General features: G+C 43.1%; 2 protein-coding genes and 2 non-coding genes across 4 annotated transcripts; 3 read left to right on the forward strand and 1 right to left on the reverse strand.

Annotated features, from left to right (window-relative positions):
- The first annotated feature begins 18,189 nt into the window (after positions 1–18,189).
- Positions 18,190–119,412, forward strand: PROM1 (prominin 1). Its single transcript, NM_001314109.1, is given in 23 exon segments — positions 18,190–18,457; positions 54,791–54,846; positions 63,453–63,658; positions 72,274–72,394; positions 74,377–74,440; positions 75,856–75,945; positions 82,010–82,227; positions 84,048–84,122; positions 86,769–86,832; positions 89,698–89,857; positions 92,059–92,211; positions 98,523–98,646; positions 100,400–100,503; positions 102,046–102,130; positions 103,703–103,849; positions 104,664–104,735; positions 105,743–105,835; positions 107,760–107,813; positions 109,312–109,392; positions 109,482–109,550; positions 113,627–113,719; positions 118,262–118,377; positions 119,344–119,412. Coding segments are annotated over 23 exon segments (2,520 nt in total). The 5' UTR covers positions 18,190–18,237; the 3' UTR covers positions 119,399–119,412.
- LOC119871364 lies at positions 79,647–79,836 on the reverse strand. Its single transcript, XR_005357477.1, has one exon. It is a non-coding gene; the product is annotated as a U2 spliceosomal RNA (small nuclear RNA).
- LOC119871322 lies at positions 90,024–90,126 on the forward strand. Its single transcript, XR_005357435.1, has one exon. It is a non-coding gene; the product is annotated as a U6 spliceosomal RNA (small nuclear RNA).
- LOC102154649 (dnaJ homolog subfamily A member 1-like) lies at positions 111,287–112,778 on the forward strand. The gene has a single exon (XM_038533324.1). The coding sequence runs from the start codon at positions 111,426–111,428 to the stop codon at positions 112,272–112,274; it is 849 nt and encodes a 282-aa protein (XP_038389252.1). The 5' UTR covers positions 111,287–111,425; the 3' UTR covers positions 112,275–112,778.
- Positions 119,413–144,179: the final 24,767 nt, after the last annotated feature.

Here is a 144,179-nt window from a genome sequence, read left to right on the forward strand (position 1 = left end):
AATTTCCTGCTTGGGAGGGAGGAAGTGGGGCAGGGCAGAGAGTCCCTAACTGTGACCTAAGTGTAAATGAGACTTTATTTTGCAGACAAGATATTGAGGCCTTATTGAGGCCTGCAGACAGTTGCTACACAGTTGCACTTTTTTTTTTTTTTTTTTTTTTTTACCAGCACTTAGAAGGAGAAAGGCAACACGAGGTGTTAGATCTAACGGATTATTCCAAAGACCAGAACCCTTCATCCTACAGGAAAGATTGCTTAATAGGACACCAGGGCCCTCACAAACCAGTTCCGGAGCATGCCCCTGGGCACTCTCCCACCAGGCATCTCTCTCTGGCGCCATACGGTTTCCTTCTCCCCACCCCCCGCCCCCATTCTTCTTTCTGGAGTGACCTTCTTGAAACCAACACAACACCATAACTTCTCCGCTTTAGGACCTTAAACGGTTCCCCCATTGCCTTCAGATGGTCTGAATCCCTTGGCAAGGCAAATGAGCCCCTTCACAACCTGACCCCATCCAGTCTCCTGCTCTAGATTCATTTCTTTTTGTTCATTTCCTCTAATACGATGTTCCAGGCACATTACCATCCTGCCCCACGATATCATGGACTGAATCTGAACATACCTGGGTATGCTGACTCCTCTACTCAGAATGTCCTTCTCCTTGTTCTCCAGCTGGTGAACATCTCATTCCAAAGGATTGGCTTAAGTACTACAGCCCATGAGAGCCTATTCCTGGTCCACTGAGGGCTGAACTCAGTATTCATTGCTATTTTCATGCCCACTCTTACCTTGTCCTCTCCCTCTATTGGTGCACCTAGAATTCAGAATGCCCTTTGTTTCCTCATGAAATGGTGACATTTTTGAGGGCTGGACTTGGTGTTAATCATCTCTGCATGCTTATAGTCTGGTATAATCGGCTACAGAGCAGAGCCCTAAAAAACCTGCTTAGTGAATGAAGGGAAATGTATGAGAAGCTCTGGTCCTGACTAGTATTGCATACAGCTATGCAAGGACCAGCACAAAATATTAGGGGATGCTCAAAAGCTCAATAATTGAGATAAATAATATTTTAATGCAATATTTTTAAAAATTAGTATCTATGCCCTAACATCATGATGAACAGAATCATTATGTTAAGTAAAGACGGGATCTGATCCTGCACCTTAGGACTCATTCACTTTCCCTAAGTCCTGGCCTAAGCAATTTGTTTAAAGGGAGAGACTCCCATATGCAAGCAGAGTGGCTGAGTAAGCACTGCTACCGTGAGACTGTCAAGAGAGATGTGGGTTAAAAAAGAAAGAAGAAAGAAAGAAAGATGTGGGTTAGAAAGCAAAGTGAAGGTGAAGGAGATAGTAGAGGTAGTGTTTTCATCAATCAGGCATTACAGAAAGAAACTGGCCAATCTTAGCCATAGAAGGAATGTACTGAAGGGTATTGGTTGGCTCCTGGCCTCATCAGGAGGCTGAAAGAGCAGAATCAGAACCAAGGGCAGCGGGCACAACCTGGTTAGGATATGGCTGTTGGCACCTGGCACCACCCACACTCCCATCACTGCCGCCCTCTGTTGGTCTGATTGGCCCTATTTACTGCATCACAGACTCCAGAATCAAAGTCATGGGCAGAAGTGGCCGGCTGGCCAGGCTGGGTAGGACCATGCTTTGAGTGCATGACAGGTCAATGGAAAGATAATCTTTTGGCCTTTGTGGTGGGAGATGTTGAACTGGCCCACTAGTACTCCCCACGAAGGGGTGTTTGTTTCACCCAGAAAAGGGGCTATGTGTTGGACAACTCTACAAATGGCAAATACTAACTACAGGTAACGTTGAATTTCTCTCTCGGGAGATTGTGTAGAGCCATTAATTAGGATAGAAAACCGGCAAAAGGAAAACCACTAAATTGGTTTTGCTTTCAAACACATGTTCTGGTTCTATTGGTGGCCGTGGAGGCCAGTAGGACACATTTGGGTTGTTTTCCATGGTGGTGATGGCTGTGGAAACACGTGGCTCCCTTATACCTTTTAGTTTAGTTTTAGTGAAGAGCTGCCTTCTTTTGGTAGGGGTTTGGGGTTGGGATGTCAGAGCCATCCTATAACCTGTAGCTCTAGTGTCTTTTTGATACCACGGTATCCAATGAATCCAGTCAGCCACAGACCTGTGAGATGGGAGAAAGCAAGGTGGAGTCTAAAGAAGGAGCATTGTCCTGCCCTAAATATAATCAGATGTGGAGTGGTCAGGAGGAAAGAACCAGCTGTCCCTATACTGTATCTCATTTAATGCTCTCAGAACCCACTGGTACTACCAGTGTTAACTCCACTTTACAGATGAGGGAAACTGAGGCTCAGAGGAGTTAGGTAATGCAACCAAGGTGACATGTGGAGTTAGGTGCACCAGAGCCAGGCTCAAACTTGGGTTGATCGTTCCACAGTCCATGATTCCAGAATCCATGTTACTCTCCAGTCCATAAGAGAGAGGGAGCTGGCCCTTCCTTATTAAACTTCCCAGGCATTTGCATTGTCCTTTTATAAATAAAACAAGACATAATCAGAGAGAGAGAGACAAACCGTAAGAGACTCTTAACCATAAGGAACAAACTGAGGGTTGCTAGAGCGGATGTAGGGTGTGATGGGGTAACTGGGTGCTGGGCATTAAAGAGGGAGAGGACATAATGTAACAAGCACTGGGTGTTTTGCACAATTGATAAATCCCTGAACTCTACCTCTGAAGCTAATAATACACTATATGTTAATTTATTGCATTTAAATTTTTTAAAAAAAGAACTAATGTGACGAAAATAGCCAAGATGAGACAGAGCTTTCTTTTTGCCTGCTGACTGGTCTTTCACCCCACATTCAACTCAGCCCTTCGGCCTCACCCCCAGAAGCCATCATGACCTCACTGCAGTTCGTGGACAGGCCCCAGTGCCACTTCCTATTTCCCTCAGCCATTGACTTGATTAATTAATTAACTAATTAATTTTTTACCTTTATATAATGGAAAATTCAAACTGGTGCGAAATAGAACCCCTGATACCTATTACTCAGCTTCAGTAATTTTACCAACTTAAATTTCACTTCAGTGCATGCTTACAACATTTATTAGTATTCTCTGCATCTATAGGGCTCCTTACCAGGGGATTTTCCCTTAGGATTTAACTTTAATTTTACTTTTTTTGTTCCTCCACTCCCCACTTCTTCAAATTAGATACCTCTAAAAGCAGTACATCCTCTTTCCGGTTTTATGCATTTTAGCATTTTTAGCGTTGGGTGGCTTCTGAAATGTTTTGCAGAATGAGGTGCATACAAATGTTTTTTTCCCACAAGTCTGTAATTTTGTCTTTTGTGCCAGTTAAGCTCTAGAATCCCCCAACCTCAGCTCAATTTTTCCAAGGCCCTGCTTCCCCAGGTTTATCATCGTTGTTCTGTTGATTCCAAGAGATCTAGGATTTTGTTGTTCTTTCTATTACACTTTCTTTTAAAATTATTTTTCCTCTACCACTGTTACTTGCCATCTAATAGAGTTTAGTGGTGCAACTACAGTGTACAGGAGGCCAGGTCCACCCAAAGAGTTTCTTATTGGGATGGGGCTGAAGTCAACTCTGTGTTTCTAAGTTCCAAGGACAGATCTTACCTGGCACAGACTAGGTGCTCATTAAAAGCTCACTGAGGAAGTGTCTTTACTTCCAGTCGTAGGTCTGAAGGCTGCCATCTGTAGTCTTGCATAATAGCTTCCAGCAGGGAGGCAGAAGGTGGGATTGTGAAACGAATCATCCCACCTGTAAGCTTTTGTGAATGTCTATCTTCGCTCCTCTACTGTACACTTGATGGGGGCAGGGCCTGTCTGCTGCTGTGTCCCAACCACCAGGGGCTATCCTGGCACATAACAAATGCTCAACCGACTTTTGTTTAATTTGCTTAGATAATACCTGCTCCCTACAATTATCTTAAATACTAGATGAGATATTTAGAGTAATTGTTACCCTGATAAATGGTAACTATTATTCTTATTATGAAACCAGTAGATAAGCCGGTTTCCTTCTCTGGAAAATGCAGGTAACAATGCGCCCTTAGGAGGGTTAATCGAATAAGGGAATGTATGGAAAGTACTGGGCTCAGTGCTTGACAGGTAATAGATAGCCAATAAAATGCCAGCAACAAGCACCCAACTGGATACACGTTTTCTACCTTTCAGAACTGTCTTACCGTTACTATACTTATTTGCCTTCTTATGAGGTAATAGCTTCACCTTATTCCCCTTATTTTTCTCTGAGGTCTACTGAAACCGTGTAATGTGCCAGGAACTTTTTCTTTTTTTTTTTTTTTAAAGTCTTTTTTTTAAATTTTTTTTTTCATTTATTTATGATAGTCACACACAGAGAGAGAGAGAGAGGCAGAGACATAGGCAGAGGGAGAAGCAGGCTCCATGCACCGGGAGCCTGACGTGGGATTCGATCCCGGGTCTCCAGGATCGCGCCCTGGGCCAAAGGCAGGCGCTAAACCGCTGCGCCACCCAGGGATCCCAGCCAGGAACTTTTTCACTAGGTCATGGGAAATATCATTAACAGTCTTATTCTTTTTTTGGAATGCTTCTGTGCTCAAGTTTCTAAGTACGATGTCCAGTTTCTCCAAGGGCTAGGTTGTACTCAGAACAAGCACCCAGCACCCACCACCCAGCATGGGACATCTGTGAATGTCTCCAGGAGGAATACAAGTCGGCAAATTACTTTTCTGAAATAACTCACTTTGCAGTTCTTCCAGGGCAGGCTGTCATAGGAGGTGATGTGGAGTTAACATGAGAGCTGGCTTATCAGGGCCAGGTACCTAACATGAATATGTCGAGTTTGGGTACCAGATATGCTTCAGTTTATGTGCAAAGTCCTTAGCACTGGCCAAATCTGTTACCAGGAAGTCCCTCTTTAATATGTCTGATAAAATTCTGCCCAAACTCAATAATTTTTCCTATGCCTTAAAAAAAATAAAATAAAAAACAACAACAAAAAAAGCAACTCGAAGTTTCAAATATTTTTGGTTGTCACAGCTGGGAGGGGGGTGCTACTTATATTTGGTGGGTAGAAGTCAGAGCTGTTGAACATCCTTCATGCCCAGAACCACCTCATGACAAAGAATTATCCAGCTCAAAATGTCGAGAGTGCCAAGGGTAAAAAATCCTGATCTAGAACAATTTTCTCACTTTGCAAGTTTTCCTCCTTCATAGCGAAAACTATTTTGGAACTCTTTCCCAGATTTTACCCAGATTACTGGAAGGAATGATCCTATCTCCACACATAGTACACACACACACACACATACACACACACACTCCCCAGAGCCTGTCTTTCCTATTTGCTCCTCCATCTTTCATGGGTGAGGTGTCCACTTGAATTCTGAGAATGGAGCAAAGAGCCACATTTGCAAATGTTTGAGCATGCTTCCCAGCTACTTTCCTTGATCTTTAAGAACCTTAAACCAATTAATTAAAAACCAAATCATTCTGTGTTCCCAGCAGCCAACAAATAGTTTATTGTGATCTAACTTTTTAAAATCTTTCCTTTTCTCCCTAGCTGTGTCTTGGAGCCTCAGGTCAAAGATTGTTCTAAATGGGTTTGCTGTAGGGAGGCTTTGGGAGAGAAGTTGGCAGGAACTTTGGTGTGCTGCTTGTAGCATCTCTGTCCCAGTGAAAGGGCTGTTATTATAATATTAGAGTCTATACAAAGATTTAGAATTTCACCTTTCCAGCATTTATTCAAATTGTATATATTTTATTTTATTTATTTTTTTAAAGATGTATTTATTTATTCATGAGAGACACAGGCTGAGAGAGAGAGAGGCAGAGACATAGGCAGAAGGAGAAGCAGGCTCCTTGAAGGGAACCCAATGCAGGACTCGATCCCAGATCCTAGGATCACGACCTGAGCCGAAGGCAGGTGCCCAACTGCTGAGCCACCCAGGCATCCCTCAAAGTTTAATTAACAAAATTAATTAATGTTAAAATTTGCCATTTGTCTCTCTAGAGATCGTAAGTTCCATTAGAGCTTCTAAATTATAACTTTCAAGGAATTAAAAACATGACTTTCATGTAAATATATAGTGGACACATGTCAAAGGTTTTACTCAACTCAGTAACTAATGAGAGAACCAGTCATAACATCTTACTATTATGTAAGAGGACACTTTGGAAAGCAGACGTTTGTATACACAATCAGGAATGTCGAAATGAGTATTTGCCAGTAGTTGCAAAACATGTCACCAGCCTATAGAAAACTGAAATGCTGTGTTTGGGGTCATCTTTTCTACAGGGTAGAAATGAAATTATCTTTCGTGGAGAACATTCATTTGCATCATTATCTGTGTTCTACAATATCACTTCTGTCCTTACACATTTGTAATGCAGCCTAGTCAATAGAAATACAATGAAAGGTACACATCTCTGTAGAATCCAGTAATTCCCTGAAGGTCCCTTAGACCATGGCCCTCACTCCACCAAAAAATACTAGTGTCATTTCCAAGTGATAGACAATTTCTTCTGCAGAGCAGAAGCCAGAATACATCCCGAATATGTTTTTTTCTGACTCGGATCCTTGCAAATCCTTGGGGGCATAACATGTAAGTAACTGTGGGATGCTTGTTTAGCTCGTGGATCCTATAGTCCCACACTCCTAATCTATGAAATTGGAAATAAAAAGACGAGTGGGAGCAGAGAGTGAGAGAGAATTTGACAGAGAAATAGAAAGATATAATAGTGGTGATTTATCGCCCATTCTGTGCAAGGCATGTTGCATATGTTGGCTCATTTATCTTTGCAAAATTTCTGTCTTGTGAGTGAGGACACTGAAGTTCACAGATGTTAAGTAACTCATTCAAGGGTATATAGTGAACATGGTTATTGATTTGGTGGCGTTTTTTTTTTAAAGACTTTATTTATTTATTCATGAGAGACAGAGAGAGAGAGGCAGAGACACAGGCAGAAAGAGAAGCAGGATCCATGCAGGGAGCCTGATGTGGGACTCGATTCCAAGACTCTGGGACGAAGACAGACGCTCAACTGCTGAGCCACCCAGGCATCCTGATTTGGTGGCTTTTCTGTTCTGTGTTCTCTATAAGGGAGTGAGCTCTGGGAGGGCAAGGCCTTCCCCCCTTGTTTTATTCTCTGCCATATTTCTGCTCAGTCTGGCCCACCAAAGGTGCTCAGTCAGTATCTGTGGAATGTGTGGATAAGCAATGTATGAGGGAGTGAATGAATGAATGGAGCAAGGACAGTTTTCTTACGTCTGTTCAAGCACCACGCCCCATGCCTCCCCTACCATACAACAACAGGAACATTGCTGTTCCTTCTCACCCTGTGGAATAAGTAGTTGAATGGAACTATAATTTTTTATACCGTATTTCATACTTTTTATTTATTTTATGTTTTCTATTTTTACTGAGAACATTTGTTTTCCTGAGATGAGAAATTTCAAGGTCTATTCACTTGGCTACTTTCAAATACACAATACAGTATTGTTAACTATAGTCATCAAGCTGTATATCACATCCCCAGGACTTATTTATCTTGTAAGTGAAAGTTTGTGCCTTTTGACCACCTTCGCCCTTTCCCCCACCCCCAACACCCATCCCTGGCCACTGCAAATCTGAGCTCTGTTTCTATGAATTGGTTTTATTAGATTCCATATGTAAGTGAGATCATACAGTATTTGTTTTTCTCTTCTCTGACTTATTTCACTTGGCATAATGCCCTCAAAGTTGGGTAGGACTATAATTTAACATTTTAGTTGCTCTGGCAAAAGTGAATGTTTTAATTAGCATACAGTTTATTGTGCTTAAAATAAATATCTGATTATAGCTTATGTAGCAGAGTATGAAGCAAAAGAGAATTCATTTTTTTTCTTTTTTTAAAATCTCATGATGAGGAAAATAGGCAAGAGGTAGAGGAAAGACAGTGTTTGATAAGTTTCCTTTTTTTTTTTTTTTTCCCATAAAGTATATTCTGGGTCAGAGTAATTGGCCTCTCTAGCTCCTGGCCTATATAGTAGGTGCTGCATCAATATTACTGAATGAATGACTAACCAATGGCTAATATATGCTTTCAGATAATGAGAGGAGGATAAGTGCAAATTCTTAGAAGGAAGTAATAATAGGGATCGTTCCCAGAGGGTAAAACACTTCTTAGCAGAGTAGTAAGTTTTACCATTGTATAAATTACAAGCTCCTAGGTGAGCCTTTTAAGGGATATGATTTAAAAACTGACAACTATGGAACCAGAAATTGAGAAATTTTCCTGCCTACCTGCCTCCTGAATCAGTCCAAGCATTGAGATGAAAGCACCTCGCCCTCCTTGAGAAAATGAGATCAAGTATCGGAATGCTTTGTAATTCCCTGCCCTTCAGCTGCATTCCCACCCCTCCCTCCACCCCTCGCCCCTGCCATGCGGTTACCAAAGGCAAATTAGGAAGCCCCATGTGAGTTAGTGAATGTTAAAAATGATGTCAGAGGGAAAGGCACAGATGAAAGCCAGCCCGAGGTCTGAAGCATTTATTTGAAACCGTTACTGGAAGGCAGATCCAGCACAGAAAATAGAAAACCATCCCGCGCCAGCCACCAGTAAGTGTGATAGGGTTTTCCCACTTTCCAGCTTCAGAATCCAAGCACTGGGGTGCTGGCCTGGGCTTTGGTCTGGTCCCTGATCTGTCTCTCCTCCTTTGTCGGAACTGGGTTGAAGTTTTTTCTTCCTCTGTCTCTGAATTAGTACACGATGGGCTTGATGAATGAGTTACAAATCTTACCTGAAGGTTGTGGAAGGTACAAGAAGGATAGTTTTTTGGCTTTTGGTTGGTAAACGTCAGCAAAGCTATTTTTGGTTTCTAAGCCCAGGGGCAAGGGGAGAAAATGCAAGATGAACAGGAAAGCATGAGGTAAAACATTTATGGGAGAACCCTGGCTTGCATGAAGCCATTCCCTTCAAAACTAGTGGAATTTTGATTTGGAATAATCTCTCTCTCTCTCTTTCTCTCTCCCTGCCCCCCCTCCCTGCTCACTCCCACCCTCACCTCCCACCCCTGCTTAACTTCTCCCTCTCTCCTTAGCTGTCTCTTACACAAATTTCAGGCTTAAGGAGGCAGGGCAGCCCATGTTGAGATGACACAAACCTGATTTCCTAAAGGGTCACTCGCTGCCCTGTTTGTTGGTCATACAAACACATTACTTTGGGGGTGGGGGTGGGGTGGGCATTGTTATTCATGGTAGAAGATATCAGGTTAATTAGAATAATATACTCACTAACATTTTGTGTTAATCTTAGTGATTCAAAGAAGACTATCCAAAGTCTTTCGTTAAAAAAAAAAAAAAAAGTCCTTCGTAAGGAACAGTTCATTAAAGATTGAGGATTGTTGAATGACCAAGTGTTGTGTACTCTGACAATGATTAACCTCAACACTTCATTTCTAAAGCTACATAACCTTGCTAATTTCTGTGGCAATTTAAGTTTCTTACGCCAGTCCTGCTGTCATTTTTCCTTTATTATGGTTCACTATTTAAATGAGCCCTATCCAGTAGACCTTCCTGTGTTGTTGAAAATGTCCCCTATCCATGGGGTGCCAAATGGTAGCCTCTTGCCCTATTAGGTCACTGAGCAAGGATATTGGACTGATGAGGAATGTGAAGCCCACGGGGGTTACCTGACTTACCAGGGACCACACTGGCAGGTAGTGATAGAACCTGAATGAATCTCCTGGCTCTTGCTAGAATGCCACACTGCCTTGTGTTTAGATTTCATTTGGGCAGGAAAAATGAGAAGCCATTTCAGAAAGGGAGACCTAATTTTTACTTTTTGCACCTAATGACTGACTGGATATATGGAAATAATATTACCTCCTCCAGCCCTGCATGGAACAGATGACAGAGAAATTCAGTTGTGCTAGATAGTAGGGCTGTAGCTTTAGGACTCCAAGCCGAATTGAACAGAATAAATCATTAAGTCCTGTGTCACTGTCTGCCTAAGGCTGCTCAGAACATATCTTAATATTGTGTTCTGTTTATCATTCATTCATTTACTTATTGAACACCTCCAATGGTCCACATAGAGTAGGTGTTGCGGGGTGGGGGGAGGCACATGAAAATGGATAAAAACAGTCGAAGCATTCAGTGCCTACAGGAAGACAGATGGCCAATCATTTCAATGCGATGCTGGAGTGCCACACTACATTGTCAGTCAGGGAGGGGAGTACAGAAGAGGGTTTTATGTTATCTCTTGGTACACGTGCTGTGTAGGGCAATGATGGGCTCTGGAGGCCAGATCTGGGTTCAAATTCAGCGCTTTGCTGACTACCTCTATGACCTCGGGCAAATTACTGCACCTGTTTTTAGCCTTATCTTTAAGGTGGAGATAATATGTTGTCTTTGTTGCTAAGACTACAGAAAATAATGCACTTTAAAGCTCTGGGCATAGTGCCTCATCCAGAGGAAGCATTCATTAAGTGTTAGCGCTCACTCCTACTACTGTTGTCATTTTTATTTTTATTCTTATTACTAGGAATAAACAGGAGCCCAGTGAGGCCTGTCTTTTATTTTGCAGACAAGGAAACTGAGGCTCGAGGAGATTGAGCAGCCAAAGTCACAGTGGTAAAAACAGAGTCCACCTTTGATGCAAGTCAGAGGTGGCTGCTCTCAGGAGGGGAGGACTCCCCACCTGGCCCAGCTCTGAGAGGGCTGCCTTGGAGCAGAAGTGCTGGGAGCCTCTGGGGGTGCAGAAGCAGAGGCTCCAGAGAGGAAGCATCAGGCCCGATTAGATTACCACCTAAACTTGCTATGCCTCTAGTGTCCTTAACAGAAGTTTTCTGATCTGGCATTTGTTGCCTAGAAGCATGCACATGCAAGATCAATTGAAACTTTAAACAAACCACGCTCTTTCCAGCACAGATTTTATGCTAGATTCTGGGGTTAGTGAAAGAGCCAGGGCAGAAATGGTCCTGACCAGTCTGCCTGCCATCCATCCATCCATCCATCCATCCATCCATCCATCCACCTGCATCACAAACATTAAACGCCTACTGTGTGCTAGACAGTATCCTGACTATGCTTTTCTTCCATAAGTTTTATGTTTTCCATTAGTCAGTATTCTCAATTCAAGATAGGAAGTGGTGAGCAAGGTGTGAGGTGCACATTGGTGAGTGCCATTAGGAGAGTGAGTACTTAGGGGCTGGTTTCCACCGACTGGGCCTGGCAGCTTTGCAGAGAGGTGAAGACTGGATGTCAGGGGAGTCTCAGCCCACATCTGAAAGGAGTAATTAAAGCGCTTTGTGCTTCGGGCTGCAGCAGATGCATGTACTCGTGGGGCGGAGGATCGCTTCTTGCAGGTTTTACAGCTCCAGCCACGAGCATTGTGATTGGTACAAACTAAGGAGCAAAATGATTTGGGTTTAGTTTTGTTCGGGTAAATCAGAAAAGAAGCCTATTGGGACCCGGCAACAGGTCTAAAGCGGCTGGGGGCGGGGGTCAACGGAGGCCTGTCGGTGGTGGAACCAGAGAGAGTTTTTGGAAGGGGGCCGCATTCCAAGCAGAGGGCTGTGCCCAGGTGAGGCGGCGGGCGCCTGGGAAGGGCCAGCTCGCCGGAGCAGGACTCCCGCCTCAGGACGTGCGCGCAGCCCCGGGCCGGGAGCCTGCTGGTCCAGGGGCGCGCCCCGAAGCCCGGGCTGAGCCGTCCTTGGAGTCCGGAGCGGGCGGGGGCACCTGGCCGCGCGCTCAGCTCTGCGGCCCTGGGTGGGGGCTCGGGCAGCGCTGCCCTCCCCGAGGCTCCGGCCGCGAGTCCCCGCCGGGAGCCGTCCGGGTGGTCCCCGAAGCGGCTCATAAGCCATTCAGGAGCCGGACGGAGCCGGGCGCCCGGAGGCGTCGGCGCGGACGGCGGGGCCCGAGCGCGCCCTCCCGCAGGGAGCGGGGGCGGGGGGCGGGGGGCGGGGACGGAAGGGCCGGCTCGGGCCCCGCGGCAGGTAGTCCGAGCCCGGGTCGGCGGGGACGCGGGGCTGCGACAGCGGGCGTCCCGGGCCGAGCGCCGCCGCGCGCCAACTTTGCGCGCTGCCTGGTGGCCGCGAGGTGGGTCGTGTCTGCAGCCGCGGCTGTGGCTCGCCAGGTTCCGGGGCGTCAGGCGGCGGGGCCGGGCCCCCGGAGCCGCGGGCTCCCTCGGAGGGCGGAGGACCGAGGCGAGGCTGGTCAGGGGCCCGGGACCTGCTTTGCGCGGAGGGCGGTGCTGGGGGCGCCCCGGGGGCGCGGCGAGGGGGCTGCAGCGGAGCGCGCGGGGCCACGGACCGTAGCAGGAGCGGGGAGCCGGGGGCCGGGAGGCCGTCCCCGCGATGGCGCACGCACCCCTGGCTCCACGCAGCCCCCCACCCGCCGAGGGGCACCCCTAGGGCCCCCGCGGCAGCCGCTGGGTGGAGAACTGGGGGCTCCGGGCGCCCTTGGCCAGGACGGCGCCGGCTGGGACAACAAAGGGAAGCGCGGACCGAGGAAGGAGCTTCGAGGTGCTGCAGAGGCTGGGGCCCCAGGTCAGTTTCCCCGAAAGCCCGCTCCGAAAGGGGGGGGTCCAGGGGATGGCACGTCGCCCGGGTCCCCCTTCTCCCTGGCGACCCCGGTGCAGCGGCGGGGGACGCGCTGGGGCAGCCAAGTTACTGGGGCAACCCCCCCCCCCCGCCCCCGGCGGCGGATTCCTCGAGTCTCCTGGCTTCCCGCGCCCGCCCAGCCGCCCATTCTTTTGTGTCCCGCAGCCCGGGAGAGCTTCCTGCGGAGGAGGGAGAGGGGGAGAGGGGGCAGGAAGGGGCCCGGCCTGGCGGTGGGCTGGAGGGAAAGGCCAGGGGGAGCCGGCGCCCCAAGCTTCCTGCAGCAACAGGTTGCGCCTCTAGCCACAGGCGGCTGCTGACCTTTCTCCTGACCCGGCTCCGATCCAAAAAGGGTGTCCCGGGTGCCTGTGGGCAGCGGCCGACCCTCGTAAAGACAGACACCAAGGCGAATGGTCGGGGTCCTTGAACGCCCCACCGGAGGCTCCGACATCTGCGGTTCTGTGTTGGGTTGAACCCTACGCAGTTGCTGTTTTTGTAGCTCAAAGACGAGTGTGGGAAACACTGTGGATTCACATTGTGTGAAGTTACTACTTCCTTTTTCTTTCTCACTCTTTTGTGAGCACCATGGGGAGCTGTCCTGTCTGTCAAGGTGAGCCCAGGGCCACGGTGGAGTGTGGAGGATTGATGCTGGCAATGGGGGTACAGACCTTGACTGACTGCCAGCTGTCGCCTGGTGCTGTTCCTACTCCGCGTCTAACCTTCTGCTACTATTCAAAACCCCACTTTACAGACAAGCCGAGGAAAGCATGGAGAATGTAAGCAACTGCTCATGTCACAGGGCTCATGAGTGGGACTGGAGACTCCTGCCCCGTCTCAAACCTGTGGTCTCTTGTCACTTCAGCAATGTCCTCTGGTTTCGTTTTGCTTCCTTGTTATGCCCTGTATTTTTTTTTCTAAATGAACTTCCTTATGATTTCCACACTAAACTGTTTCTGTTCATTCCAGCATAGTGAAGTAAACAAGTGCATCAAAGGACAGTTCAAAGTAATAAGACTTTAAACCAAATATTATTTTATTGGGACTGTTTAAAATATGAAGGATAAGGGTTTCGCAGGGGGCCAGGAGCTATCTCAGATTTGTTAAGGGGCCAAGATGCTTTGTTACAAATGATAGAAGCCAACTCTGGATAATTTTAGCAGAAAAGGGACTGGGTACCGGGTAGCTTAGAGAAGTGACAAGAAGACTGGCTAGCCAGGCTCAGGAGCTCATGCAGGACATGCAACAGGACCTTCGATTGGTGTGTGGCCGCAGCAGCCACTGCAAGACTCTGGATGTGGCTGCTGGCACTGTGCCATCATTGCTAGACTGAATTAGAAACTTCCTGCATGCAGAAGCCCAGGAACTTAGTGAGTTTGAGGCACCCCCCAACCCAGGGCACAGTTTGGGCACCTCCACTGACCTCACAATGAAATGCAAGAGTTCTGCCCATGGGATAGGCTCAGGAGTTGAGTAGCACCCATTTCCCCACCACAACCACTACCCATCTAGGTGACAAATATCCACTACAAAGATCCTTTCGAAAGATGGAGAAATGAAGCTAAATGCTCACCATATTTGCTTTTAAACCAATGTTTGTGAAAGTGCCATCCTCTGGACTCCAAGCTCAGAATTATGTGAAGTATTTCCTGAAAGTTCACATTCTCAGGCCCCATTTCCAAAAGTTTGAACTCAATGCTTTTGAATGGAAAACAGGAATCTGCACCCCGTAAATTAGAAAAATGGTGAGATTGCCTTATTGATTGGTCTAGTGCCTGTGTAAGGAGCTAGCCCCTGAGGGAGCAGTTTCCAAGACCTGCAAAGTCAAGGGTCCCAGCAGAAGGCATGGCCCCAGGATGGTAGACCAGTTGCTCTGCCCTGGGTAGTAAATCCAGTAAAGAGGCAGTCTGCTGCCTATATTGTGGAAATAGCTACAAACACTCCCAGCACCTCCCTTCCGGAGGCTATGTGACTGCTAATAAACGCTCAATACAATTTTGAAATGGGTAGAAATGATCATTTCATGTCAGCTCTCCCCCTACTCCTCGCTGCTTGATTTCAGCAATCCTTTATTGAGTGTCTGGCTCCGGGGATACAGAGAGGAGTAAATCAGAGACCCCACACAGCAGCTGGGAAAGATCAGTTTAATGCAATATAAGAAGGGCATTGGGGGCACTTGTCCCTTGCTTCTATTGTCTGGCAATTGTGTTTGAAGCCAACGGTGTCTTTGGAAAGTGGCACGAATTAGCCAGATGAGTGGGCACTCAGGAACAGTGCTGGTTTTCAGATTTTGGTTGTCTTGAGAATCAATCACCAGAGGAGGGTGTTAGAAATGCAGATTAATGGGCCCCATCCTCAGAAATTAGGTCCAATAATTAACATTTTAAGTAAATATGCATTTTATGCTAATACAGCTCTTGGTCCAGGAGAGCTGGCCTGGGCTTTCTGCTAGTGGTGCCAGAGAACAGCTCCAGTTCTCTTGCTACCCAGTAACGTTAACAGGTGAGGAGCCAGACCGTCTCCTTTAGCTTGATTTTTATTAATTACCTAATGTTTCCTAAGTAGTGAGATTTTAATATTTTCTTGACATTTACTCTAAATGTAAGAGGGTCTGACACTTTGGAGCTAGAAGTGAAGAGATCTGGACATGTGGCTCTAGGTGCTGGCTAGGTTAATTGGCACTTCCAGCTTTGCAGCCATGAGTGGGGCTGCGTTTCACTTGGGATTTGCCTTCCCCTGCTTCTTCACAGAGAGAGTTTGAAACTGTTTATTCATAGCTCTTCCCCAGGCCTCCTGCCATCTCTCTCCTGCTGTGCTTCTCTCCATCCCTGGCTGAGGCTCCATGGCATTACCAGAAAGTCAGCCTTTCTTAGCAGCTGAGCTTTTAATCCTTCTAGCTGCTGTGCTCCCTGCCCATCCTTTAGCAGAAAACAAGATGGGAGTGTGTTGTGTGAGTGTGTGCAAGGGTTGTGTATATTGTACATGATGTTTATGTGAGTATGCATGTTGTGCGTATGTATGTCTTGTGCATGTGTGGAGTGTGTTAGTGTGTATGGTGTGTGCATGTGTGGTACGTATATGTGTTGTGTATCAAGGTGCAGTGTTTATGTATGTTAGTATGTGATACATGCATGTTTGTTGTGTTATACGTGGTGTGTGTGGTGTATGTCTGTGTAGTATGTGTGTGGTATGTGTGATGTGTGTATATGTATGGTATATGCTAGTGTGTGTGGTGTGATAGTGTAAAGTATGCATATGTGTGATATGTGTTAGTGTGTGGTGTATGTGTGGTATGTGTTAGCGTGTGTGGTGTGTGTATGTGTGGTGTATGGTATGCGTTTGTGTGGTATGTTACTGTGTGTGGGTGTTAGTGTATGTGGTTTGTGTTAGTGTGTGTGGTGTGTGTATGTGTGGTGTATAGTATGCGTTTGTGTGGTGTGTTACTGTGTGGTATATGTGTGGTGTGTGTTAGTGTGTGTCGTGAGTGTTAGTGTGCTAGTGTGTGTGGTGTGGGGGCGTATATGTGTGGTGTGCGTGCTGTGGGAGGCGTGTGCGTGCACCCTGCCTGGCCGTCCCCACGAGAGGAGCCCTAGCCTACGTGAGTGACACCTGCCCGCTCCTTTCCCATCTTCCTCCTGCCCTGGGCGGCCCCGCACACCCCCAGAGCGGCCGGCAAAGGCTGCCCGGCCTTGTTTCTTTCCCATTTGTTCGCTCTGGAAACTATTTGAAGACGGAGCAGAGCAGGCCCGGGTGTGAGTGAACGTGCGCAGGGGTGACTTCCAGTTGGAACCAGTGGAAGGCGAAGCACCCGGGAGCCGAGCAGGGGGTCTGCAGCAGCCGTGCCTGGAAGGGAGGACGCCCTTTGGAGACAGTTACCAGGGGCCCGGTGTCCCCAGGGTGTGATGACGAGCCGACGCGGGGTTAACCAGGTTGCACTGGGAGCGTAAAGGCTCCATGATTGGATAGAGAGAGTCCAGGGTCATTCCGCTGCGCGCTCCGTGCAGAAGTAATTGGGCGGGACAGGCCTTAGAAGATGAGGCAATATCCAGGGGCTTAAATCTGAATTAACCATCTTCACTCAGCTCCTGCACTCGCACCTTCCATCTGGAGCTTTCTCCGACTTGGTGGAATACAGGTAGCGGGCCCTCTGGCCCTTGAGCGATGTGTCACATTCTTGAGGACCTCCCTTCCTCCCTTCCCCCATCTCACCTTGGCTTTCTGGAGCACCCTGCCCTTATTTTGAAAGTCACTCAGTGTGTAACTAATATCCAAGATAGAATGAAGTCAGGATGTTCCTGACCCCAGAACAGGGAGTACGAGCTGAGCATCCGAGGTGCCCTCATACATTCTGTTCTGATGCACCAAGTTCCACGCAGTGACACAAACAAAGCAGTCATTTTAGCTTATTTAGTTTTATACTCAAGGGCTTCTGAGCCCTGGCTGTGCGTGCTGTCTTGCGTTCGGTTCTGGGGGTAGAAACACAAGGGGACACGTTCCACTTTCGAGGCCCTCTCGGTCTCTTGCCCTCGCTGGACACTGGCTTGGTAGTTGCTTCTCGCGTTCCTGTTTCTTTCTCCCCGGTGGTGAGGAGTCTCCCTCCGCCCTGTGTCTCTTCCCAGGGACCCCTAATTCCCAGGTAGTGACTTGGGGGTGAGGGTTTCCATCAGCATTACCTGGTGAAAATGTCAGAAAGGTAGATGCCAGTCTGACTCGGCCTTAGAGAGCTTGGTTCGTGTCCTTGAGGTCTCTAGTTTGGGTTGGGGGTGAGGTAGAGAGGGGAGATGTCTGAAATAAGGTCAGTGAGCAAATGAGTAGAATTAAAAAGCAGGTAAGATATGGCTCCAGAACCAGGGACAGCAGCACTAGCTTGGAGGAAAAATAGGCATATAGTCCATGGCTGGAGGCTTCTGGGTGCTGCCGGGAGCCCCAGAGAGAGGGCTCTGTAGGAACGCTGTTCTAGCGTCTTACTTGGGACCTGAAGGCAAGCTCCCAGGTTTGAATTGTGATCCCACCGCTAATCAGCCCTGACCTTGGGCAAGTCCCAGAAGTCCTCTGTGGGGGCGGTTTCTCATCTGTAAATGGTAGAAGGGTCCAGACGGTCGAGCGCCGACAACGGTGTTGAATACATAGTAAGTGCTCAGTAAGCGTCTATATCCAAGGCTGCACAGCCTTCTCTACACTGTAGGGTGTTTCCTGAACCCATAAAGGTCTGTGTTCTGCATCTGACCCCTGGGGTGGGACCTTCTGGCTTCCGAGCCCCCGCGGCTCCAAGCAGGCTCTGCGCTTGCCTCCCACCTGGCGGATTAGGCTGCTGCTCGGGCTCTAAAGCTCTGCAGCCTCCTCTCCGGGCAGCTCCTGGGCAGGCGGGCTGCCTGCGAACTGAGTGTCGCCTTTCTGTCTCACCAGGGATGGTGCGTTGAGCTACAGATCCGGACCCGGACCCAGACCCAGACCCAGACCCAGACCCAGACCCGGACCAGCAGAAGGCTCTCGGACCCCCTTCGCTGCATGCCAGCCAGGCCAGGAAAAGGAGGACTCCGCACATCCAGCACTTGCAGCGCCTCTTCTGCACAGGAACGCAGGCTCCTGTCTCACCCAAGGCTTCCAGAACCTCTGAGGCCCCAGGCCCCCAGCTCTACCTCATGCGTGGGGGACATTGCTAGCCATGGCCCTCCTCCTCGGCTTCCTGCTGCTGCTGGAGCTGTGCTGGGACACCTCTGCCCTGGGGCCACTGTCTTCCACAAAGGGTTCCGATGGTTTGGAATTTGAATTGCCTGCCACCAACTATGAGACCAAAGACTCTAACCAAGCCGGGCCCATCAGTGTTCTCTTTCAAATCGTGCAAGTGTTCCTCCAAGTGGTGCAGCCCCATCCTTTCCCCGAAGGTAAGTGTGGGTGGCGGGAAAAGATGGAACTCTTCCCCAGACGCGCTCACGTGCGCACACTGAATATTATTTGTTAATAATGACACAGTAAACATGTATTATAGTCAGTATTTTATTTTATTTATATATTCAGTATTTTAAAGCATAAGATTCTAAGGGATTAGATTGCACAGGAGCAGAAAGTATTGAGACAGAAGTTAAGAAAACTTGTCCTCCGTTAAATAGGTTGTCAAGGAATGTGATTAGAAGAAATGAAACCAAATGATGTTGCTATGTTGGTTTTTCAATTCTTGATCTTTCTTCCCTCCCTTTCTTTTTTCTTTTTTTTTTTTTTTCCTGGTGAGAGCAATGAATTACTCTCAGGTGCCAACCAAAGGTAAAAATTAGGGTAAAAATGCAAATTCTCTGGCATCAGATAAGTTAATAATTACCTCTGGTGGCCAGGCCAGCACTGACAGATTGACCTCTCCTCCACACACCACAAAGTGTGATTTCACATTGCCTAGGACAAGGACAGGCCTGACCTCACCCCCCAGGTTTACCTGAGTTACTATTTGCTTCAGTTCTGAGACTCTTAAGTGTGAGGAAAGGAGGCATGGCCCCTTGTGGGAACTCTGATGGCATGATGCCTTACCCTTCCAGAGTTTTGCTATTGTTTGCCCCACTCCCTGTACTTGGAAGTCTGCGAGTGTGTGTTTTCAGTAACGAGATTATGAAAATTTAAATGGTCTGTGGAAAGTGTCTGCTATTACGGTTTGGGAGTCTAAATTTTTATTGACTTAACATTAGACCTATTCTAGGCTTGTTCTTCAAACTATGAAGATTTGAATACTATTATTGATTACTACAATATACGAATTATAAAATTTGTAGTAATCCTTATCATCTTCCTTAGCTGGTCAGCTGTTGTTCGTAAGAGGATTATGTGTCTGTGTATGTGAGAGAGAAAGAGACAGAGACAGAAAGAAGGAGGGAGAGAATGTATTTAGTGAACTTTCATTTTTTAAAATTTTTAAATTTTAAATTTTTATTTTTTTCAGTTAACTTTTAATACTTGTTCATATTATGAGCAGTTTATAGATTTTCATTATGATACATTTATGTTGAAATTGTCTTAGGTTTTTTTTTTTTGTCTCAGATTAAGCAATCAAAACAGTTTGAAGTGTAGTTCTCAATTTATTGTTAGTTTAAATTTCAGTTCAATGAAACAAATCACTCTGAGCCCTGTTGCCATTGAAGAGAACCTGAACAAATACTATGAACTATTTACGTCCCTGCTTAAAAGACTAAATTTGGAAATCTGAAAGATGCAAGTAGAAAATAGTTCATTTATTACTGTTGGATATAAGTTCACTATTCTCGATAGATACCACTTCCTTTGTTTGTGGACATGGTGTAAATATTATTGCATAATCAAATACCTGCTAATGTTTTTAGTCTTAGCTTCTGTGTTTTTTTTTATGCAAAAGGAATAGAATTCAGTTGTCTTATATGAATTTATAATGGTATCTTCAAAAAGATTGTGAAGCATCCATGTGTTATTAAGGTGTATCATGTAATTAATTAATCCTATAATCTCTTTCCATATGTTGCTTTATTTTGCTTCCTCTAGGTTTCAGAGGAAGGCTTTCTCACACTTATTTAACAGAGGAAAGCAATATTTTTTAAAGTTTTCATTCAAACGATCAGGTCAAAGGCATCCTGCATCCAGTGCCTTCTCCAGTTTTGAACTCCAGCATCATTATTAGTTGAGAAGGAGGTGTCTAAAGAATTTAAATCCTGCTGCAATCTGAGGGTGGTAGCCTTGTTTGTCCCTTGACCTTCATCAATACTTACTACTTTGGAAAAGGAAATTACTAAAAGTCTCAACGGTAGACCAGAGCAGAGCAGCACTACTCCTTGTGAAAAAATAAATAAATAAATCATTAGGTTGCTTCAAGAATATAACACTGACTTTCATAAGGGACATCATGGAGTGTTGATTTTTTTCCCCACCATCCCATTTTTTAAATTCTTTCATCCAGTTACTAGATCTCAGAATGGTTTCAAAGTGCCCTGGAGGTGTTTTGCCACATAAAGGACATACATGAGACATGATTTTTCCTGCTGGGGCCAGTTCATTTCATGAGCACCAGATCATAGACAGACGTCCTCATTATTGAAGATGCAAAAACAACAATGAGAGAGAGAGAGAAATGCAATCCTATTCATTAGCTTAACTAACTTAATACATTAATCAAAACAGATGACTTCTGGACCTCTACAAAGCAACATCTTCACAGAGAGAATGATCCCCTAGGTATACTTTGTCATTTGAAAGAGTGTTTTGAATGCAGAGTCCCAGGCCAGTGCAGAAAGGGAGGACCCTCAAGCCTGGGCTTCCTTTTCTCATGCTGTTGGACTGGAGAGTCATCCTGTATTGGAGCAAAACAGTGTATCACCTTTTGCATTTGTAACTCTCTAAAGCAAAGCCCATGTTGTATCCTTATAAATACAAGATGGAAGGCTCTTATTTAGCTAAGACTTTACATAAAAGCCTATTTAACTTCCTGGGCAGAAGAAAAGATCAGGTTAAGTCAGACCAGAAAGACAGGTAACTATACACCACAGCAGAATATGCTCGAGAACCTGGTGGGAGTATTTCATAAACAACTGCCCTAGTCTAAAGCTGCAAGAGGGATGCCGAGTCCCGGGCATAGACTCACCAAAAAGAGACTCATGGCTGACATTCAGGAGGAGTCACTTGTCCATTCCTTCAATTTAGAAGGGGTGTTGAAGGCAGGATGACCAGGGGGACTTGAGGGATGGATGTTCTGGGCACAGGCAACCACGTGCCCAGGGAGTAGAGGAGACATTGGTTCACAGTGGAACCATGAGGTGGGTATTCATTGAGTAAGTCTGCTAAGGGTCAGACCCTGACTGGCACGCTGGTGAGTTTTGTAAAGGGTAAGAAACTAAGGCAGCATGAACAAAAGTTTCCCTCACTTGGCAAGCATTTATTGAGAGTCCTTGCTTTCTGAGGTGCACCTCCTGGGGGCTGAGAGCCTGGGCAGAAGGGAATTGGGTTTTGGGAAAAGAATCTGATAGCAGCTGGTAGGAAAGGTCATAAGGAGGCAGCGTGCTCTGCAGTGGTCCAGAGGGAGGTAATAACGGACTAACTTAGCACAAGGCAGAGGTGATGGGGGAAACAGAGTCAGGATCCATTTCATGGATTTCATTTCAAAGGACTTCCTTCGGTACAAATCCTAGCTCTTGCCTATTGCCTGCTGGGTGATCTTGGCCAAGCTAATTTTCAGAGATTCTGTTCTCATAGATGTAATATGACTATAATCATACCTCATTTTGTAGCTTTTATCTGTGAAAAACATATGGAAAGAGATTATAGGATTAATTAATTACATTTAATACACATACATGTAGTGAAGCCTAGGGGTATAAAACCATGCCTGAAGGGTATAGATAAAATGCTCAATAAATGTAGCTGTTATTATTATTATTAGGAAGAATTGACCAAATTTGACACCAAGATTGATGCCAAAAAGGGACGTGGGAAAAAGAAGATGTCTCCAAGAGGGATCATTAAAATGTCCTTGCTGCTGCTCCATCAGGAATATTCTACATGGAGTTGCCTTTGTAGGAAGCAGTTCCAATACTTTTGATGTTCAATGGGCTCTGTCTCCTCCCAAGCCCCATAGCCACAGAACAGGGTCTAGAAGGCAAGGCATGAATGCAGTGCTAGTCTACTGAGTGGTCTTTACTCTTCCACTAAAGGCTACATCTAGCAGGCTCTCATTCTTCTCTTTTTTTGTTTTTTCCTGCCGTCCCCACTTATCTGTTGTGAGGCATACTTTGCTAAGTGTTATCACATTCCAATCCCCCAGCAACTTTGGGAGGTAGACAATAGTGGTAAATGATGGTCTTCTTTCTATTTATTATACCCTCTTTACAGATCAGAAAACTAAGTCAGAACAAGAGTATATGTTCAAGGCACACAGCTAGCCTTTGGCAGATGCATAAACCTCTGTCCCTGGGACTAGTTGTTTCTCCTGTATTCCACAGTTTACTTTGTGGGTCATTTACTTCCCTTTTACTTTACCACAGTGCTTTAAAAATGTCTGCGGGTCCCTATAAAAAAACAGTAATTTTTGCACACTTAGAGTGTGTGTTGCAGGAGATTATCTGGTGTGGATAACAAATGGTGCCTTTTTAATTTCATGTGTCTGTGACGAATTTGGCATAAATCATGACCCAAATCAGAGCTATTCAATTGGAGCAAGTAGGGAAAAAAGCATCCTTTGTTTTTATTTTATAGAAAGTCTCTAAAATTATTCTCAACTCTATTTTTGGTGTATTTTTAAATGAGATTTTAGGCTGGTTGACCTGTTTCTAACAGCGTTCTGGGTTAATCTGATTTTGGCATGTGGCCGAGTGGAGCTGGGTGAGTGGGAGGGGCAGGAGGAGGGAAGAGTGAAGCTTGTCCTCTGCTGAATCTGAGATCCAGGTAGGATGTTATAGTAAGTGAGAGTTCCCTCCATTGCAGGTAACAGAAACCTTTTAGCTAAGGGAATCAAAAAGGACTTTATTATCATGACTCTCATTTACCTCATGGTGCCCAGCCACCGGGGACTGAGCCTCACTCTGGGTCCTCCTTGCCTCCCACCTTGGCTCCTCTCTGCACATAGTCACTTTGTACCCTCGCCTCCGATCCCCCTCCCTCTAGGTTCCTCAACTCCTGCCTTCCTTGTGTCAGAGAGCTAGGACGCCAGTGTCGCAGAATTCAAGCCAACTTCTGGACAATGGTTGGGGGTTCTTATCCTTAAGTCTCAAGCCCCCGTTCCAGGCCTGCCTGGGCCAGTCACTAACCCACTAAATAGTGGCAGCCAGGGTCACACCTCATGGGCATGACACTGTGAGCCATCACTTTCCCCATGACAACACAGGTAGGGAGGTGCTTCCAGGAAAGGGGGTGGCTGGGCAGACAGCCTAATAGGCATGTCTTTGCCAATGTCCACTGAGAATCAGGATGTTATATTATATATAACACTCATGTGTTCTTAAGTCAAACAAAGCCAGCATTGTCTCCTTTAGATCATATCACTCAGATTGGCAATGGGCCTGGTCATAGATAAGGTCATTGAGGGAAAGAGCTAATATCTAGTGATCCTTCCTCCTCAGTGTCACTCACTGTGCTGGACAGGCTACAACTGTCATCACTTCTCATCCAAACTTATGTAAGAGCAAACAGCTATTATGTACATGCTTTGGGGATTTGAGCAACTCAATAACTCTAGGAGCTAGGTATCATTATTCTCATTTTACGGAAGAGGAAGCTGAGGGCCAGAGCGTAGTTGACTTGTCCATGCAACTAGTCTGTAGCAGAGGCAGGGCTGGAATCCAGGTAGGCTGGCTTTATCATCCAAGCTCATAGTTGCTGCCTGTATTTGCTGAACAGGAACTCAGGAGACTCGGGGACTGTCCCAAGGTCCCATACTGATGGCGAGGGGGTCAACCCAGGGCCGGTGACTTTGTGCCTCAGCGCTGCACCATGTTGCCTCTGTGGAGGAGATCTGCTGTACAGATTGCATTCATGTGTCCCAGTGACCTGTGAGTGTGGGGTGGGTTTGGGTGGGAAGTGACCCGTCCACAGACTATGATGGGCACTGCTCTAATCCATCTTATGTCTTCTTCATAGAACAGCTTTTGCAGCTAAACTGAAAACCTAGTCCTATTGACTACATTCCTGTAATGTTGTCTATAAGGTCCTGCTGGGATGTGCTCCTGACACTATGCATGTAAACAACAGAGGCGTGTTACACTTCTCTGGGAAATGTGTGCCAGGCCCACAAAAAGACACAAGAAAAGTTCCCTACTTTTCTAGTCTCCAGTAGTGATGTCCTTTTAGGCAGGCTTCAAATACATGCAGGAAATGAGAGATTAAGTATGAATGTAAATAAAGAGAGGCCACCTGAGCAGCTACTGGATGAAGCCAATGTGGTGTTAAACACCACTTGTCCATTAGTGTTGAGCGGAAGAGAAGTCGTAAAATTTGCTCTTGGAGAAGCAGCTGTGAAGTGTGGACTATACAGGGAAGGCAGCGCTAGGCCAGAACTCCTGAGCAGGTTAGACATTAGCAGGAGAGATGGTAGGCCTAACAGGCCTGCCATGTATCCTCTGCTTGGCTGGGATCTAGATTTGGAAATGAGCCCAGTGCTTGAGCAGTGGTGAGAACTCATATTCTGGAGCCACTGCTTGGTTTGAATCCTGGCTCCTTTGTTTACTAGCTCTGTAACCTTGGGTAAGTTACTGTCTGTAGTTTTCCCTCTGTAAAATGAAGAAAATAGTCATGCTACATTTGGGATGCCTGGGTGGCTTGGTGGGTTGAGCATCTGATTCTTGGTTTCAGCTCAGAATGTGATCCTCAGGGTCATGAGATCAAGCCCCACATAGGGCTCCCTGCTGGGCATGGAGTCTGCTTGAGATTCTCTCTCCCTCTGCCCCTCTCCCCATTCTCCCCAGTCTCTCTCTGTCTCTCTCTCAAGAAAAGGATAAATAAATAATCATGGTGCTTTTTGGTCATCATAATATTTAAAGAAATAATGTTTGCAAAGCAGTTAGAACGGTGTCTAAGATACACTAAGAGCTGTGTGTTTGTCAAATAAAATTTGAATGTATGAAATTGATTTGAATGTATAAATTTCATATCTATTAAAAGCTTTTGAAGTAATGTCAGATTTTGGTGATCACATGGACAAAAGAACAAGTATTTATTTGACTTCCACTGTATTGGTTTCCTAGAGCTGCCATATTAAATGATCATCAACTGGGTGGCTTGAAACAGCAAAGATTTATTCTCCCTGAGTTCTGAGGGCCAGACATCAAGGTATTGGCAGGGCCTTGTTCTCTCTGAAAGCTCTAGTGGAGAATCCTTGCTACTTTCAGCTTCTAGTGGCTCTAGGTGTTCTAATCTCTGCCTGTCTTCACACGGCACCCCTCTGTGTCACTGGCCTTCCCTTATAAGGACCCCGGTCATTGGATTTAGGGCTTACCATTTATCTAAGATAATATCATCTCAAGATCCTTAATTATGTCAGCAAAGACCTTTTTCCAAATGAGGTCACTTTCACAGGACCTTGGGGTTAGGACTTGAACATGTCTTTTTGAAGGCCACCTTTCAACACACACACCCACTACATACTTCTTTCGTTCTCCCCAACAGCTCAATTATATCTAGTAGTGTGCCTAAGGTCATATTTCAAAAAAATGGAACCAGATTCAAACCTGACTATTTGATTCCAAGTGCTCATATTTTAATCTTGCAAATATGTAGTGAGCTCCTACTGGGTGCCAAGCCTAGTGGTGTTTGGCAGAGATGGCATTAGCCAGGTTTCTCTGTTCTTGAAAGGCTGACATCAAGAGAGGAGACCTCCACCTCCGTAGTGGGCTGTGGTGCAGGGTGGACTTATCCTTGCTCATTGTCAAGTGCCAGTAGTGGGCTCATGGCTGTCTGGAGGAGGGATTAATCATCATGGGGCCAACAGAAGGCTTCATGGAGGAAGTAGCATTTGAATTAGCCATAGGATGTGAAAGGGTTCAAGAAGCAGAGGAGAGCACGCAGGTGCATAAGTAGAGGCCTGATTGATGCAAGTTGAAACAGGGGCTCTTGGGTATGGCCTGGAGAACACCGAAGCTAGAGCCCTGCATGCCTGGGAGATTGTCAGGTCTACAGAGCCACACAACTACATGGGGCTCTGTAGACAGTGAAGGATGGGCATGCTCAGTAAACCTCCTCACTTAAGCTAACAGGAGGAGGTCGTGGAAAATATGCGTTGTCCACTGAGCCTGCTCCTAGAAATTTTCAGGTACACTTGGACACTAGTGGACTAGCTCAGTGCTACCCCAGATGTGGCATTTGGAACAATAGCATCAACATCACTTGGAAACTTCTTAGGAATCCAGATTCTTAGGTCCCACCCCATATCTACTAAATCAAAATCCTTCTTTTAATTTAAAAAATATTTAAAATATTTTTATGTAGAAGCATAATATGCATACAGAAAAGTACACCTAAATCTACAACTTGGTGACTTTTCACAAACTTCACACATCTGTGTATCCAGCCTCCAGATCAAGAAAAAACACAAGCTTCCAGAAGAACCCTGTCTTGTTTACTGCATATTGTCCTCCAACTCATCCCAAGAGTAAAGCCTCTTCTGCCTTTCAATAGTATAGATGAGTTACACCTGATGGAATGCAGTATATTATACACTTTGTTTCTGCCTCCTTTTACACAATATTTTATTTGTAAGATTCACCCAGATTGTTGCAGATAGTTGTAAATATTCATTCTCGCTGTTGTATACTCTTCTATCACATGAATATACTATAATTTATTGATCTATCCTACTGGCTTGGCTTTTGGGAGGTTTCCAGTTGAAACCTGTTTTAGTCAGCTTGGGCTGTGGTCACAAAATACCATAGATAGGGCGGGGGGCATGTAAACAGCACACATTTATTTCTCATAGTTCTGGATATTGAAAGTCCACAATCAAGGTGCAGGAGATTTAGTTTCTAGTAAGAGACAGCTGCCTTCCTGCTGTATCTTCACATGGAGGAGAGAGAGCACAGTCACACAGGTCTCTTCCTCTTATAAGGCACTAACCCCATCATGAGGGTCTACATCCAGGCCTCATCTAAATCTAATTACCTCTCAAAGGCTCCACTTCCAAATACCAGGATGCTGGCTTCACTATATGAAGATGAGGGGCACACATGTAGTCTATAACAGGGCCATTAAGCATAGTGCACTATGATGAGTTTTGTGTGTGTCTTCTGGTGATTACATATACGCATCCCTGTTGGGTGTATACCTAGGAGTGAACTGCTGGGCCATGTGGTGTATATTTTTTCACTTTTAGCAATACTACCAAACTGTTTTTCAAATGTATATATATCAATCAAATATCTTTTTAAAAAAATTTTTATTATGGAGGATTTCAAGAATGTATGAAAGTAGAAGGGTCTGATGAGCCTTCATTTACCTGTCACCCAAGCTTAAATAACTTTTTACACATAATCAATATTTTTTTAATTAAAGATTTCTGTTTATTTATACATAAGAGACATACAGAAAGAGGCAGAGACCTAGGCAGAGGGAGAAGCAGGTTTCTTGCAGGGAGCCAGCCCAATGTGGGACTCCATCCTGGACCCTGGGATCATGCCTTGAGCCAATGGTGTTACTTACTATTCAATCACTGAGCCACCCGGGTGTTCCCAACTCATGATCAATCTTATTTGATTTCTACCTCTACCTAGTCTTTCTACTCAACCTCTTCATTTTGAAGCAAACCCCAGTCTTTCTATCATATCATCTGTAAATATTTTAGTACCTATCTCTAAAAATAAAGATGCAGGACTATTACACTGTAGAAAGTCAATAGTAGTTCTTCAATATGATAAAGTATTGAAGTGTTCGGATTTCTTTATTGTCTCTTAAATGCACTTTCTTACACAGTTTGGTTGACTTGGGATCCAAATAATGCCCATATATTGCAATAGGTTGATAAGTCTCCTTATGTCTCCTTAATTTCTAGGATGTGCCTTGAGGTCTTTTTCCTCCTTGCAATTTGTTTGCTGAAGAACCTAGTTACTGTTCCTGCAGTAATTCTTATAGGCTGAACTTTCCTGCTTCCACTTTCATGGTGTTCTTAAATGTTTCTCTGTCCTCTGCATTTCCTGTAAAGTAGTATTTATAAAGATCAGACACAAGTTCATTCTGAGGACAGAAGCACTTTATAGGTGGTATTGTACATTTGCACCAGGATACGGATACTATCTGTCTGGTTGTGTCTCTTTTTGTGATGTTAGCAGCACTGATGACCACGTCTAGTTTCATTCATTCATGATGAGTCCAGCCCTTTCAATGTTATTTGCAAACATGCTTTCAGGTCTATTAAAAATCTTGAGGAACCAAATGTAATACTTTGCGTGTTCTGTAACTGCAAGTTTTCACTTAGTATTTCATGGACATCTTTCCAGGTCTGTCCCTGTTAGGGTGTTGCCTGAACTAGAAAGGTTTTTTAAACAAGGAGCTTGAAACATTCATTCACCAGCCTTTTGATGTAGAGCCAAGACTAAGACCTTTTTTTTTTTTAACATGAGTTAATTGTTTGAAGTTTCATGATTAGCGTTTACGATATAAATAGCAGCCAAAATGTATCCTCTATAATTTTTGGCTTCTTTGTTTTGATTTCTTTGAATTCAAAGAAAACACTTAAAGTTCAGAGTTGTGTATTTTTAGTTGCTTTTTCTTCCCAGACTTTTATGATTTACTCACTCGTGATTTCATCTAATTGGCTGGTCTTTATTAAGTCTTTATAGAACTAGTTTTCTGTGCTCGTTCTTTTTATGTGCACATTTCCTCAGTTTGTGTAATATTTAATTACACATTGAACTTAATATACATAAAGAGGCAGAGAGAAGCTTGGTAGTAAATGGAGGGTTATGGGTTGAATTGTTCCCCCCACCAGTTGATATGCTGAAGTCCTAACCCCTGGTATCTCAGAATGTGATCTCATTTGGAGATAGGGTTGATGCAGGTGCCAGTAGTTAAGATGGGGCCATACTAGAGAAGAGCAGGCCCCTAACCCTGTGTGACTAGTGTCCTCAGGAAGGGAAAACTGGAGACCGATATCGACATAGGGAGGATGCCATGTGAAGGGTGGAAGGATGCTTCCATAAGCCAAGGAACTGCCAGAAGCTAGGAGAGACCTAGAACATTTCCTTCTCTAGAACCTTCAGAGGGAGCATTGGCCCTATCCCCTCCTTGATCTTGGACTTGCAGCCCCCGGAACTGTGAGACAATACATTCCTGTGTTTTAAGCCACTCCATTTGTGGTATTTTGATGCAACATGCCTAGCAAACGCATCCACTGAGTAAGTAGATGCATGGGCCGGTGTTGCCGAGGGCCATGTGTACCCAGCAGAGGTGGTCACTTCACAGTGAGTGACAATGCACAGCCATGTTTTCTGAAGGAATAAACTGAGGGCTGGGTAATGTGGTCAACTGGAAAGTGGAGTTTAGCTCCCCATTTCTCCACTGTGCATTTATATATTTATGATCCGAGTCATAGCATCCATGCATTTCACTCATGAAGATTCAGTGATATGTGCTGAAAAGGGTAAAAAAAAAAAGGAGAAATTAATGGTATAAATGGGTCTCTCACCAACCTACAACCACATCACGTAGTATTCACCTGAAGGAATTACTGCCTCCATCAGCGTTTAAAAGAAAAACTGGCATTGCTTGTTTGAGGCCAGTGACTTAAGGGATTTTCATAGGTAATTCCTCTCTCTCTGCTTTTTGTTGACTGTAGTCCCTGTCTGATGTGGCGTCTCAAGCCCCTTCAAAGTCAAACACCTCTCTCTCTTGCCTCTCTGTCCTTCACATGCCTCCTGGTAAAAGTCCTGTCGTTTCTTTAAAATTATCCTCAGGCTCCTGGGTGGCTCAGTTGGTTAAGCATCAGCCTTCAGCTCAGGTCATGTCATGATCTCAAGGTCCTGGGATTGAGTCCCATATTAGGCTCCCTGCTCCTCAGGGAGGAGGAAGCCTCTCCCTCTGCTTACCACTCCCCCCTGCTTGTGCTCGCTCTCTGTCGAATAAATAAATAAAGTCTTATAAATAAATAAATAAATCTTTACCCATGTGATACCTATCCTGGAAATCTGGAACCTCTCATCTCATATTGTCTGTACTATTTCTGTATCACTTGCATGCTTTCGATGTTACTATATTAAACTTTGCTTTTTTGTTAGTTTGTAGTCTTAGATTATAAACTTATTAATACCAGCAATGCCTGGCACTTAAGAGATCTTTTATAATCTCTTGCTTTTGTTTTGGTATTTTGGGGCTTTAAGAAAGATTATACTTTTCCTTCCCTACCAAACTTCTTTATTCACTCAACGAAAGTTGAGTATTTACTGTGTGCACTTTCTTGAAATACTGATGTCACAGTGATGCCATTGAGCTATTATACAATAAAACCCTCAGGGCATGTGTCTTTCTAGAGCTTTGCTCTGCTTTAAAATTTTCTTCTATAACTTCCCTTACTGTCAGGTTTGCAACCTTTTTCTTTTGTTTCTGCGTTGTCAGCTGTTAATGCAGCTCTGCTTTCTTGAAATCCTAATGCTTCACTTTATATAGTTGAGTTGCAGTGGGTAACTCCATTTTTCCCGTAGAATTCAAAGTGGATGGACTTTATGATAGCTGTATTATTTCAGAGATTTATTACTTTATTTCCAAGTAATAAATGCTTTTTTGCTTTCATGGGAAAACTCAACTTTATAATATTTTAGCCATCAGGATTCTCAAACTTAACAGCAATTAAATATCTATGAAGAGCTTAAAAGCAAGGAACAGCTGTGATGTGAGGAATATCATGTGTGATCCAGATGGAAGGTGACCAGGAGTCCTGCAGATACCTGAACTGAGAAGGAATAAATATTGAATTAAATCCAAATCACCACATGAGTCCAATTATATGTATTTCTCTCATGTATTTATTAAAATAATGCTAAATTTATTTTTAAACATGAAAGCTGTATATACACATAAAAAGCAAATAACATTTAAAGGTAATGATTGCTAACAAGTTTTGTGTGTAGCTGTTCTTTCATTCCTTCTTTCATTCATTCAGTGGGTAATTTAGTGAGTGCTTACTAAGTACCAGGCTGTGTTCTAGGCTCTGGAAGTAAACATCCACAAAATGTTTTACACACACACACACACACACACACACACATCTTTTAAAGGAATTATTCAACATATTCTTTGCTCCTTGCTTTTCAAACTTAATATATCTGATATGTTATTCTAAACATTCATTTCATTTCCCTTTAACTTCACAAAATGCAGGGAAGTACAGAGAAAAAAATTCATAAAACACTGGTAGTTTCCTCATGCTCCCAGAATGAATAAGTAGTCAGATTGTTTTGAATAAAAGTGAGAAAACATAATTGACAAAATTGGAATTTTGGAATTTATATACCATCCCCACTCCCATTCCCCTCCTGCCTTCCCTCTTTTGCTTCTCCACAGACACTGTTTCCTCTCAATGCATGTTTTTATGTACTCACTATACATATCCAAAGTGGTTTATGTGTGAGTCTTGTTTTGTGTCTGTTGGTTTTTTTTTTAACCCACTGTTATGTTACGGGTTTCTTTTCTTTTTTTTTCTAAGAAAAAAAAGCATGCTTATTTATTTGAGAGAGAGAGAGCACAAGCAGGGGAGTGGCAGAGGAAGGAGAAGCAGGCTTCACTGATCATTGAGCAGGAAGCCCAATGCGGGGTTCGATCCCAGGACCCCTAGATCGTGACCTAAGCCAAAGGCAGATGCTTAACCGACTGAGTCACCCAGGCACCCCAAGTTTTAGGTTTCTATTCATGTTGAAACCCCTCAATTCTGATCCGTTCATTTGAGCTGTGCCAATGTACCATTGTAGGAGTGAGCCATGTTGTGTTTATTCTGTTCCCTAGTGATAGTATTTAGGTCTCTTTCCTCAACTGCTATATTGAGTTCCATCGATTTGACAAAGCGTTTCACTGTTTTTGATGGATATTTAGGTTACCAGTTCTTTTTGCTATTTTAACACTGCTACAAAGACTGCTCTTGAATGTCTAGCTTTACACACTTGGGCGGGTAAATCAGAAGGACTCTCTAGAAAAGGAACTACTGTGGCAAATGGTATGTGTGTTTAAAGTTTTGATTGATATTAACAAGTGGTTCCCTAATTTTCACTGATTTGGACTCCCAATGTTAGTTCATGAAAATGCTTGCTTACCCACCCGTTTTCCAACCCTGGTTATTAAGATTGTTTTTTTTATCTTTGCAAGTCTGACACGTTATAGGAAAAAAATATTGTGGTTTAATTTGTGTATCTTTAATCACTGGTGAATCATATCCTTTATATTTCATTTTGCAAATAACTTCCAGTTTTTGCCTTTGCTTATTTTCCAGTTGAATTATTGGTATTTTCCACTCTGAGTTGTTCCAGTATCTCATTGAATTTTAAAAACATTTAATTTTTTGAATAGGTAACATGTTTACATGGCTCAGAATTTAAGCGTAGAAAAAGACAATGTAAAGCTTCTGCCCCCTTCTTGATTCTCAGCCACCCAGCTGGCTTCTTTACAGACAACCACTGTTATCAGTCTTATGTGTGGCATTTGTGTGTCTTTTCAGAAGTATTTTCTACATAGACAAACAAAAATGTGTATGGTCTTTTTTTCATGAATGTTAACATATTGTATATATTATTTGGCACCTCATTTTCTTTTTAAACGTACAGCTTGCATGGTCTTTATTTTACATGAGTACATAAAGAAGTAATTCCTCATTCCTCTTTTTATTGCTGTAAAACGAGTCCATTACTTATTAACTCATTTCCACCATTTTACTGCTACAAACACTGTTATAAAATCACTTTAATTATTTCATAAATGTGCAAGTACATATGGAGGATATATTTCTAGAAATAGAATTGCCAGGTCAACTTACAACTTTATGAATTTGCACTTACAACAGATGTTGCTAATTGCACTCTGTAAAGGTTGATCCAGTTTAATCCTACATTAGTAATGCAAAAAAAATCTTAATGATGTTGTCTAGTGTCTTGTAAGGCGGACATAATTCTATATTACCTTTGTGAAAATAGATGCTCACAGAGAGGAAATCACTTAGCCAGGATCACACAGCTTGTGAGGGTGCAGAGCAGGAGTTTGGACTCTGGGCTGTCTGATTTCAGGATCTTACTTCTTTCTTATCATGCTTTTAGACTAGGCTTTGCATGATACCTTTCAGTGGGATGAAACAGTGCTTAAGTTCTCGCTTTTTAAGTTCTACTTGCAAGAAGTCTAGGAAGGAAAATAAGGAGGATGATTTTAACTTTTGATATGTAGGTTCAAGTCCAGTTATTACTCAAGGATTTTAGACCACTTTCACGTGCCTTTTTAGACATTGTGCTGCTTGTGTTCCACATCCATCTTCCCTGCCACAGCAGGAATAAACTTCAAAACGGAGGACTGGCTTTTACCGGCTCCCCATGTGCCTTTTAAATGAAAAATTATGTTCATTTTGCTCAATTTATTTTTAGGAACTCTTCCCTTTTGCATTCACAAGTCTACTTAATTTTCTTCTTTAACTTTTTGAGTTAAACAGTTGTTTCATTTTTATTCTCATTTCCTAATAGATTTAAGTCTGTAAAATGTCCTCTGAGAGTAATTTCAGCTTTATCTTGTAGATTTTGAAGTATCTTGTAGATGTGAAATATAGATTTTCCTTTGTAATTTCTAATAGTCTATAATTTCAGTTTTGAGTTCCTCTTTTACCCAGTTTGACTCATGTCAATTGAGTAAAGGAATGAATGACAAAGGCTAATTGTGAGTCCTTATAGTCTCTTTATAAATTCCTGCATCCAGCTGTACCTTCTCTCCTGGGCTCTGTTCAGACCTGTGAGCTGTGCACCTGAATGGTTCGTGGTGAGCCCTCCTCTCATGCCTCTCGCCTTGCTTTCTGGAATATTCTGGCATTTCTTTGGCCACCGTCAGGACATTGTTAAGGCAGCTGTTGACTGTGTCTCAGAGTTTCCTTTTGATGAGGGCACCTAGGGGGAAAAAACCTTTCTAGTCTTGAGTTTTACCTGAACAACTGGCCTAAGCAATTGTAGGTGGCTTCTGGGTGTTGTAGAACCATGGCTCTGCCTCTAGCCACCGGTACAGGACTCTCCAGTGTACCCCTTGTTTCACGTCTTCCTTTTTCCACAAATGCCAAAAGTACATGGGAGGCTGAGCCAGGGATCAGAACGTTTCTGTCTGCAGGGACCTAAGGAGTTTCAGCTTATGTCCCTGGGCTGGCTCACCATTTTTCCTTCGTCTTATTTATGTTATCTTACAGAATAGGAATAAAAATAAGAAATCCTAAAGGCCAAATTTTTATTGAATGAGATTAAGAAAAATAAGAACTACCTAATTTCAAAGCAGAGGAGGAAGGTTGGAGAAGACCCCCGGGGCAGCAGCCAAGGTGAAAGCAGTCTCTGGAGCCTTGCAAGGAGAGTGTTGATTAGCTTACAGATTGAGGTTTGAGAGACAAGACTTCTGGTTAGTCATTCCGTGGGGAGGAAGCTTCTTAGTCCACACTGGGAGCCAAAAGGTGGTAACAGAACTGTGTATTTTTGCCTGGCATTTCTTTAGCATTTATTACATTTGTTATATTGTGCATTTGTTACAAAATGCAGTTCCTGAATTTTTTAATTTTAAAATATTTTAATTTGATGGGGTTGCTGCTTCCATGACCCATGTTTACTAATTGAGATGAAGGCTCTCTTCAGACCTGATTGGAAGTAAATAGCTCTGTGTATCCTGGGGAAGAGGGGGTTGTATGTTGTAATATCCTCTTGGAAATTGGCTGACCCAGAAACTCAGCCTAATGAGATTTGGACAGCAGGCCGCTAGGAGGGGAATTATTGTGACATGCTGCTTTTAATGCAGCCACGTCTGCTGTGTTTCAATATGACCGTCTACCCTGGAGGCCTATGTCGCAAGGAATTGCATTTCTTTAAGGAGTCATTCCTGATATAACTCATGTACTAGAAGGAAAGCTAAGTAGAAATGAATACGCTGAAATTCAAGTTAATAGCTGACTTCAGAAACGAGTGCCTCCTAAGAATTGCATTATAATAACAGGAACGGACCAGGCTTCCTAGAGACCAGTCTGTTGGCCGGTAAAGCCAGACGTTCTGCTGTGAACGTGTGTGTCAAATCTGTCCCCTTCTCTGTGTCAGGACTGTCCTCCCTCTAGTGAGGCCGTGCATCACCTGGACCATTGCAGGGGCCTCTGGACTCCCACAGACTGTGGGGAGGGATATACATCGTAGCCTCCTAATAACTGTAGTAGTCAAACCAGCTGACCTCCTCGCTCTTCCTAGAACACACCACACAACATCCTGCCTCAGACCTTTAACAACTGACTGTTCCTTTGTTTGGACTGCTCTTCTGCATGGCTTGCACTCACGTCACTCAGGTCTTTGCTGAAATGTCATCTCCTCAAAGAGATTATCTCTAGCCATACTGCTATAGGATCACTCTCTCTGCTCCCTTGACTTGCTTCATTTTCATTTGTAGCACGTATCTTGGTATAATAGTAAAAATTTGTTTATCTTGCTTATTAAACTCTAAACATCTTGTTGGGGGGCGGGGGTTATTCTATCTTGTTTATCTCGTTAACACTGCATCCTTGGAGCTAGAACAGTGCCAAGGACATAGCGAGTGCTCAGTAAATCTTACACAAGTAAGGGTTGTGTGCGTAAGTGGATGCACTCTTGCATAGCTTACTTGTTCACTGTGCTGCAGTCACACTGGCTTAGAAGGTTACTAGACTCTAAACCCACTTCCCAACACTGGTGCCTTTGCACCTGCTGTGCCTTCCACCGAGTGCTCTGCATCTTCTTGGTGGGGGGGTTCCTTTGCATCTTTGCTATCTCTGCCCATGATTCCTCCTCAGTGGTGATCTTCCCTGACACAATACAGCAAGCCACCCCCTCACTTACCCTTCTCCAACTAGGCACCCCACGTTCACTCTGAGAGCTCCTCATCTTCACTTTGTGGGCACCCACAACCCTACATTATAGACATCCCCTTGCCTACCTCTCCCACCTTGATTCTCCCACAGAATTTCAAATCTGGTTGTGCCATTTTCTCAGGTTGCTATTGGAACAGCTAACTGTACCTACTGGACTCACTTTAAATGTATGTCTGAACACGTTCCCATTTCCTACTTACCTACTTTCTCTTCTCCAATTTCTACCCTATGCCCTCCTCCATCAGCCAGTGACCTCAGACTTCATGGAGGAGATGGATGGAATCACATAGAAACCAACCCCCCCTTCCCTACTTTTATTTCCAGTTTTTTCACCAGGGTTATTCAGACATTTAGAATTCTTTGCCCCAAGGAGACTTATCATTAGTGAAAGATCTGATCATTTTCAAAGTTTTGGTTGTCAGTTTACCAGAAGGTCCTATGATGGTTTACACCACCACCAGAAATGTGTTGGGCACTTTTAAGAATGAATTAATTGCAAGGGACAAAACAACATGTTAGTACTTAAATATATATTTCTGACTACTTGTGAGATTAATTGTATTTCCACCTGTTTTGGTTTTTTTTTTTTAGAAGTTTGTCTGTGAAATGCCTTCTAGTTATATAGCAGAGTCAGTCCTTTTAGTATTGATTCCTTGAGAGTAGAGACCCTGTGCCTAATGTGTTTACTGTGAATTGCCATTAGACCATTTGGATTTAGAGAATTAGTCATTTGGGGAAGATTATCTGGTCAGAAATAATCATCCAATGTATTATTTCCATTGTACGGATGAAAACACTAAGGCCCAGAAATAGGAAGTTTGCTTGTTTAAGACAGTACAGCCAAGTGAGAATTGGTAGGACAGGCAAGCAAGAAAGAGAACAGGGATGTTGTTGCCTGGCAGGATTCTTAGCACTGGCAGGCAGTGGTTCCTTTGTTGTTCAAAATGGATTCCTGATCCTTGAAGCATTTCGCTGAATGAATGTGTTTCTGTCAACTAAGGAAGCGAATTGTTTAATCATTTGTAATGTCATTCATTGCTAACACAACAGACATACCTTTAATTCCATTTTACAAGTAGAATATATTCTTATAGAATAAACAGGAACAGAAATTTAAAAAGTATCCATTCTCTCACCCAAAGATAACCTCTGTTTACATTTTCATCTATTGTTTTTGGGCTTTTTTCCCCCTAAGCAAAGATTTTTTGTTGTTATTGTTTTTATATAGCTAAAATCACACTCTCCTCCCATATAAGATGGAAGCTTAAAGTTATGACCTAAAGCAAAACAGAAAGATATTTAGATCGTCTGGTTTTGAACCATTTACCCACTGGTCTCCTGTATATTCAGATTACCTAACTTGACTGTGCTTAAGGATTTAATTTTTTTATTATGATAAATGAGACTTCAAAAAACTAGGTTGTGCATTTAAAAACCAGACTGAATTAAGGGCTTAGAGCTGCAGGGAAATCATATTTTGTCTGATGTTTAATGTACCATTGGAAGGACTGGGGTTTTAAAGTTCAATAATAATGTTGATTTGAAATTGTGTCTTAGTTTGTAAGAAGTCTCTGATTTCCCAGCCACATCCCCTTTGGGACTTAATCAAGAAGGAACGTCTTAAAACAATACTAAACTTCTTATGAATAGAACCATGATTGTATCCTAGATTCTTTTTTCAAGGAAACTATTCTTCTTAGAAGAATGGTAGCTTCTTGGATCTCGTTTAGACATCTTGTTTAGGGCATCAAGTTTTGTTGAACACTTGTCACAGGTGCATAGCACTGGGTTAAAGGTCACAGGATTTATAAATGTCATTAAATGTCACAAGTGAGTGATGAGTTGTAAGTATTTAGTGATGAAAAAAGTAGGTTGAGGACCTTAAGTTTGAACCTTGAAGGATAGGAGGGTTTAATGGGTGGAGGAATAGCATCCCCAAGACTCAGGGGGGCATGAGTAAGGCACATTTCATTTTGGGGACCAGGGAAGAAGCCTGGCTGGATTAGAGGGGTCTTGTTTGAGGGAGATTTATATCACCTGCCTATTGATTGCTTAATATGTGCTGGACATCTTGTTTAGGGCTTATTTATGTATTTATTTTTAAAGATTTTATTTATTCATGAGAGACACAGAGAGAGAGGCAGAGACATAGAGGGAGAGGCAGGCTCTCCACAGAGAGCACTATGTGGGACTCAATCCTGGGACTCCGGGATCACTCCCTGAGTGTAAAGCAGACGTTCAGCTGCTGAGCCACCCAGGTGTCCCAAGTTCAGGGCTTTTTATGTATTAGTTTTTTTTTTTTTAAGATTTTATTCATTTATTCATGAGAGACACAGAGAGAGAGAGAGAGAGGCAAGGACACAGGCAGAGGGAGAAGCAGGCTCCAAGCAAGGAGCCCGACGCGGGACTTGATTGCAGGACTCCAGGATCACTCCCTGGGCCGAAGGCAGGTGCCAAACTGCCGAGCCACCCAGGGATCCCCTATGTATTAGTTTTTTAACAATGAGTATTATTACCTCTGTCTTACAGATGAGGAAGTTGAGGCCCAAGGATACTAAATAGGTCATACAGCATTAAGTATCAGATCTGGAATTTGAATTCAGGATCACTTGATTTGTTAGCCATTTAGATCATCATTTAAACCAGGGCATTTAAAGAGTAAAAGGGAACACTTGTAATGATTAGGCCAGGGCAACAGGTGTAAGCCAGGACTGTCTGGGCAAACCAAGGAATACATTTGGCCACCCTGTCTCCAAAGCCTGTGCTCACTTTGATTTTAATTGGCAGGATTGGGTGACATTATGGATAGCTCTAAAGATAATTAGTGGAAGCCACATAAAGGAGGTTATAGACTGATTTGTCTGACAGCCCTGTGTAGAGTGGAATGGAAAAGAAGAGAAACGAAGAGACCAAAGGAGTAATTAGTCGACAGCTTCACTAAAAGTAGGTTAGGTGTGTGATGAAGATCTGAATTGAATAACAGATTACGAGTGTAATAAGATTTCCTATAAATTGCTTATAATGAAAAATTTCAGACCTACCCAAGACTGGAAAGAATGACTCCCCAAACCATTTGCCAGCTAAAAAATTATCTGATTTTGTCATATTTGCTTCATCTGTCCTTTTTTCTTTACATTTTTCTTTGCTAGAACATTTAAGGCAAACCTGGACATAATATTTCACCTTGCATTTCAGTGTGCATCTCTAAAAGATATGGGCGGCTCTTACTATCCACAGTGTCATTGTCAACCTGCAAAAAATTAATAAGAATTTAATTTTTTTACTATTAATTCTCATTAAGTTTAATATCCACATTTTTTTCCAATTAGCTGTTTACTGATTCCTTTCTTCCCGTCTGACTCAGAATCCTGACAAGGAATAATAATACATTGTGACTCTCAGAAAGCTTTGAGCTTAGTAAACAAGAAAGTAGGTTAACTGGCTCACTGGCTATTGAAAATAAAGTTTGGTGAAGGGAAAGTGATTATAGAGAATGATGGGAGGAGATCTAGGAATGTTTTTCCTTCCAAATTTTTATTTTGAATAATTTCAAACCTTTGGCTCTGTTATGAGAATACAAATGAACACCTGTAAAACCTTTACCTAGATTCATCACCTGTTAGTCTTTTGCTACACCACTGAGTACTTTAGCATGTATCCCATGAGAATAAGTCATTCTCTTGTATAACCACATGCAAGCATGATACTCAAGACAACAAACAGTATTGAGACACTTTTTTCTAATGTACAATCCATACTTAACATTTCTCAAATTTTCCCGTTAATGTTCTTTATACTTTTTATTCCCTAGATCTAGTGTGGAGTCAAGAACCTTGCTTTATCTGTGGAGATTTAGTCTCTTCTAATCTAGAAGAGTTTCCCAGCCTTTTTATTTTTGTCTTTGTGAAGTACACATTTTTTTGAAGAGCCTAAGCTGTTTTTGCCCCAAAAATGCCTCTCAATTTTGGATTTATCCTGATTTCTCATGATTAGATTTGAATTAAATATTTTGTCAGGGCTGCCACGCAAATGGTGTATCCTCTTGGTAGATCCATCCCATCAGGAGGTTATTGGTGTCCCTCTGTCCCATTATTGGTGAATTAAGTTTGATGGTTTTGCAAAGGTGGTACTTTCCAGATTTTTCCATACCCAACCTTGGTCCCTAGCAATCATTTTCTCTTAGCATCTGCAGCTTATTCTTGCCTTAATAAATCGTTATTGTGTTGGTTGTAAAATGGTAATGTCTTGTCATGTCTTTTCCATTTACTGTGGGCATTCTGCTATGTCAGGAGCATTCTGGTGCCATATTACAGGGATGGGGCTCACATAGTCTATTATTTTCCAGGGACTCAGTGGTAATTTTGTGACTGGCCGGCACAGAGCTCAGGGACTTGGATTCCGTAGGAGTGCAACAAATGCATGTTTCTTCACACAGATGTGGGAATGATAAGGAGGAAGGGCCATGTGCTTCTTCACTTGCCGAGGAAGCTTTATTTAGCCCATATTTTCTCAGTGGGAGCTCACGACTGCTTGGGCTCAGCTGTCATAAAGCATTCCTTTTCATCTCCACACTGGCTGCAGGGGTCCTGGCCCCATGGCTAATATATAGGCATAGGTATAGATCCAACAGAAGTTTGTTGCTTTGCTTTTAAATAGAAGGTGGCTTTGGGGCACTTTGCTCCCTTCTTCTTCATTTGGGGCTTTGTTTTCTGATACCTGGGAGGTTTATGTAACAGAGATTCAAAACAGATAAGCAAATTGTGCTTGTATTGGGGCTTGGAGAGTTGTTTTGGGGGGCCACCAGGTTCCTGCTAATACCAGTGCCAGGATCACTAAGCCGGGGTCAGGAGTTGGGTCCCAGCTGTATCCCCTGAAATTCCTTCCTTCCACTTAATGCATTTCTACTTCTCTTTGAAGACACTGGTCAAATATCACCTGCTCTGATAAGTCTCTGCTTAGTCCCCACAGCCCCCCCTCCCCCCGTAACCTGCTGACTTTGAACCTTATATGGCCACATCAGAGCACATCCATTTGATTTTATTTACTTACCTGTGTTCCCAGCAGACTATGAGCCTGTTAATGGTTGCATCTTTTCAGTTCTGTATCCTTAGCACTCAGTACAGGGTCTGGGACATATTCATGCTGGTTTAAGTATCTTCGTGTGTGTAGTGCAACTGTGTCACTGCATGTGAGGAAATTTAGACCCCAAGGGGATAAGGGACTTGCCAAATATAATGGAACCAGTAAATGGAGAACAGGGCTAAGACCAAAGTCTCTCATGTCCAAGCCTTATCCCCTTCCCTGCTGCTAACAGATGTTTGGCCAATGTTTTTCTTAGACTGGAAAGCCCGGAGGTCTATCTATTCCTAAGCTATCACTGCGGCCCCCACCTCCTCCCCCACCATGGCCACCATCACTTCCATCACCAGCATGATGTGGGGGTTTTTCTTTTGTGTCAGGTACTGTTTCCAAGTGCTTTACACGTAGTATTTACATTGCTTAGAATAGTTGTGCAAGGTGGGTATGATTACCCCATTTCACAGGTGAGGAGATGGAAACAGAGACTCGAAGTCAGTGGCCCAGGTCTTCTTACATGTAACAGGGCTGTGTAGTGGAGAGTGATCCTGAGTTTGAATTCCTGCCGCATCACTCATTAACTGAGTGATGTAGTGCAGCCTACTCAACATTCTGAAACTCTGGCTTCCTCATTTGGGAATGGGAACGATCCTGCTCCTCCTACTGGATTGCTGGGAGGGGAGACAGCCACCTTGAGTCATTTGTGATCTTTTTAATAAGCTCACAGATAGTGATTTTTCTGTCTTTCCATTTTATAGATGAAGAAATTGAGGCCAGAGAGTTTTGTAATTTGGCTTATATACAAACCAGTCACAGAGTTTCTAATGTTGGAGGCAGACCTTGAAGCCAGCTCTGGTGACCAAATTACTACCCTTCCTGGTCTGCCACACGGCCCCAAGTACTTGGCTCCATGGGCATTCATGGCTCTCATGAGCACCCATTGGAGGCTTGCAAGCAAATGCAAACTCGTTTCTGAGCCTTCTGCACTCACAGTGGACATACTTGCCCATACTCAGTGTTAAGAGCTTATCAGCATTTTCAGTGATTTATTTTTACCGGACCGTCAAAGGGGAAACACTGTGTGTCCCTTGTACTCTCTTTGGCGGGGCTTGATGCTCTGTGGAATTGATGGCTTTGCAGGCTCAGCTCTCTGGTGGGCCCAAGAAAAGCCATAATACTGTCTATGATCTAACTTGCTCTTCTTGTTGGTGGGAGGGACGCTGCTTTGCAGATTCGTACATCCTGAATGTCAGAGGAGTGTGAGTCTCCTGATAGGAATTTCCCCAGTAACGCAACCTTTATGATTTTCAGCCTGGGTCTTATTCCAGTAACAAGAATTTACGGTGTAAACTCAGTTCTGATTTTTTTTTTCCTAGACTTTTGCTGGTTTTCTCTCTGAGCTTCTAGAGTTGCTCCCCTACATTGAATTCAACAGCTCTTTTCTTTTATTAGACAACTCTTCTTTACTGAGTTTTTAAAAACATTCAACTTAGAATTTATGTAAACAGGAACTTTTGCTTTTTAGTCATGTTTTATCTGTTTACATGATATTCAATTAAATGATGTCATTGCATCAAGAACAACTAGCAGAAAGTGGTTTGGAGACAAACAGAAGAGAGCCTTAGAGAGCACATAGCTTAGCTGGCAAAGCAAGAGGGGTGAACACACAGCCATGAAACATTGAAACATCGGTTCTGGTCCATCATGAACAAAACCCTGAAAGAGTGTGTTTGACTTGAACCAAACACTTATTGGGATCTTGAATATTTAATAATTTCTTTTCCAATGATTATTTATTGGGCAGCATGTAAATTTTTGCAGATTTCAGCCTTATCTCTTTTCGAGATCTCTAGTGACAAACAGTACATGCTACGATGCTGTAAAAATGGCCCCAGATCATATATCCTACACAACATACGGTAAAATCTGATATACATTTACAGGAACTAGAATTTTTAACTCCATAGTGTTAAGAACTGTGGGTTTTTTAAATGTTATTTTTTTGGGAAGAAAGGGCTAGAAGAATGTCAACAAAAATACTTTAAGCATTTTTCAATAGTCTTTTAAAAATTCAAGTGAAGGGCAGCTGGGTGGCTCAGTGGTTGAGCATCTGCCTTCAGCTCAGGGTATGATCCCGGGTTCTGGGGATTGAGTCCCGCATCAGGCTCCCTGTGGGGAGCCTGCTTCTGTCTCTGCCTCTCTCTGTGTGTCTCTTGTGAATAAATAAATAAAATCTTTAAAAAATAAATAAATAAAAAAGTAAAAATAAAAATTCAAGTGAGTTCAAAAAACCTACAAAAATTTTCTCCTTTGCTCTGCCCCTCTATCCCTGGTTGGGGAGAGGCCATTGTCAACAGCTGAGCCTATTGTCACCTGATGGAAGAAAATGGGGCTTCGCTGATTTCACATTCTCCCAGGAGTGCATGTGAGATTATGAGGACCACCCCCCCACCCAGTGCACAGCAAAACATGTGATGCACATCGCATTCCTTTCAAAGATTCTTGAGGCAAACTTTGCCCCAACAAACAGCAGAGACAAAGACTGCAAATGGAATTACACTTTCCAGGAATGTCTCGGGGAAGGAAATGAACTGAATACCTTGGGAACTGACAGATATTTTGACTCTGTTTCCTGCTCCCCTCCCTGGATTCACCGGTGGTGGCAGTCCAGCTGCCAGTCCAGCCCAGCTCCGGAGGCCCCTTCCCAGGTCCCGCCCAGCACGAAGGAGGCCAGGGGGCCCTGGGCCTTTACCCACACGCAGCTTTGTCAAGTACCCCAGGCTCCAGGAGACACCAGAAATTTCCCTTGGCCTGTGCAACCTGAGCTCCTGCTTCCTCTAAAGGAGTTTGAGGTGATTTAAGGGCAAGGCTGCCCAGTAACAGGCTTGGCCACATGCTATGGGTAAGATAAAACCCCACTGCACGATCAGTGTGAACACATGGCAGGGAGGAAGCTGCAAGGGCCAGACTGGTCCCAGATGTTTTTGCAAGAATAGCTTCCCGGGCAGCATTTTCCCCACACTCTGTTCTCAGAGTGAGTTGGTGCCATCATTAATTCGAGTACAAGCCCATGTGTGTCCTTCAGGGAGAGGCTGCTCCAGTCAATTAAAGGAGAACCACTCAGAGTCATGTGTTGACAGCTGTAACGAAGGAAAAAGCACAGCAAGGGTGTTCACATTGTATTTTAAATAAAGGAAAGGAGGCTAGCCCTCCAGAATACTTGATTGTACACTCGGAGGCAGGGGGAATACATTTGATAGGTTCTAATAAACCCAGCTTGGCTTCTAATTTGTGAGGCATCAATCCCTGTATTAAAAACCAAACTAGAGTTTAGTTATGTTGCTAGAGGATTTGAACGGTATAATGAAGTGCTCCATGCGATTGGAAAGTACAGGATGGTTACTGCATGAAGTGGTTGTTAAAATGCATATCCCTAGAGCACTGAATTCAGACAGGCTCCTGGCAGACATTCCAGAAAGAAATGTGCTCAACCGAGGGAATCTGATGAACAATAAGACCAGAAGAACTTGCATTGTTTGGGTCCCCAAAATCACTTCTTTGGGCTCAGCCTTACCCACATCAGCCACAGGAAAACATGACCTAAGAACTGGGCAGACTGTGTTCATCCCAGTGTCAAAGGATAACAAACACATTTAGCCATCAGGACTTCGCAAAGGTAGGCTTGCTAAGTATGCTCTTCAGAGAAGCAACATTTAACCTTGCAAGTGACAAACAAATTTGGGTCTGCTCTTTTCTTCTTTCCTTTTTCTTTTCTTTTTTTTTTTCTTTTTTCTTTTTAGAGAGAGAGAGCATGTACGAGCAGTGGAAAGGGCAGAGGGAGAGAGAGAGAGAATCTTAAGCAGGCTCCACACCCAGCACGGAGCCCTCTGTGGGACTCAATCCCATGACCCTGATCATGACCTTAGCCAAAATCAAGAGTCAGGGGCTCAACAGACTGAGCCACCCAGGAGCCCCAGTTCTGATATTTTTGATGGAAATCTTTTTCAAGTGGCATTTATTCACCTGTCTTGTAGTTTGGCACACACCAAATGTAAATCAATTTGGGGGCTGGTTAAGGATCATCATTCAAGATCAGTTGTCCTCAGAGACTGCATGAGATCCCTGCCCTTGCACTAACTGGGCCCTGATTGCAGTCTTCTGGTTGTCTGGGGGCATAGGTTGTCAGTAATGGCCATTAGTGATGGTGAGTCTACCTGCTTTGTAACAGGGCTGCTAGGATACATTCTGTTCCAGTAAACCTGCAGGGTGTGACCATTCTATGGCTAACGTGGCTGGCTTGGGCAGAGCTATGGTTAGTCTTCTGGTCAACTTGGCTGGGCTATAGTCCCCAGTGATTTAATGAAACACCAATCTATGTGTTGCCATAAAAGCATTTTATAGGTGTGGTTAACACCTACAGTAAGTTGGGTTTAAGTGAAGGAGATTACCCTCAATAATGTGGGTGGGCCTCCCCCAATCAGCTGAAAGGTCTTACGAGCAAAAACTGAGATTTCCCCAAGAGGAAGGAATTCTGCTTCAACACGTAGCATTAACTCTTGCTTGAGTTTCCAGCCGACTCTAAAGATTTCAAACTGTCTAGCCCCAACAATTCCTTAAAATCAACTCCCCTTTCTCTCCATCTCTGTCTCTTCTCTCATCGGTGCTGTTTCTTTGGAGAGCTCTGATACAGGCAATCGTTTGCAGTATTTGGGGATTGTGGGGTGGGAGGGGGGGAGTGTGTAGTTGGAAAAAAGCCTACTCCTCCTTTCCCCCATTTCAATCACTGAAGATTCAAATTAACCAGGTCCCCCCATATCTTGAGTCAGAGATCACCAAGTGCTTTCTCAAGAGGACCTATGCTATAGGTGGTGTCACTTTGTGAGGCAATGACCCCTTCTCATGTACCCTAAATGTGCAGTGCTGAGATGGGGTGGATGGCAAGAGTCTACCTTGAAATAAGGGAGGAGCTTTCTTTTACCATAGTCAGTCCTAACTCACCTCCATTCTAGCGAAGATGACTCATGATCAAAAATGAACCTTGGCTTCGCATCAAATGATAGGCAACAAACATGTACCTGTATCCCTTAAGTTAAAATATCTAAGGCATGATTATTCTTCTTTTTCTCTTTTGACTAATCTATCAGCTATCAGAACTGATTGCGTCTACTATGCTGATTTAACGTAGATTTAAACATTTTTCATGCAATAAATTGGCGCCTTAAACACTTTTCTTTTATTTATTTATTTATTTTTTAATTTTAATTTTTTATTTATGATAGGCACACAGTGAGAGAGAGAGGCAGAGACATAGGCAGAGGGAGAAGCAGGCTCCATGCACTGGAAGCCCGACATGGGATTCGATCCCGGGTCCCCAGGATCATGCCCTGGGCCAAATGCAGGCGCCAAACCACTGCGCCACCCAGGGATCCCAACACTTTTCTTGATAAAGGGTGAATTGAGTCAAATTATCAAGTAACCAGAAATTTTCCATTTTGTTCCCATTGAAATATTTCCGTGTCAAGAGAAGAAATAGATTTTCATTTATCGGAAATGTGAATCAGGAAGTTCTAAAGCACAAAAACAAAACCCAGGAAGCTTAGCCCAGGGAGAGAAGAAAGATCAACCACAATGAATTTCCTGTCTGTAGTCTAAGACCCCTTCATGTGGGAGCTCTGGAGAAAGTGCAAAGGCCACATAAAAACCACATAGAGGTTTACATTTTTACCAACTAACTTTGCATCTTGATGAAAATCTGCATTCTGCTCCAGAAAGAGCAACCTACCCTAGGGAGCTCGTGCTCTCAACCCATCTGAACAGCCATTTAGTGCCTGTAACTCTTGGAGATGACCCTAAGATCTTAAGCCAACGTAGTTTTAACTCCTTTTTGATACAAACTTCCCAGGATAACACTGTAACCTGAGAGCATTTTCCTTAGATATTTTGGCAGTAGAGATGCCTGAATCAGCATGTTTTAAACATGTGTTTTGTAGGTTAGGAAAATTCAGTTGGTAGTGAAACTGTTGAAAGGCTTATGGAAATTTAAGCCAGGACTATGGACATTTTCCAGAGCTTCATAGATCAACAAATGAGAAGCAGGCAGGAAGATGCTGTACCTGAATTACATTGTACTGAATTTTGTAGTGGTATTTCTGAGTTTGAATACCTTTTTAGGGATCCCTGGGTAGCTCAGCGGTTTAGCATCTGTCTTTGGCTCAGGGTGTGATCCTGGAGTCCCGGGGTCGAGTCCCACTTGGGGCTCCCTGCATGGAGCCTGCTTCTCCCTCTGCCTGTGTCTCTGCCTCTCTCTCTCCTTCTGTGTCTCTCATGAAAAAATAAAATCTTTTAAAAAAATACCTTTTTATGCATTCTCTTTTATGGATACAGAAATCTCAACCTTTTAATGAAGATGTCTTTTAAAATCTCTGTTTACATTAGTGCCAACCTAATGGCTTCAGCAAATGTCATTCTGTTGTGTTAGGTGTATGTGTGCCTGCTCCTGAGGAAAACAAGTTAACCTTTGTTTGGTCAAAGCTGGCAGGACCGTCTACAGGTAGAGGATGCTGCTGCACAAAAATGTAGGGAGTCTTGATTGGCTAAGTCTTTTTTAAAGGGTGACTGGCATCATTTGCTATAACAAATAAGTCCAAGTTTCAGTGAAAAATGTTCTCTGTCTTGGCTCAGTCTAATGTAGAAGCGATGGAATGGCGATGTGCAGGGACTCTGGCTCCCTCCATTTAATGGTCCTTCCATCCCTGTGGGCTTCAGGATTCTTCACTGGGTCTTCCATATTTGGCTGGAAGTTGGAGAAAGAGGGCGAGCACACAGGCCCTTGTGGGAGGTTTCAGAGGCAGGCCTGGAAGTGTTGTGCATACACACCTGCCCACATTCCCTTGGCCAGAATTCAAGTCCTATGTCCCATCCAAGTGCATGGGCTCCGGGGAATGTAGCCAAGCAGTGGACCAAAGAAAATGAGGTGACAATCTGCCAAACATTCACATTCTGTGTCCCCACAAGCTGAAGGACTGGAAAAGGCAGAGCAGGAAGTGTGCAGTACCAGAGTGGAAGTGGAAGACGCTCATGTTTCCGTGTTAGTATATCACATACCCAGCACTGCACTGAATATTTCTCTTAGGGCAGAGAGCCTCTTGCTCTTCCATCCCTTGCACAATGCCAGCACATCCAGGAAGGTAACACTTTGAACTGTCAAGGTTTGGGTTTTATCTGTACTTGTCAGGCATTCCACTTGGTTTGCCTACCTGCCCCTTGTCCCCTCAGGAATTTGGTCTGGAGTGGGAGAGGGCGCACGTTGTCAAATGGATGTTTAAGAGCCTGTGGAAAGTCTTCTGTGTCTAGAAAGAAAGGATTAAAGTTTTCATTAATATTTAATTTTTGAAAGCTATGCATTCACAAACCTAGCTGTTGTAAGTTTCTAAGTTGAACTTGAATATCACTTTTATTACTTTTAGTAATACTTTTAAAAGCTAATACTTTTAGTAGTAACCTGGGTAATCTTTCATTTTGATAGTGTTGATTTAATGCACAAAATAACAGATTAAGTCATTCTTAATAAAGAGACATCCCCCCCCCCCCCAACACATGGGTTTAAGACAGTGCCACCGGAGGTCAAAGAGGGACACTGTGGTGTCTCTTCAGGGAACACTTAACACTGTTTATGCTCTTAGTTAATCACATTTCCAAGCAAACACTTTAAGCGCCTGAGAGAGCTTACTTTGTGTGCGTGTGTGTTTAATTTTTATTAATAAGCATTCTGAGTGCCAATACATTTAACTTGACATTTTGGAAAAAAAAAAAAAAGGATTCACTCTCTAAGCTTTGTTCATAAAGAAAAACCTGTTCTGTACGTCTTAATCTCTAATTTTGATGCTTAACACCATAATGCTTCTAAGGTTATCATTTCATTTTTGGCTTCATTTTAACAGTTCTGTCTTGTTGCATCTAGTTAAAGAGACTAGAAAACATCAGGTAGAGAAACGCAAAAAGACTAATTAAAATAACATGAATATAAAACTTTACTAAACTTTTTAAAAAGCATTTAAAATAGGACAGGCTAAAATTAGAATACTTTTGGCAGAAAAATTACCATCTACAAACCAGATAACATTCCATAAAAATATTTTCTCAAGAACCGCATTATAAATAATATCATTTTACATAGATTAAGAATTGGGGCACCCAGGTGGCTCAGTCGGTTGAGCACCCAACTCTTGGACTCTTGGTTCTGGCTCAGTTCATCATCCTAGGCTGCTGAGTGAGCCCTGCCTCTGGCTCTATGCTCAGCAGGAAGTCTGCTTATCCCTATTCCTGCCCCTCTGCTCCTCCCTCCCCATCCCCATGCACATACACTCTTTCTTTCAAATAAATTTTTAAAATCTTTTAAAAAAGGAATAACTTGCAATATACTAAATGTTTATTTATATAAAAATCTCTTTTATGACATAAAAATTTCTTTCTTAAAAAATCTTTCAAATGTAATTTAGCACTTTGGGACGGTTCTGCTCCCAGTAAATGACAGGAACACGCTTTAAAGATGTTAGGTAGCACATCTTTTAACTAGAGATCTAACCAGGTAAATCTTGTCAAACAGATAAAAGCAAAATCTTTGCAAGATCACTTAAGTTCGTCACAAATCTGATGAATCAACTGCCAACAGCAGGGGTTTTGTTGTTGTTTTTAAGTTGTTTACCCATTTTCCAAGAGTGGAATCTCATTTTGCCCAGCTCGGCCCAGAATCTACATACGTATTAAGAGAAGCCAGTTAGGATCCGAAATATCTTAGTCAAAGATGAGTTTTGACTAACATAGGGAAGATGGATTTTTTAATGTATAGATCCTATTTTTAAAATATTTTCTTGCTGAGTGGCTTCAGACATCAAAAAATCCATAGAGAAATTATTCCCACATAGCAAAAAACTCACAACCAACCAACCAAATAAAACCAACGTACTTTCTAAGTTGGTGGCATAACACAAGAGCTCAGACCAATGCTTCTACATTCCTTAATTTCGATCAATATATGAAATTTAAAATTAAGTCCCAAGCAAGACGGCATTGTACCGTCTAAGAGTTGAATGCAGAGAAGCTGATAGTCACCATCATTGTGGAAAGACCCACAGAGCCCCTTCATGAGACCAGATACTGAGAAACAGTCTTCTACCATGAAATGAACTTCCTTATCCACTGGCTTCCATATTTCCCTCCCACGGCTATATCTGAAGTGGCGACTGTTAACTTGTGGAAAGAGCATGGCATTGGTGTAGGGGAAAATGAATGGCCACTTGGAAAAGCTGGCCAGAAAGCTCCCCAAGTTCAGGGCAGGATGACTCTTTCCCTGGTCTCTGGGAGTTGTCTGGCCCATGCTAAGTGCCTGCCAGGCTCTGTCAGAGCAGACCTCCCCCCTTCATTTCAGGAAGGACGGGACAGGGGGGCACTGTTGTCCACACCAAGATCTCATGGATGGCAGGATAACACTGTGGTCATGCAAATGCTAATGGCTACCTTGCTCACTAGGCAATACCAGCAACTAATCACAGACTTCTGGAATCCCATCTGATCTGCAGAAACAAAGCAACAATTTTTTTTTGATAGTGTCATGTTTCTGCAGCTTCAATACCACAAACAGTTCTGAGACCCCGGAACTTTCTAGGGATGCAGATGATCCAGAGGTCAAGATAGTCTCCACTGGAAGCCTTTAATGAGCTGGCCAGGAAGACAGAGACAGACACAAAGGATTGTAGTGCAGCAGAGCCACCAAGCAGGGGTGGCGGGAGCTTGAGGAGCAGAATTGGGACCCTGCATCTTCCATATGCTTTCTGAGATGGACTGTACTTGGTTCCGAGTTCTCACCAGCAATGAACGTGTTAGAACTGACATAAGAGTTTCCTAGTGTGGGGCTTCATGAGTTCCCACAGGAGATGTGAGCAGCAGCATTAATACCAGGGCTTTACAAATACAGATACTGGGCTGCGTACTACAGGCATTTCCCATGATCATTACCTGGATTAAGAGCCACTTAGGGAAGGCGAAGGGAAAATGGATACTGTGGATGCTCATTTTGTGTTCTCATGACACTGGGGTACACTGGGAGGAAGGGGGAGATAAAAAGACAAGCCCTGGTGCTTTGGGTAAAATGGAATCGCTCCAAGGTAGATGACCTGCAGCTTCTAACCCTGTTCTGTCCAGTACAGAGGCCACGGCCATGGGTGGCCACTGAGCACTTGAATGGTAGCTAATCTGAACTAAATGTACCGAAGCACATCTACACCAGACTCTCAACACTTTGTGTGAAAAGAAGACTAGCTCATTAATATTTTTATATTGATTGCATAGAAAAGGGAAAACATATTGCATGTATCTGGACTAAGTACAACATATTATTAAAATTAATTTAAAATAATCACCTGTTTCTTTTCACTTCTTAAATGTGGCTACTAGGAAATTTGAAATTACTCGCATGGCTTGCAATATACTTCTAGGCAGTGCCGCTCAAAACGAGAGGGAGGGAGACCATCCCTGCTCCAAAACCTCTGGTGGGTTTTTGGCCCTCACAGCAAGGATCTGCATTGGCAGAGGGACAGGGCCAGTAGGCAGACAAAGGACAGGGGTCAGCTGTCAGTAAGGAGTGTCGTTTGGAGTAGCTGGGACCATTCCTCGACACCTGGGACCACCAGGATCCCGGGAACCGGAGAGAGTCCTCCCGCGAACCGAGGGGAGTGTCTGTCTGACATTGGAAGACTGTCACTGTCTCACGGTGGCTGTGGCCAACACATGATCCATATGTGTCATATTTGCTTGCCTACACATAGCTCCGTTAGGGAAGCACCTGCTACATGTGTTATTGATAGAACCTGTTAAAGTGTCGTGAGAACGATGTGGTTAAACCCCACGTCTGTCAACCCCACGGATACAAATTTTGCAGAATTCTAATTTTTGCTTCAGTGCTCTAATTTTATCACTGGCAACAAGTCCCATCAGTCGCTTTCTTGAAGTTGCAGGCTTGGCTTCCTCCCTTTTAGAGAAAATGTCTACGAGATACTTAAGTCCAAATAACCATGGTTTGTCTTTCTTTCCAGTGCAAACGATGCTCTGTGAGACACCTGGTGAATTTAGCTCCCACCTCAAAATGACTGCCCCGTGCTCCTTCTGGGGACAGCTGGTCACCAGGGTGCGCAGCAGAAGCGCCTTGGGTAGACTTCTGCTTCCTCACACAGGATAATAAAAAGATGGTCACTCACTGGTTGAGATTTAATAAAATCATGATTTTGTAATGCTTCATCAGGTTTATTCTGAAGTGTCACTGGGTTTTCTGTCTCTTTCTATCTCTGTCAAATTAATTGAATCATTTAAAAAAAATTATCAGGGCTGCTTGGGTGGCTCAGTGGATGAGCCTCTGCCTTCAGCTCAGGGTGTGATCCAGGGGTCCTGGGATCAAGTGCCACATCAGGCTCCCCGCAGGGCCTGCTTCTCCCTCTGCCTGTGTCTCTGCCTCTTTCTGTGTGTCTCATGAATAAATAAATAAAATCTTTTAAAAATAAGTAAATAAACAATTATTGGTAGACCCTTATATCCAATGAAATCTAGAACAGAAGCCTAATCTATAAAACAGACCGAAGAGGGGCACCTGGGTGGTTCAGTCGGTTTAATCGCCAACTCTTGATTTCAGTTTAAGTCATGATCTCAGGGTCCTAGGATCCAGTCCCCCTGAGTTGGGTTTTGCACCTTTCAGGCAGTCTGCTTCAGGATTCTCTCTCCCTCTGCCCTCATCCCCATGTATGTACTCTCTCTCTCTCTCTCTTTGTATCTAAAATAAGTAAATAAATCTTAAAAAACAGGGCAGCCCTGGTGGCTCAGTGGTTTAGCGCCGCCTTCGGTCAAGGGCCTAATCCTGGGGACTCCAGAGCAAGTCCCCCATCGGGCTCCCTGCATGGAGCCTGCTCCTCCCTCTGCCTCTCTCTCTCTCTCTCTCTCTCTGTGTCTCTCATGAATAAATAAATAAAATCTAAAAAAATAAAAATAACAAACAAACCAAACGACTAGTTCAAGGTGGGAGATCTGTGGGGCTGGGCAGCCGCAGGCTCCTCCTGTCCTTGGGTCTCCCTGATGTCCCTTGGAGGAATAACCAGGGTTCCTAGTACCCTGGGGTTAAGGTAGGTATCCCAAACCTACCATTTGATCCCTGCTCCTGCAGCACACTGTTTAAAGATCTGCTCCATCTAGTGTGCTCTGTGCAGGTGAGAAGTTGTTTTTCAGAAAGCCTTGTGAGGAGGTGGCTTGCTTTGATTTCTGGCATTTAAATCTGAACTTCTTACTTTATGAAAGGATTCACAGTAGGGTTTCCTTTGCCCCCCACCCCCACCCCCTTGGACTACACTTTAGAAGTGATCTGTATGGAATGCAGCTATAGCATTCCAGAAGCTCGTTGCTGGGGTCAGTTACAGTGTGGAGCATGGGAAGGATCCTGGGCCTTGGCCTGGCCCCCTCACACAGCAGAGATTTTAGACAAGTTATTCTCTCTGTCTGGGCATCAGTTACATCATATCATTACTAGATTGGTGCATTAGAATAAGAGGCGAATGGTAACCTCTGTAGGAATTTGAAAGGAATTTGAAACGAACATGCAGGGGAAGAAAATTCCATTTTGCATATTATTTCACATTTTCATGCACTGCTTGCAGATGGGAAGAAAAGGATGTTTCATGTTAAGAACTGCTGGATTAAGTTAATTGTAAGATTCCTTTTATTTGTAAACTATTATGTAAATGTGGAATGATTAAAGAATAAATTGCATTTGTGGTTCCAAAAATTAAGAGTGAGCAATTTCAGTGTATTATTTTATCCATAATTATTAATGATGTGTATGCTAGTTAAGTATTAAGGTATCTTGTGAGAGATTGAAAACTCTTAAAAATAGCAACCCTCCCAGCACCTGGGTGACTCAGTGTGTTAAGCATCTTTAAGCATCTGCCTTCGGCTCAGGTCATGATCCCAGGGTCTTGGGATTGAGCCCCACGTTGAGCTCCCTGCTCAGCAGGGGAGACTAGTTCCCCTCTCTTCCCTGCTCATGCTCTCTCTCCCTATCTCTATCACTATCTCTGTCTCTCTCTCAAATAAATAAATAAAAGCTTTTAAAAAAATGGCAACCTTCTAATTCTAGCAAAATAGTAAGTCAAAAATACCTGTCTTCCATTCTTTGCTTCTGGTTTGAGCCTCATTAGCTCAATTATTTACCTACATTAAGAAACAGGAATAAAATTGGGGTGCCTAGGTTGTTCAGTTGGTTGAACATCTGGCTCTTAATTTTGACTCAGGTCATGATCTCAGGGTCCTGGGATGGAGACCCTGCATCAGGCTCCCCACTCAGTGGGGAATCTGCTAGAGGATTCTCTTCCTGTCTCTCCCTCTGCTGCTCCCCCTGCTTATGTGTGAGCACTCTCTTCTCTCTCTAAAACAAATATGTCTTTAAAAAAGGAAATAGGAATAAAATTATAAGAATATTACATAGAGGTACAGTAATTTGTGAGTATATATAGACTTCATTTCCTAAATACGGATTTTGTGTTTTTACTGGAAAAGTAATCTTGCTATTCTTTTGTGGCTTTTCCCCCCCCAGATATTTTAAGAAAAATTCTACAAAAGAAGTTTGACTTCTCAACTGATTATGATAAGGTAATTTTTATTGATATCTTTGTTATTAAAATAAGTATATACAAGATTTTGGCTGACTTGGAAGTAAATCTTTAAACAATCAGTTAATCTGTGAGGTTTGTAATTTTTTTTTTGACTAAGAACTTTTATGGAATATTGAAGCACCTTAAAAATCCCATTTGAACAACAGCAGAAATTCAAGCTGTGTGTTATTTTAAAACAGAAACTTCTTTAAGGGAAGTATTATGGTATTTCTTTTAGCTAAGGGAGAACTCTCTAAGAAGAATTGTTTGAACGCTTGTAGAAACAGGGATATATACTTTGTTTTAAAAGATAGTTTGTTAAAAAAACAGCTTCACATTTGAAGTGTGCAGTTGCCCCCACTAGAGATAAGGAAAATAGCCCTTGTCAGGAGGTGAAGAGCCAGATGGCAGAGACAGTACCTAATTGTTTAAGGAAGAAGAAGGAGAAAAAGGAAATAGGTAGATTTATAAATAACATGCAGAGGAATGTAGATGGAAGTAATTAAATCTAATTGAAGCTCTTCCATAAGGCGGTGATTTGGGGGCTTGTTGTAAAAAGGATAATAAGCAGGGCTGGAGCAGGTGGGGAGGTGGCATCGCTGGCATCCCAGGCTTTGGGGCCCAAGTAAACCACCAGGACAAGGTGTGAAAGAGTGGAGTGGAAGGAGAGGTGAGCTGGGACCCTGAACGCTCGCTGATATGAGTGGACGGTATTTTCAGAAAGTATTGAAGGACCTTGTGCGTCAGGACCTCTACTTACTACCCCAGCACTGCTCTGCCCATTCATTCCGTTTGCTCTAGGATCGACTACCTAAATGGAGGAGTGTATTATTTTGATTTTGGTTGACCACGAGTGTGGGTTGCCAGTGAAATAAACAGACAGATGTTTGTTGCACTGAATGTCAGGGTAATAATAATATAATAAAATACTTGAATCTGTTTGTCAGGCTTTTGGTCCTACAGGGTCAGGCACTTTGCTCTCTCCTTCCCTGGCACGAAGGTGACTCTCAAAACAATAAAAGCAGGCATATGGTGGACATTCTCTAATGGCCAGCCACAGCAAACGTGAACAACAGTATCCCCAGTGGGTGTGGGGGGCATCGTAGGGGGAGGGTGCAGTGAACTCCTGTCCAGCGAATGGGTACCTCAGATACCATGCTTACCATGCCCTTTATTCTCAATTTGCAATAAAATGATACTCGAGAGCAAACAAACACAGAAGTCAAAGAGGAAAGCCTTATCTAAAAACTATTTATGTGTATAAAAGATGATGAGCCAGTTTCTCCCTGGTGCTAATAGCCTTCCCTAGTACCCTAGCTATGAAAACATTTTCATTATTAAATGCCACTGGCTTCATATATCTCCCAAACATGATTGCCCATGTCTGCCTGTGGAGCGACTGTTGCTTTTATACTGATATTGAAAATTAGTGTGCCATTAGCAGCCTGGCCTGAATGCCAACTAGTTACACCAAGGAATGGGTGGAGGTTGTGCTTCACCTGGTCCCGGCCTTGGAGGATGGGATCCTGAGACCCTGAGGTGACTCTCAGCAGTCCAACAGGTATGAGCTGGAATTGGGCTGCCACCATGCATGGCAGGATTTTTAGCTGGGCAAGTCCTTTATGGTGGGCTCAGTATCAGATTTAGAGCACCTGTAAAATTTGCCATCTCCCTAGAGCTTGATTTTCTCTCCAACTTAGGTGCCTTTGCAAATGAGCAAAAACCACTGGTATGGGGGTAAAGTGGAAAAAAGACAGATCTGAGCCCTCACGAATGACCTCAATTCTCTCCTACATGTGGAACTGGGTCGCATTTTCCACCACTGTCCAGGAAAGAGGGTTTTGGTTAGTCTAAGACACTGGAGAGAAGCCAAGCACTTGGGAGGGGAGCTCTCGGGTTGCTTCTAGTCTGCTGTATATTGGGCATGTTGGGTTAGAGTCCTCCCAAGCAGACCCAGAGTTGAGGACTCATTGGTCTGGGAGGTGCAGGGAAGGCAGGCTGGGAAGTGGAGAGATAATACTAGGGAGTGTGTGGCATGAGGCCATCTGGCACGAGGGGTGACGGAAGTGTCATCCTGTAGAATTGCTGGGGAAACGGTGCAAAGTCCTAGTGTCTGAGTTAGCCCATGGGCAGGGTGAGGGAGCTGAGATCTCTAGACACCCAGACGGAGGGGCACAGGGTAAGGGCCATGTGGGCATGGGGAAAAGTGTTAATCCCTAAGCACTCTTGATCTTCTACAGTTCCAGAAAAGGCCTTCACACTCTTACTGGCGTAGAGTGAGAAATGCCAGTAAGCTAGAAGTTCGAGGAGGCACAGGGAGGTGCTTGAGGCCTGAGGAGTATGGGGGTGTATCAACAGGACCCTCTTCACTGCCCAGTGCCCACCGCCCCCACACTGGCTGTCTAATCCACACGGTCACACAAGTCAGGTCCGACCAGGCAAGTGTCCCTGGGGGGCAGCTTTTCAGCTTTCTGTGTCCTGTGCTCATCATTTTCTTTTCTGGTGAACCCCCAGGTGGTGGTGGAGCTGGGCTGCTGAGTCGGTGGCCTTCTAGCAGGGTGCTCTCTTAGCGAACTCTCTTCACAAGGAGGTTTGGAAGCATCCAGCAGACCTCTGGTTCCAAGGTCTGGACCTGGCTTTGGAAGGAAAATAGGACTGCCTTTTGCAGAACTGCCTCCTTTTTACACTTCAGCTGAAAGTTCAAAGTAATACTTTAAGATCCTTAGATCCTTGGCCACTTCTTCTTGACATTTTTTTTTATACTTCTCCTTTTGGTTCTTTTGTGTTCCTTTTATCCTTGTTTACCCTCCCCCCCGGGAGGCTGATGAGGAACAATGCACTGGGACAGGAACAAACACGGGAAAGTATGGCCTTCACTCTGCCAACGTTCTGTTGGGGGAAGGGAGGTTGTGGGAGAAGATATAGACGTGGATGTTGGGGGTTGGTTGTGCCTCGGAGTCACATAGTTGAAGCCTGGCAGACATGGAGGTCCAGGAGGGGAATAGGATTTGGAAATAAGGAGCCACGAGGAGAGCCGAGGACCAGGCAGGTGAAGCTATGGAAATCCAAGCAATGGCTGTAATAATCCCAGGTTCCTAGTGTGTCTGTAGCATGTGCTATGGGGTGGGTGTCCTTGTTCATGATTTTGCAAGTATTAAGCCATTTGGTCCTCGTTGGAATAGTGTATCTTCACCGGTGGTGTTAGTCTCTACTACATGGACAATTTGTCCATTCAGTTTGCTCAGCGTGTGCCAAGCCCCACACTCCAGTACAAAACTGAGCCATGCAGAGCATCTGAGGTGTGTTCCTCGGGATCAGAGTTTGGGTGATCCCTCTCCAATCCTCCAGCTGACTGATAAACCGAGGGAGACAGCATACCATCCTCCCAGCTCACCTGGATTTACTGCAGAGAGAGCCTCTCAGCCTGGCTTGTCAAGTGGTGGCTCCTCCATTAAATAAAAGGACATGATTCCTGTCTTCAAAGAATGCATAGTTTGGGACAGTTTAGGTAGATGGTTTACAATCACTTCCACCAGCAATCCCTAGGTACCACCCGCTCTCTAGAAATCTTCCCAGGGGACAGCTCTCCCCGCAACCCCCCCACCACCTCCATCTTTTCATTTTGTGCATCCTTATCCATAGGAATGGCCAGCTTCTTTGTGATGACCTCCTGGGTTCATTTCCTTGTGGTCATGGTCCCTCGCCACTCCAGCCTCTTGGTCATCTCCCCTTCCTCATTCAAGTTATCCCACCATTATTACCTTTCCCTTTCTTGAAGCTTCCCCTGGGGGCAGGTGCTGGGCCTGGGCGTCCTCCCTGCTGCCTCTCATGACCTCACCAGTGCTAACAGTCACTGGCTATCAATTTGGCACTTAGGAAATGGCAGGTCATCATTCCAGGTGGGTCTGTGGTATTTGGAACCCATTCTGTGTGTCTGCAAAAGGTAAGTGAATGAGTTCCTTGTTTCCTGCCCTCCAGGGGGAATGTGGCATGCTGCCTGTAAGAGCACACTGTCCTTTCCAACTAAGGGAAGTACCTTCTAGGACTCTCCAAAGCATGTAGAGAACAAGGAGTGCCAGGCAGTCGGTGACTGATCATTGCCTGAGGCATGTTGGAGCTGAGGGATGAGAATCATGCTAACATGTTTTGATTATTATTTCTGGTGATAAGGATGACTAATTGAGCATTACTCTGGGAAACCCTGGTCTAAGCACTCCACATGTATTAACTCAACATACATTAAATAGTTTACGTGAAGCACTTAGAATAGAATAAGACAAAAAATGTGTTGCTTCTCACTGTTTTCTCTTGTTCTCTTTGCAAAAACCACATAAAATAGGGTCTCTGCTTACCCCATTCTGTCAGTAAAGTAACAAAAACTCAGAGTAGCATTGGCAACAAGGCCTAGGCCTGTCCCCAGAGATTCTGATGTAGTTGGTCAGGGCTGGCCGATTATTGATATTTGTCAAAAGGTCCCTGGGTGACAATAATGGGTAATTAATTGGAGGGGAATCCCAGACACAAAGTGGCACAGCCAGATTCACACTGCTGCATTGCATGATAATAACTTGATACCTGTGTGACACCAGCATGAACAGGGGAAAGGAAAAGATGCACCCAGCTTCACTAGGCAGGGGAGTTATTGGTACCCCATCAAATATATCAGACCAGACCGACCCCTCCATGTGAAAATGAAACACAAAAGAATCAGCTGATTATTGTAGTTTACAGGTGGCTCTGGCCTGGCCTCAGCCCATCACGATCAGCCCTTAGAGCTGACAGCAGGTTTCCCGAACCCACCTGATCATAGTCTTGAAACCGAGCTTTGTTTAAAGACAGATTCCTGGTTTTACCCAAATCTCCTGATCCCCACTCTAGGGGAGGAGATGGAACCAGTCTTTTTAACATGTCCTGTGAGGTGCTTATGGTAGTAAGTTTGGGAGGCAACAAGCCCGTAGAGCCCACACCCAAGAGGGGAGTCCAGGGTCATTCAAGATGCCCCATGTGATCCTGTGGACATGTACATCTGAGCTGCCCACCCCAATATTTTGGATGCCTCAACTTAAAAATTAGTAATATCACAGGCATCGTTCTTTCGCGTCTTTGAAAATCTGCCATGTAAAGCTATTGTTTCCGAACTTTTAGATTTTCCAGAGTTTCAAAAAAGTAATCCAGGAAATGACTGAGAGTTATCCAATTTCATTTTGCCACACAAGGATATTTAAAACCCATCATAGCAGCAGTATTAACTCTGTCCCCTTTCATATACATATCACCTCCCTCTCTCCACAAAAGGATAAAATGAGCAAATTTCACTTCATGGGAAACTCATTGTGTCTTCATTTTCCTAATTCTCTGGGGGACGGTCCAGCCCTGTCTCTGGACCACCATTGAGGGAACTCCCTCAGTTCATCAGTTTATCTGATTCCAGTTGGGCACCTGTTGCATGCCAGGTCCCGGAGTGAGCACTTGGGAGAGAATGGTGAGCATGACGTCACAGTTCTCACTCTCCCGGAGTGAACAACACAGCTCTGGCAGTGCTCCCGTGGGAGCCAGTCCTTCCATGCAGGACTGGTGTGGCCTCCAAGGCAGCATGAAGCAGGCCTGAAAGCAAACCCAGACTCGATTATCAAGACAGATTCTCAGGAGGATGCAACATCCAGACAGACTTGAGTTTCATGAACCGAGGAGTGAAGGGAATAATGTTCTGGGCGAGGAGGCAGCACCAGTGAGCCGGAGGGAGGAAGGGGGAGCGTGAAGCTTCTTCCTAGGAAGAGAATGGTGGGCATGAAGAAGAACAGAACATGAAGCCAGGATTAAGTAACAAGACGACTGCATTAAGAGGTTTGAATGAAACATGGTGGGAATCCATGGAATGCTGTTGAGCAAGAGAATGATGCCATCAGATTCTCAGTTTAGAAAGGACACTTTGGAAAATGTTGCATTTGGTTGGGGCTTTAGGCAGCTACTGATCTTCTATTGTGTGAAGACCACATGGTTAGTGTGTAAAGCATGTACAACTTTCCCTCTAATTTCCTCCCCTGTCCACAATTGATTAGCATATTGATAAGAACCTTTCAAGAAATCTGAATATAAAGTTCAGATGTAGATTCCAGACCCGACTCTGCCTAAAGGCTGTTTCTGTAATAAGCACTCAAGTTTTCTGTTCCTGTCTTGTGTGGATCCACCTCTCACTTGATTTTCTCTGTATGGAATATTAATGTTCTCAGTTGTGGTTAATCGCTCATGTCACTTTTTCTGTTTTCTTGATGCATGCTTGCCTCTGCCTCACTCTCTTCAACTCCTCAACTGCTTTGACTTCCACAGCCAGAAAATGTTGTCTTGACTCTGAAGGTAAAGTCTTTGTTTGCTGTTTCTTGTTTTGCTCTGTCTAAAGCCAGCGAGTAATGAGATGCTTCTGCCAGAACTTTCTGTTCTTCACTGTCTCTCCATTGTGATGGTTTTTTCAATGGTTTGCTTCATTTTTTGTATATGGAATCATCATTAAATCTTCTCTTTCGGTTTTAGTACCTCACCAAAGAATAGCGACCCATCTCAGCAAATTTCAATCTTGATCTTCTCCTCAACACAATCCACGAAGCTCTCTGGAGATCCTTGTGTATCAGAAAACTATTTAGGCCCTTGCCAGACTTCAGCCCAGAAGGGAACGCTTGATGTGACATGTCCTGTTCCTGAAACTTTTTGACATAATATTGAGTCAGTAGCATTGCAAAGGTTTTATATAAAGCGTGAAATTTGTACTTGGAGCTAAACATAGTACAATTAAAACTGCAAAACACCTTCCCTTCTGGGTTTGGGTTCAGTGTCTCCTGGGATTCAGAAAGGATTTTAAACCCCTTGAAAAGTAAATAATTTAGAACATTTGCTGGGAAATAATAGGGAAATAGAGAAGAGTTTGGGGTGTCTGAGGCTGGTTTCTCAACTGGCCAATGATGTGGGTCCTCAGGGGTGGGTTACACGCACCAGCAGGTAATGACTCTGTGGCCATGGGGTGCGACTTAGTTTAAGCAGGAGCGTGAACTTGATGAATGCAGCAAAATTCAACCACTTTTTTCTTTTTTAGCATTTTATCCTTAACATCAAAGGAGATAATATTCAAGTGCCATGTACACCTCAATACTCTGAAGCATTTGTCCACAGAGTTAACTAATATCGATTGAATATTTGCTGTGTGCTGGGCACTTGACTGGTTGTTTTCACATTAAATCATTTAATTATCTGACCCTCACTATTTATGACAGTAATGCTAATTCTGGTGTAGGAAACCAGAAGCCCCCTGGAATTTAAGGCAGGGCTTCTGACTTCTGGTTCAGTACTAAGAACCAGTACTTAGTACTTAGTACTAAGTACTATCGCATTCACTCCTTCAAACAGCAGTTGTGTTGTGTTTACTCTGCTCAGCGCGGCTTCAGAATCTGTTGCTAGCTAGCTGGTCCATTAGTTGCAAACAGCCAATCTGTAATTGTCATTCATTAAAAATGTCCTGCTTTATGAGAATTTAAGTAACTGTACATGTGAATTGGAATAAACTCAAGTTTTGTCATCTGGTTGCATCAATTTTTTTATCCCAGAATGCAGCCAGCAGTGATTATGAAAATATATTTAGGTACATGGTTATATCTAGAAGTCATGCTAGTCCCTAGGCACATAGGACTATCTGAGACACAGGCTGCCCAGCCCAGCCTCACAGGCACAGCATGGCAGGTACCACTTATTAAGGTGTCTTCTCTGGCCCACATACTTTACTTGGCTATTATCATTAATCACACATCATCTGCAATATCCTCAATGACTTTACAAGGTATGTATTATTATTCCCAGTATATGAATGGGAAACAAAGCAAGTGGCCTCTGATTAACATGTCTGACTCAGAAAGTCTAAGCCTTTTATCTCGATTTAGATATATTCCAGATTCATTTGTAACTAGGAATTTGTCATTAATTGATCCAATCCAAAGTGCTTTGAATCCTTAATAGCTTATATTGGTCCTGTCTTTCTGGTGAAAAGTGCCCCGATATGTAGATTATTCATAGAGCAAATACTTCTACCAAAATTTGTTACACCATTTAAAAACAAACCCAATTGACCTTGGGATTTAAATTAAGCCATTTGCAACTTGACCATGCATTTGGACATTTTACTGTGAGTTGAAAGAAGATAGTAACTGGTTGGTTACATATTCCGATAATTCACATCTGCTTCCTCTGTTTCAAGAAGGAGCATCAAGAGACTCCAGGGTGGCCTGGTCCTTTAAGAGCCTCACTCTTGATATCAGCTGAGGTCATGTTCTCAAGGTCATGAGGTGGAGCCCTGCATCGGGCTCCATGCACTAGGTGTGAAACCAGCTTAAGATTCTCTCTCTCTCCCTCTCCCCCTGCCCCTGTCCTTCCCTCTAAAGAAAAAAAGAAAAGAGAGAGCATCAAGATGGAAACACACACACACACACACACACACACACACACACATTAAGATTCAACTCATGATGGCAAATAGGTTAAAACAAATGAAACATGCAAGCTATGGAATGTGCTACTTGGTATTTTGTGTTACAGTATATGCTGTTTCTTTTGTTTGACTTGCAGATTATCTACTATGAAATCGGGATTATTATTTGTGCTGTCCTGGGGCTGCTCTTTGTGATTCTGATGCCGCTGGTGGGATTTTGCTTTGGTCTGTGTCGTTGCTGTAACAAATGTGGTGGAGAAATGCATCAGCGACAGAAGAAAAATGGGGCCTTCCTGAGGAAATACTTTACAGTCTCCCTCCTGGTGATTTGTATATTCATAAGGCAAGTAGAATCTGGGAGGATAGCTGATTTGTGTTTGGGGTGGGTGAGGAATGTCCCATGTGGTAGCTGTTAAACCCAGGAGTTGAAAGCAAAATAACAACAACAACAGCACACTCATAAAACAGAAAACAAAAAATGCATGTCCAGGATGGTTCAAACACAATGTCACTATGCACAGAAGTTAGTGTTGTAATCAGGCTGCCCTAATTTACATGCCAAGCCAACTCTTCGGTATTTTTTTTTTCATCGTGAAGACAAGCTGATAAATCTTGGCCTGCAAAAAGTATTTACCTCCCAGAACAGCAGCGCCTTCCTTAAATAGCTGTTTGGAGACAGGCGGCCTGCAGAAGGCAGAGCATTTGCTAGTTGATTTGTACATTCAAAGGGATCTTGAAAGATAGGTATAGTCCCTGAATTGGGGAATGTGAGAATACTGTAGAATAGAATTAACTTTCTAATAATAAACTCAGCCTTCTTGGATTTGCAGTGACGCTGCTACCCTCTCCCAAAGCCTAGAACACGCTTCATGATTTAGAATGTTTCTTCTGCAATTCCTTCTGCTGCCATGAGCTTTCCAACAGACTGACCAATCGGAAGTACACTGCCTTTAGGACAGTAACATTTTAGGGGCGCCTGGGTGACGCAGTCCACTAAGTGTCCAACTCTCGGTTTCCGCTCAGGTGGTGATCTCAGGGTTGTGAGATCGAGCCCCACATCCGGCTCTGCACTCAGTGCAGTGTCTGCTTAGGAGCCTCTGTCTCTCCCTCTCCCCCTCCACCACTGATCCCCTTGGTTGGGTTATTTGGTCATCATTTCACATCTCATCATTCATGCAGCCAATGAAATGTCCTGACATTTAGCAACAGAAATAAGGTGCCCACAATGTGAATAATGCTAGGCCGCCAAGGACACACAGAGACAGTGAGGACAGGAAGTCAGCCTCCCCCTCGCTGTTTTCTCCAAGCACTGCATCTGCTCGGTAGCTATAAGTAGGATATTTCAGGTTTTGCTAAATAACCAATGGAAGGGAATTTAAGCAGAATTCAGAATTAAACATAAATTGAACAAAATTAAACAAACAATTGAAGCTGGCCAACCAGCTGAAGCGTTAGCTGGAAATCCAAGAAGTTCTTGCAGTATGACCATTAGCAGGGTCTTGATAGGACCCATGCTTTGGGGTGATCATTCATCGGAACACAATACACCTTTTGGACGGGACCGGGCAGCTCTAGACATGATAATAGGAAACAGTCCCCAGGAGAGACAAATTGAGAGAAGTAGGCCCTGGGACAAAAATGAAAAAGGAGAGAGACACAAATACTTGGTTATATTTGCATAGAGCATATGTGGCAGGCTTGCCACCTGGCAACAGTGGTTGCCTCTAGGAAGGAAATTTGCTGGTTGTGGAGGGTAGGAAGGAAATCAACTTCTCATTGCAGGCAGACTTGTTGTCTTTTTTGAATTATCTCCGTATAGGAGATACGCTCAGGTGTTACTTACTGAACTAATTGCACCAAAAATTAAACTTAACCAAAAAAATCTCCACAAAGAGCAAAAACGCCAGTGCATTACCACTGATTCCGGGGCATTTTTTTTGGAACAAAGATATACTTTTTCTGGAAATAGTTAATAGACTTTAACAGTCTATGTGTTAACAGGACCCAAGTAAATGGATTGCTAAATTCACACACCCTTGTTTGACCACCAGGGAGAGTTTGGTATTTTTTTTTTTTTCTTTTTTTTCTCTTGTCTCTATCTCCTCACTCTCTCTTTGTAAATAATTTGAATCTGTCCCTGTACGGTGAATTCTGAAAAGCAGCTTGAGATCAAGTCAATGGTAATTTCAGATGTCCCTGTCTCTCTGCTTTGTGTTTGAAATATTTTCAGGAATGCACAGACCCTCCAGCTGTGGGAGTGGTTACTTCCTCTCCAGCTACTAGAAAAGTTTCAGTTGCAGTCCAAAGACCTGTCAGACCCAGTAGGGATCCTTGTGCTTTTCTTTTAAGACTAAAACTTCCATCTTTCATTCATCCAGAGACTTGGACAGCTGTGCTTCTCCCTCTCTAGAGGCATACTCTGGCCATCAAAGATGAGGCTCACGTGACAAAATGTCATGTGAAAATACTTGCCCTGAGGGCTTCTTGTTAACATGATTACTTATTTAACAAGTTAATAGTTTTCACTTGACATAAATACATGTGCCATAATTTCAGGAACATTTTTTCTTGCATGTAACTTCTTGTTTACCCAAATAAATGTTTACATATGTAATAATAGACTTTCCATTTTTTTTAATGAAGCACACATTCTATATTTAGTTTCTATTTTTAAATTGGGCTTTTATTTACATTATACGTAATTATGTGCCAGATATGTTGTACATCACCCTGAACTGTTTAAATTTATTTACATTATGTTTAAAGTGCCAGTGAGCACCTGGTTGGCTCTGTGGGTTAAGCATTTGACCTTGGCTCAGGTCACGATCTCATGGTTCTGAGATTGAGCCCAGGTAGGGCTCTGTGCAGGGCTCTGTGCTCAGTGGGGCGTCTGCTTCCCTCTCTCCCTCTGTCCCTCTGGCTCATACTCTCTCTCTCAAATAAAATAAAGTCTTTAAAAAAATTTTAAAGTACTAAAATATGTGAACAATAAAGCTACAAAGTCAGAAATAAACTCGGCTTTCATTTATATGTAAAATGAATGCTACAGTTATTTTTTAATTCTTCAAAACTCAGATCCATCAAATACATTTAGATAAGTTGTATGTGTGGTTTTTTTTTTTTTTTTTCCTTCCAGGGATATTTTAGTTTAGAAAATTCTTTAAAAACATACATGGTGTGATTCTCTATAGCCTACTCTACATTCAGTTGAGATATTTTTCTCCACCCAAGTAAAACTTATTAATGTAAAAACCACATCTTAAATTTCAATATAATTTAAACAAAGTTGATCATCTATTTGAAGCTAAGTGACAAATTTAAACAAACTTTCCATAATCTACTGAACTTATATATAAATCATAAATAGCTCTAAAAAAGTAGTGTTAAAGATTGTTTAGCTTACCTTAAGCTCACATTAGAAGTTTAAACTTCTTGGCTTGCATTTTTACATTTGGAATAGATATTATGATATCTTTCTTTTGAAACCACAATTGATTTGCAAGTATTTTCAACATTATGAGTTGAATAGTAGCTCTGTATTACTTCCAGGTAATCAAAACCGGCCAAAAAGATGAAGGCCTGGGGAAAGCAAAGATTTCTATGTTACAGTTAGATAGAAAGGAGAAGAAAGTATGTCCATAAAATCATATTAGATAAAATAAGAGGGAGGGGCACCTGGGTGGCTTAGTCAGTTGAGCACTTGAGCATCAGACTCTTGATTTTGGCTCACGTCCTGATCTTGGGGTCATGAGATTGAGCCCCGCCTTGCATCAGGCTGTACACTGGGTGTGAAGTCTGCTTAAGACTTTGTCTCTCTCTCCCTCTGTCCTTCCCCACATTGCTTGTCAGTGCACAGGCTTTCACTCTCTAAAAAAAAAAAAAAAAAAGGAAAAAAAAATAAGAAGCAAAAGAATGTCAATAAAGCTAGAAGACAGAGAAAGAAAAGGAGGTATAGCCTCTGGCTTACACTGACCTCAGCAGAGATTGGATACAATTGATAAATAATCTTTGGATATGATTTTTTTAAAAACTCTTTGATAAATCCAAAGCAGCTTACTTGCCTTTTAAATCAGTCTCAGCTTCATTTTGTGGCTATATACTGCATAACAGTTAATCCTGAAGTTGATTTTTATATTAGTCTTGAGTACCCTTATTTTTCTCCCATCTTTTTTTTTTAATTTAAAACAAATTAAATCTTTTTTTTTTTTTTTAATGGAGAAAGGCACAGGTGTTAAGGAAAAAGGCGCCCTCATATATATGGAATATATGTGGTCCTGTTCTTTCTCTGAGCTTTTCCAAAGGCAGCTGTGGAATGTTAGAATTCACAGACGTTGACATATGTTTATGTAAGGCTGTTTGACCATCAGCAGAAGATTGAATTTCCATCTCTTGCTGTAGACTGTTTAAGCAGATGTGTCTGACTCCAGAAAAAGCCAAGTTTCCTCTCCTTTCTTTCCTTTGTGCTTTGTCATCACTGCATTTTTCAGAATTCCAAAAAGGTGGTGGACAACAACAAAAAGTAACTGCCATGCCATTATTTTTCCAGTATATTTCTACGTTTCTTTTTTTTTTTTTAATTTATTTTTTATTGGTGTTCAATTTACTAACATACAGAATAACCCCCAGTGCCCGTCACCCATTCACTCCCACCCCCCTATTTCTACGTTTCTGATTAGTTAGTCAGCTTTTGCCAATTGTTGTGGTGAAAATTGAATCCTAGTCTCTGCCAGGAAGATGGCTACTTTCAAAATTCATTTTTTTTATTAGGATTGTGATGGTCAATTCCTGGCTTAGAGTCCACAAGGTTCTAGAAAAGAAACTGAGCTAGCACGCTTGAAAATCATGAGACTTTCTTAATGTGAATAAGATTAATAGTTATTTAAAATTAAAATTTAAAAATTGTCTTTACAAAATAAGAGATCAGTTATAGGCTGAAAGCAGTTATTTGGCTTTTATTGGCTAATTTCATTAAGTCATTGGAAATTGGTAGGGAAAAAAATTGCTACAGATTTTCAGGTTGAGCCTTAGTTTTTTAAAAGCTTTAAGTATTTGCTTTTAAGTGTATATGAGATAAAATTGGTCTGTCCATAATAAAATATAGAAGATGTAAAACTAATATGCCATAAAAATTAAAATTCCTGTCTTTGGCTAAACATTTCAAGAGATTTTATTGTACTGCATAAAAACACACATCAAATGCCAGATTGCTAATAGTCATAGAAATTTTATTTCCTTTTTGGGTGAGAAGAATTTCCCTCAGTGTTCTATTCTAATAGATGACTGATGGTTGTTTAAACAATAACATTAATTCATGTGATTTTTTTTTTTACTTAAAATATGTATTGACTAATAAAGACTTTGTAAATCAAGGGCACCAAAAACATAACTTTTTAATTCTCTGTGTTCAAGTGGGAGGTTTTTTTTTTTTTTTTTTTTTGAGATTTTATTTATTCATAAGAAACACAGAAAGAGAGGCAGAGACACAGGCAGAAGGAGAAACAGGCCCCCTACAGGGAGCCTGATGCAGTACACCATCCCAAGACCCTGGGATCACGCCCTGAGCCAAAGCCAGATGCTCAATCATTGAGCCACCCAGATGTCCCTAAATGGGAGTTTTAAAGGGCTCCCAGGTGGCTCTGTCAGTTAAGCATCTGACTCTTGATTTTGGCTCAGGTCCTGATCTCAGGGTGTGGAGCCTGCTTGAGATTCTCTCTCTCTCCTTCTGCCCCTTCCTCCACCCATGCCCACACACTCTCTCTTTCTAAAAACTAAATAAAATAAAGCATAAATAAAGAGGTGTTTTAAATTAGAGATCACAAATGGAGACTATCAGTTGGTTTGCATAGTATTTAGAGTTTTTTTTAATTAGTTGGTAATATTTAAAAAGGGATGATTTTACATAAAAATCCAAACCTCCAGATTTTTCTGAGTAACTGGAAGATCTGACAATACTGGTCTCATATCATGGTGGCACCTGCCAGACAGAGCACCTGCTCCCTCTCCCACTTGTGACCTCCCAGCTCGCAGAGGTTCATACCATATACTTTTGCCCCTTGTGCTTTCTGCCTGGCTATGTGGGCATTTGGATTTGCCATCCTTAATTTAAATATAGGATTTACAATGTGTTATGGGCCTGAAAATCAGCTTTGGAAGCTGCTGAATTTTATTCCAGAATTCTGTTTAGGACAGTTTGTTTTTTTTAAAAAGATCGATGCTTTCATTTTAATTGGATCCATAACTGATTGGCAGAAATGTAGGTATTTTTAAATACATCACATTGAAATCCAACGTTTTATTGCAAAGTTGTATTACAATTCATTTTACTGATTGATGATCTTTTGAGTAAAGGCATTTGTTCAGTAAAGGAACACTTGATCTTAGCCAAAAGGCCAAGATGCGATGTTCAATAAAGGAACAAAGGCAGTTTATGACCTAGGCATTCCAAACATATGGCTAATCTTCTAAATGGATCAAATGAAACAAAGCCCACTCCTTAAGTCCACTTTCATTGAGCACCCACCATGGACAAGAGACCCATCATTTATCCAAAGCTGACAAAGAAGCAGTTTCCACCCCTTTCTAGGGAAATTAAACATGGGTAGAAATAAGGGCAAATTAAAGTATGAAGTGAGAAGTAGCCCACCAGAATTTCAGGGAGAGCCCTCTGAGAGTTCAAGACAAGGAGGTTCTTCTCCCATCCAGGGTGCCCAGTGAAAGCCAGGTGGACTTGGACCTGTTGTTTGTTTTCCAAGTTCGTTTTGACTTCTTCTATAACAAAATGATGAATGGCAGTGTGGTCATACTGCAGAGAGAAAAACAGCAAGGGGCCCCCAGCGTGAAATGCTGTGATGGGCAGGTGTATTCAGGTGGTGGCCCCGACGCATCATGAGATGGAACATTTAAAGTTGGGCATGACAAAGCTGCAGGTGCATTGCTACAACCCAACTTTTTCTCTTCTTCTGTTCACACTACTCCAACATTGTGTTGGGTCATTTGGCCTTGTTTGGCATGAGCGCATCATTTAATAGCTATATTTTTATAGTATGCTACCTGTCTCAAAAAATACCAGTGCAGGCTTAAGGATCGTGAAGATGGATTGTAAGGTGATCATTCCAAATGGCACAGACTATTGTTAATGTTCTTTCTTTTTTTTTTTTTTAAATTCCCATCAGCGTGAACCCAAACTTTAAAAAAATGGTCTTAGAGAACTTGTGGACATCCAGACCTCCTCTCCTTTGCAGTTCAAGAAGTACTTCTCCAATTTAATTTTCAGTTTTGCAATATCCGCTGAAGCTCACAGAATGAGAGTGACATTTTCAAGCTCCCACCGTGTGAGTTAGGGGTAGCAGTGGGGCTAGAACCCATGTCTCATGTTCCTACCCTAGTACACATTCCACAGTGACTTGTTAACCATAAGAAATGTCCAACATTGTGTTACAGACTTTTTGGGATCAGTTTGGAAAACTTAATATACCTATGGAATTCTGCTGTGGGGAAATATGTTTTAAATGAGACCAGCAATGAATCAATGCTGCTTGGAACGAATCAGGACTATAAATAGGGTGAATGACTATCCCCATTTCCCAAGACTGAGGCATTGCTAGGGATCATGGGACTTTGGGTGCAAAAACAGACACTTGGCCATGAATTTGGCCTATTATTTGCAAACCTTTGTTCTAGAAACCTATCCATACCTTCCACTGGATGGTTACAAATGAACAATTTTGTCATTAACTTCTGTAGGTTAAAGCCTGTTGTGTCAGGTTAGGTAATTCCTTGCTGCCATCTAGTGGCTAAATCCAGAAGGGCCTTGGTAATTAGCAATTTTCAATGTAACGTTTTAATGTTGAAAGGCTTTGACGCGAAAACAAACTAACCTGTCAAATTAATTTAAGTCGGGATTGTTAGTAACTAGTTAGAATTAAGAAGCCTTGATTAAATGCAGACATTTTAGATGGCTTGAAAACTTGAACACTTTTTAATATTCCTGTAGAGTAACTTTCCATGCAAGATACCTTTCATAGTGTTGTTTTACTTAGAGAAGAGTGTCCACATCATGTAGGCATCAACTTGCATGACGTGAGCATGGCGATGATGTCAATAGCCGCCCCTCTCCAAATACAGACCCTAACTTTTAGCACCATTGGCTTCTTGATTTCGTACATTATATAAAATAGAATGATACAGTATGTATGCTACTGCAGCTTCCCATGTGACAGTTTAATACTAAAGTGGTAACTCATGTTTCTTTTCCACCTGGGTGAAAAAGTAATAAAGACAATTAGAGCAAAAAATGTTGGGAAGCCCAAACCATTCTTACCATTTTGGTATTTTGCCTGATAGTCATCTTAGGAGGGAGCAGAGGTATGCAGGTGGGGTGGGTTTGTGTGTGCCCCAGCAGGAGGGTGTGTACCTGCATTCGCATGTGCGCAGGAACGGCACTATGTTGCACACGCAGCCTCATAAGCTTTGCTCCTTCTGTTCCCTCCACAATTTAGTGGGATCATTGTTCCATTTATAAGATTAATATTCAGCAGAACAACATACTTTTTTTTTTAAAGATTTTATTTATTTGTGTGTGTGTGTGTGTGAGAGAGAGAGAGAGAGAGAGAGAAGCAGGCTCCACGCAGGGAGCCCGATATGGGACTCCATCCTGGGACTCCAGGATCATGCCCTGGGTCGAAGGCAGGCACCAAACCGCTGAGCCACCTAGGGATCCCCAGAATAACATATCTTAAGTGGTTGTGTGTTTCCCGTGAGAGGACTGAGTCTCATTTTGTGACCCACATGTTGGATTATGGGATCTCGGCAGGAAAGCGGTGGCAGTGGGTTGGGTGGGGGCCCCCCGCTTGGGAGCCCTGCTCACCTCGCACCTGCAGAGCTGCTCTCTCTGTGCCTGGCCAGAAGACCACAGATCACATAGTAAATGCCCTCCCTTCTCTTTTCCATTTCCTGCAGTGTGGGTATCATCTATGGTTTTGTGGCAAACCACCACCTGAGGACCCGGATCGAGAAGACTCGGAAACTAGCAGAGAGCAACTTAAAAGACTTAAGAACCCTCCTGATCGGAACTCCAGCGGTAAAAACCACAACTGTGTCTCCCGTGGCACTTTGTGTTTGGGGCCTTTCTGAGTCCCTGTATGTATTTGGAATCTCATTTGGACTTCTAGGAACTCAAGAAATCAGTGTAGACGGATACTACCTTTTAATTCTGTAGATGAGAAATAACGGCCCAATGAGTGATTTTCAAAAGCATACAGAAGAGTTATTTTAGAACTGGTGTTGTTATTTTATTATTTTATTTTACTTTATTTTAAGGTATAACATAAAATTATAATATTTATAAAACTGCTTGACTATTTTATGGTTCTCTTGATTTTTTTTAAAAAAGAAAAATCTTTGGGTGCCATCGTCCTTTCTCTTTGGCAAGATGGTTAATTACCCATCATTTGCATGAAGTTACAGAAGAGTTTTCTGCTTTATAAACACCCATTTGCTAATATCTGCATAGATGTGTAGAATTCCTTGGGAAGGGGATACGCACACACATGTAGACACACGTGCACACACACACACGTTTATGTACAAACACACACAGAGAAGTTGTTTTGAGAGAAGGGGGACAGGGTGGCTGGAGGGCATATTTTTTTCTGTATCCCAGAAGTATGTTGGTGTCTTGCTTGTACAGAATATTGTTTTTAAAAGTGTCTGAGCAGAAACCAGCCCAAATACTTGATGCTGAGCTGATGGGTACCAGTATGTGGAGGAGGATGCCTTCCTGTTGAATTTACAATCAGACCCCACCAGATTCCATGGGTCTTTTCACACAGAGATGTGCTCTTGTAAATTTATTATATTCTAAACAATACTAACATATTAAATACTGTAGCAGTTTTTAAAAATGGGGTTGGAACTGAAAGAGCAAAAAATGCAAGCTTTTTTTGATATTTGATATTTGAGGTTAGAGAAGCTAATTTTATTCATAGCTTTATAAGAGGGAAATGTTTCCTTTTCCCAATCTGTGAATAAAAATTCATGATTTTTACCCACCATTCTGAAGACTCCAAAGTAAAACCCTTTTCCTAAAAAGTTGGCAACATTAAGTATATAGTAGTAATGGCTGGTGAACTTTGGGATTGCTTTCATAATCTTGGAAGGATAGTAAATTATTATGACTTCTGGGGAAACTTGTCTAGTTCAAAATATATGAAGAAGTCTAACAAATGTATTTTTAAAATGGGCAAAAAGTGACTAGTCAGTTTACAGAGGAAATATGGCCACGAACATAATGAGATATTTAATCTTACTCTAGTAGTTGAAAAAATGAAAATTTGAATACTGATGTATATTTTCGCTGAGGAGATTGGCAGTGGTTATTTAACAAATGGTAGCACCCAGTGCTGTGGAGGGGATGGGGAAGCAGGTCCACTGGGCCACAGAAGACAGGAGATTAAGCAGCCCCTTTGGGGGCCAGCTCAGTAGTAGCCACTGAATAAAATGGTGGTTCCTACTGCAATAGATTACTAATGGCCTCAAATTCTTTTTGTCTCTCCTGTGAAGAGGTGGATGTGTTTCCAACCCCTTGAATCTGGTCTGTGCCTGTGACATGCTTTGACCAAAAAAAAAAAAAAAAAAAAAAAGGCAGTAGATGTGCCCTTGTGCTAACCCTGACCTCAGGCTTCCAGAGAGCTCACTGTGTCCACTCCTGTTCTCCTGCTGCCAAGACCATGGTGTGAAAATACCCTGGCTGGCTGCTTAGAAGACGAGAGGCCCCATCAGGAGAGGGGCCCATTTGTCCCCGGCCAAGCTGGCCCTGCCCCAACTCTTTACAGAGCCAATGCTCAGAATCAGGACAAATTATACATCATATTTCCTAAGATGATAAGTTTTGGAGTATTATTAAGAAGTCTGGGTATCAGAAAATAGAGATATCTCTAAGAAGCTGCTTTCTTTTTAAAATGTTCTGACTCAGAATAGCTTTTGTTAAATGTCTCTTTATTGTGGCTTTGGACTTTAGAAGAGTTTCATGCAATGTTTTTTTTTGTTGTTGTTGTTTTTTAGCAAATCAACTATGTGCTGAGCCAGTACGCAAGCACTAAAGAAAAGGCATTCTCAGACCTGGATAGTGAGTAAACTTAAAGTTGCCTCAAATTCATTTGATTTTTGGTTGGTTGGTTTTGGCTAGAAATCACTGAGGCCATGTCCCATAAAACATGTGCCATGTGAGGAAGTATGCCAACTTCTGCCTCAGATTTGAGGCAAAACAGAACAATTCCCCAGAGTCACAGAGGTTAGAGAAGGTTTGCTGCTTGCTACCCAATGAGTAAAAGCAAGCCTTTATTGTAAAAATACTTTTGATTTTTCTGTGGTCACCAGTGCTTGTTTTTCCTTCTCCGTGTGACAGAGGACATGAGTCTCTGTCGGGTCCATGGTGACAGACAGAAATGGGCTCCCCAGAGAAACCAGCGGGCTTCAGAGATAGAGGGCTGGCTAGTTCTGGTCCCTGCATGTCCACAGCCTCTTGCTCAGGGCTTCTCAGCCAGGGGTGGTTTTGCCTTCAGGACAACCTTGGGTGACATCTGGAGACATTGTTGTCCCAGCGGGTGAGGCTGGGGACAGTGCTACTGGCATCTGTTGGTCGGGGGGCCAGGGATGCTTATAAACACCTTGCAACACACAGGACAGCCCCTACAAGAAATAATATTCCAGCTCAAAACACTGATAGTGCCATAGTTGGGAAACTCTGGTCTTGCAAGGAGATTGGAGACACAAGCAGGTATGACTCCACATTATAAACATCGTGTTCCTAGTACAGATTTCCTGCCATCCGAAAGCTGAGCGTTCCTGTGAATACTTTTGTAACACAAAATGGCATAAAGAAAAGAAACAATTACCATTAATTTATATGGAAGATTTTTGGAGCCTTCCCATAACCCCCAAATCACCCTTCTTAGGCTTTCTGGTTACCATCGGACACATCTTGCTAACGAATGCACACAGTAGGTGGAGATGCTCAGACAGCACAGAGCTCTGGTGCTCGACCCTGACATGCTGGGTGTGATTCCCGGGGAAGGTGCTTGGAGGTGCCAGTCTCGCTGTCTCTGCAAAATCAACAAGGAGAGATGTTTTCACTTTTCTCCTTTCCTCATGAAAGCAAGAATCCTTTATGTTAGTGAAAACTGGTACTAATGTTTGTTCTTCCGTAAAGGCAGAGATGACAAAAAAAAAATTTGTCAGAGATGACAAAAAACTTTCGGAAAGTGGGGGGTGGGGTGGGTTGGTGGAGGCGCCTGTAGCGTTAAATACCCAGTCCGTGCTGACTGCCTTTGTACCCAGGACTACTGGTGGGGGGACTTTGAATAGCAGGAAGACATGTCCCCAGAAATCAATACCTATTTGAGGTCAAGGATGACAAGGGGGCAGGAGAGACCACAGATGGCTTTCCAAGGGAGGAAATCCTGCAGCAGGAGGAAAATGCAGGTGAAAAGGGGAAATTTGTGGAGCCTACCCTCACAACCCCTTCTGCTTCTTTGAATTTAGATATTAAGTCATTGCTAGGAGGCGGAATTCATGACCAGCTGAGACCCAAAGTGATCCCCGTGCTTGATGACATCAAGGCCATGGCTGAAGGTAAGTCCTGTGCTAGAAATGGGCACAAGAGTGTTTGCCCTGGAAGTCTCTGGCTTCCCAGGATCACGCTCCCCATTCTTCTGTTCCCCAGATGTGGGCATGTCAACAGACCAGTTAGAGACACACAGCCTCGCAGTGTTTTGTTTTGGTTTGCTGTTTTCTTTTTTTAAAAACAAAACAAAACAAAACAAAACAAAAAACAACAAAAAAAGCTTGTGCCAAAGAGGTTGTACTAATTGTCTAAAAGTCCTTTGAAGTAATCACAGCAGGATGTGATAGGAGCTTGCCACCTGTTTCTGTAAAGACAATTATCAGAAGGCAGCCGTGCTTGTCCGGCTAGCTGGCATCTGCGGCTCCTTCCACACGGTGACTGACCACAGAGTTACGGACAGTTGCAGCAGGGACCCTGTGGCCCACAAAGCCTACAATATTTCCCATCAGCCCTTTGCAGAAAAAGGTTGTCGACTCTTGCTATAGAAGATGAGTAACCTAGAGTTTCTGGGTATGTCTATTGGTCTCTGGGTATGTCTATTGGTCTCTGGGTATGTCTATTGGTCTCTGGGTATGTCTATTGGTTACTCTTTCCTGCCCCGCCCCCCGCATTGGAAAGAACAACTTTTAGAAAAGAGGAATATAGAGCAGTATCTTCCGACCCACTGTTGATGATTTAAGGGAGCAGATGTGCTGATTTTAAGAAACAACATATTCAGTTGCAATGAAAATAAGACTCCTAGGCTCTTCCAAATGTTGAGGCGATATCTGTGTTCAGCATCTGATAGAATAATTTCATCTACGTATCGCATTTGTCATCCTGCCACTGTGAATTTTACTGTCGTGAGCCAGGATTCCCGACAAAACAGTCCACAAAGGAAGGACTTGTGTAGAAGCTGGAAAGTTAAGCCTGTTCCTTTTGGCATTCCTCCCTGCCACCCTCGTCCCCTCCGTAGAGTTAAAAGACTCAGATGGATGTACGAAAATAGATGGTACACAGAACAGGCCAGGAGTCGGTAAAATTAATTTTAACCAACTGATTAGTCATCCCTTGCTCTTCACCTTGACCCAGCAGTGGAACTACTACACCTGGAAGATGCGTCCTCTGCCATGGATGCCTTAGATACCTCCCTGGCCCCTGCTCTCCTCATCACCAACCGTGTCCTTCCAATGCAAGGAAACTGAGGCCCACAGAAGGGATGTGACTACAAATACCCATGCCTCCTGCCTTCCTCTTAGATTTTTACATGTAGCTCCTTCTTTCCTCATTCCTTCCTTTCTCCTTTCTTCCCTTCCTTCCTTCCATACCTGGTCCCTGCCTATCCCTCTAGTCCACTTCCCATCTCAACCCTCCAACCCCTAAACCTTTCCTTCCAAGCCATGAATCTCAGTGTTTATTCTCCTGCAGATCTCTGCAGGCATAATTCTCTCTCAGACCCTTGTATTGGGTGTGCTTCCTTGGCCTGAAATGCCACAGGCTCTTTCTGACAGCATCTCACCTACCTACCAGACCACAGAGAAGTGCTCTGTTGTCTACAAGCTTCTCCTCATGTCTCATCTCCTCCTTTGCCCATAATAGAGCACGACAGCCCCCTGATTTCTGTTCCTTACTTTATGACTCTAAAATATGGCTCATTTGTAGTATTTACAGCATTGCCCCTCTTTGTTAGGCAATGAGCTCCTTAAGGACGAGACCTGTTGATTTTGTTCATGTCTTAATTCCCCTGGCTTGTGTCTGGAGACACCCAGTACAGTGTCTGGCTTGGAGCAGATTGTCATTTCTTGAACGAATAAAGGCTGGCAGACCTTACCTTAATTTTCTAAGTGTAGGATACTGTTACTTCGCTGATTATGGAGTAGAAATGGATTATATTCTTTCATTCATCATCCTGCTTCAGTTGCTAGGCAACTCCTTTGACTTTACAAGCTTCCTGATCTTTTACTTTATGTCTGTAGTCATTTGATTTTGGGTTTTTTTTAGTTGCCCTTCATGCGCTTCGTGGATTTATCTATCTATTCAAATCAGATTATAGCTGTTTTCATTTGCTTTGGGAATTTTGCAGATAATTCTGATACTTAGAGATCTTTTGGAGGTGCCATTGTTGTGATATCAATGCCAAAGATCCTTTAAGTGTTTTAAACAGCAGGAAATATAGCACACACGACAAGAAAGTGGAGTATGGCGGTTCCAAATTTAGCTGCTTCAGGAGTTCGACAACACCGTCAAGGAGCCCCTCACTGCCTTGCTGAGTCCTGTGGCTAGCAGGAGGTATTATTTAACCAACCAACAGGAACAGACTGTGAAAGGAGGTGGGGGGCCCACTGGGAGAGTCATCACTCCTGTAAGATACTGAACCTGCACTTCTCACGTCTTCGCCATCACTCTTGCTGATTATCCTCCATGTCCCCTCATTATAGTTTCACATATTTGCACTTCACCAAGGGATTAATGATGAGTTGGGCTGGCTCTGTGACCTTTACAATCAAATGTCTCCAGTTATGGCTCTTCTCTTAGGAGCATCTTTTGAGTAATCATGTGTCATTTCCCCAACACATATGGAAAATCTGTCTCTATCTGGCTTTCAACTAAGGGGATTATTTGCTCTTGTAACTAACACTGGCTTCAGGTAAGGCTTGATCTAGTGGTGAGATTCTTTCCACCAAGCTGTTCCCTACAATGCCTGTATCATTCTAACACAAACTCCCCTTGTAATTGCAAGAGGGCTAACACCAGCCACATTGCTCTTCCTCCTCAACCAGATTTCTCTCCAGTTGGGCCACCTGGGATTCCACAGCCATCTGTGGTCACCAGTGTGACCCAGGGGAGATGGGCTGGCTGAGGATATCCAGGGCCCACTCCTTAAATGAGAAGTGGGACATGTGTCATCCAAACACAGGTCTGCTGAAGCACAGGAGTCAGGGGACATGGTTTCTGAGATGTCAACCAACAAAGGCCATAGCAAGTATTTATAGAAATCATTAGCCATAAAGTAATATTTAGAAAACTTTTGAGTGTCGAGGGCCTGCCACATGTCAGGTGCTTTTCCTAAATCCTGTTAGTACTCACAAGAGTTCTGTGTGATCAGTACAGTCACCTCCATTTTACCAACTCAAGGCAGTAAGGCTCAGAGATCAAGTAACCAAGACCAGGTAGCCAAGAAGTGGTGGAGTTGGGATTCAGATGCAGTTCTGACTATGAAGCCTGTGCAGCCTGGTCCACACTAGATGGTATTTGGGTACGAACACCATTTGAGTATTAATATGTAGGGTGCTTCTGTACTGTCCATGGCAAGACAGCACAGAGTAACTTTGGAGGAGGAGTTAGAAATCTAGAGTTCAGGAGCTCGTACAGCCACAGGATGATTCCAGGCATTTGGAAAATTTGTCTTTCAAGATCTCCAGCTCCAAAATCATGTGATGCTAAATTCTGTGCGAAAATACATGAATGATGCAGTGTGGTTGCTGTGTACCTTTACTTTTAACCCATGATTTGCCCAATTTTTAATGTTTGAATTATACCTTTTTTTGGATTAGAGACAACTAAAACAGATTTTAGTTGTTGCTTCAGGGCTTCCTACATTAATGTTAAAGTTTTATTTTTTTTTAAATAGCCTGAACAAGTTAAAGTTCAGCCCCTGGTGTTGCCAGAACTTCTTATAATATGATTAATAAACTGCTTTGACAATTTTTTTTTTTTTTTTTTGTCCTTGAAAGGGTGCACCCTTCCTGGAGGTACTGGATACCAGGTCAATGTGTGGAGCCGATGGAGGAAATTCTCATTCCATCTCCCCACTCCAAAAAACTATTTAATGTGTTGTCCTCAGATAGAGGACATATCAGATATTAAATTGTTAAGAACAGATCCTATACTGGGTCTTAGCCAAAAGGCTGAGAATTGATGCTTTGACAAAATTTTTGCTAAAAATCCTTTGAGGCTTTACATGTTTAGTGGCTTTGGAGAGAGCAGAAACATGCAAAATGATTCGTGTAAATCTTATTTGAGCTGCAGATCAGGACCCACAAAGGAAATGTGCTATGAGCTGGTAAAATGTTAATCAACTAAAATTGAGAATCTGAAATATCTTTCCACTGACTTCAGATACATAATATATGTGATCTTGCTAAGTCTGGAATGACTCCCAGAGTTGTAACCCAGTAGATATTTTATAGACATCAAATACTTTGAAGCCTTTGGAAAAAAATATATGTGTATTACCTCCGAGTCTTTCTTGGCACATGACAAAATATTTACCATAACCCGGGATGTCTGTAGACTGTGCTTAAATGGACACGTGTATTCTGGGCCATCAATTTCACCCATCATTCTAGGCTGTTGTTGCTTGTCTCTTGCCTTAAAATACCTTATCTTAAAATGGAAAGGACTATGAGAGGTAGACTACATTAAAATGTGAAGCATGTGTTGTGTGATGGGAGGCGTACTTTGGTACACTCCCTTGCATTCTGTTGTGTGTTTTTAGCTGCAACCTTGTTCTTTGTTTCTAGTAGACATTCACTGAGCCTCTAAAATGAGCCATGCTTTGCTGATAATTCTGGGAGGTAGATGCAAGAGATGAAAAACTGACACCCAGAGTGATTCTCTGACAGAGTCTTAAATATTATATCTCCAATACTGTTAAGACATGACTGGGCCACAATTCAAGAGGAAAGACTGAAGCAGATGCTAAGATTTCATATCTAGATAAGGTGACAGAATTTGGGGCCAGTGGTCATACCATCCAATCCTGGAAGCGTCCTCAGGTCTCATGGTAAACCATCAAAGTTAGGCTGCGGTGCCATCTTGGGTGACACAGGCAATGCACCTCTTAAGAGCAGACCTGCCAGGACTTGGCCTAGAATCATCAGCTCTCATAGTAACCAAGAGATGACCCAACCAGCTTCCCAATTTACAGAGGAGATCCCCCCGAGGTGTAAGAGTTTGCTAAAGATGCTATAACAAGGTGATCACAGAATTGGGATAAGACCTCAGGCGAGATCCCACAACACGAGGCATTAAATTGCATATGTGTGCATGTGTGCATGCGTGTGTGCACATGCGTGTGCATGTACGTGCTGCTTTAGCACTCAGTTTTTATGAGGTTGCCAGGGAAAGTTGGGGAAACTGACTTTTAAGGGCATTCACACTTTTCCTTGCAACACCCAAGTGTGGCTTGATGCTCTGCCATCTGTTCTGTGAGCCTGGAAGACTTGCTGGCTTAGAAGAAAACCACTGCCCTCTGATTTAAATTTCACATCTTTTACTGCTGTGGCTTTAAGTCACTGTGGAAAAGAGTTGTAATTCGTTACCTCCCTGGTCATGAATACACAGCTCTACACCTCAGAAAAGTGAGGAGGATACCAAACAATTATCAAGGATTTCCTAGCATAAGAATGTATCCTGGGCTGTGAGGCTTCCCAAATAAAACAGATGGATTCACTGCCATTGAGGAATCTCAATCCGATCATTCTAATGCCCACATTCCATGATGCATGTGGTGGTGGTTTCACCATTTTCAGATGAGAAAATTGCTAAAAATCTTTCAGGAATCTGTTTCCAGTGACCAGTGAGTAGCAAGGCTGGGATCTACACCTAGACTTGCGTGAATCCAAAACCATGCTCTGTTTAATTCCAGCTCTCTGAAGCTCCATAGTTAAGCTATATCTGGGTGTGATCAGTTTTTACGTGGGGTTAAAACTATTTGGGTTTGAAGGTGCTAGCTTGTCTGGGCTGGCCTCTTCAACGCTGGACAATTCTAGGGTAGTGATGCTTTGTCCTGCCATTGCCGTTCTTGTGCTGGCCAGTTAATGCTGCACCTAGGTGTCCCCCTTGCATTGCTGGGTTAGTTCTTGCTCCTTCTTCTTGTCTGAAAGGCCTCAGGCAGGAAAGCTGAGCTGGCTAAGGTAGCAGGGCAAGGAGGCCAACAATGTCCTGTATTCTCCTAGAGGGATCCTCTGGTTGCCTTCCAATGTCTAAGCCCAGCTCAAGTTCTTTAAGGGTACTTTGTAGATTAGAAGGAATTTCACCATTGCCAGCCAAGTGGGTGCCTCTATTCTGAAGCAAGGTGTGTCTCTACAGCAATCAAAGAGACCAGAGAAGCCCTGTTGAACGTGAACAACACCTTAAAGGAGCTGAAGATGTCAACTGCACAACTGAACACCAGCCTCAGTGATGTTAAAAGGAATCTGGAGCAATCACTCAATGATCCCATGTGCTCTGTCCCTCCAGTGGCTACAACTTGCAACAACATCAGAATGTCTCTAGGCCAACTGGATGACAATACCAACCTGGGTCAGGTGAGGAGGTGCTACAGTGCAGTGTCATTGGGACACCTGTCAGATGTATGGTGGCTTGGGTCTCCGCTGGCCTCCCTGGTTCTATAATTGCCACATTGGCATGGCTGCAGCAGGAGAGAAGGAATAATGGGAAACCTCTCCTTAAGTGTTCTCTGCAGTTGATTTGGTGGAACTGACCAGAATGAATTCAGCCTTAAAAAGAAAAAAGGGAGCAGAATGCATTTTTGTAGACCTCTAAAAATTAAAATATATTTTCAAATGACATTTGTAGTGTATTAACTATGTATGCCTAAATATAAGGTAGTTCCCCATATTCCAAAGAGAAAATTATGGGGAAAAAAGAATTTAGAGCAACTTGAATATATAAAGAAACAACTCAACAAAGAGAACTTAAGCTAAGATATAGATAAAATAATCATGTCTATTTATGATATTTAATGTATCAAGATAGTGGTGTATATGTGCCACATCTTTTATAAAACAATATTTTAGTATGGCCGTACTCTTCTCACTTCCTATCTCATGGGTCAATATTATGCAGATCCTTCTCCTTCAGCCTCTTTGTGTATGAATCTACCACCATCACTGTGGTCATCAGTGCATGGCTTTTCAGAGGCTGGGATCTTCACTTGCATTTAAATTGTTTCAGATCAAAAAATTAAATTAAAAAATTTTTGGAGACCAGGTCTTTTGGGTTTAACTTTTTATTCTGGTGTCCTTTCAAGCACACAGAAAATTTGCAAGAATGGTACAAGGAACCCTGTTTACACTCTTTACCCAGAGTCACCAATTGCCAGCCTTTTGCTGCATTTGCTTTATCATATTGTATCTGTTTATCAACCTGTGTAGCTACCATCTACTCACATTATCATTTCTATGTATAAAATACTATGTATTTTGTGTTTTTCTCAATCACTTGGCAGTAGGTTGCAAACTATGTCCTTTTACCCCTAAATATTTCAGTACATTTTCTAACCATACACAACCTTTCTACAGTTCTCAAAATTAGGACATGTAACACTGACCCAATAGTACCATCCATGGTTTATATTCAAATTTTGCTGATTTTCCTAAAAAACTGACTTTATAGCTGTTTTTTCTTTCTCCAGTCTAAGGACCACTCCAGGGTCGCACACAGTCTTTTGCTGTCATGTCTGTTTGATTCCTTCAATCTGGGACAGTCCACTGCCTCTTATTCTCCTTTTTGACATCGACCATTTATTTTATAGAAGGACCTTCAATTTAAGTTTATCTGTGTTCCCTCATGATTAGATTTGAGTTATGCATATTTGCCAGGAATATCACAAGAGTGATATTGTGTCCTTCTTGGCACATCATGTCAGAAGGTCCATGACGTTTGTCCCTGTCTTGGCAAGAGAACACTGTAAATCCATATACAATGCTGTAAACGAAAAATGTATTCCAGACCACTCACCCACTTGGCTGTATTATTTTTAAACATATTTTTTTAAAGGTTGTTTACAATTTTACTCAACAGTATTCAGTATCTGAAATTATAGGTCACACACATTTGATCTGTGTTAAGTTTCTTTCCCCAATTTTTGCCAACTGCAACAGGAATGCTCCAAACATCTAAAATGTAATGCCTATAGAATATGTGTATACTTACTTTAGCTTAGAGTATCCTCTAAGCTAAATATCTTTTTCCCCAAATAACAGTCTGTTGTTCAAAAGAAATTTAAATCATACCATATAACATTTGGGACTTTGGGACTTGGGTATAAGATGATTCCCTTTTTTATGACAAATAATGTTGCTAGTAACCACCTTGCCTTATACTTTGTTTTATGAATTTTCAGCTCCCATCTTTGGATAAGCAAATTGATAATATTAATAATGTTCTTCAAACAGATTTGTCCAGCCTGGTCCAAAAGGTATGTTTTTTAGAAAAAAAAATTACAGTAGTTTGTTTTACGGCATTTTAAAGGGTAGACTAGTACATAAGAAAAGAAGTAACTGCAAAAAAGTGTGAAATTTTGAAAAGGGTGCCAAAATTTTGCCAAGAAGGGTGTTGTTAACAATTATCCTCCAGGTAATTTTGCTCATTCCACTTCAAGAAATTTGTATCAAGCATCCGTTGTGTGCAAAGCACCATGCTGGAGATAAAAAGCAAAACATGATCTTGCCTTTCTGGGACTCAGAATCTGGTGGGTGTAGTGCTGAACCCCATACTGACTCTGACGCAAGGTGCCCTCCCACTCTGCATGAGTCAGTCCTGTTGCTTTGTCTCCTCCCCCTTCTGCTCATTCACACATGCTGAGGGCTATGTCTGTCATTCTCTCCTTCACCTCGCTACTTAGGCTACCAAGTACTAGCTTCTTAAAGTATTCAGTATCACTTTCTAGATTGATTGGTTGATTGATTTGAGAGACAGAGAGAGAGAGAGAGAGTGTGTACGTAAGTAGGGGGAGGGGCAGAGGGAGAGGGAGAGAGAGAATCTCAAGTAGACTCCCCTGTGGGAATGCCTGGGTAGCTCAGTGGTTTAGTGCCTGCCTTCAGCCCAGGGCGTGATCCTGGAGTCCCAGGATCAAGTCCCACATTGAGCTCCCAGCATGGAGCCTGCTTCTCCCTCTGCCTATGTCTCTGCCTCTCTCTCTCTCTCTCTCATGAATAAATAAATAAAATATTTTAAAAAAAGACTCCCCTGTGAGCTCAGAAGCTAACATAGGGCTCCATCATACCATTCCAAGATCATGATCTGAGCCAAAATCAAGAGTCAGACTCTTCGCCAACTGAACCACCCTTGTGCCCCCAGTATCGCTTTCTCAATGAAGCCTTTCCTGGGCATCTTGACCAAGTCACATCCTTTTAAATACATTCTTCCAGCACCACACATATTCTTTGTTAATGTCCTCATGACTGCAATTATTGCTTTAATGTCTCTATCGTCCCACTGGAGTGTAAACCCTAAAAAGAACAAGAGCTATGTTGGTCTAGCACATCATTATTTCCCTGATAGCCTACCAGTTATTGCTGTTTCTTTAGCCTATATGTTGAGTGCACAATAAATATTCCTTTGTAGATTATGATTTGATGAGAGTGCCCTGGGCCTGCAGGGCACTTGACTCTGACTTTGAGCATGGGTATAAAAAGATCATCAGTTATCTATTAAACACCTACTTACTGACAAAATTAAACATCACCTCCAACAAGTCATGAGAAACTCTTGGTCTTTCCATTCCAGTGTCCCCTCATTTGTTAAATGAGGGACTTGACCCAGGAGATCTGTAAGGCCCCTTCGGCCATAAAACCTCTTACAGTGAGTGACCACCACAAGTCCAAATGCAGATAAATGCAGAGGGGTCAGGTGTACACTAATCCAACAAGCACCCGTGTGCTGGTAGCTTAGTTACCGCTGAGGAAACAGAAGTGGTGGATGTTCTTTTCCTGGCATTGACGTTACCATGCCAAACTGTACACTTGCTGGCACCATAAATCTTATAACGTCTATAACCTAGATCGGAGTGCTCTAAAAGCCTATCACAGGCTGGGTAGCTTCTCAACAAGAGAAATTTATTTCTCAGTTCTGGCAGCTGGAAGTCCAAGATTAGGGGGTCAGCACGATCGAGTTCTAGCAAGAGACCCTTCAAGAGGCTTCACTCTCCTGACCTAATCACCTCCAGAAGGCCCCACCTCCTCATACCATCACTCATGTTCAGGATTAGGATTTCAGTGTGTGATGCCAGGGACAGGAGGCAGGGCTATGCAGACATTCAGTCCATAACAAGCTGTAATTGATACAGTGTTCCCCAGCAGATGGCTAAATACACCAGCAGACAGCTAAGAAACACAAAATAAACCACTTCCAGAGGAAACGCTGTCTGTTCAGTTGAATTACTTGGAAATAATGACATCTTCTTATCCCAGATTTAGCCCCAAAATGACATAGCTTGGCTTGGCTGTTTTTGTTTTCACTTTAGTCTCACTAAAATGTGTATCCTCTATAAGCTGTGTGTTCTGTGAGACTAGACTTAGTTAACTGCCATGACTCTTGTTTCGTTAACAAACTGACTCTTGTTTTGGAAACTCACTTTCTACCTGCATGAGGATCATTGTACAGATCAGAGCTTCTCAACATCAGCACTGTTGACATTGTTGATAATTTCCTGTGGTGGAGGTTGTCCCATGTTTTTGGGCTATTTACTAACACCCAGGTCCCTGATCACCCAGGGCCACTGTCGTGATGACCAGAACATCTCCAGACATTGCCGAATGTCTCCTGGAGGACAAAATCCCCTCCCCCCCATTGAGAAATGCTAGTATAGATGACATGAGTTAAAAGTTTAAAAGCAGAAGACTTTTAGCAGGATCTTTGATAGATACAATTTAAAGAGAAAGCCCTCTCTAAAGGGGAATTTTTTAGTGATCTTTTGATGGCCATATGGTTATGATTTCAGGCTTAATATGACTGTTAACATTATTACTTTGCTTCTCTATTCCACACTTTGCTGAAAACTGAGTACTTGTTAATTGCCTTTCTACTCACTATGTATATCAATTTACTTTGAACTATTTTCTAGGGCTATAAATCCTTTAATGATATTCCTGAGATGGTGCAAAATCAAACCACAGACATCGTATCAGGTGAGAATCAGAGTTTGAACTCATTTTGTTTCTCTCTGTGTTAAGAATTAGATAATTAATACCAAAAAAATCATATTGTTAAGAACTATACTTTTTCCCCCTCTTAAAAATAATCTCTCACTAATCTGGAAAATTAAATGAGCATCAGAGCTTTCTAAATGTGCCATCTTCACACAGTGATTTAGATTTTAAGAAATAATAATCCTCTTGAACTCTGATTAATATCATCCTGCTAGGTGGAGGCTGCAAGATCAAGGGCCACACTGTAGTGATGAGTCCTTGTCGTTGTCATGAACTGTCAAAGCTAAGGACAGCCATAGATGAACTAGGGAGGTCACACTTTGATTGGTTTCACTGGGGGAAAACTGTAGGTTATTATATTTTCTTTAAAAAAAAGTGAAAAAAGTTTTCCCAGGGATACTATGTATAAGGATTTGTCTTTTTAGGAAAATATTTATCTGCCTTCCAATGCTGCTGTAATGGTATCTTAGGCTCTTAAGGTTGCTTATGATTTTGGAGAAGCAAGACTGATATTTGGGAGAATTCTACTAGTCTTAAATGATTGAATCACACTGTATTTGGGTTATGATATTTGGGGTAAATGTGCAGAGAAAGAGTGAGGTGTAAACAGTTTTTTGTGTAGCAATGACAATCGACGTGGGTTATTTGCTTAAAGAAGAAATCTCTGAAGCTATATGAGATTTTTCTCCTTTTAAATCATCTTCCCTGTGCTTCCTTTTATCTGTTGACCAAGCAGTTTTAAAATGTTGTGTTAGAAATATTTGATTTTTTTTCCTGTAATAGTGTTCTCTCAATCCATTAAGGCTTCGGGTGAAAAGCATTTCACATAGTGCTTTAGATGTTTTGTGGGTTCCTTTTTGTTTCACCTAAGATTCTACTTTAAAATATTAGGATATTAAAGATGAAGTTCTCAGTTTCCTATGCTAGCCTCTGAAGGCTAACACATGCTGTGTGTCTGATAGCCACCTGCTTACTAATTTCTGTGTTTACTTTTTTTTTGTTCCCCCTTTCTGGACCTCTTCTGCCAATACATGCAGCCCTCCCCTGTAAGTCTGGCAAAGCAAGGTGTGCAGTATGCGTGAGCGAGGTCCATTGCACACAGTGTCATTGCCTAAACACAAGCCAGAGTTTTCCCAGGTCTGGGCGGGTATCAACTCCATTAGCCTGAATATCCATTGCTTATTTTCATGTCTTTCCAAAAAAATAAAAACCCTTTGCTCCCATGTTTTGATCACTCGGCCCTACCCTGCACACATATCTTGAGTGCCTACTGTGTGCCAGGCTCTGCTGGGCTTAGGGGGTGGGAGATGAATAAAGCATGATCCCTGCCGGCCCTTCAGCTGGGCATGTAAACAGATGCATTTTCCCACACTCTAGAGACATGACAAGGTATGTGCAAGGGATCCAAGGTGGGAAAGGCTAGTGGAATGCTTCCTGGAGGAAGCAACATCTAAACTAGACCCCGAGGGAAGTATTTGGGGAGAGAGGACGCCGGCCATGATGGTCACCCAAGCTGGCAGGGCCAGGGAGTTCTGTCATATGGGAGGGCAGGACAGCCTGAGAAGCAGAAAAAACCTATTTCTGATTCTAGGGAATGTTCATAGGTGAGGGAGAGTCTGCAAACCACATCTCTCAAACTCCCAAAAATCCTAGAGGTAAAGAAGAGATCCACCAAGTCACCTTGTTGAGGATCCTCAGGCTTTTGGACACAGGTGGAAGAGAATTGAGACACTGTGGGTAGTCTTCTCCTAGGAGCTCTGTGTGAACAACACACTTTGAAAAAGATCCCCACCATCTTATGTAATTCCATTTGATTCATGCAACCATCTGCCATCCGAAATTCACCAGGAGCCCTGGGATCACATTGTGAGAACAGTTCACCTTGTCTCTGCTGCTGCAAAGAGATTTATCTCCCTTTTCAGGATCAGTGAACACTTAACTGATTAGCACGTTCTTAGGACATCTGTGTCAAGAATCACTGTGGATAGTGGCAACTTCATACCTGTGTGAGCACTGAGTTAGGTGATGCCCATGTCCTAGGTAACCTTGATCCCAGGACTTGTCACAGTGGACACACTTCCCAGAAACTTAGAACTTATCTTCTCTCAGAAAGGTTAGGATGGATGTTACTAAGAAACTCTTTGACCACTGGGAATACATTGCTATCTACATATGAGAGACACAGGTGTACTTTAACAAGTCTTAATTTGTAGGAGTCACATACAGTTTGAACAAAAATGTCGCCCGGGGCTCGCTTGTTCAAAAAATGGTTCCTGGTGAATTATAGTGTTCCTGAATGCTATTCCTTATTAAATTTATTTTTTCCAAAATCATTTAACCGAAGCTTTGGAGTTAGACAAACCCGGGGTTCAATCCTATTTCTAGCACTTTCTGGAAAAAAAAAAAGACCTATAGGCAAGTAGTTTAACCTCAATAGCCTTCTGGCTCACTTCATAAAATAGGAATAAGAATATCTACCCCAGTGGGATAAATGAGTTAACATTTATAAAAGTGCCTGGTCTGTGGTAGGCATGCCATATGTTTTAGTCACCAAGGTTCATTCTATTTCTTTAGTGAAATAAGTAGCAGAGGAAAACTCTGGCTTGACTTCAGCACCATGTCATTAAAAGTCAACGCTCATAGCTTGCCGTTTTGTTAAGTAATTGCTCTTTGATGGTCTTGGCTACATTCATGCTTGTTGTAGAACCTTTCCACGTTTGAAACACATACATAACATGGGGAAAACTCAAAAAGTGGTTGAAGCTCTTCATTTTTGTTCCAAAAACAAAGTTTCTGTTTCCCCGTAGTTTTGAAAATGCATAACCTGGATATATTTGTTTTCAGATGTCAAAAGGACCTTGAATTCCCTTGGCTCAGATATTGAAAATATGAGCGAACAGATTCCTATTCAGGATAAGCTGTCAGATTTCATAGGTTATATTAATGACACTGAAACTTACATTCACCGCAATTTGCCCACGTTGGAAGAGTATGATTCGTACAGGTGAGTGCCCCCCTGGAGCTGGCAAACTAGAGAGCTAACCTTGCTCTGGAACAGAATAGAAATCTGATATGATAACTAGGATCATCATCTTATGAGAGAAGATCGTACAAAGAGCCCATAGCCCGATAGGTGTTAACCCTAGTTTATGTTTATTTAAAAAGTTGGAGTGCTCGCTTTGGCAGTGCATATACTAAAGTTGGAACTAGACAAGAAAGATTAGCATGGACCTGCACAAGGATGGTATGCAAACTCATATATTATGTATTTTTTAAAAATGGCTCAAGAAAGTTCTTGAGCCTAGTAGTCAGTAACTTGCCATTTTGACATCATTAATGGCTTCTAGAATCTTAGTCATAACTATCTAACACATGTAAAATTATTTTAAAGCCCGAAAGTAATTAAGGAGAGCATTTGAATAATATTCTTCTTTTCATTGGCTTAAAAAATAAACATGTAGAGCTTTGTTCTCACAGAAAGATTTTCCTTGAAACGAGTAAATTGCTCAAGAGCTCAGGGAAGCAGCTGTGGTCCTCAGCTGTTGATTGCTGCATTAGAAAATGTTAGCAGTGGGGTTTGGCCCTGGAGACGACAGTGGACATCTCAGGCGGGAGTGCTAGGGAGCCATGGACTCACAGACTTGAGGAATTTCAAGGACCACATGAGATAAGATGTGCTCTCCTCTCTGAAAGGCTCAGCCCCACCACCCATCACTTTCAGAATCATTCTTACAGCCCAAACTCATGGAGATTCCAGAGACTTTTCTTCCTATTCTGGTATTTGTTATGTAAGACCCCAAGATAAATAATAAAATGCTAACAATAATTGCTAGCATTTCACAAACAGTTGCATTGTGCCCTCCAAAGTGTGTTTCGTGGGATATCTCATAATACTCAAAAAAACAAACAAACAAAAAAAATCTGCCGTGTTGTGTCCTATTTGTAACCTTGTTTCACAGACAAGTTGAAGCTCAGAGGAGAGGAATAACCTTCACAAGGTCAGCAGCAATGTAGCAGAGATGGGTTTTCAACTCCCATCTGACTATGCTCTTAATTACTACCCTGTAATCATGAAGACATTTTCTTACTGCGGCTAGGCCATCCCAGCAGGTGTCAGGACAAACATAAGACAGACCCTTTCTCAATGAATTTACAATATCATTAGAGGTTAGAGTTTCACAAATGGAAAGATTGATACAATTATCTGTCTATACGACGGGCTCCCCCTGCCCTGAGAACTAGAAGCTTATTTTTAAAGGAAATCTAACCAAGCAGATGAAGCATGTATTAACTGCAAAAGATTTCTGAGGTTCCATGGCTCATGGTTCCAGTGTCTGGAACGAAATGCCACAGAATGGGTGCAGGTGGCTATTATAATTATCAAAATTGCTCTTAATTTAATTAAAAGCTTCAGTGGCAGTTTTTGTCGCAGAACTAAATTCTTTATTTTTTAGTGTTTTAAAGATTGGGAAGCATTTCTAGCCTTGAATGCTCCTCAGCTCCTGGAAAAGGTTGTTGTTCATTCCGGGAATGCCACTAAGACCTAATTGAGGATCCATTATCCTAAAATGTCTCACAGGACCATTACAAAACTGAGATTTGTATTCTACAGGCACTTGATTTAGGATGCTTGTAAATTCTAAAGTATTCAGCGCACTCCCCATGTAGAGTTTCTGGTTCAGCAAAGAACACGATGCCCCCTTTCCCTAATAATTCTTGCAACTACCAAGCATTTTAGAGAAAGACCAGGGAAAAGAGCCTGATATTTCTTTATCTGTTATCTAGTCATGATCTGTCCACATCTCGTCATCATTATAACAAGTGCTCACAGCATCGGGGACCTTGACAGGACTTACAGATCTGAAGGGGTACGGTTATCAGTAGCTTTGGAGAACCTGGGTAAACCCTGCTTTAGGAGCCCCACAGAAATGAAACAACAGAAGGAAGCAATCGTCTCCCGACCAGTGAGCGAGACAGAGTTCTTCAAAACCAAGATAAAAATTAAAATTTCCTGCTGGTTGGGTTGGAGGACTAGGGGTGAGAAGGGATCCTGTCACTACAGTGTTACTCTCCGAGGAATTAACAGGGGAATCTGATATTTGATTGCCAAGTATTTCTCACCTGCTCCAGCCCTAGTCTGACAGCTTTTGTGTTATAACAGTGCCACCTCTTTTATGTATAATAACACCGTGCTTGCTTCACCAGGTGGCTGGGTGGCCTGATTGTCTGCTGTTTGCTGACCCTCATAGTCGTCTTTTATTACCTGGGCTTGATGTGTGGCACATTTGGCTATGACCGGCATGCCACCCCGACCAGACGAGGCTGCGTCTCAAACACCGGGGGCATCTTTCTCATGGTGTGAGTGTTTGCTCTTCCTTGCCACGTGGGGGGTGAAAATGTAGGTGGGAGAGCAGATGGCACGAAGCCAGTGGCCTCTGCGCTGAGTGTTCTGGGTTCCAGTGGAGCAGGTATCCCCGTGTGATTGTACCTTTCGTCGGTTTGGGAAATCCCGCCAAGTGTAAAAAAGTAAAAGAAAACTCTAAATTGTTTGTACTTTGATAGACAAGCTGAAATGCAGCGTCTGTAGATGGTGGGCTGCTCTGTAGCTAAATTATTTCTAAGCTTGCTTTCTTGATTCCTGTTGTATTTTCTCTCTCTCCCTGCCACCCCCTCCCTGCCTCCCTCCATCCATCCATTTATTTATTCACCAGAAACTTGCTGAGGATTGGCCTGGTATCAAACACTGTTCTCTGTGGTCAGCAGTATCATTAGCTTGTTTACTTTGAAACTGGAAACTTGATTCAGCAAAGGGATTGTTGACCCGGCACCCTTAGGATTTTGACACGTAACCTAAATTAGTGATAAGAGCAGGTGTGGGGTATCAGCGAGAGGCAAACCTGCAGAACACTGGAGCAATTGTCCCTACCTCAAAGACATTCATACCCAAGCTCATATTTTTGAAACAAACAAACAAAAAACCTTCACCAGGATGTGACAAAGCACAGAGGGCATGAGCTGGGTGTGACTGGAGATGGAGCCAGAAATGTCAAGTAGGAGGCAGAGGTAGAAGCTTTGAATGCACCTCAGAGAGGAAGCTGTATGGCTTCCAAGTTGACATTTTCTTTTCCAGTAAGTATATCAAGAATAAGCAGCGGGGTGTGTGATGGGGCTGGAGAGGAAGGTAAAGCTTTAGAACAAGTTCATGGAGCAACGGAGAATCAAAATCTCAGCCATGTTCTCATTTCTCTGCTTGTATCACTAGTAGCAGGCTGGGAGAAGCTGGTCAGCAAGTGTTGTGCATTAACGTGCTTTTTCAAACATTGGGTCACTACAATAATTAATTAGACTGTTGAGTCATGATGGTAAGGCCTTTCCCTCAAACCCGTAGCCTCCAGTAGAGTACAGCTTTTATTAGCATTAACACAGCCACAAAGAGCCTTCCAAACAACCTTGAAGCTAACAACACGGGAATCTGCCAGAATCGGACACAAGTGAACAGCACTCCATGCATGGAAAAGGCTGTGTGCTCACATACCTACACTTAAGAAATTAACCCAGCAAGGAAGAGTATATGGCCCTGCCATTTTGTATCTGTTCACGATTACAGATTGTGTACAGATACAAAATAGTTTAGATAGAAAATGAGTTTAATGTCCAGATTTTACTAATCCTGGTACTTGGCTGTTTTGTCAGTGTTTCAAGGTGAGTCTATGCACCACATCTTTTTAACTGCTTGGTGGGAGGGAGCACCTTGCTCTGAAAAGCTGCACTTCTCATAGAATTCTATTTTGCACATTTTTTAAGAGTCGAAGCCAAAATATATGCTATCTGGCTTTGAAGATAAAAGAAACAGGGGAATCATGAGCAGTGAGATGGAGTCTAAAATTACTTCAATTTGGGTATAATTCTCACCTCTGCAGACTAAGGAATCTGTGAAGAGACAAAGTCACATGGAAGCCCATGGCTTGGGAATGAAGGGCTTTATCACATGGTAGGAAAAATGCTGGCCAATGCACTTCAGGTGCATTGTTGACACCTACCACTTAGCATGGAATTCATGTTTGCTGTGCTTCCATGTCTCTTGAGACATCTGGTAAACAACTGGATAATTATAAAGGAGGAAAATGGTACAAGTATAGTTAGTGTAGTCAAACTGATTAGATGAATGTAATTCCCTCTTAAAAACTATTTATTTGATTGTAGGAACAAGAAAGAGTGTATTTTGTTCAGCTACAACCATAACACCACCTGTTCTTAAAAACAGTGACGCCATCCATTGAAGAGCATGGTCTCTTCAAAAACCAAGCAAGAATCCTTATTTCCCAGGGGGCTCCTAGTGAAAGAACTGGCAGGAGGAAAAGTAGAAAGGCCTGGCTTTGCTCTGATACTCTGTCTTCTGAGGGTCTAGGGAGCACATTAGGGACTGGATGGGATACAGTAGGAATGTACATCTGTCTCAGGGGCACATGGAAGGTCTCCCTTGAGGTAAGGAGACCTAACCCAGGTACAAAGAAAACAACAAGCTCTTGTACTGAAGCCCACTGTGAAACTTCCAGTTTTAGCTCTTGCAAAACCACGCTCAGATTATCTGGAGCTTTGAAGAAAAGCTAATACCCAGCATGGCCATGGGTGTCACAAAATGGGCCACACGTACACACCGGTGGCAGTTCAACAGTCATAGATATTTCAGAAAACAGTTTGTCAGGCTGTAGTTGGGGCCAGAAAGACACAACAATCTCCTTGGCCAAGTCATCTCCATTTTAGGGGATCCGTTTTTAGGAAGAAGAACCCAGCTGTGGACAAAGCATCACAAGCAGGGAAGTGTTCTTGCACTTTTAGTTATAATAGTGATGCATTGGGAATGACACCAAGGTCAGCCACCAAAGAGTGAGAGATCCTGGGGTCACTGAAATGTAACCAGGTTGTCTACCTTGGATTGTTGACCAGAGTCCCTAAGATGATTGACAGGAGCTCACGAGATTATGCACACGTCACTACCATAACTGTGTAGATTTAGGAGTCAGCACACGTTTCTATAAAGGTCCAGATAATAAATATTTTTGCTTTTACTGGCCACATGCAGTCTTTATTGCATGTTCTTTTTCTTTTTTAAAAAATTTTAATAAAAAAAAAATTTAATAGTTTTATTTAACCTATAACATCCAAAACATTATCATTTCAACTTTCAATCAGTATAAAATTACTGAGGTGTAGTCTATATTCTTTTTTTCTCTACTAAGACTCTGAAATTCAGTGTGTATTGCACAGTTATGACACATCTTTATTTGGAGTAGCGACATTTCAAGTGCTCAATAGCTCTTTGTGACTAGGAGCTTTGGACATTGAAGTTCTAGGTAATGATATTAAAAACATAGAATTCAAGTCAATATGGGAATTTTTTATTTTCCTGGGACATCTAAACTACTTCGTGAAATTTGGAGGTGAACCTTAAAATTCCCTTGGCTCCACTCCCTTATCTAACTTAATACCAATCTCATTGATTTTTTTTTTAACATTCTAAGAATGTTATCAACCCATTCTCTTTCTCTACTCCCAACACCCCAATCGAAGATACCATTTTATCTCAACTGTGTATCCTCTTACTGATTTACCTGCATCCACTGACCATTCTAAACTCTTCTCTATCCGACACCCATGGTAGTGTTTTCAAACATCTAAATCTGCTCATGTGATCCCTCTGCTTAAAACACTTTAGTGGCTTTCTGTTGCTCTAAGAATAAAGACAAACTATCATAATATGATCTACAAATCTCATTTCTGGTCTAGCTACACTAGCCTTTTAGTCCCTGTCACCACTGAGCCTGTGTACATCCTAATTAACTCCTATTGCATGTTATTTTTCTTTTTTTTTATTAAAGATTTTATTTATTTATTCATGACAGACACAGAGAGAGAAAGAGGCAGAGACACAGGCAGAGGGAGAAGCAGGCCCACGCAGGGAGCCTGATGTGGGACTTCATCCCCAGTCTCCAGGATCATACCCCGGGCAGAAGGTGGCGCTAAACCACTGGGCCACCGGGGCTGCCGCATGTTATTTTTCTTATTCTGGTTTTACTTCTCCTTCTTTTCAACACTTTGAGCACACATTAGCCCTTGTATCTGAGTGACAGGCCTTGGGTGTGGTGTGTTTTTTATCTAGATAGATGCATATTTAGGAAACAAAGGCTGGAAATGCTAACAATAAGCTATTTAGAGTAGCTTGTTGTTTTGAAGCATTCTTTCAAAGGTTTTGATGATTTTTGTGACTCCAATACACACACATGCTCAGGCACACGGTTAAACTATGGTGACTGGCATACGCTTCACACGTGTTCCCCTTCTTTATACTCTCCCTGACCTCAAAAGCCTCTTAGGTCAGAGAAATTCAAGCTGAGAGAGGCCCCTGCAATGAGCAGATCTTGCTATTTATTTCATCCAAACCAGACAAATATTTGTAATTGCGCCTTAAGTCTATCCACTGGGCAGATTCATGCCCTTAGAAAGGGAGGCTGTTGTTTCTAAGTCCATCAGCCTATGTGCTTCTGAGGGTCCTTCCTGTTTGTACCAGTGACGGTACAATCATCAGTGATGATCTGGCTATTCCACCTAGACAGATTCAACACTCTGCTCTGTCTGTGTCTACACCTGAGTAACTGAGCACCCTAGAGAAAAGTCACACCATGGGGCACGTTGGCGTCCCTACAGAATTTTATTCCTACCTCAAATGGATCCTTCAGAGCCCTACAAGTTTCTTCCATCCTTACCTTCCCCCTTCCTTCTTTCCTTCCTTCCCTCCCTCCCTCCCTCCCTTCTTTCCTTCCTTCCTTCCTTCCTTCCTTCCTTCCTTCCTTCCTTCCTTCCTTCCTTCCTTCCTTCCTCAATGGCTTTTTTCACTCTGGTATATCCATCCTCCTCATGTTCCCCCTCTCTTAGTAGAAGGCTTTACCACCTTCTTCACAAAGAAAATAAAAACCAAAACAACTTCCCAAGGCGCCGGTGGTGCTGTGTCCACACACATATGGTGCCACATGCAGAGGGATGTCTCCCATCTGGGCCTGTCCCACCTGCGTTTCCCAATCCCATCCCTGCACACTGCCCCAAGCCTTCCATGGGTCAGTCTGCCCTCTCTTGCATCCTCCTTCTCCTCTTCCCCTCCCCCTAGACTTGCTTCTCAACACTAAACATGTTCTGCTCTCTCCCCTCTTTAAACGTGAAAACAGAAAACCTCCCAACACCCCTTCTTCCCTCTCACGCCCTTCCCTGCACGGACTTCTGGAAATAATGGTGTTTGCTTCCTCTGGTTTTCCTTATCTCCATGCCCTGCCCAGGCCACTCCCCTGCCCTCAGGTCCTCAGTGGCCTCTAGGCTTCCAGCCAGAGGACTTCCTTTACTTCTTCTGGAACGTGCATGCCCTCCCTGCAGTGTTTGGGACCGCTGCCCACTCTCTCCCCCTGCAGACACACCTTTGTTTTCCCTTCAGTGACTGTGGGCCTGGTGCTTTCTTTCCTACATTGCAACTCTCCTTAGCAGTCTTGTGTGTCTTGTGTGCTGCTTGCCCTACTCACCTGCTCCTCCAGCAGCCAAGTCCCCCAGGCCCAGCCCAAGTGTGCTTCTCCCTCCAGCGTCAGCCCCAGGGTCCAGTGGTCACGTCTAAGCATTTGATTGCCTCCTGCAGGCCTGGCACCCACATATGTGTGCTCCAGACGCAGCCGACTCCCCCCCAACATCCCCCGCACGTATCATGGGGGGGCAGGGGGAGCAGGACCAGGTCGCACCTCTCTTCCTTTCCTGGGCCCCGGCATCTCCTTCCCTGCTGCCAAGCCCCAGCTTCAGCCTGGCCCTTCCTCGCAGCATCCCCAGCACATCCCGCGGGGTCCGCCTCCCCTGTCCCATCTCCTCTCCCGTCTCACTTCTCTCCCCTGCCTCCAGCCACATCGGGCCACCGCCCAGGGCTGACAACAGCCTCCTCAGTGGTCGCCACTGTCCGTCCTGTGGTGCACACTCTGCCGAGAATGTTCTTCCTCAGAGAGAACCGGGCTTATGTTCCTCCTGCGCTTCAAGGCCCGCAGCAGCCTGCCCTCCTGGACCAGCCAGGCCCCGTCCCGTCCCGTGCACCCCGCCTGCCCCCCCCGAAGGCTGCCTTCGCGCCCCCCCAGCCCTCCCTCTGGATGCAGAGCCACGTTGGCCCCTTTCAGACTCCCAGCGGTGCGTGCCCCCCTCAGAACGCCGCCCCTCCCCGTGTCCCCGCAGCTTCACCTCCCTGACCCCAGAGACCATGTCTGAAGCACCGTGCTGGCTGCAAGGAGAGCAGAGTCTAAGCCTTCCCTAAATACGTGTGTGCGGCCCACAGATCCCAGTGCCTATGGCTTCCTGTCCCCTCCTGAGCAGGCAGGGTCGGTCCCTTAACCTGCACAGAGCAAAGGCTCTCGGTCTGTTTCCTACACTGCATAGGTAGCATTAGCAAGGACCAGCAGGTAATACTGGATCTCTAGTTTTTTGTTGTGTGTTTTTTTAAAGTACTCCCTACATCTGACGTGGGGCTTGAACTCATAACCCGGAGATCAAGGGTCACACACTCTACCAACTGAACCAGGTGCCCCTGAATGTTGAATGGTTTACTGTAGAATTCCAAACTTTATTTCCGTTTTGGTTTTGGTTTTGTTTTCCAGCGGAGTTGGAATCAGTTTCCTCTTTTGTTGGATACTGATGACCATTGTGGTGCTCACGTTTGTCATCGGTGGAAACATGGAAAAACTGGTCTGTGAGCCTTACCAGAACAGGAAACTATTCCAGGTTAAGTATGACTTCTGGGCCCGATGGGATATGCCTTCAGTGGAAATTCTGATGTCTCTGTATCTTGTGGGGTCAGAAAGATGAGCAGTTTGGTTTCTTAATTCACTAAGTTAAGATTCCTTCAATTAGAGCAAATAACTGTGGTAGTATTGTTTCTCGAACGTCAAGTGAAATGAGTACCAGGACTTGAGGCGTCCTCATCAGTGTGGATTGTAATAAGCTGGGAAAGAAAATTCTTGAGGAGGGGTACCCCAGGAAGTTTCTGACATTTTAAAGAGTCTCTCAAATGACAATTGCCCATACAGATGGTGTGAGGCCTTCAATTTGAAGTGAGAGACACCAACAAATTCCATGCCTTGTGGCCAAGTATCGTCCCTGGTGGACGTCTGAGGAGACCATTGAGAAATGAATTTGGGCTCCACTTTCTCCTGAAACTGAGTCCTGTGGGCTCATCGGGACCGCTTCTCAGTTCAGCTTCATTAGTTAATGAGGAGGTTTGGGTCTATGTGCCAGTCTTTTCACTCTGGCTTTCTGGTGCTTTTTTCTACATTCTGGCTTTTAAAATATATTTGTTTTCCTGTTTTATTGTATATACTTTTCCACTTCATATCTGTTATGAAATCCGGTGAGGAACTATGCAGGTAACCAGTTGTCATGGAATTTTATTTTATTTTTTAAAGATTTTTTAATTTACTTATTTGAGAAAGAAAAAGTGTGCACACGTGAGCGCATGGAAACATTAGTAGGGTGAGGGGCAGAGGGAGAGGAAGAAGCAGGCTTCCCACTGAGCAGGGACCCTGACGTGGGGCTCGATCCCAGGACCTCAGGATCATGACCTGATCTGAAGGCAGATGCTTAACTGACTGAACTATACGGGTGCTGCTGTTGTCATGGTATTTTAATTTTTCAGTTGGCTGAGGAAAATTAAATTGGGAGTGTCGATTTGTCAAATTATGTCTGTTTGGCCTCTTGATAAAAAAAATAATAGCGATCAGCAAGCCAGACTTCATGTTCCATGCTGTGTTAAATTGCTAAAGTGGAATTCTTTAAAAATAGAGGGATATTTTGAAAACATTTACATTCCTCAAGCACATACATGGTCATGCATTAAGGAGCTCATTAAGATATATGATATATTAGCCATCTTAAATATATGATGTTAAGTGAGAGAATATGCAAGTTTTAATTCATTTTGTCTAGAGTAAAGGAGTAAAGAGATGGGCCAACTGTTTTATGGCTTTCTATAGGCTATTCTGAATCAAGTTGTCAATTCTTCTCTTATTTCTAATGTCCCTGTCTTACTAAGAGAGATGTTCTCTCAGGGCAGCCCCGGTGGCTCAGCGGTTTAGCGCCGCCTTCAGCCCAGGGCATGATCCTGGAGATCTGGGATCGAGTCCCACATCGGGTTCCCTGCACGGAGCCTACTTCTCCCTTTGCCTGTGTCTCTGCCTCTGTCTCTGTCTGTTTCTCATGAATGAATAAATAAAATCTTAAAAAAAAAAAAAGAAAGAAAGGGAAGTGTTCTCCAAAAAAAAAGCAGTTTCAGTAATTCTTACTGAAGTATCAGTAAGAACTGCCCCCATTGGGCAGTTTATTATGATCACACTATTATTTTCTTGTTTTAAATTGGAAACCAATGAAGAAAATCATGATCTGAAAACCCCCAAATATATTTAACAGAATATTTTATTATGTGTATGCATATTAGTATAAAAGCATCTCTTTCAAAATAGCTTTTTTCAATTTGTTCTAGATTTTGGACACCCCATATTTACTAAATGAGAATTGGAAATACTATCTCTCTGGCATGGTGTTGGACAAACCGGATATTAATCTCACTTTTGAACAAGTTTACAGGTATAAATAATGGCATGATGCATTTTTTTGGCTACTGAAAATGTTGTTTGTTCCAGAATGAGATTTTGCTTTCAAAGTGTCTTTAAGCTTGATAAGACTAGCTGTTCTATAATCTTCACAAAGAGATAGTAGAAATAAGACCAAAAAGAGATCCTTCTACTAAAAGCCTTCTAGACTTTGGTGTGGTGATGTCTCAAGGTCCTTCTGTTCAGTATCCCCTAGACCTCGCTAGTTAAGGTGACCCTAAGTGGCATTAAAGAGATCCTCTGAGAACTCTGGTGCAGGAGTCACGCTACCCCAAGTAAATGCCATATAACAAGATGTCAGTGGATGGGTCCAAATCTCATACATGCTAATAGTGAAGCACATGACAGGCCAGGCTGTGTAGTCAGTCTGCCTGGGCTCCAGTCTTGGCTCTGCCATCAGGGAGCAGGCCTTGGTGATCTTGGGCAATTTTACTTCTCTGTTCAATAGGGTTCAAAGCCTTCCCATCATCTCTAGCAGAGACAACAAATGAGTGGCACACGTGCCCACCTGTTGATCTCGCCCTCGTGATAGCCGTTGGTAGTTAGCAGAGGTCTTGTTCATAGCCCAGAGAGTCTCAGGATCCTTCTCAGGATCCTGCCTCAGCATGTTGTAGGCAAAGGTTATCAATCGATTTGAGTTACTGTGCATGATTAAACCATCCCTGGCCTGAAAGGACGAAGCCAGCCTTCTTGGCCTGGCCTGCCAGCTCTTTATGACTCTGGCTCTGCAGTCTTACCCCTGGTGGTTAGTGTATCAAGCTCTCTGTTCCAACAACACCAACCTACTGGGAATTCCCTGAAGAGGAGCATCACACCTCTAGGGCTGTGGGAAAGTCACTTTACCCAGGCACCCCTCAGGGCTAGAGGGCTTTGGCTGCTGGACCAGGAAGAGGCACCCCCAGGAAGCAGCTATCTCAGCAGCAAGGATATGCATCAGATGAGCCTGCCTTTCTTGGCTCAGTTGAAGAAGGATTTTGCACGTTTTAGAGAAGCATGAAGAGGTGAAGCCAAGCTATGTGAACTGACCGTCTGGATCTATGTGTGTTCCGCTTCTGTATCTCAACCCTGGAAATACAGAGGCAGGTGGTCTGGCAGAGGTTTGAATCTTTTAATAAAGCCCATGATATGCTGTGTAACACACATCTTTCCAGCAGGTGGTGGCTTGTTTTGTTTATTTATGAGAATTTATTTCTTCCCAATTTGTGAACTTATGATTCCATCATAGCACTAGAAAAAGCACAAAGGAGACAGATGGAAGGATGACTTACCACTCTTACTGTAACTGTTCCAAAGATGGGACATTTAGTAAAGCAGGGAACGAAGAATGGTAGGTCTCCGGGGCGAATCCATGCAGCCACTAGTGACCGCCCCCCCTGCATCAGCCCTCAAAAGCCGCTTCTGTGCTTGCAGATGTAAACAAAAGATACACCGTGAACCTTTCTCTCCACCCATAACTGGGGACAGAGATGGACACGGCTGCCTTTTCTGGATCATGATCTCTCTGTTTTTCCCACAGTGACTGCAAAGAAAATAAGGGCATCTATAGCACACTTAAGCTAGAGAACACCTACAACATCAGTGAGCATCTCAACATTCAGGAGGTAAGGAGTAGAGCCAGGCAGGAAACTGATGTACATCTTTAGTAAATCCATTTCTTTCTTTCTTTTCTTCCTTTATTACTTTCTTTCTTTGTCATTGAGGTGAAATTCACGTAAGGGAAAATCCTAAGACATTTTCGCCACCCTCAACCAGGTGTCTCTCTTGAGGCATGAGTTCCTCTAGTGGACTGTGCAGGTGCCCTAGGGGGGTCTGGCTGCAGATGCGATGCAGGAGGATCTTATCTTGCTATGTGTCAGGGTCCCTAGAGGAACAAATCCCAGGGATATTGGCTTTCCAACACTGGCCACCCTTTCCTGGTAGGTGCCTGAAGAGGGAACAAGACACCCAAGACTCCAGCCTACACAGTCTTTGCCCCTTGGGAGTCAGGGCTGTGGCCCCAGGGCTCCAGGGAGGCCCTGCAGAGCTCTATTGGCCTTCGAAAGACGGCGTGGCAAGAGTGTTGGGAGCAGACAGGAGGGAATGATTTCCTCCTTCTCCTTTGCCTGTGCCCACCCACAAATCTTGAGCCTTAAGACTCTGAAGAGAGGCCACTCGAGAGCATTCCAAGACAGGAGGAGGAACAAGAGTTTCCCTGGCAGGCCTAGGGTGCCATCAGCATAGGCTCTCCCCCTCCCCATACCTGGAGGCCTCTGGCCTTCTCGGGGGTTAAAAACTTAAGGAGGCTTCTTTCTTTTGGGCTTCCAACTGGAAGCAGATACCAAGAGACACCAAGGAAAGAGACTGTTCCCCAAACCCCATAGCTTGTCCACTGAGACATCACTGGCTTTCAGAGGCACCATGAGACCATGGTGGCCTCCCACTTTTCAGATATGAAGAGGTTTATTTAAAAGCCGAATACAAATTCTGTACTGTGTTGTATTTTGTATTGTGTTGATTATCCTCCCTAAATATTCCCTGCATGTATATACAAACAAAATATAATTCTGTAACCAAGCCCAGACTAAATGTCCTCTACTCATTTGGCATCACACCGTGTGTCATTTTCTCTGTGCACCAGAGACAGAGTGCCTGGGACGCTGGCACTGCATGCTGCCTGAAACTACTTAGGTCAATCTCAAGTCCCCAACCATGTCCCCATGATCTCAAGCATCCTCACTACGCAAGTCCAGTGCGTGCTGCCTTTTTTCGCCCTGAATACAGCCTGCCTGGCTCGTTTCAGCATCCATATTTGTCAAGACCCATTCAGAAGCCACCTCCTCTCTGTTGCCCTGTCTAGCCCCCTGCCTCAGCAGACTCTCTCCTGACCCTTGGGGTCCTGACATAGTTTGTGTGCCTTTATTATGACACTGCCTCTTCCTTTGAGGACTTTGAGAACAGAGATGGAATCTTATTCTGTTTTGCATCCCACCTCCTCACACAGTGCTTGGCGTGGGGCATAAGGAGGGAGGCGGGGATGCAGGGAAGGAGTGGGTGGGGAGAGAAGAGTACCAAGGAAGAAAATGCCAGTTAAGTGCCTGTGTTTTTTGTCTTGTGTCATTGCTCTTTTAAAGCATGAAAGCCTGTGGCATTCTTGAAGAATGGACTTACTTATCCCTTTTCTTTTCATCATGCAGCATGCTAGAAACCTCAGCAATGATTTTAAAAACATGAATGTAAATATTGACAATATTGTTCTGCTGGACGCAGCAGGAAGGAAAAACCTGATGGATTTCAGCTCTTCGGGAGTAGACACCATAGACTATAATGTCTACTTGGCAGAGGTGTGACCCATGATCTTGATCTGTGGGGGGCAAATAACAGCAGATACTTTCTTTCTTTCTTTCTTTCTTTCTTTCTTTCTTTCTTTCTTTCTTTCTTTCTTTCTTTCTTTCTTTCATCATTGAAATGAAATTTATATAACATAAATTGGCTATTTTAAAGTGAGTTAATTCAAGGGCATCTGGCTGGCTCAGTTGGTAGAGCATACGACCCTTGATGTCAGGGAAGTGAGTTTGAGCCCATGTTGCATGGAGAGGTGACTTTAAAATAAAATCTTTATAAATAAAAAAAAAAATCTTTATAAATAAATAAATAAAGGGAGCAATTCATCAGCTTGTAGTATAATCACAGTGTTGCACAACTACTGCTTCTATATGGTTTCAAAACATCATTATCACCCAAAATGAAAGCCTCCTTCCCACTCCATGGTTGTTCTTTTCCCCCAGCTCTGGCGACCACCAGTCTATGTTCTGCTTCTATGAATGTACCTGTGCTGGATGTGTCATACGAATAGAATCATACAGCACGTGACCTTCTCTGTTTAATGGCCTTTCATGTCACCTAAAGTTTTTGAGATTCATCTCCATTATAGCGTGGATCAGAACCTGATTTCTTTTTATGGTTGGATAATGTGGTTGGAGAAACATAATATGGTCTTATATGTGTAAATCAGAATGTAGCTGTTGTCATCTCTGTAAGAGTTTCCAGCTCTACTTTATGGTCACAGGACCATAGTTTATTCTGTTGTCCATTAGATATTGTTAAGGTCTAAAAATCCCACAGCCATGACACGGTTTCCCTCCCCCTCTTTTGTAGATGGGTAAAACTCCCACCAAAGTGAATCTTTTATCCTTTGCAGATGATCTGGACACAAAAGCCAACAATCTGGTGAGTTTGAACGGTCTAGTTTTAAATGCTATAATCGTTATAGATGTCAAATGTCCATACTATTCCTAGTTTCCTTACAGCACAAGTGACCTTTGGTTAAAAACCCCTCTCTCTTGTGCATGTCAAGACTTCCCACCAGCCGCCACTGCCGTGTGGCCCAGACACCTGTGAGCATACGAATGGTTCCAGGGTGGTGTCAGGGTGCCCACAGCTGCTCCTGACCTCTCCTCTTGCTGCTGCCCGCACTGCTTTAGAATGAGCTCTGCTCTCACGCCTATCAACCCCTCCAACCACCACATGCACACATGCACACACACACATCATTTTTCTTGCAGTTTAGGGAATGGAAGGCGATTCCATTTGATGATTTGCATCACCAATAACAAGTGGATAAGTGAAGGAAAAGACACCACCCAAGCCCCCGTAAGCTTCTGTTCTTCACTTCCCCTGCTGGCTGGTGACTAGATGACTCAAACCTGTCCCTTTCAAGAAGCAGCAGCACATGGGGGTGAGGAACCTGGGCTCCAGAGGAACACTGGGATTTAAACCCTGACTCAGCCACTTCCTAATGGTGGGCCCTTGGACAAGATGTTTCACTCCCCTGTGCCTTACTTTCCTCCTTTGTAAAATGATCACAATAAAATTGTTACATGTTAACATATTAAACATTATTTAAGTTGAGCCTGGGTTTTTCTCATCTGTAAAGTGGGGACACCGCTGCTGTAAAGTGGGCTTCACAGTGGCTATATTATGGTGAGGTAAGAAAGAGAGCCCAACCTCCAGCACTCAGGAAAGGCTCATGGGTTTGGGTGGCTGCGGAAAGTTCATGGTTCTAGGATTTGAGGCAGGGTGTCTTGGTGATGCCCCTCCTAGTGGTCCCCACACGCACAGCGTACAGGAGGGCTGCATGCTTGTCACCAGCACCCTGCCCTGACCTCCTGCAGTTAGAGAGTGCTCCACAGTCTGGAAGGATGGTGTTGATTCTGTTTATTTTATTCTCCTTGCAGCCCCAAGGAAGTTTGAAACAGTCCCTCAAAAATAATGCGCAAAATCTTAAAACGATTCACCATGGCCAAGTCATGCCTTTGGAACAGTCAATGGTAACAACCCGCCACCTCTGGTGTTTCCCGAGACCTGAGCAAAGCCCGTCCCACTAGCTGGCTTTCATTTAGACTGAGTGAAACATCTGCATCTCATGTGTGGGTCAAATCCAGTTGGCCTCAGGAACTGAGCTGTGTTAAAAATAAATGATGGCAGCGGGGCGCCTGAGTAGCTCAGTAGGTTGAGTGTCTGACTCTTGATTTCAGCTCAGGCGTCAACCCCATCTCGTGGTATCGAGCCCCACATCAGACTCCCTGCTCAGCGGGGAACCTGCTTCTTCTTCTCCCTCTGCCCCTCCCCCTCTCTCTCTGAAATAAATAAATCTTTAAAAAAATTAAATAAATGATAGCACCTGGGCTTTAAAGAAGACACATTTTCAATGTCCCCACTCCTTTTGTGCTTTATCTCCTTGCCTTTTCCACTCGCCTGTGTCCAGGTAGATTAACTCTGTGGTTGCCCCACACACGGTGCTTGGGTTCCCCGGCCCCCAACAGGCACCCGGGAGCCAGGCACCTACCTGGAGGGCTGATGTCTGTGCTGCGGACTCACTCTTACTTATTCTCAAATTCTTTTTCTCCAAACCCTGCCAAGAAATATGGGAAGGCGAGGGTAAGTTCTTTTCTCCCTGCCTCATTAAGCTTTGTTCACTGATCTAATGGGCCATGTTTTCTTTCTCCTCTCTCATAGCCTTTGATCTGACTTCCCCCGTTCTTTTTCCTCTCTCTGCTCCTGGCTTCTTTCCCGAATTCCAGAAGGGCAGTCTGTAGCAGAGAAAGAACACCGGCTCTGGAGTCAGGCGGAGCTGATTTCAGATCCTGCTTCTGCCTCCCCAAAGTCTCACCACTTTCGATTCTCTCCTCTGAAAATGGTGGGGACGGATCCCGCCCTACTGTCACCTGGTTCCTGGACATGACTCTGTAACTAGCAGGAATTCTTATTAGGCTTGTGTGGGAAACCCGTTACCCAGTCAGCGTGCTCAGGTTTGGAGAAGCACAGTAGCCCACTTGACTCCAGCTTTGAAGCCTTCTAGAACTAATTTTTACCATCTCTCTCTCTCTCCCCCTACCCCTTTCCTCCTGATTCTCTAAACTCGTTAGAGTATTCACAAAGAAAACTGAATTTTCTGAATTTGTGTGTTGTGCTCGTCACAATCCTCTGTTCTGCTTGTTATGCCTACCACCGGGTTGTTAACATTTTAAGTTGGTTTTTCCCTATTCCTTAAGCGGTTTCCTTCAAGTAGACACAGTACTCCTTGGCCTTTTAAGAGCTGGGGCAGCCTGTCTACAAATAGGCAAACTGCTCTGGACATGTGACCTACCATCTAAAACAGGGCGGGCAGCAAACTATGCCCCCCCAAACTACATTCTGTGGGCCAAATCCAACCTGTTGCTTGTTGTTATAAATAAGGTTTTACTGGAACACAGCCATGCCCCCTTATTTACAGATGATCCTTGGTTGCTTTCAGCTAAAAAGGCAAAGTTGAAAATAAAATAAAAGGGCAAAGTTGAGAGCTTTGGACAGGGTTTGGCCCACTAAGTCTGAAATATTTACTGTCTGGCCTCCTGTTTCACCAATCCCTGGTCTAAACCACTCAGAATAAACTACTCTGGGCAGTTTGGGCAGACTTTTTCTGATGTAGTGCCTGCCACTTGGAGCAAACCTGACTCAAAGTGGTTTCTTGGACACTTTGCATGAGATGTACCACCCTTCAAAGCTCTAGAATATATATCCTGATTTTCTTCTTCAGCTTCTCTTACACCAGAGGGATTGTTACTTCCATCTGTTGTTTTTTCTAGAATGAAAGCATCACAGAGTAAAATCAGATTTGGTGGCTGACTGGGAGAAGGGAGGGGAGACAGAGGCATGTGATCTTGCTGATTGATTCATGTAATAAGTTTGAAAATATGTATGTTTGTTCACCAGAGCACTATCAACCAAAGTATCAAGGAACTTCAACACAAAAGCAGCGGATTGAGGGTAAGGACTTCTTTTCCTTTCTGCCGTGGTGGGGGAGGGGCACACACAGACTCTCAAGAGATGTTGGTTTTATAAGTACTTAGGTTTAAAAAAACAAAAGTCTTGGTTATCTGCCCTTGTTAAATGCCAAACTGCCAAACTGAGTTTTCCTACCATTTGCTTTCTGCAAGTACTTCTCACCTTGGCCCTAGTAGACACACAGGTGAAAGCTGTGTCTTAATGTGTAGAACACAAGCTCAGAAGGTACGCTGGTCACTTTTACTGAGATAACGCTGCCTGCAAAACCCAGTGCCTTTGGACCACAAACTCATTCTCACTGTTGGATGGACTGCAGGCTTCTCCACCTATGTCCCCACCCAGGGGCAGGGTGAAGGGAGCACAGGAAATCAGGGGGTGAGTGGAAACAGGCTGCTCTTTAAGTGACAGGTTAGAACCAGCATGCTGCCACTCCATCTACATTCTGTAGGCCAAAGCAAGTGACACAGCCAGGCCTATCATCACTGGTTGGGGATGTATGCAGGTCCCTTACTGTCCTATGTAGCTTGACCTTCAGGTGACGGTATGCGGCTCTGCACTGCCCTTCACAAGGAGCCAGCGTGGGGGCAAGTTGGGTTGGAAATCAGCCCTTGTCCCACTGGCCAGGCTGTGTGCCCTGAGGTCTCCAGGCAGGACAGAAAAGGCACCTTTTCTCATTTACCAAACTGCCATGTGGAGATTCTTATCTGTGTGAAAAGATTAGGTATGAATCCCAGGTCTTGTGTCCCCAGCTTGGTTACATAGAGCAGGATCAGCTACCTCCTCTGTGAAGGGGCCTAACCATGCCTTCCTGTAGCCTGTGAGTACCGGAGCCCCCCCTTATCCCCAGGGGAGGGGGTTGGTTCATTCAGTGAATGCCTGAAACCACAGGTGGTACGGAGCCGTATTGTAGTTATGGGTTTTTTCCCCATACATATGTAGCTCTGAGAAAGTTGAATTTATAAATTGGGCACAGTAAGAGGTTAACAACAACAATAATAAAATAGAACGATCATAGCAATATAATGTAATAAAAGTTATATGAACGTGGTCTCTCTCTCAAAATATCTTACTGTACTGAACTCACCCTTCTTCCCGTGATAATGTGAGACGATAAAATGAGTGATGGGAATGTCTTAGGCATGTGACGTGGCATTAGCCACTATTGACCTTCTGACCACACGTCAGAAGGAGGATCATCTGCCTCTGGACCCCAAGTAACAGAAACTGTGGATAAGGGGGAATTCCTGTCTCAGTGAGACGATTTGGATTCTTTGGCCCCGTGTCTGGCACAAAGCGAGGCTTTGTATGTACTGCTCTCATTCCTCTGCCCTCAGAGGGCTGGGCTGGTTCTGTGGTCTTCTTAACTAGCAAATTATGGTGGTGTGGAGCTGAGCTAACAGCACTCGTATCCACATGCCAACTCATATCCACATGAAATCCCTTCATTGATTGACCCCCTGGCAATTGCTGTGTTTTCCAGGTGAAAGTGGCCAATATCCTTTCCTCTCTGGATTCTGCTCAGGACTTCCTCCAAACTCGCATCTCCTCAGTTATTGTCAAAGTAAGTGGGTGTGAGCCCCTAACTACATGGCTGCAGAGAGTATGGGATGGTCCCCTCAACGGTGTTACTACTTTTTGATTTCTTTCCAGGAAAGTAGCAAGTATGGGAACATGATAATAGGATACTTTGAACACTACCTGCAATGGGTCAAGATCTCAGTAAGTAGTTTATCTTTTATGAACGTAAGAGGGCCATGTGTTAAGATAGTCATGTTCTAGGATAACATCAGGAGGAAATAAAGTAAAATTCCTAGTAATTTGGTAGGAGATAACCAAAGGACCTCAAATCTGGGGACCATGAGGAGGGGTGTCATTGGACTCAGCATGTGTCGTCTAAGCTGGACCCTTTTCCCAGCCTGCCCACTGAGCTGGAGAACATGCTCCTCACTTTCTCCCCTAGTTCCTTTGCTCACGTTGTGGGGGTTCCTGCTACAATTGACTCTGTCTCCCCAGGGAACTGCAGGGGTGGTTTGTTCATGCCCTGGGCCCCGCAGAACCTGTCATGTGGTTGGTGTGTAAATCTACGAGGGGTGGCTTGAGCTACAGAAATTTGTTTTCTCACAATTCTGGAAGGGCTGGAAGTCCAAAATCAAGGTGTCAGCAGAATTGGTTTCTTCGGAGGCCTCTCTCCTTGGCTTCTGGAAGACCGTCTTCCCCTTGTGTCTTCACATGATCATCCCTCTGTGCCTTTGTGTGCCCACATTTTCTCTTCTTTTATAGACACCAGTCATTGGATTAGGACTTACCCTAATGACTTCATTTTAACTGACCTGCCTCTTTAAGAACCCTACCTCCAAATACAGTCACATTCCAAGAAACCGGGAAGGAGGACTTTAACATGTGAACTTTTGGGGGTCACAATTCAGTACACATTTGGGTCCCCCTGAATATATTAGAAGACAAAGTTGAGGAGCAGAGTGAAGTTTCCAATGATTTCAAGGCAGCTCATTCCTCCCAGAAGCCAATTTATAGAGAAGTAAAGTGGCTTGGAAAGTGCTCCTTGCCATCTTGGGCTTTGGGTCAGCTTTCCTCTGAGGATTATTCCCCTGGGGCAGGGGTAGGGAGAGATGCTTGCAGCTGAGTTACTTGAGTAACTTGGGCTAAGTTATTGAGCTGCTTGCTGCTAGCCAAGACGGGCTTTGAGAAGTCTAGGGACTCAGGAAAATTTAGACTACTCCAAGAAGCCTTGAGTATTTCATTTGTATTCCTGGCCCTTGACGGTGTGAACCCAGACTACCGCCATCTCCTCCCTCTTTGCTGCTCCACCCCATATTCCAGCCACATCCAATGGCTTGAGTCTCTGAAATGTTCATATTTCTTGATGTGATACCCTCTATGTCATATCCTCCTCCCTGGTTCCCACCTCTGGCCCCCACCCTCTGGGCCCTGAGCCTGGTTCTCCTTCAGGGCCCAGCTTTCTCATGTCTGTGCTGACACTTCCTCCTGCCTCCCAGATCTGAAGACCTCAGGGTCTTATCAGTGCTGGGATGAAGGGCATACACACACAGGTGAGTTGTGGTGGAAGAAATGCATTATCATCATTGCCACCATGGCCACTAGAACCTATGCATCTCCTCCACCAGATCAAGGAACCATATTTTGGTCACATTCATACCCAGAATATGAAGCAAATACCCTGAAGCCAAAGTGAGTCTGGACAGGAATGGTTAAGTCATACAAGAGCCACGCCATGTGAATATTAGGTGGCCGTTTATACAAAATGGATCAGAGCTCTGCCAAGGCACTGGGAGAAATTTTCACAGGGTATAAATAAGAGAGAAAAGCAAGATGCAGAAAAACATATGGAGTAAGACTCCTGCTCTGTTTTTTTTGTTGTTGTTGTTGTTTTTTAAAACAAACAGTTAAAAAGCCTATAAAGAGGGTGTACAGGGTTGTTCAAGCTTGGTAAAAATAGGGAACTTTCCAGAACGCTCGGTGAGACGCGGAGGAGCGGCGGCTGCCCGAGCTGCGCCCAGCAACGCGCCCCTTCCCGCTCCCCCACACCGGCTTCGGCCCTCTCACCGGCTGTAGAAAATGGTGAAAGAAACCACTTACTATGATGTTTTGGGGGTCAAACCCAATGCCACCCAGGAGGAATTGAAAAAGGCTTACAGAAAACTGGCCTTGAAGTACCACCATGATAAGAATCCAAATGAAGGAGAGAAGTTTAAACAGATTTTTCAAGCTTATGAAGTGCTCTCTGATGCAAAGGAAAGGGAATTATATGACAAAGGAGGAGAACAGGCAATTAAAGAAGGTGGAGCTGGTGGTGGTTTTGGCTCCCCCATGGACATCTTTGATATGTTTTTTGGAGGAGGAGGCAGGATGCAGAGAGAACGGAGAGGTAAAAATGTTGTACATCAGCTCTCAGTAACCTTAGAAGATCTCTATAATGGCGCAACAAGAAAACTAGCTCTGCAAAAGAATGTGATTTGCGATAAATGTGAAGGCCGAGGTGGTAAGAAAGGAGCAGTCGAATGTTGTCCCAATTGCCGAGGTACTGGAATGCAAATAAGAATTCATCAGATAGGACCTGGAATGGTTCAGCAAATTCAATCTGTGTGCATGGAGTGCCAGGGCCATGGGGAACGGATCAGTCCTAAAGATAGATGTAAAAGCTGCAACGGAAGGAAGATAGTTCGAGAGAAGAAGATTCTAGAAGTGCATATTGAAAAAGGCATGAAAGATGGCCAGAAGATAACATTCCATGGTGAGGGAGACCAAGAACCAGGACTGGAACCAGGAGATATTATCATTGTTTTAGATCAGAAGGACCATGCTGTTTTTACTCGACGAGGAGAAGATCTTTTCATGTGTATGGATATACAGCTGGTTGAAGCCCTGTGTGGCTTTCAAAAGCCAATATCTACTCTTGACAACTGAACCATCGTCATCACCTCTCATCCAGGTCAGATTGTCAAGCATGGGGATATCAAGTGTGTGCTAAATGAAGGCATGCCAATTTATCGTAGACCATATGAGAAGGGTCGCCTAATCATCGAATTTAAGGTAAACTTCCCCGAGAACGGCTTTCTCTCTCCTGATAAACTTTCTTTGCTGGAAAAACTCCTGCCTGAGAGGAAGGAAGTAGAAGAGACTGATGAAATGGACCAGGTAGAACTTGTGGACTTTGATCCCAATCAGGAGAGACGGCGCCATTACAATGGGGAAGCATATGAGGATGATGAACATCATCCTAGGGGTGGTGTTCAGTGTCAGACTTCTTAATGGGGCCGGTGAATAACACTGCTGCTGGCATTTTATATGCAGTAGTGGATGAGTGAAGGACTATAATCATAGCTCACTACTTGCTATTGTTTTTGTTTTAATATTCAACTATAGTAGTGTTTTAAAAGTTAAATGAAGAATAAACTCAAATATAAAAGCAAAAAAAAAAAATCAGCTTGGTAAAAATAAGGTTGTTCACATGGGTTGCCTTGTAAGGCATAGGTGGGAGAAAAGGGGAAAGTGATCCAACCAATAAAGGCAAAGAAATAAGACACACCTCTGCCCTAAAGAGCTAACATCTAGCTCATTTTATGTATTTTTTTAATGAATGAATATAGTTATTTTAAGTCAATGGGATTGGAGCATCTGTTTGTCATTAAACTTGTTTAGTGAATTGTACATAGTCTTCTGCTTTCTAAATTGGGGTCAGCAGGTAGTGCTGTTTTTCTGTAAACACAATTTTATTAGCACACAGCCGCACATTCCTGTGTATTTATCACCTGTGGCTGCTTTCACCATACCATGGCAGAGTTCAGCACTTGAAACAGAAATGTTTCAGTCTGTCCTGCAGGGTCAAAAATATTTACTCTTTGATCTTTTAATAGAAAACGTTTGCCAAGCCCTGCTCTAAAATCTATAATTATTGATTAATTAGCTTTCCATTTTCTTCCCACATCCTTTGTCAGATCTCAGAGGGGTCAGGCAAGAAATTCAGACTGAGACCCAGTACCAAACACCTGGACTTCTTCATTCTCTCAGGAGCCTGGTAGGGTGGGTCTTACTGTTCCAGATAACAAGTGCAAAAACCAGAGACCCAGGCTCCAAGAGAATCCGCATCTTGCTTTCAAGTACCTACTTGTATGCATCATCGAACTTATCCATAGAAATCAGCTCTCAGGTCTGTACCTGAGACGGTATAGAGAACAGGTCAAAGGTAAATGGCACATCTAATTCTTGTGGATTTTTATGGGTATGGCTCAGAGTTCTCTTGTGCTTCCCACCCATAGATTACTGAGCAAATTGCAGCCTGCAAACCCGTGGCCACTGCTTTAGACTCCGCTGTTGACGTCTTCCTGTGTAGCTACATTATCGACCCTATGGTAAGAATTTCATCTTTCAAAATAAGGAAACACAATAAACTCCTCAATCATCATGTTTTGTTGGCAGAGTATAGGACACTCTGATATAAAAAGAGTTTTGCGCTTGGATCTGTTACCGTTGTAGAATCCAAAACCTAAAATCTAAAATTCAGATGACTGTGTTATGATACCTAACAGACCAAGGAAAGCCAAAGACCTAGCTGCATATCTTTGTTCCTTTGTAGAATGATATTTATGGAGGCCAGGAGACCCTCATGAAGAAAAATCCTATTTGTCCTATTTGTCTCGATTAGTCAGAAAGGAGCAGTCACTGGTGTGCAGATTGCCAATATTCAAAAGGATTTTGAGTGCAACTGTGTGATGTGTATGTGTGTGTGTGTGTGTGTGTCCCCATAGGAATAGCAAACTTAACTTAATTTTTGATTTAAAAGGCCTTTGATATGTTACCAACGGGATGGTAAGTTCCAATTAATCCAGTTTATTCCTCAGCTCTATTCACCCCTCAATATATCCTGACTGTCTGCTAGCCAACCCTTTCACTTCCTCTGCTGAAAGCACCGCAGTGGCTTCCTCCTGTGGTTATCCACTGTAAAGATCAGTATCCTTAACTGAGTACACCAGGCGCTGTATGATTGGGCCCACGCCCATTGAGGCCACATCTTGCAAAATTTGAACACCTTTCCTGCTGTTCTTCAGACACATATTTTCTTTCACTTCTTTAAATATATCTCGTCCCCACCACAGGACCTTTGCACATGACATTTCTACCTGGACTGGAGCTCTCTCTCTCTCTCTCTCTCTCTCTCTCTCTGTCTCTCATTCTTCCCCTCCACATCCACACCCCACCTGGCTAACTCTGATTCTAAATCTGCCAGTGAGTGAAAACAAAGGCCCTGGATTCAGATTCTACTACATTTCCTGAACTCTGTGACTGAAAAATTATTGGACTTTTCTGAGCTTTCTGAACTTGTCTAAGTGGGATTGTTTCATGGTTCATGTGATTATGAGAGATTATGGGTAAAACCCTTAACACCATGTTTAGTACATTAACAGTCAATACATGTTTGCTATTACTAGTGAGCTGCTTTCAGGTCTTAGCTCAAACAAGTCTTTTTTTTCCAGGAAGCCTCTTCTGATCTTCCCACCTAGACTGGGCTCCCTTTTCTACACTCCCATAGAATTCTGTACTTTTCCTTAAAGATGTTATTACTGCTTGAATTGTACATTTGTGTGGTTCTTTGGTTAAGACCTGTCCCCTGCAGGGGCACCTGGTGGCTCAGTGGTTGAGCATCTGCCCTTGGCTCAGGGCATGATCCTGGGGTCCTGGGATTGAGTCCTGCATCAGGTTCCCCACAAGGAGCCTTCTTCTCCTTCTGCCTGTGTCTCTGCCTCTCTCTGTGTCTTTCATGAATAAATAAACAAAATATTTAAAAAAAAAACCTGTCCCTTGCACACACTCTAGACTTTCACCTCCCTGAGCAGAGGGCCGGTGTGTTGCTGTGCCCCTATCATCTGGCATGTTGCCTGGCACAGGCAATGGAATGAACGAAGAATGATCAGATGGCTATTTGTTGAAGTACATCTGTATTGCTCCATCTGTCCATCTCCCTACCCTACATCCACATGTCCATCTGTGTGCAGGACGGACTTTCACACCCAAATGGAAACACTCCTGTGCTCATAGCCATGCGGACCCCAAGGCTTGGCTTTCCTGGCCACCTCCCTTCTCCCCAGCCCCTAAATCCCTCTGTCTTCTGCTTGGACTCCTGCTGATGGCTTTGCTTGAACCCTCATTGGACAAGTGCTGGGCTAACTTGGTTGATTCTGAACTGATCTCCTGTCTTCACCACCTGCCCCAGCTACTCAAATCACCCAACTATCAGACATCTTTCCACAAATAATTGGGGGCCAGTGGAGGGGAGGCCTAGAGTCTGCTCAGGAAGACTGTAGGCTGGAGTTTTATAGCCAGGTGGTTTAAACAGTGAAAAAGAGCTCTGGGCATTGATTTTGCCAGGAAAACAGACTCCAGAGTGACTAACATATTTCTCTTATATCTTGATTGTTCCCAGAAGAATTGTGGCAGCTTCCAGTAAAAGGATATGCTTGTCATAAAGCTCTAAAGCCTCTCAAAATAAGTCTGAAAGCATAGAAATCTGCCAATAAAAGAACATGGGGGGGTGGGGGAAGAGAACAAATTTACTGGAAATACTGGGCCAAGAGGTGTCACTGCCATTGGGCAGGACACCACCAGGGGGGGAAGCAGAACCTCAGTGGCTGAGCTGTGAGGGTTGGAGTGGGGCCATTGTGACATCTAAGCTGCCTTTGCCTCCAGGTGGGCTGGGGAGGCGGCCCTAGTGTTGCCAACAACTTCTTAAGGCAGCAGCCGCAGACTTGAGCTTCTGTAGGGATCCTGCAGGTTGTACATTTACAAAGTAGGCCAAATGTAAGACACTGGCCATGTGTGGTGCCCAAAGGGTCATGCTGGTGGTTCCCAGCTGTGTCTTTTCTGATTGGTGGATAAGGTTAAACAGTGTTAGGTGTCACCCCTGCAAAAGCTAGTGGTGTGGCCTGGGGCAAACCAAGGACAGATGCCCCTGTTGGACGGAAGAACCACCATTCAGCTACAGCTGGTGTAGCCTTGTGAGACTAGGGGCTCAGTGTTAGGAGACCAAACTTCAGACTTTTCAAGAAAGGATGGAAATCCAAGTTCCTATGTGAAATCTGACTATGAATGTCGGTAACCATTTTTTAAAAATACTTTAAGGGATGCCTGGGTGGCTCAGCAGTTGAGTGCCTGCCTTTGGCCCAGGGTGTGATCCTGGAGACCTGGGATCGAGTTCCACATTGGGCTCCCTGCATGGAGCCTGCTTCTCCCTCTGCCTCTCCCTCTCTCTCTCTCTCTCTCTCTTTCTGTCTCTCATAAATAAATAAATAAAAATCTTTTTTAAAAATAAGAATAAATAAAAATACTTTAACCTACTTTTTAGACAAAACGAAGTTGAATACAACCTACCCTAAAATGGGTTAAATTAAACACAGGAAGTTTATTGAGAGCCTCATAATTCTGCCTTTTTCACACAATGCTGTTTTGGGATAAGGATGCTCCTGTCCCACTGTTCCAATGCACAGCAAGGCCAGAAAGGTCAATCAGCATATCAAACAAGTCCTAAAAGGGATTAAGCTCAGGCTAGCTGGCAGCCACGGGCTCTTCTCATTGGCATCAAAGGGACACCATCACCTGGTGGGATTCTTTTCTTTTCTTTTCTTTTCTTTTCTTTTTCTTTTCTTTTCTTTTCTTTTCTTTTCTTTTCTTTTCTTTTCTTTTCTTTTCTTTTCTTTTTTGTTTTAAGAAGCATTATCTTTATTTCTAAATTTTATTTATACTCAATTAATTGACATATAGTGTATCATTGGTTTCAGAAATAGACATCGGTGATTCATACATCTCATATGACACCCAGTGCTCATTACATCATGTGCGCTCCTTTTTTTTTTTTAATAATAAATTTATTTTTTGTTGGTGTTCAATTTGCCAACATACAGAACAACACCCAGTGCTCATCCCGTCAAGTGCCTCCCTCAGTGCCCGTCACCCATTCACCCCCACCCCCTGCCCTCCTCCCCTTCCACCACTCCTAGTTTGTTTCCCAGAGTTAGGAGTCTTCATGTTCTGTCTCCCTTTCTATTATTTCCTACCCATTTCTTCTCCCTTCCCTTCTATTCCCTTTCACTATTATTTATATTCCCCAAATGAATGGGACCATATAATGTTTGTCCTTCTCCGATTGACTTATTTCACTCAGCATAATACCCTCCAGTTCCATCCATGTTGAAGCAAATGGTGGGTATTTGTCATTTCTAATGGCTGAGGAATATTCCATTGTATACATAGACCACATCTTCTTTATCCATTCATCTGTTGAAGGACATCATGGCTCCTTCCACAATTTGGCTATTGTGAACATTGCTGCTATAAACATCGGGGTGCAGGTGTCCCGACTTTTCATTGCACCTGTATCTTTGGGGTAAATCCCCAACAGTGCAATTGCTGGGTCGTAGGGCAGGTCTATTTTTAACTCTTTGAGGAGCCTCCACACAGTTTTCCAGAGTGGCTGCACCAGTTCACATTCCCACCAACAGAGCAAGAGGGTTACCCTTTCTCCACATCCTCTCCAACATTTGTGGTTTCCTGCCTTGTTAGTTTTCCCCATTCTCACTGGTGTGAGGTGGTATCTCATTGTGGGATTCTTCATGCAAACCCTGGCTTCCTTACCTGCTGCTACTTTTCCTCATTTGCAAAATAACTGTAATGATAGGACTGATTCAATGTTTTCAGAAAGATCTAATGACTTACAGTAATATGCAGTGCTTCACATAGTGGCTGACTCCTATTATGTCACAAATGGTCTTCACAAACAAAATTAGAGCTCATTTAAAAAACTGCAAAAAAAAGGGGGGGGTGGATTTCTGCCTCAAGAAACTGCTGTTTCCCATTCCCTGTCTTCAGGCATGTAATCCTCCTGATTTTCTTTTCTCCCCTAGAATTTGTTTTGGTTTGGCATAGGAAAGGCGACCATATTTTTACTTCCAGCCATCATTTTCGCTGTGAAGCTGGCTAAGTACTACCGTCGAATGGACTCAGAGGATGTGTATGATGAGTAAGTAGACAACTTTCTGCAGAGTTTGGTGGGATGGGGGTCATTTTCTAAGTGGTACTGATCTCAGAGAGCTTGCAAAAAGATGAGCTCTGATGAGATTAAGCTTGGTCTTTTTTTTTTTTTTTTTTTTTTTTTTTAAGTAGGGGTTCATCTCAATTCAGGTGTTTTCTTTGTACCAACTTTCTTATGCTTGTGTTATGCTATATTTTCCCTCTCCCTTACTCTTCTCAGAATCCTTAACTGACCTTCTTATTTCTTGTTTGCAGTTCCTCTGTCTTGGGGACTTGGCACTTTACTTTATAACTGTTTTTACTAGTTTCCATTTTGACTCTGTAGCCTATACTTCACTCGGTATGCTTCGTTTTTACTTCTCTCATTTTCTTCTCGACTGTGTCTCTCCTGAATTTACTCTGTTAGCATCAGTATTAGGGTAAAAATGTGGGGGATGCAGCTGTTGAGCTGTAATAGTAATTTAAAAAAAATAATTGTATCTCCCTTTTTAGTATTCTATAGTGCTGAAACTGTATCGCCAAAAAGTAAGCCTTTTCTTTTTTAAACCATATTCATCAGATGGGACTGGGGAGCTCTTTATTAGTATATGGTGGACTTATAAGATAAAATTAATAGCATCTTAAAATTACATAGCAACATTAGATATGCCTAGATAAAAATCAGTCCTAATGTCTCTTAAAATGAGGGCTGACACATGCAAGATACTTGTTGAGTTAATGAAATTTTATACATTAGGCTTATGTATGTATAAAATGGTTGTCTTAATACTTGGTTTTTCAAAGGGAGCAGAATGTTGATATACCTTTTTTACCTTCTTTGTAGACTTAACAAACTGTCACATACGTTTCATGACCATTGTATTGCCTTGTAACCCATGATGTAAATACTTCATCTTAGAGATAACATGGTGTTTTTGTTTTTTATAACAAGTTGGCATATTTATTTTTGTTACAGTATGGAAAATGGTAATATTGGTTTTCATAGACATCATTCCACTCAGACTGTATGAACAAAGGTTTTAAACAGATCCAACATGGCACGAGTTCTTGACCTACAGCATCTCCAAATGTTGGAAAAGAAACCCTTCTCTTCTGGAGTTTACAGAGTTCAGTGATTTTATATGCAACATGCACTGATGCACCAAAGAGTGAAAAGCGTGCTCACCAAAATTTTTTTAAATCTCTAGAATTTAAATTTTTTGCTCTAACCATCTAAACCTTCGATGAAAGTTTCAATATGTAATACCTTCATTAATTTCCAGTTTAGCTTTTGGAACAAGACATGAATTGTGTCACATTTCATTGCTTGGAAACTTAGACTTGTAGTTAGAGAAAGTTCAGCAAATCACAGATGTGAGTGTGAACAATAAAAGAATGATTTCAGAAATCTGACTCTAATCTTCTTATTGAAAAATATTCCTAGGGACGCCTGGGTGGCTCAGTGGTTGAGTGTCTGCCTTTGCTCAGGGCGTGATCCCAGAGTCTGGGGATCAAATCCCACGTCCAGCTGCTCCCTGCAAGGAGCCTGCTTCTGTCTCTGCCTCTCTCTCTCTCTGTCTCTCATGAATAAATAAAATCTTTAACAAAAAAAAAGAAAAAGAAAAATATTCCTATTTTATAGATATTGGTAACGTCACTGTGTTATTTGCTTAGGGCTACCGTAACAAATTATGCAAAGGGAGTGGCTTCAAGAAGTGTCTTCCTCAACACTTCTGGAGGCCAGGGGTCTGAAATCCCCATGTCAGCACCGCTGCTTCCTCAGAGAAGTTCTGTGGGATATTCTGTTCCATGCCTTTCTCCTATATTCTGATGGTGGTGACAATGCACCACATTCCTTGGACACATCACTCCAGTCTCTGCTTCTGTCTTCCCCATCTTAGAGTCTTCCCTTGTGTGCCCATGTCCACGCATTGTGTGCCTATGTTTACAGAGGGAAATGTGGATCATGGCCCATCCTAATCAAGAATGACCTCGTCTCAATTTCATTACATTTGCAAACAACCTATTTCCAAACATTCACAGGTTCTAGGTGGATACGAATTTGGGGGAGTATGGAGGGGATGGACGCCATTCAAGCCAGCACCATCACACAACAGCAATGCAAATAGCCAGAAAGTTAGGGAAGTAAATTTGAAGGAAAGAACACTATACACACAGAAACTAAGTTAAATGACCAAAATCACAAAAGATGGAAAAATAACATTTTATTAGACACGTACAAAAGAGTGACTCATCCCCCTTTTCATTTTATGTTTGTCTTAAAGAACACATTAATACCCCAACTGCTTGTGAGCATAAATTGTCTCTTTATCTAACACAGTGAGGCCCAGCCCCTGCCACACAATGGATTCACATGGCTGGTACTTAGGTACCACTCTTAGAGATTCTGATATAATTGGCTACGGGTGTGGATTTTTTAATTTCTTCAGGTGTATTTCCTGGATGGCCCACTTGGTTCGGCTTCCAGTTTTTGGTTTTGGCTCGGGCCACGGTCTTGACATTGTAGGATTGAGCCCCAAATCGGGCTCTACGCTTACTGAGGAGTCTGTTTCAGATTATTTCTCCCTCTCCCTCTGCCCCTCCCTGCTCATACTCTCTCCCTCTCCCTCAAACAGATGGATAAATCTTAAAAAAAAAAAAAAAAGATTCCTCAGATGATTCTAATAGATGACCAAGATTGAGAAACACTTCCCTAGATTAACTGAATCATTTTCTGGGATATATACCATGTAATTCTCATGTAAACCTGGCTTGAGAACTACTAGTGCAGCTCTATATGCATTTCATCCATAAGGACCCTGTCCCTCGGATATCAGAGATTTGTGTTCTGATCGCTGATTGCTGCTCCTAATCCAGAGGTGCAGATGCAGAAGGGGGCAGCACTGTTACTCTCCTTCTGAGGACGAGCTGCATTGTGCTCTCACTATCTTCTCTCTGGGGAGCCTATAATGCTAATGACATGGTCTATCCAGCAATCTCTCCCAGTCAAGTCTTTTAAAGTCCTTTCAACTTCTTGATGACACCACCAGCTAAGAATGAGAAGGAGCATAAAATGCCCACTGAATGTCATGTCCATTGGCCCACTGTCAGGGCCCTTTGTCAGCATTTGATTGTAAATGTCCCAGACATCCAAAATATGCCAGAGCTTGGTCTCAAATGCTACTCTAGTGTGGCCAGAATCTGCCACTCCCACAGAACAGCAATTTTACTTATTGGATTGTGTCAAAGACCACAAGAAGCCAGAAGTTGCCACGAGATGGCAGCAGAGGACACATGTAATCTATTTGCAAGGTGTACCCTTAAAGCCCACGGGCTAAATTCAGAGGCATCTGTTCTGAAGTGCTGATGATGCTCTTGGCTGATGGGCCACTACCACAGTAATCCATCCATTTCTACCAGAGATGTCACTAGCACTAGAAGTCTGCTGCCACTCAATCAACTTATAGTTGGGATGAGCCTTCAGGAAACCAGGCCCAGGCATCCTCAGACCTACCTGGAAGCCATCACCAGGTAGCCAAAGGCTCCCATGTGAGTAATCAAGAGAGATATAATGGGTCCTAAAGATGTAGAGATGTAGCATTCCTTTGTCTTTGGGAACTGACTTGCTGTTCTGGGATGCTCCATTCCCTTTTTTTTTTTTTTTTTTTTTTTTTAAAAAGGAGAAATCTGTTTTCCCAGGATCTGAGGGGGCCCATGCAGAATGGGGACACCTGGACACAGTGACGTCTGGTATTTGTCTGTCCCTAAGCCACTCACTCTCCACAAGTGCCCAGTAATAGGCGAGCAGCAGTGTGTCAAGTGCAGTGCAGCAGGGAGACATGTGGGCAAGAAGTAGGACTCCCAAGGGGTGACCCTGGGCAGAGGTGCCTCCAGCTACCAGAGGTGCCACTCAGCACATGTCCCTGTGTCAGATCGCTGGGTTCCACCAAAGTCCTTGGGGTCTACAGGCCTTAGCTAGGTGGCCTATGGGGCTGCCTCTAGCATACCTGCTGTCCAGGTTCCCAAGCACATTTGGCAGATCTTCTGGTCAAGTTGTACACAGGGCTCAGCAAATTACCTGGATGAGGCACATACTGTCTCCTATCCCCAAGCAACCCAACTAAGTCTGGGCTTCCCTCTTGGCTTGTGAGGGCTCTAGAGCGTGTAACTTTTCTTTTACTGTCTCAGGAATCAACCTCTGAGCCTCAGTACACAGTCCTCCTGAGAACTGACTGGAGGCTGATCCCTCAGAACCCTATCCCTAAGCTGCCACCTGCTCTTCTGGGAGCTCATCAGCTTGATGTCATCCGTGCAGTTACCCCCTGATGGAGAAAGGCCTGCCCCATTATTGGCCCTGCTCTGGTGGCACAGAATGTAAGCATCCAGGTGCACCTAAGGCAGGGCAATAAATCTGTTTGCAGGTCCAGGTGAGCTTGCAGACAAATGATCTTTGACACTTTGTGCCAAAGAGATTAAACTAAAGGCATTAGCCACATCCAAGACCGAATCCTGCCAAAATACATAATCAATAAAGTTGCAGTTGGAAGTCTGACAAGGCTGGGGTTCTAGAGGTGACAACTGAATTTTGTTCATGATAATCCACTGTGGAAACACCCATTTTGGATTTAAGCAAAAAATGAGTTTCCAATGTTTGGAGTGCCCATGGTTGGAGTGTTATTGTTCTAGCAACTGGCTTTACCTGGCTAATACAGTCTGTTGCTTCACAGGCTCTAGGACCCTATGAGTGGCAGGTAATCTGTCTGGGTTTCATACAAGAATAGCAGCAAATGTCAAATTAATTGAATTGATGAATTTAAACTGATGGTTTGACATCCCCATCTCTAATATATATGTACTCCTCTCACATTTGGTGATTCCAAGTTTATATGAACATGGGACAGATTAAGCACAGACCAGTTACTGACCTTTTAATTATCATCCCACCGTCCACAGGAAGAATTTAGAGCATGTCTGGGAGGTGCATATATTATGGCAGGGGTCCAACTGTTTTAAATAAAATGGCTAATAAAAATGGGAGAATGAAAAATCCTTGCTGTGCATCTGCTTGCAAATATATCCAGGTCGGTGACCTCCTGAAAGATTGCAGTTCATAATCAGCACAGAGGAACCCCCAGAAGGACTTCTTTCTGCCTGTAAGAGCTCGCCAGATGCTGTCTGGGAGGCACATGCCAGGTCTTCTGACTGGTCCTTTAAGAAATATAAATTTTTGAGGGGCGCCTCAGTGGCTCAGTTGGTTAGGTGTCTGCCCTCCACTCAGGTCATGATCCCAGTGTCCTGGAATCAAACTCTACACACATCAGGCTTTCGACTCAGCAGGGTGTCTGCTTCTCCCTCTCCCTCTGCCCCTCCTCCTACTCATGCAAGCTCATGCTCTATCTCTATCTCTCAAGTAAATAAAATCTTTAAATATATATATACATTAATATATATTAAATATGTATATATATTAATGTCCTGAAATCATATGTGTCCATGTTATAGAGCTGGAAAAACTTTGGACCTATTAATATAATGACCAGGTTTGTGTGGAGCCGTGTTTCCCACCCCTCTCTATGCATCCCCAGTATTCATCCCCACCTCCCACCACCTAGGGATCCCAGTTCCCTTTCTGATCTCTTTCCTCTCCTTCTACTCTCTCTTGGAGGCCAGGCTTCAAGCTGAAGATTCATCAGGATATCCTCTCCTGGATTCTTTCAGAATCCTATACTCAAGTCATGTCAGGCTTGGTTTGGAGTTATGGTGTCCCTTTTTATCTTCTTCTATCAGAGAAGAAAGAAGGCTGTACCTGGAGCAGGAGATCTGGTGCACCTGGGAGAGATGAATTCCAGGACTTTAGGGAAGTAACTTAGGTCAGCTCGCTCATTGTTAATTCAGTTTAAAATAATGGCCATTGCTGATAGTGTTGTGATAAAGGTCTCTTGATTTACAAGATGCAAAACTGATGCTCAAATGAGAGTGGATAATAATTTGGTTAATCAAATGCAAATAAATTACCAAATTTCCATTGCCTTTGTGGTACATTTTGACAGCAACCTGAGTAAGGGCACAGATTTTTTTGAGTCTCCATGACCTGTTTTGGAGTCCTGGCTTTACCAGTCACTAGCTATCTGTGCTCTTTCATTTACTCCTCTCCACAGGTAGATTGAGGGTAGCATTTATCTGCTAAGCAGAGACTCAGTGAGCTCATCACACAAGCTGTGTGCAGTAATAGCTCATGTCATAGCTGCTGTCACCCTCACCATAGTGTTGCTAAAGCACTTTTAGAAATGTGTGAGTGCTGTGGTGGGGAGGTCTGCCCAGGCTGTGGGTGTCATAAGCAGTCCTCATACCTGGGAAGATGGGGAGTCGTTGGTCTGGGTGCAGGCTCAGGTGAATCTAGAATGCCCTCCTGCCCACTTCATCTACCTTATCCATAACTTCCCTCTAGTGCAGACCTGAAACTGCAGTGTCTCCCTGTGCTGAGAACAGATCTCCATTCTTTGAGAAAAGTTGTTCCTTTTTTAAATCCAGCCACATGTTTTAGGTGCTGGGCTGTTAACCCCAGAATCCTGCTCTTTGCCAGGATGAGGGATCCAATGTCAGGAATGTGACTTAAGCCCAATCTATCAGAGTCTTCACTTGAGATTTCCACACTGCAGCTCAGCTCAGAGCTGTTGATGCCCATATTTCCAACCACATGGAGAAAAGCAGAGAGAAGCAAAGCATACATGCAGAGAAAACTGAGATATGATGTGAGAACAGAGCTTCAGGTCCCAACTCTTTGGTGAGTGGTATCCCAATCCATGCATCCATGATTTATAAGAAATTTTCCACCAATTCTCCATTTTCTTGGTTTAATACATTACATTTAATTATTTCCTACCATTGAGAATAGAAGGTTCTTGAAAAACACAAAATCCAATTCAATCCAGGAATATATGCTAAGTTTTTTCTAAGGTTCAAGCTAGAGATCTGGGCTGGGATGACAACTCACAGGATGATGACAGTGGCAAGTTTGTAAATGAACCAAATATAATGACAAGTCAATTGTAATAATAGTGAAGTCTGTAAAAATTTAAGGGAATCCAAAGAACCATGGATTTTTTGTGTGTGGGCATAGGAAATCAGAATGACTATTTGCCAAGTAGACAATGGCAGAATGGAATTTTGAGACAAAAGTAACAGTTTGGCAGACATTAAGTCTCTCGAAATAGCCTGATACTTGAATACAAGAATGAACACTCAGATAGAACTGCAGCCCAAAGACGTGCCTATAGGGGGTGATGGATACTGGATCATATCTGGCTGGGATTAAAGGAGTAAATTCCTATTTGTTGCCCTCAGAAATTAGGACTTTATGCTGTGGAAAAATGAAAGCCAACTGGTGCTTGATGTTTGGAAGTGACTGGTGTCACCACTACAGCCATCATCAGATAGTGAGCCACAGACTAAACCAGCCAGCCCACCTTGAGGGCAAAAGCCAAACCCTATTTCACTTTGATTCCCTAAACTGATAGGAGCAACTGCTATGGAGCAGTTACTGAGTCAGGATTGAAAAAACAACATTCTTTTTCCACCAGCTGTTGAGCATCCCTTAGCCAGTTACAGGCTCTTAAGAAATTCTCTCTGCCTCTGGCTAGGTTAGATGTCCCCATCCAGATCACTCCATGTTCCTGCCTCCACAGCAATTACCCCTCTGTTGTCAAGGTTGAGATCCTTGTCTTTCCCTTACTGTATGCATCTCCTCGAGGACAAGGACCATGTCACCTTGATTACATTCTGGGCAATGACACAGAGCCTGGGACCTTACATGTTTCATGAGTGCTCTCTGGATAAATGCTAGAATGAGTGAATGACAGGGTGAATGAATGATTGGTGGCAGAATGAATGACATCTGGTTAGAGGGCAACCCCATTCTTCCTAGAGCCAACCAGCGTCTTATTCCCTTGCCCAACCCTGACTTGCCCCCAACAGCCCACAGCACCCGAGAGTGCTTTGTCCTCTGGGTGTGAGTGCCATCCACTTGTCCTGGGTGTGCCTTTCCTCTTAACATCTTTACTTCTCCTTGTGACAGAAGCTGCCATGCATGTGCCCAAGTGCATGGTGGCTCACAGGGGTAACACAGAGAAAGAACATCTTCTCTTCTCCCTTTGCCACTTTCCTTGTGGCAACTGGCTCTCTTTGTAACACACTGAAAAGTCAAAAGAGCTACTAGCTTTTTTCTGAATGTCTCAGAAACTGTATTCAAATAAAAGTAAGCTTCTTTAAAGTATGTTTAACCTGTTTTACAATGTTTCCCTTTAAAACAAAAATACAGAAAACCTGGAGGTGATCAATGAACTTGTTTTCTGAAGAGTTTGTTATAATATACTAAAAAAAATTGTAATAACATATAAGACTTTGAAACAGCCCTATTACTTGAAATGGGTGGGGGAAACCTTAATATTAGTTGGATCCATCCAAATTGCTGGTAATCTACCACTTTTGATCTACTACAAACAGTAATTTATATGGTTTAAACTATTAAAAAATGGGCATTTCTTTTAAATGGGCTTAGAATAAAAACCATATATTGCACATAACTTCTAACAAATGGGTTCAAAATTATGGTGTGTGAATCTGGATGTCTTATTAAGGTAAATAAACTTTATAGGCTTTCAATTTTCATTCATACAAAATACTGTGCTATCAACTTTTCACTGTCTTTTCTTTTTCTAAAGGAAAACTTTGGCACTATGTATTAATTAATTTGCTGAACAGGAATTCTGAAACCTTATGACAAGTGAGGATTTTAAATTTGGGACACAAATACTATTCAGTGGAGCTAAGATGAACACTTTTTGTCAGGACGGTTAGATTTTAATTGAAGTTTTTCAGACAATTTCCTTATTTTCTGACGATAAGTTTTTAATGCACATGACCTGACCCTACAAATTAATATCACTTTTATGAAATGACTCAGCATTTTCTAAGCCTGCTCATGTGGTCACTTTTGAAGGAGGTACTGGCTTTTGACCAAGTTTGGCTTGACACTATTGAAGTTAAAGCTTACCTCATAACCAAATTGTACCCATTGGGGAATCTCTGGTGTCTGTACCCATAAGTACCAGCCCCCTAACCCAGGAAATGATATTGTAGTAGCAAATACATGAGAGTAAAATCAGCTTTTGAACTTGAAATCACCTACCACTGACCAGACTGAATGAGACTAACATTCAACCACCAGCCTTACCCTGTAGGTGGTCACCAATTGCATTCAGACATCATGGAACCCCCAATGGAAACCTGACCTCTACCATTTAAATCTTTGATGAAGAGAAGAATGACGTAACACCAATCTGATCATGAGGAAAACACCAGGCAAATTCCAAAAGGGACACAGTTTCAAAACACCTGACCAGTCCTCCTGAAAACTCTCAAGGTCATCAATAACAAAGAACAGCTGAGGAACATGACAAAGAAGATTAAGTAGTCAGGACTACATTAAATGTGATGTGGAACATTGGCTGGCATCCTGGACAGAAAAGACCACTAGAGGTTGAAAACTTATGGGCACAATAAAACCATGAATGTTTATAGCAGCTATTTATTTACTTATTTATTTATTTAACCAAAACATGGGAGCAACTGGGATGTCCTTAAGTAGCTAAACAGAGAAATGAACTGTGGCGTGTCCAGACATTAGTATATTATTCAGTGCTGAAAAGAAATGAGCTTTCAAGCCATGAAAAGACACAGAGGGACCTTAAAATAATAAAGCTAGTGAAAGAAACCAATCTGAAAACACTAAATTCTGCATTGTTGCAACCATCTGACGTTCTGCAAAAGGCAAAATTATGGAGTCAGGAAAAAGACCAGTAATTAGCAGTGGTTATGGAAGAAGGATGAATGGGTGGCATCCAGAGAATTTTCAGGGCAGTGAGACTGTTCTCTGTGAGACCATTTAGTGGACATATGTCATTATATATGTCAAAATCCATGGCAGGTAGAAGGCCAAGAGTGAACTATAGGAAACTATAGTTTCCTATACTGGGTCACCACAATGTACCAATGTTGGTTCATACATTGCAACATACACTACAGTGCTGGATGTTAGCAGTCAGGAGTGTCTGTATATGTAAAGAGGGGAGGTATATGGGAACTCTACTTACTTTCCACCCATTTTGCTATGAGCCTAAAACTGCCCTAAAAATAGCCTATTAACAACTTCAAAAAGAACATTAAGTGAACTCTAAAGAGTTTCAATAGTACAAGGACTTCGATGATAATGTATCAACATTGATCCAATTATTTTTATATATGTAGCATAGTAATGTAAGAGATTAATGATAGGCCAACCTAGGTGAGATGTGAGGAAGAGGTCCTACTTTTTCTATATATCTAAAACTTTTTTTTACTATTTTTTTACTTTACTATAAAAGAATAAGGGGAAAACAGGGAGAGTTTTTTAATGTATAAGTATGTTACTTCATTTTTAAAATACTAGAAAGGTCTTCCATACATGAGATTTATTTATTTATTTTTAAGATTTTATTTATTTGTGAGAGACACAGAGAGAGAAAGAGAGGCAGAGACACAGGCAGAGGGAGAAGCAGGCTTCCTGCAAGGAGCCTGATGTGGGACTCGATCCCAGATCCCAGGATCATACCCTGAGCTGAAGGCAGATGCTCAACCACTGAGCCACCCAGGCGTCCCCATACATGAGATTTATAATTATGTGTCAATCACTGGGTGAGGCACCTACTGTATATATCACATTTGAGCATAAAACAACCCCATGAAGTAGGCATAATTCTCCCTCATATGCAGCTGAGATCTACTTGCCATGTTAAAATAACTTGTCTACAAAGATCCTTACTTTTGGTGTAGTTCAGCTCCTACATTTATAAAATGGAAGTAATAATAGGGTTCTTGTGCAAATAAAGTGAGATAACTTTTTAGAATGGTATTTGAAATATAGAAGCACTGTGACAGTGCTCATGAGTTACTATAAGCATCATCACCATCACCACCCACCACCATCATTATCTTCAACACCATCATCAACACCACCACTATTACCATCATCATGTAGATATTTTGAGGGAAAAACACTTAATATCTTTAACTTCTCTTTCCTCAAATATAAAATGTGGACAATATCTTACCAGTTTGATGAAAGGATGAGAAAAGTTTGTTTGAGGGCTATTTCTAACCTTCAAATCCCCAAAAGAGACAATCTTGACATGGAGGCAGTGTTCAGATTTCTGGTTCCTCATACTCTTTTGTCTGGTTTCCTTTCTATACCATAGTTTCTGTTTCCCATCTTCACTTGGGGGTTGGTTGGCCAAAGACAAATTCTTTTTCAGATCAGTGAAAGACACATGACCCTGAGCTATACATGCTACTTGCTTTTCTTTTTGTCAAGGGTTATTTAATCTGAATCAAAATGTGAAGAAAGGTAAATCTTCAATGTAAGTCCCACTTCTGATACAGGCTCACTTGTGCAAGGTTGTGGATTCTCTAAGGTGTGAATTTGCTCACTCTTCTGCACAAAAATACTGGAAATATTCAAAAGCCCCATCAATGGCAGGGATGGCAAGTAGGCTTTGTCCTTCATGCCAACACTGGTAGATGACTAGTGGCTTCCTGGAGGACTGGGTTGAAATGACTTCTGAGGCTATGTCCAGGCTTAGCAGGAATACTCTACACAGCCTCCTGGAAAGTCAGCCAAGGACACTGGAAGGGAAGGTGATGGCTCCTGGGTTGCATATCAGTCATCCTCTGCCTGTGAAATAAAATGCTCAGCTTTGCATTCAAGACCTCTTTTTGACTTTGAGATCTTATCTTCCACCTTCTCCTGTCACAAACCTTCTCCTTAGGCAACTTGCTTACTTACTGATCCTCAACCAGATTAGAAACAGTTCTGTCCCATGAATCTGATATGGCTTCCCTAATTAACTAAGTCCTACCTCACCAGAAGGAAGTCTTTCTCAATAGGTTAGCCAACAACTATGAAATTCCAATATAACTTATTATCTGCATTTGTTCTCATTAAGTGAGAACCTGTTGAGATGTAGATTTTTTTTTATTTTTTTATTGGTGTTCAATTTACCAACATACAGAATAACCCCCAGTGCCCGTCACCCATTCACTCCCACCCCCCATCCTCCTCCCCTTCTATCACCCCTAGTTCGTTTCCCAGAGTTAGCAGCCTTTACGTTATGTCTCCCTTTCTGATATTTCCCACACATTTCTTCTCCCTTCCCTTATATTCCCTTTCACTATTATTTATATTCCCCACATGAATGAGAACATATAATGTTTGTCCTTCTCTGACTGACTTACTTCACTCAGCATAATACCCTCCAGTTCCATCCACGTTGAAGCAATGGTGGGTATTTGTCATTTCTAATGGCTGAGTAATATTCCATTGTATACATAAACCACATCTTCTTTATCCATTCATCTTTCGATGGACACCGAGGCTCCTTCCACAGTTTGGTTATTGTGGCCATTGCTGCTAGAAACATCGGGGTGCAGGTGTCCCGGTGTTTCATTGCATCTGTATCTTTGGGGTAAATCCCCAGCAGTGCAATTGCTGGGTCGTAGGGCAGGTCTATTTTTAACTCTTTGAGGAACCTCCACACAGTTTTCCAGAGTGGCTGCACCAGTTCACATTCCCACCAACAGTGTAAGAGGGTTCCTTTTTCTCCGCATCCTCTCCAACATTTGTTGTTTCCTGCCTTGTTAATTTGCCCCATTCTCACTGGTGTGAGGTGGTATCTCATTGTGGTTTTGATTTGTATGGTGGTTTTTTTTTTTTTAAGATTTTATTTATTTATTTATTTATTCATTTATTTATTTATGAGAATGCACAGGGAGGAGAGAGAGAGGCAGAGACAGGCAGAGGGAGAAGCAGGCTTCGTGCAGGGAGCCTGACGTGGGACTCAATCCAGGGTCTCCAGGATCACACCCTGGGCTGCAGGCGGCACTAAACCACTGAGCCCTAGATTGGTTGTTTTTGTCCATTTTTCCTGCTTCTGTGGATAACAGGAGCCCCGTTTCTTGTTGAGAACTGCCCATCCTCCACTCCTCTTGCTTCTGGTGGGCTGTCCACCTCTGTCTCTGCTCCCTGCAACAGACTCAGTGAATGTACCAGGGAGGGGTTATCCGAGTTTTCCTGGGCATTCATATGATTCTAGGGATGAAAAGTCATGTTCTTTACTATGAGAAATGGAAGGACCCTGCCTGAGAATGAAAATAGACAGCAGAGAGTGCAGAAGACAGAGAGAGAAAGAGAATGTGATAGAGACAGTCAGAGATCCAGAGAGAAATAGAGACAGAGAAAAGAGACTTTTAAACCTTTGAATCTATGCATATATGAACCAGCTTTATTCCCTCTCCTACCCAGTCTAATAAGCCAATAAGTATGTCTTTTAAACTAGTTGAAGTTGAATTGTTCAACTCATTACTTCAATAATTCTGATGAAAACACCTACTATATGCCAAGAACTGTTGTGGATAATGGGGACATGGAGGTACATTAGACAGCAGGGCTGGGTCTTCTCACAATGTAGAATTGAAAAAGATTCAGGCCTCAAAACCATAAGGCAACAGAATACTCTGCTAGGAAGTTAATCAACAACAGACCCACCATTAGCACAGGCTCTGACATTCAGAGCTCAGGACATTTGTCAAGGGACTTGGTCCACTTAAGCCTCATGTTCATTTTTGTACAAGAATTCAGGGTCGCCCCAAATTTCTCCTGGGGTTCTTGTGGAAAAAATAGGGATGAATCTTTACAGAGTCAGTCTCCTGAAGGCAGGTTTCCCTTTGGTCCTGGGAGCATGGGGAGGCAGTGGAAACCTGCTGTGGACAGCCTTGCTGGGGCTCCAAACCTCTCCAATTTCCCCAGGGCACTGTAGTACAAGTGCATCTTTTTCTCAGTATGTTGAGATGTGAAATAACACAACCTCAGCACAATGCTGGCACAATGTATACACTAACAGGGAGCAATGGTCTGTTTCTCTCCATGAACATCCATGAAAGGTGAGGAGCATAGGCAATGATGAGGGAGCCAATGACATCAACAGGGAGGAGATGACATTTGAGCTGAATTTTGAAGGATGGGCACGTGCGTGCCTGCCAAAGTAGGACTGGGGTGGCATTTCAAGTAAAGGAACAGCAGGATCAAAGACAGGAAGGGAACAAGCAGGTACACCAAGAATTCAGGAGATATTGGGCCAGTGATTTAGTGTGGCGTGATTGGAGGGTGTGTGTGTGTGTGTGTGTGTCTGGAAGAGTCTGGAAAGACAGGCTGAGCCAACAGGACAAGTTATGCAGCCTGGTCTCATATTGTGCCATCTGTTTGGATCACAAAGACCAAGGCAGAATTTGGGATGGGATCAGAGAAAGACTGAAGGTCCATGTAAAACCAGTGGAAAAAGTTCCATGTTCCCTGCCAAAGCTTACTGACACTTCTCAGAAAAAGATCCTGGAGTCCATGTGTTTCCTTATAAATTTGCTTTGGGTTCTGGCTTACAGTCTTCCTCCAGAAAGAACATGTTTGCCTCCTATAATCAAGACAAATTTCTCATTTTGGTCATCTTGAGCTATATCTTTCTTTGGAACAAAACTGCTTTATTTTGCCCTTGTCCCAAAAACTGTGCAACTCCATCTATTTATGGAGGTCAGAGTTTTAAACAGTGGAGGTGGGGATCCCTGGGTGGCTCAGCAGTTTAGCGCTTGCCTTCGGCCCAGGGCATGATCCTGGAGTCCTGGGATCGAGTTCCACGTCAGGCTCCCTGCATGGAGCCTGCTTCTCCCTCTGCCTGTGTCTCTGCCTCTCTCTCTCTCTCTCTCTCTGTCTCTGTGTGTCTCATGAATAAATAAATAAAATCTTTTTTAAAAATAAAAATAAACAGTAGTGGCCAGGAAATTGGAGATGGTTCCTAACTGAACAATTTTACAAAAAGCTTGGAGTTTGGAGAAATAGCTACCTCCAATGGAATTCATGAAGAGACTCTGAAAAAATTGAGTGAACCAGTCAATATCCATATCTCTGTGACCCTGGGATTCTCAAATGAATTTTGAATGAAATACAACCACAGTTACAACTTTTGGCCTGTGTATCATTGAAACACATTACTATTTAGGAAAATATGAGTTAAATGCCAACCCAATTTCATATCAACACATCTGGATTTCAGACATCTGAGAAATTCAGAAAGTCTCACAATGCTGAGCCCTACTCCCAGCTGTGCTCAACCAATGGAACTGAGAGTTGACATGTAGAAAGGCAGACATTCTAGTTCGCCACAATCCACACAATTCTCCCTGGTGCTATGTCAAAGCAAAAGATTAGATGTCATTTACCATCAATTCAGGAAGATCGTTAAGGAAAATGGGCAGCACAGGGCTTGGCAACTATGAGACTTTTGTTACTGTTTATAACTGTCCCACAGATGTTGCTGCTGGGGTCCTCATCCCATCAAGCAGGATCTTTGCAACCTACCCTGGCCACTGGGGAAAAGAGAAGGGCTTGAAGGAAGCAAGTCTAATGCCCTGCATGTATTCTCCATCACCTCCCCAACCTCAACACACACACACACACACACACACACACACACACACACACAGGATTACACCAACTACTTTCCCTGTAAGAACTGTCTCCCTCCTGAGGGATGTGGCTGGGAAGAGTATCGTAAAGATAGATAGATACGTGTGTTGTAAATTCCACCTGTCTGGGCTTCTATAAAAAAGGCCTTCCCTGCCTGGCAAGCAGATGAGACAGCTGGAAGCCTACAAATTCACTCGCACATGTGGGATTGCACTGGATCTGCATACTCAGAATAAGGTAAGAATTTGGCTTTTTAAAGAGTTTCATTACTTGCCCCCCTCCTAGCTCTTCAGAAGACCTCAGGATCCTAGGTCTGGATACCATCAGAGACATTTAGGGACTGAATCCCAATGCTCTGATGAATTAGGGGGTATTTATCTGGTGTACTCAGTTCCCCATCCACCTTCATTTAGGAGCCCTCATACCTGGACACTGTTTCCCTTTCTCAATCTTAAGAAGAGGCCAGAAGCCCCTTATGCAAATAAAATTCTGAATTTATTTTTATAGTAGAGCACTATAAATGGATTTTAACATATTTTTAAGTGGATTCACAATAATATAAATCAGAGCAGCCCTGGTGGCTCAGAGGTTTAGTGCTGCCTTCAGCCCAGGGCGCAATCCTGGAGACCCAGGATCGAGTCCCATGTCAGGCTCCCTGAATGGAGGGAGCCTGCTTCTCCCTCTGCCTGTGTCTCTGACTCTCTCTTTCTCTCTCTCTGTGTGTCTCTCCTGAATAAATAAATAAAAATAAAATATTAAAAAAACCAATAATATAAATCATCATCAACTAAATCAAAGCAAATCCTGAGTAGTTTATAGTTTTCTTGTTACCAATATTTTCTGAAAAATACCAGAAAGATAGGGTCTGGCTGCCTGTCCTATCTTTGTTACTTTCCCACTAGGAGATCTTGAATAATTTGCTTACCAATTTGAGTCTTAATTGTCATATCTGTTACCTGGGGGTGATTTTTTATTATCTACCAGGCATAGTTCTGGAGTGGATTAAACAAGGTGAGAAGCAATACTGGCAGAGTGCATAGCACACAGCAGATGTCAAAATACTAGTGCTATTTCTCTTCTCCTTTCAAGTGTGGGGGTTTTTTTGTTTTTACTTTTTTACTGGCTACCTGATAAAATCCATGCTGTGTACTATTTAAGGTCATCATTTTTTTTCATTTTCATTTTTATTTAGTTTTTATTTATTTTCTATTTCACCTTTTTCCCTATCTGCCTTCCATCTGGCAATCATCAGTTTGTTCTCTGTATCTAAGAGCCTGGTTTTTGTTTGTCTCTTTTTTCCTTTGTTAGTTTCTTAAATTTCACATAGGAGTGAAATTATGGCATTTGCCTTTCCATCAGACTCATTTCATTTAGCGTTATACCCTCTGAATCAATCCATGTTGTTGCAAATGGCAAGACCCATTCTTTTTATGGTTGTGTAATATTCCAATATATTATATATTACATATTATAAATATATAATATTTTCCTCATCCATTTATCTATGGATGGACACTTGGTTTGCTTCCATATCTCAGCTATTGCAAATAATGCTGCAACAAACATAAGGGTGTATATTTCTTTTCATATTAGTGTTTTCATTTTGGGGAAGATAAATATCTAGTAGTGCAATTACTGGATAATACATTAATTCTATTTTTATTTTTGAGGAACCGCTGTACTGTTTTTAATAGTGGCTAAACCAATTTGCATTCTTACCAATAGTGCATGAGGGTTTCTTTCTTTCTTACCAATACTTCTTATTTCTTATCTTTTTGACTAGTCATTCTGACAGCTGTAATGTGGTATCTCATAGTGATTTTGGTTTGTATTTCCCTGATGATGAGTGATGTTGAGCTTCTTTTCATTGTCTGTTATCCATTTGTATGTCTTCTTTGGAAAAATGAGTATTCGGGTCCTCTGGCCATTTTTTAAAATTTTTTTTAAAAAAAGATTTTATTTATTTATTCATGAAGGACACAGAGGAGAGAGACAGAGGCAGAGACATAGGCAGAGGAAGAAGCAGGCTCCATGCAGGGAGCCTGATGTGGGACTTGATCCCGGGTCTCCAGGATCATGCCCTGGGCTGAAGGCAGGTGTTAAAGAACTGAGCCACCCAGGGATTCCCCTCTAGCCATTTTTTAAAGTGGATTATCTGGGAGTGGAGGAAGGGTTAGTGTTGAGTTGTATAAGTTCTTAAGGTCATCCTTTCTAGTCAATCATTTATTTTTAAAAGCATTGGTTGAGAGCTTTCTACATGCCCAGCACTGTACCACAACAGGCCTCCAGAAATTAATTAGTTATCATTATTCCCTTCAATTTCCTAGTCTAAATGTTCTGGCAGAAATTCATCCCCATTCACCCTGGCTCACACTGCCCAGTCAAATTAGATAATATCTGCTCCTTCATGTCTTTCCTTAGGTTCTTACTGCACCCCAAATGCCCAGCCTTACAAACTCTCCTATCTCAGAGCATCCAAACTCCACCCATGTTGAACACTGGGTCAGTTGTTACCTTTCACGTCATTTTCCATGTCCACTATCATTACATGGTCTAGTGACACTATAAACCTATATTAATCTGTAAGAGAATTTCTTTTTTTTTTTTTTTTTTTTTGTAAGAGAATTTCACTCACTGTGTCCAAAACCTCAATATCCTGTTAATAAAAACTGAGACCCAGAGTGGGAGAGTGATTTTCCTAAGATCATGTCACAGGGTTGGGACAGACTTCCAGTTAATGTTGTTCAAATTTCCTAGAGTTATTTCTAAGAGTTTAAGATATGAGACTTTTCTTGTATTCAACTTGGTTAATTTAATGTCTGATTTAGCTCATGGCATACAGTAAATGCTTCTTAAATGAACAAGTAAATGAAAAAGTGAGTGAGCAAATGCAGGAGTAAAGGAGTAATGAATGAGGGATGAGAGTTTGTTTGGCTCAGAGAATGGTGAAGGAATGAAAGAAGGGTAAGAGATTTTTGATGTTCAGGACTCAGATAAAACAAAAATGTGAACAGATGGGCTGCTGGTTTAGTAATTCCAGGAGCCAGAAGGATTCTTGATCTCACTCCTAATCAGGCAGACATGTGTCAAAGTAGAGGGAGGGTAATCCTGCAGCCCTGCATTGCTGAACTACAGCCAGGCACTGACCTACCTGCTCTTGTCAAACAGGTCCCCACCAAATTGAAGCCATGAGGATCCATAGCCTCACCCTGCTTTCCTTCCTCCTGACTGCTCAGGTATTCTTGGTGGAGGGACAACAGGAATTAGGAAAATGGCAAAGCAGCATTGCAACCAAAGATCAATGGATCCCTCTGGGCAAGCCCCAAATTGTGCAGAAAACGCCGGAAGAAAAGCACGTGGTCAGTGGCATAATTGTTACCCGAGATCGGGCCACATGTCATTTGACTGTGACTTATCATAAGCAGGGTGCTACCCTGATGGTAGAGTGCACCAGACTGGATCATAAGTTTTCCTGTGTCTTTGCTGGCAATCCCACGTCCTGCATATCATGTTTTAGAACTGATATAATCTATTGGAGACAAATTGCCCAGAATTTGCACTGGCAAAACAACATCTGTGAGGACTCCAAGATGGTCCTGAGGACCAGGGTATGTGGTTGGAGGTTTCCAGAATCCAATCTGAAGCTGGTGTATTCCACTCTGATCCAAAGTCCCAGGAATGCTAATGTGGAGCTTAACCGCTGGTGTCGTGTCTTTGTCGGAGAAGCCACGGATACAAACTCCAAAGGTGTCAAACACTACTATCCCAAGCAACAGAGCCAAACCATACCTCTTTTGCCTACCAAGAAGATCCAAGTTCCAGAGACCGCTCCCACAGTGGCTATTGTGAATGAAGAGACCACCCCTACAGAGCAGTTGGTTGTTGAAGAGACCACCACTACACAGCCGACCACAACCACAGAGACCACAACAGAACAGACTACCCCTACAGAGCGGTTACTTATGCAAGGAGCCATCACTACGCAGCCAACTACGACCACAGAGACCACCACTACCCAGCCAACCACAACCACACAGACCACCACCACCCAGCCAACCACCACCACCCAGCCGACCACGACCACAGAGACCACCACCACCCAGCCGACCACGACCACACAGACTACCACCACCCAACCAACCACCACCACCCAGCCGACCACGACCACACAGACTACCACCACCCAACCAACCACTACCACCCAGCCGACCACGACCACAGAGACCACCACCACCCAACCAACTACCACCACCCAGCCGACCACGACCACAGAGACCACCACCACCCAGCCAACTACCACCACCCAGCCGACCACGACCACAGAGACCACCTCAGAGCAGACCACCCCCGCAGAGGTAACCAAAAAGGTTACCACCACCATCAAAATTAAGCAGAAGACAATTCAGGACACCTACCAGAATATAGGCCCGAAGACAGTCCAGCAGAAAGACCTAGATATATTCCAGCAGAGGGGGTTGGATGCATTCCAACAGTCGGTCCTGGATACATTTGAACAGACAGACATGGATCCATTCCAGCAGACAGACATGGATCCATTCCAGCAGACATACCTGGATTCATTCCAGCAGGCAAACCTGGGTCCATTCCAGCAGGCAAACCTGGGTCCGTTCCAGCAGGCAAACCTGGGTCCGTTCCAGCAGGTAAACCTGGGTCCGTTCCAGCAGGCAGACCTGGATCCATTTCAGCAGGCAGATCTGGATCAGTTCCAGCAAACAGACATGGATCCATTCCAGCAGACATACTAGTTCAGAGACAGCACAGCAGGGTATATCTAGTTACTGCCCAGCAGATGGCCCTGAATTACTGTGAAGAGTAGGGGCACCTTTGGCAAAATCTTAGTCATTGCGTTACAGGACAAACAATTGTCATGAAGCAAAAGCAGATGGAGTCAGTTAGGAAATGTTATGCCATTAGTCCCTCTGTATGCTGCAAAGCTCTCCAAGTTCTCCATGAAATAATGAAATTATGTGCTATGAGAGTACAATGGAATATTTAGATTTTTGTAGTTTTGTTTTTGTATTTTAAAATTTCCTTTGTATTCACTTGAGATGTGAGTTTCAGAGGCTGTTTACCACAGGGTATAATTCCATTGCCTTCAAAGTTATGTATATATGCCCAGTGAGGACCTGTCTTTGAGGGAAATAAGCCAGAGTGATGATTTCAGCATGATTCTATTTCTGTCAAATTAGCAAAGATAATAAAGCTCTGAGCATTTTTCAGAAATATGTTCAATTGTTGTTTGGTTTCTCTGTCTGGTTCCAAATGAATTCATAAACAGTCCTCAATATATCAATGAAGAAATTTTCAGTAAGAAACTACATACTGTTGCCTATCCATCCTAAGTTATCCTCAAAGGTGACCCATTTCAGAATTCCTATCTGTATGCTTTCATTCTTTGGTCTGAGATATGTGATGATTTGTGGGCTATAGTAATTAGGATCCCTGATTTCAAGAGGATACATGGGGCATAAGGTGATTAAGACAATTGTCAGGGTTTCACAAAGGAGGGGCAGGATGAGAACCCAGGAGGTCTGTAAGCCAAGTCCACAGGCTGGAGGAATGCCCTCTACTGGCTCAAGTCAGAATCCATTATGCCCACCCCATGTGGGGACCCTGACCTTGAGAAGCTCATCTGGCCTGGGGAGAGAGGAGGCTGGGAAAATGCAGTTACCTGTGTGAAAACTTAAACAGAAGAGGGGAAGGTGGCATTGAAAACAGACAGAGGAGGTGGAAATAGCAGGAAGATGTCAGTTGAGCTTTCATAGAAGTGGCATGAAAGCTGGAATTTTGAAACAGTATCCATAGGTAGGAAATGAGGCATAGTAGAGGCACTTTAGGCAATGACAGCATGTGTGAAAGCAAAGAAAAGAGAAAATCCTAGAAGATGGGAGATGCCATGGCTAGAATATGGTGGGATGCAGGGATAACAGTGCTTTGTGTCATTTACATGTTCATGAGGAAGATCTGAAAGTGTTTTAATTCAGGAGGTGGAGAGAGAGGAGGATGTGACACGCAATACCTTATCACGGTTCTACAAGGAACAGAGAGTCAGGAGCAGGGAATGGTAAAAGCACTATATTTTAGATTCTCTCCCAATGTCAGGGAAGAATGGCAGGTGGCATGGAAGATTGGCCTTTTATACTCACCAATATCCACTACCTACACTGAGGATTGTCAGTGGCTTATCAAGAGTGTGACAGCCTCAGAGTGACCTTGGGTGTCATCATCAACATCAACACTGACATTTATCTCTCCCTTGCCATGTGTTAGGCACTGTGCTAAGTAAGCTATTCCATGGAGGTGGCATTCATTCATTCATTCACTTGTTCATTCAACACATAATTTATGGAGCACTGACTCTGCCAGACCGTGTTCCAGGTCCTAGAGATACAGAAACTCAAAGAGATGATGCTTTGCCACATGGAACTACCACTGGATAAAGTAATGATAAACTAACAAATATACAAGTGATAGAAGAGTAAAGGAGAAGAAGTGGGTAAAAGTGATGGGCTATATAGTTAGTCTTAAATAAGACAGCAGAAAAGGCCTCTCTGTGGAGGTGACTTTTAAACCTACCACAAATGAAATGAAAAATCAAGCCAGGTGACTCTCTAGGGTAAAGGTGTTCCATGTGGAGGGAACATTAAGGGCAAATGCCCTGAAATTAATTGATTAGTTTATTTACTATCTACTCTGAGCTCCTACTATGTACCAGACACTGTTCTTGGTGTAGAAAATGGTATCCAAGAAAAAAAACCCCACAAAACAGATCACTCTCTTTGTAGCACTTATTTTCCAACGACTGGCTCATGTTTGGCATGTTCAGAAACATGGACTAGAGGTTTGCTTCTGCTGCTTCCCACACAACATCTCTGTGCCAATGATTTAACTCTTCTGAACTCCAATGAGCTCATCTCAACAATGAGGACAGTGAAATCCACCTGGAAGGGCAGCTGTAAGACTCACATTGGTCAATAAATCTGAAGCACCTAGTGCCCCACTGTTTGCACAGAAGGTGTTCAACACAACTGACTGCCTAAAGTCCACAGCACAGGACCAGCTGTGGAGGGAGTTCAGAATTGCCTTATGTAAACTCTTTAAAAGTGTGAGGGTTTTTCCCCCTAACACAATAAGCAAAGAAGAAAAATAATTATTGATAACCTAGCAGGTGTTAGTGGCTTTGCCCCTTGGCTAATATAATCCCCCTCAACAACCCTGTCTGGTAGGTGTTATCATCCTTGTATTCTACATGAGGAAACTGAGTCCTAGAAAAGCTGGGCAGCTTGCCAAGGTCACCAAGCATGAAGTGGCAGAGCTGTAAGTGAGAAACCCAGGTCTGGAGTTTCCCCAGCCCTTTCTGTGTCTGAAGCTCATGATTTTCTTCATTTAATGGGAGAAAGTGAAATTTGTGGTTTTGATGCAGACCAAGCCATAAAGTGAATAAGATGCCTCCAACCTTTCCATGGGTACATCCTTTCTATGTTCTTAACAGAAAGAAGATTCCAGAAGCTAACACTTCCATTCTTGTCCAGCCTTCTGTTATAGTCACATCTTGTGCAGACATTTAAAAATACAATATAAAATAAATTTTCAAAGACAACACAGATTTTACATTTGCTTGTATCCAACTTGGCACTCCATATTCTCTCTCTGAAAATTTTCTTAATATGAAATGGAGGAGCCAGTGTATGTGTGTGTGTCCCTTTCAGAATGATTCCTCTTGATAACAAGAGATGGGAGGCTTTCAGGTAGGTAAGAGGTGCTGAAGGATGGCATCTACTAAAACTGCTCAGTGTCGGAAATCTCTCTCCTCCCTTAGAAAATGACAATTTGGCACTGGCTCTGTATAGGAACCCACAACCACAGCAGTGCCAACACATCTCGCTGGCCATCCATCTATCCACCTCTTCCTCAGCCTCTCTGTTAGATTGGTTTTGTCCAAACAAGTGACGGAGATCTGTCATCCAGCTGTTGGTGGCTGCAGCTAACCCTGGCATACCTTGGCTTATAGAGTATCTCTCTAATCCTGGCCTCTGTCATCACATGAGTCATGCCCTGTGTGTCCGTGTCCACATTTCCCTCCTTTTAGGGGGACACTAATCACTGCACTGGAGTCTATCCTCATCTAGTATGACCTCATCTTAACTTGATTACATGTGCAAAGTTTCTATTTCCAATTAAGGCCATATTCACAGGTTCTAGGTGTACATGAAGTTTTGGGAGATACTAACCAGCCCAGCACAGTCACCCAACAGCAACAACAAATAGCCAAAAAGAGAGAGAAGTGAATTTGAGAAGAGTAACTCTAAACACTCAGAAAGTAAATTAAGTAAACAAAGTTGGAAAGGACAGAAAATAAGATTTTATTAGGCCCATTCAAAATCATAACTTGCTCCCTTCTCAATTTTGCTTTTGTCTTTATCTAAGAACAGGTTAAGAATCCACTGCTTGGGTGGATTGTTTCTCTCTCTTGGCCAGAGATGCCCAGTCCCTACTACATAATAGCTTCACCTGAAGGTTCTTTTTAAAGATACTGAAGCTTCAGCCCCATGCCCAGAGATTCTGATATAATTGTCAGACATGAGGCCTAAGCAATGGATTTTTAAATTTCCACAGGTAGTTCTTTTTTTTTTTTTTTTTAAAGATTTTATTTATTTATTCATAGAGACACAGCTAGAGAGAGAGACAGAGACACAGGCAGAGGGAGAAGCAGGCTCCATGCCGGGAGCCCGATGTGGGACTTGATCCCGGGGTCTCCAGGATCACACCCTGGGCTGCAGGCGGCGCTAAACCGCTGCACCACTGGGGCTGCCCTCCACAGGTAGTTCTAATGTGCAACCACGGTTGAGAGATACTGCCCTGGATTAATTAAATCTGGAGTGGTGTTTTTATTTAATTCCCAGATAGTTCTCATGTGATACCCTGGCAGTGGCTGAAAACTACTAATACAGCTTCTCTATGTATTTTGTACAATTAAGATATATTTATTTATCATCTGCTATGTCCCAAGCACTGTACACACTGGATGGAGAAGTAAACTAACAGACTAGGCCCAACTTCCTAGAAGTCAGGGTCGGTGTCGGAACAAAGCACAAGAGACATGGAAGGCTGGGTGGTGGTGGGGATCAGGCAAGTTTTGCTGTCACTGAGTTTCTAAAATTATATACAATAAGCATTTACTATGACACAGTTATCAAATCTGTTTCTTATAAAGAATGAGATGTACCTTTCACTTGTCCCCTCATATAACCCTTGTCACCTCCCTATTAAATCAGCAATTTTATTCCCGTTTATAAACACAGTGACCTGAAGTTTAGAGAGGTGAGTTGTCCAATATCACACAGCTTGTGTGTTTGGGGCAGAAGAGGAGCCAGGTCCCTTGGAATCCAAGCTCCTGGCTCTCAGTCCATGCACGTCACAGGCTAGAGTGGGTTTGGGCACAAACCGTTTCCTAACCTTTCCTAATATTTCAAACTAGAACCCCATTGTAGCTATCTGGTATTTTCTTACGATGAAATGTGATGTAAAAATCAGTGTTATTCAAAGTGTGGCCTGAGGACCAGAAGCACCTGGCTAGCTCTGGAAATACTAATTCTCGGACACTACCCCAAACATACTGAATCAGAATCTCTGAGGCTGAGGTTCAGGATTATCTGTTTTTTTAAATGATTTTTTTTTATTGTGGATAAAAGCACATAACATAAAATCTACTACCTTAACCATTTTTTAAGTGTATTATTCTGTATTTCTGTTGATTTTGTCCTATAATGTCCAAAAGATTTTATGATTGATGCAGTCTCATTTGTCTATTTTTGCTTTTGTTATTCATGCTTTTGCTTTTTTTTTTTTAAGATTTTATTTATTTATTCACAAGAGACACAGAGAGAGAGAGGTAGAGACACAGGCAGAGGGAGAAGAAGGCTCCATGCAGGGAGCTCATCGCGGGACTCTATCCTGGGACTCCAGCATCAGGCCCTGGGCTGAAGGCGGCACCAAACCCCTGAGCCATCCAGGCATCCCGATACTTTTGCTTTTCTATTCAAGAAATCATTATTCAATCCAATATCATGAAACTTTTCTCCTGTTTTTTTTTTTTTTTTCTAGGAGCTTTTTAGTTTGGGGTCTTAAGTATTTAATTTATTTTGAATTAATATTCGTATATTATGTAAGATAAAGGTTCAACGTAA

The sequence above is a fragment of the Canis lupus genome, chromosome 3, assembly GCF_011100685.1.
Source record: "Canis lupus familiaris isolate Mischka breed German Shepherd chromosome 3, alternate assembly UU_Cfam_GSD_1.0, whole genome shotgun sequence".
Lineage (NCBI taxonomy): Eukaryota > Metazoa > Chordata > Mammalia > Carnivora > Canidae > Canis > Canis lupus.

Coding starts and splice junctions, on each gene's coding strand:
- LOC102154649 (XM_038533324.1), top strand. CDS start 111,426: ATGGTGAAAGAAACCACTTACTATGATGTTTTGGGGGTCAAACCCAAT.